This window comes from Giraffa tippelskirchi, chromosome 11 (genome assembly GCF_054371585.1).
Source record: "Giraffa tippelskirchi isolate mGirTip1 chromosome 11, T2T-mGirTip1v1.2.pri, whole genome shotgun sequence".
In the NCBI taxonomy this organism is placed as follows: domain Eukaryota; kingdom Metazoa; phylum Chordata; class Mammalia; order Artiodactyla; family Giraffidae; genus Giraffa; species Giraffa tippelskirchi.
The window spans coordinates 101,268,041-101,412,219 of NC_137285.1; the positions used below are offsets into that span (position 1 = coordinate 101,268,041).

The 144,179-nt window shown below is 43.0% G+C and overlaps 1 long non-coding RNA gene across 1 annotated transcript in view; it reads right to left on the reverse strand.

Moving 5' to 3' along the window:
* The window catches only part of LOC145525632 (uncharacterized), a 7,396-nt gene extending 2,941 nt beyond the window's left edge, over positions 1 to 4,455 (reverse strand). The window contains exon 1 of the long non-coding RNA XR_014068335.1: positions 4,020 to 4,455. This is a non-coding gene — a long non-coding RNA (uncharacterized LOC145525632). The remainder of the gene's footprint in view (positions 1 to 4,019) is intronic.
* Positions 4,456 to 144,179: the final 139,724 nt, after the last annotated feature.

The following is a 144,179-nucleotide window of genomic DNA, read 5'->3' on the forward strand; positions in this document are numbered from 1 at the left end:
CCAGAGTGCACACTCTCAACCTCTACCCTGTTATTCTGCTTCCCAGGGATCAAGGGTTTTTGCTCCAGAAAGGAATACGTATTTGTTTGTTTTTTCCTCTTGGTCCTTCAGTATTACAAATAAATACTCACGACAAAGCCCCCGGGAGGGGCTCTCAGTTCAGCTCGATGTGCTTGATAAGGATCTATAGGACATTTGGTCCAAGGCAGAGTACTGTTTTGTCTGCTTTCTGTTCTTGATGAAGAAACAGCCTCAAGAGGGGTGATTCCAGTGGGTACCACATCCACCCTCCCCCTACCACAGAGTCTAACGATGAGTAGGTTTGAGAGGGAAACCCTTGTTTGGCTGAAGTAGGAGGAATCATGAAAACACACTGGGCTTTAGAAATGCAAATATCTGCACAGTTCGATGGATGAGGACGATGGATAGATGCCAGAGGAAGCCTGGATGTGAGAATCTGGCAGACAGAGATGGATGTGAAGAAACACAGGGAGTGAGAGAAAAGCAAAAGGCAAAAAACCACATGCATGGGTGGAGAGAGATGCTTCAGAGTGGCCGGGAGATGGGGAAGCGGCAGGAGCTGGGCCGCAGCCAATTCAGAGGAAAGGGGGAGGCGAGCCTGATTGGCTTCTGTGGCTGGAACAAAGGGAAGCACGGCCCCTTGGGGTGACTCAAGGGTGAGATGCATCCAATATAGAGAGAAACTTGCTTCCTTCATGCCCCAGGCTGTTTGGAGAGGAGTAGGCAAGACGCATGCATGTAGAGTGGTGGTTCTCAAGGTGTAGTTCCTGGACCAGAAGGATCAGCATCACCTGGAAGCTTGTTAGAAACGCAGACTTCAGGTCCTACATCAGACTCTCTGAATCAGAAACTGTGGCTCAGTCCAACATTGTGTGTTTCACAAGCCCTTTGGGTGATACACGCTTAGGTGATACAAGCCCTTAGGCTTCCCTGGTGGCTCAGATAGTAACGAATCTGCCTTCAGTGCAGGAGACTTGGGTTCGATCACTGGTTTGGGAAGATCCCCTGGAGAAGGAAATAGTCACCCACTCCAGTATTCTTGCCTGGAGAGTTCCATGGACAGAGGCTCTTGGTGGGCTATAGTCCAAGGGGTCGCAAAGAGTTGGGCACGACTGAGTGGTTAGCACACAGAGGTTGAGACTCAAGATGGTGTAGAGGGATAGGGAGAATCAGGAGGTGAGATCAAGATGGCATAGAAGTCTGGAGGCAAGTTCAGCGTCAAAGGGAGCAAAAGACAGAGGACAACAGTTTTGTGCTAGCAGAACAGGTGGATGGTGCGTGGGGATGGTAGTGGTTCATCAGAGGAGACTGAAATGCTGGGAGGAGGTTGGAACATGGAAGAAGAGAGGGCAGGCTAGCAGGTGACAATACAGGATCAAAACAGCCCATTAAAGGGCCAACGAAGGGTTTTGATGGTGCTGGAGCTCTTACCATCCTCCCCAGAAACTGGATGTCAAGCTTCCATCAAGCTGGGGGAGAGCATGAGTGCACAGAGGAGACATCACAGGAGGGCACTACAGAGATTTGGGGTCCCAGGCATGGTCTCCACTCCCATTTTCTTGTTGCCACGGTAGAAATTCAACCAAAGGTCAACATGCCCAAAGATCCCTTTGTGTGGATGTTAACTTTTCCTTCTTCCCTCACCAAGGAAGGCTCTGGTAAGCTCTAATTATGCGGGTCTGGGAGACCAGAGTTACAGTGTACAGAGCGAAGTGCCACTGAGCACAGGGCTTTGTGTTGGTGCCAACAAGAGCAGGAGAAGAAGCTGGCTCAGGGGAGGGAGGTGGGCTGATAACCCCGGCCTTCCAGGTCTCTGTATCTACATAACCAGGGGTTGAATGCCTCCTCCATCTTCATTGATTTTTATTTTATTTTACTTCTTTGTCCACCCTGACATTGGAAGGAGATGGATGGACTGACAGCTGGGGACATTTCTCTCTGAACCCTGACATTTGGTTGCCTTACTTATGGCTAATGCCTTGACACTCTGTACAGACAGGGTTTCCAGAGACCCCGGACAGCACAGAAAGGCCCAGCTGTGGGCATCTCCTTGTACTCACTTACTGCTACAAAAAAAACCACCTTATAATGGTCCAGGGAAACCTTTGCCTATAGTAAGTAACCATTACTGTATTTAAAATTTTGAAAATGTTCATTTTGGGCCTTTTGAATAGAGATTCAAATCTGCTCTGGAGATTGCACTTGAAGAAAAGGCATTTTCTGCAACTTTCCATTTGAATTAGCAGGCAGACCACCTGGAGGCCTCTTAAGGCCACACTTGGAGACCCTCTGTGCTGGCAGACAGCACGCATGGAGGTAACACTGCTGCTCCTGCTAAAAGATCAGGAGAAACTAGCTAATGATTTTGAGGAGGAAAAAAAAAAAACAAACACTCAGTTGAAAGCAATCTCCATTAGCGTAACACACGAAACACAACCATGAATTATCGTGTTGATTGGAGGAGACAAGCCATAAATTTCTCCCATTAAAGTTCTTGACTCACAATATCAGGCAGAGACTAATGACTTAAAAATAATATGTGCAAATGTCATCAGAATGCAGATGACCTGGGCTGTGGCCCCAGCAGGGGAAGCTGGTCTGATGTTCTGGACAAAGAAGAGAGAGTCCGTTTAGGGGCTGGGGCAGGATACTTTCTGTACATAGTGGGAATGTTTTTTTTTTCAATCAAATGGAGGTACTCCAAAGACGTGTGAAGAGACAGTATTTGCTCTTGGGGACAGTTTGAAATTAAAGGCCCAGGAAAGGAAATGCAAGGAGACCCTCAGTGGAGGGTTCTGGCTCCCCCCTGCTCTGAGTTGACTCGCAGGAAGGGTTCCAGCCAGCAAGACCCTGGTGGGAAGGCAGTGAGCACAGGCTGGACTCCGGAGGGGTCCTGTCCTCCCCACTTGGCTCCTTCTAGGGGGAAGAGCTCCTTTACTTTCTCTGTCTTTATTCTTCACTGTGGTCTCTTCCTCTACTTCAGAAGGCTCTGGAGCTGTCCTCGCTGCCTCTCTTTGGACTACCTTATCTTTCTCTATTAATGAGCTCCCGCATCAGGTCATCTATCCTTTATCATTTAGGCAGCCCTTTGAACCTCACTGAGCTTCCCTGGTGGATCAGATGGTAAAGAACCTGCCTACAATGCGGGAGACCTGGGTTCAATCCTTGGGTTGGGAAGATTCCCTGGAGAAGGGAATGGCAACCCACGCCAGTATTCTTGCCTGGAGTATCCCATGGACAGAGGAGCCAGTGGGCTACAGTTCATAGGGTCGCAAAGAGTCGGACACGACTGAGCAACTAACACTTTCACACTTTAAACCTCACCTGCTCAGCCTTCCTGGATTAGCAGCCAAGAAGTGTTGCTTTTCCTTACCCCAACTATCCCTGTCCACACATGAAATCTGGTGCCTCCTCACTCACCCTCCTGTCAACTCACCAAGGCACTTACCCCCAGATGGGAACCAACTTCACCACACGGTGTTCTATTTGTATGTTTGGAAGAATTAATATTTACTACAGAATAGTTTCTGCATATTCTTCCTGCCAGCATGGCTTTAATTTTCTAATGGGAATTCTCACCCCTGTGTTTCTTGGTTCCCTCTGCTCTTTGCTTCACCCCGCCCCAGTCACTCTTGTGACTCATGGAGGGCCATTAGCTAATTTGAGTGAGGGGAGGAGGGAACCTTTGGTACTGCCTTTGAGAGAGGGAATGAATGCAACTTCTAGGGATTTGGGGCCCATATTGGAGAAAAAAAAATAGCCTTTGATATGTCCCAGACTCATATTTTCTAAGCAGCACAGCTACCTGGAGCGACATCTGGCTCTTAGAAAACTGGGCCTGACTCTCTGAATTCCAGACTTGACTCCTTCATGTCCCCATCCTCCCACCCCTTGATACTCTACAGGGAGCAGTATCCAGCTGGCCTTGAGGGAGCACTGTCCACCACTATGCAATCAGCAGTGTTTTAGAAAAAAAACATACCTGAGTCTATACTTACCTAAGTTTGCTTCCCTGGGCTTCCCTGGTGGCTCAGTGGTAAAGAATCCTCCTGCCAATGCAGGAGGCATGGGTTCGATCCCTGGGTCGGAAAGATCCCCTGGAGAAGGGAATGGCTCATTGTTCTTGCCTGGAGAATCCCATGGACAGAGGAGCCTGGCAGGCTGCAGGTCGCAAAAGAGTCAGACAGTGACATAACAACTATACAACAACAGCAAAGCTGGTTACAGGTGCCGAAATGCCTGGAAGATTAGGCCGGGTTTTTGTGCAATTCCCATTCCATTCCTCTTGGAAGTGGGGCCTTGACTGGGATCCTGACATTGGAGGACACATCCCTCCTTTTCACCTCTCTGCCCCAGGGCTCAGAGGCCTCTTGCTGGAGAAAGGAGCACCTAGAAACAGTCTCGCGAGGTTCTACGAGATCATTTTTCTCTATTTCCTCCCTCCCCGCCCCCTCACCACTTTTTTATTTTTTATTAACAAGGATGAAAGTAAATGTGAACTCGAAACAATAAGGCATGGAAAATCACAGAAATAACTTAATTAAGTTTTTAAAGATTTCCATGCTTGAATAAATTAGCCTTCCTGCAAATGTCACAACATTCAGAAAAAAAAATTGTAATCAATGGAGCACAATGCTTGCCTGCTCTTTATTTGAAGGAAAGCTTCATTGGTGCGTTTCCCGTACCCCTGCTCCTCCCCTGCAGCTGTGGCTCTGGGCCCCTAGCTGCTGGGCTGAAGGCAAGGTCACAACTCTCACATCAGCATATTCTGGCTGAGGCTCCAAACGAAGGAGGGGAGGATTGACATGGGGCAGAGTGGGGGAGGAGGGGGGAGGAGTGGGAGGACTGGAGGGGGGGACTGTTCTTGGCCAGAGTGAGGGCTTGTGGTAGTTCTGGTTCTCCTTTGAAAGGTAGCAAAACCTAATCTCTCTTTGTGGGTTGGGAGTGTTCATGACGGTCTTCCCTGATGGCTCAGATGGTTAAGAATCTGCCTGTAGTGCAGGAGACCTGAGTTTGATCCCTGGGTCAGGAAGATCCCCTGGAGAAGGGAATAGCAACCCACTCCAGTATTTTTGCCTGCAGAATTCCATGGACAGAGAAGCCTGGCAAGCTACAGTCCATGGGGTCCCAAAGGGTCGGACACCACTGAGCAACTAACACACACAAGGTTGTTATGAAAGCTGGATTAGGGAGCTCAGGCTTCCATGGTGGCTCAGACAGCAAAGAATCTGCCTGCAATGTGGGAGACCTGGGTTCGATCCCTGGGTTGGGAAGATCCCCTGGAGCAGGGCATGGCAACCCACTCCAGTATTCTTGCCTGGAGAATCCCTATAGACAGAGGAGCCTGGCCGGCTACAGTCCATGGGGTCAAAAAGAGTCGGACACGACTGAGTGACTAAGTACAATTCCCTGTAAAGCCAGGAAGGGAGTGTTGATGGGGGATCAGACCACAGGGCCAGGGGGTGGGAGGCTAGTTCCCTGCCACTCCCTCCAGGGTTCCCCTCACCACCCCTCAGTCCTTTTCTCATAGCCAGGGCTGCCAGAGACTGTAAGGGGCTGGAGGGAGGCAGGGAAAGAGAAAGAGAAGGATGGAGGGGGAAGGCGAGGGCCCAGGTGTCCTGCCTGCGGCCACACAGACAGCTTTCTATGGCCATCAAGACCCAGGGCTGATCGCTGAGCTAATGAGTACGTGCCTGCTGCTGCGCTCTGCCTCGGACTTGAGTAGTGAGTGATGTCATGCTGGCTGCCCGGCCGGCCCTGCTATAATGCAGCTGTCAGGGCCCCATGGGGAAAACTTGGGGAGAAATACGAGAAGCCTAAAAAGCAGCAAAAGGCCCAGTCAAGTGAAGGGAAATGGAATTACAGTAATGCTGAAAGCCGGCACACTGGAGAATTAAAACACTTTGTTTTGGAACCAGATTCGACTCAACCCAGGTTATTAAATTATTTATTGTTTGCATCTCCAGTAATGGGAGAGAGTAATGGGGGAATGCAGTCAGCCAGGGCAGAACTTGTTTTAATTATCAGGCCTGTTTGGGGGCCAGCCTGGAACTAGCCTCGTGCCCCCGTGAGTATCAAGCCGAGTGAGGTGGAAATGGAATGTTCCATGTTTAATCAGATTAATCAGATCTATCGGCTGTAATAACCCAGAGGCGGGTTGTGTGTGTGTGTGGATCCTCCAGAGTTGCCATGGGGGATGTCAGCCCATTGCCCAGAGACGTTCTGTGACCCTCAGCTGTTCTGCTTTGGTGAGAATTGGTGTGCACATTCAATGATACCCTTACTGCTGCAGTCACTCACATCCAGTTAGCACCACTGGCTGTGGAGTGAGAGTGGTAACAGGCCTATAGGAGGCAGGAAGTCTCCCTCGGTCCATCCTGGCCACTCTTCACCTTTTGGCCTTCTGGGATAGTGCGATGATAATGATTTCTGATGCCTGGTATGAGTCAAGGCTTGTGATGAACATTTCACATGCATTCTTTTGTTTGATCTTCACAATAACCCTTTTAAACAGGGTGACCATGCGTCATGGTCTGAACAGGGTCAGCCTGTGCCTGTTGTTTCTGAGTCAGTTTTACGCCCCTTCCCTTTTATTGTTAAATGGGTTCTTGTTTGGACCATAAATGATTGTATCCACTTTGTAGATGAGGAGTTGAGGCCTAGAGCTTTGCCTAAGTGCCCCTAACTGGTCAGGGGCAGACCAGGTTTTACACTGGCTCTGTTTGGTATCTGAACTCTTGATGCTCCTGCTTCTGGGCTGGTGGGGAAGAGGAAAGGCAGGGGACCGAGGCTGAAGGGGAGGCTGAAGCAGTTCTGGTGCTCCTCTGATAGGTAGCAAAATGGAATCTCTGTAGGGGCTGGAAGTCTGAAGTTGAGGACACCCAGCCTAGGAAGTAGTTCAAAGGTGCCTGTTGACTGACTGGTCAACCTGATCTCTGGGGGCCTTGGCCTGCAGTGGCTCCAAGCAGGGTTTTGGCTCCAAGCCAGAGATTAAGGCCGGGTTGCATCAGTGAGGACTGAATCTTAGCCACTAGACCAGTGGTCAATGACAAGGCCCTGGCCCTTCGGATCTGCAGAAAAGAATTCCCACAAAGAAGAAAAGTAGTGAAACAAATAAAATATTCATTAGGAAGAAAAAGAATACAGTATATGTGGATAGACGCACGGGCAGACTCAGAGAGGTAGTTGCGCCTTTAGTTTTCATCACCTATATGGGACATTTCTTCCAGGTTTCCTTTGGACCATCCTTTTGATTTGCCTGATTCAGAGTCTGTATTTGGTATATCTCAGGATCCTCCCATGTGCACACATGCATCTCTCAACCAAGATGGGTTCCATGGAGAAGGCCTATGGGCAGCCTTGACACCACTCTCTTTTCGACTTCCAAGGAACTCTCCAGTTGGGAAGGTCTCCTTGACTTCAAGAATGAGAACTATGTGGTCTCGTATCTTTTGTCTGGGCAGGGCCCAGCCTCCTCTCTCAATTGTCCTGCTATTTTCATCTTAGAGTTTCTGTCCACAGGGAATGAACTCCAATTATTCACCAAGGGGCAGTGGGGGGTGGAAGTTGGCATCTACCTCCTGCATCAAACCTATGGCAGCTGAGAAAGAGAGTCTGCCCTCTGAAATCCAACTCCTGGATAAACTTGTTCAAGGCAGGTGCCTGGAGAACTTAGATGGGGACTAAATGTTGTTCTTTGCCAAGAGGTGACCCACGTGCGCCTGGCTCTTCTTAAAGTCCAGATGTCTGGGCACAGAGCCAAGAATCTGAGTCTCTGTTTCCAGGCTTTGGCCTCTGATCTGAAGCCACAAGAAGTGACAATAAGAAAATCCCCCTCCAGTTGGCTACCTTTAACACACACGTCCTGTCCCATCCCATTTGTGGAGGAGGGAATGGCTTGGTGAGCCTGGCTACTGTTCTTGGAGGCTATAAAGTCAGTGCCTGAGAAATGAAAATTGTTGTTATTACCATGCAAACTGTTGATGTAAAGGGCTGGTCTGGAATACTTTGCTTCCTTAATTAGAGCTGATCTTTCTTTTCCTGCAAACTTGGGGACTATCCTGTTATTAATGACCTTTTTGGATCCATGCCCAGGACTTAGAGATATTGTCTTTGGATCCAGGTAATGAGGTCGCTACTGATCCTGAACAAATGGGGAAGTGATTTAATAATTACTCTGCACTGTCTGTGGGTGACCTTTCATTTGTCGAGATGAGAGGCATCTGTTTATCATCACCCCCATGTGGAAGATTTTGATTTGGGGGGATTAGTTCTCCTGGACGGAATCCATTTCGCTCTCTGCCTTTGTAGAAGTTTGCCTGGAAAGGTATCACGTGCCATAGCACGTTCAAGAGCTGCCGTGGCAGAGATAGAAGTGGGCCAGTCGGGCTGACAACATGAGTTCTGCTCAGTCTACAGTGAAGTATTGACTCCCAGGGCACGCGGACTTGTGCACTGGTGAGGTGGGTCGGTGGATTAGGAAGGGATGGTGTGCATCCTCTTTTTTGCACTTTCAGTGTAAAAGGTCTGATACTTAATTTCAGTGTGTGTGTGTGTGTGTGTGTGTGTGTGTGTGTGTGGTGGGGGTGGTTCCCCCTCACCAGGCAATTGGCACAATTCTGACATTGTCTACCTGGGGATAGTGTCCCACACGTTGAGGGCTAAGTCTCAGTCTCACAAGTCTCTATCCCCCACTTCAGACGCCAGTCCCACGTCCAGGTTGTCACCTGTGCTTCTGATGGACCAGAGTAGACAGATTCTGAGGACTCCTTCCCTGAGTTCAATCAGTGGCTAGAATAGCTCAAGAACTCAGAAACATTTGACTTACTAGACTATCGGTGTACTATAAAAGGACTCAGGAACAGCCAGATGGAAGAGATGTATGGGTCAAAGAATGGGGAAAGAGTGCTGAGTATCCATGTCCCCTCCAAGTGACCTCCTCTCCTCAAATCTCCATGTGTTCCCCAACCCAGAAACTCTCATCCTTTTGGGTAAGCCTCCAGAAAAATGGAGGTTTCACTACATAGGCATGATTGTTAAAATCATCGGCCATTGGTGATTAAACTCAGCCTCCAGCCCTCTCTCTTCCCCGTGGGTCAGGGAGGTGGGACTGAAAGTCCCATCCCTCTAATTTCGTGATTGGTTCCACTGGCAACCAGCCCCCATTCTTAGGTGATGTAGGGGTTTTCCAAGAGTCAACTCATGAACCTAACTTTTCTGGCATTTGTCACTTAGGAAATTCCAAGGGTTTTAGAAGCTTGGTGCCAGAAGGGGACCAAGACCAAATGTCTATTTCTTATTGTAAATCACATCGCACAGTGCAATGGGAGAGAGGGCCCTGTGTGCCTGGCTGAGATGTGGTGGGTCTAACCGGGGGAGAACTGAGCGTGATCAGGGAGCTTGTGCTGCAAGGAGGGACCAGGTCGGCTCAGCGATCAGGGAGGCTGAGTCCGTCCAGGCAGAAATCCCTCTATTACTGGATCTTGAGGGACCTCTGGAGGGCTTGATAGAGAGTCAGGGAGAGGAACAGCAAGGATTGAAGACTGGGGAAAGAAGGCAGAATAATTTGAGATGCACAGCAAGTCAGGCACTGTCAAGAGTGGGCAGTGTCTCAAAGAACTTGGGGCTTGCTCTTCACTCATTTCTCCATGGCTACTGAGTCCATGCTTACACGTCTTCCTTGGGGAACTCACCCCTCCTTCATGTCCTAAAGGCCTCCATTCCATTTCCAGTCATTTTAAAATAAAATTCCTTTAAAAAAATCGAGACAAGTATATCTGTTCTTGACCATTTGCCCATTGACTTTCGTTCTTATTTTGGGGGCATCAGGTTGTACAGATCCTCTTCCTTAGGACAATTCTTTAAACTTTGGAAAAGAGCACTCTTTTTTACCCTGCATCTCCTGCTTAAACATCCCATTTCTTTATATGTTCTTCATGAGTTATGGTTTCAAGTATGCCCTCCACCCTAGTCACCCACCTATGACCAAGTCTTGTTTTATGTATCTCTGAATATGTGATGGAACAGGTCCATCTCCTTTCTTTCAAAAAATATTGTTTTATAATGCAACCTAAGAAACAGAAATTTTTTAAGGGAGTGGAAGAAAGCCTTGGGGTTCCCTCTGAAGAAGAGGTGGAAGGGATCACAGAGAAACATAACATTTTGGGGGGCAGCTCTGGGTAAGAGGACACCGGCCACCACTGATGTGGGAGGGACTCTAAACCTCATTGTGTTGATCTCAGAACAAGTCTTGAGGGGAGAAGTTTCCCCTCCCCGTGCTTCCTGGTAAGTCAGCACAACTTGATCACACCCCAGAATGTTCTGCATCTCCATGCTTCTCCCTTGCATCCTACACAACCATGTGCTCAGCTCCTGACTTCCTCATGGGCTTTGAAGGCAGGGTCTATGTGTGTCTTTCTCGTGATCCTTCATTGCACAGAGCCTAGTACAGAGGAGGCCAGAGAAGGCGATGGCACCTCACTCCAGTACTCTTGCCTGGAAAATCCCATGGACGGAGAAGCCTGGTAGGCTGCAGTCCATGGGGTCGTGAAGAGTCGGACCCGACTGAGCGACTTCACTTTCACTTTTCACTTTCATGCACTGGAGAAGAAAATGGCAACCCACTCCAGTGTTCTTGCCTGGAGAATCCCAGGGATGGCGGAGCCTGATGGGCTGCCGTCTGTGGGGTCGCACAGAGTCGGACACGACTGATGCGACTTAGCAGCAGCAGCAGCAGCAGTACAGAGGAGGCACAAGTACAGCAACAATGGGCTGGATGAATGAACCAAGAAAGAATCAACAGATTCAAATCGTGCCTGCGCTGAGGTTTCTGTTGATGGGTTCCACTCATTGGCCTGTTTGGAGACTCTTGTTACTCCTTTTCTTAGTTGCGACTGCCTTTCTCCTACTGAAACGAACTCCCCATTATCCAGCCATGTTAAGCAATAGGTAAGAATCACAAACACATAACATGATTCTTGCTGAAGAGAGCTTTGGAAATCTCCCCAGTTTATTGAAGAGAAACAAACTTTTATTTTCTCTGCATTCCGGCTCCCATAAATTCCTTCATTTACTTTCGTTCTTTCCATAACCCAGCTCTACAAAGCAATTCCCTTGCAAACCCCCCTAACTCTCATTATCCTCCCTCCCTCCACTGCACCTACCAGAAAACCCCACCCACCTGCTTACTTTATATCTTCTCTAAAGTGGTTCAGCTGGAATGCATCTTCCTCCCCTTGAAACAGATCAACTGAACTCCAAGGAACACATCCTTGGCCCCACCTCATTCCGTGATCTCTAGTAATGTGGCTTCTGCATTCTGTAGGTCCTGTCCTATTTCTGTTGCCCATTTTAAAGCCACCTGGGTGAGTTTTCTGCATATCTACTCTCTAGGCTTGGGCTGGAGAGCATCTTAGGGGTCAGCCGATCTTGTACATTTCAAGGTGTTGTTACCTTGAAGTGGGAAACCTTTTACGTAAAACCACTGGGGGCTTCCTTGGTGGCTCAGACAGTAAAGAATCCACCTGCGAGGTAGGAGACTTAGATTTGATCCCTGGGTCAGGAAGATCCCTTGGAGAAGGGGATGGCTACCCACTCCAGTATTCTTGTCTGGAGAATTCTGTGGACAGAGGAGCTTGGCGGACTACAGTCCATAGGGTCACAAAGCATCAGACATGACTGAGCTACTTAACACTTTCACTTTTCATTATTTATAAAAGAGATGAGTGTGGGGTCTTGCTGAAAAGGTGCTGAGGGCCAGGGTGCTTCAGCTTGGACCATCCATTTCTCCTGAAGTTCCTTCGTTTGAAATTGCTGATTTAGCCCGAGAAGCTTGTTGTCAAGGTGAGGGGACCAAGGTCAAGAGAGGTGGACCACTTACCTGAAGTTACACAATAGACCCAAGACTAGGAATGTTTACTTTGGGGGCTCTTTTCACCAGAGCAAGGTGCCTCTTGCTCTGACGGTTATGCTTTTTAGCCTTCCCAGCCTGACTCTGGCCCATGGTGAGCTGTGCTGTGACCACCCTCGCCTCCTATTTGAACCCTGAAGGTCAGTCTCACCGGCAGACAGATGGGCTGGCCGTCCCAGGGCCATGTTCCCAGCTCAGGGGTACTGCCTCCCTCCCACCTCTGGCCTTTCTAGGGATTGCAGCCAAGGCCTCTTACAAAACTGTCTTCTGAGGGCCCCTTGGCTGTCCTGTTTGTAAAACCATTCACAGTCAGCCTTGTCTTTCATTTCCTTAATCTTAAATTGCATCAAAAAGGGAGAGATTAGAGGTAAAACCTCAATAAAGGACTGAACAAAAGCCCGCTCCCACATTGGATTCTCACACCTAGCTTTGCCTTTTCTCCCCTCCCTCTTGGCTGACAGACAGAGTGTATGAACCTCTATTTTTTTTAAAAAACTTAGATTAAAACACTATTTAGAAAAGGCCTGTGAGTTTGAAGTCACCTCTGGTTCATACATTAAACATCAAATGTACATTAGCTGTGAATTATGGTCATGAAAAGTAAATCCTTTAATGCCGTTTTCTGTGTTCCACTGCTGAAGCTTAGCATTAATGGCCTCTTAGCAACTCCGTCAATGGGTGGACTTCTTATTTTCCGGCTCTCACTACCCCGGAGGCTTCCCTCTCTGTGTACCTGTAAACAGACAACCATGGGAAAAGATCCTAGGGCAGGTTAAGCTCAGGAGCAAATCCACCTGGGTGGTATGAGCCATCACTCTCCAAAGGGCAGGTGGCCACACCTTGGATGGGCAGGTGGCCACACCTTGTGTAAGGCACCACTATAGCTCCTTTACGACTCTCCTGGGCTTAGTTCAATTCTGTTTGCAACATTAAGTTCTGGGGCTGTAATTGTTAGGAAGGCGTCTAACCAGTATGGAGATCAAGTTATCGATCAGAAATCCTGGCAGCAGAGAAACAGAAGTTGTACACAAAGAGCTTCTCTTTCTGTAGAAGAGGCAGATGCAGAAGTCAGGTATGGGTCTCGGTGTGGAAGTCACGCTCTTGCCTTTCTGAGCCATCTGTCATTTTCTGTAGGACCAGGGTGAGCCAGACCAGGCAAAGAGTGGGGTGATATATATTAAAAGTTCTTACCTTAGGAGAAGGACCTTTCCCTCTAAAACTATAGGAGCACTCCCCGTAGGAGCAAAGATGCAAGCCGCCTGCAAAGGCTTTTTCTCTAATCTGATCTAAAGCCTGGGAGGCCAGAAACCTGCTGGAGTTGCGGACAAGCCTTAGCAGGTTTTGAGACAAAATTAGGAAAGTCAAAATGAATTACTTCTCCCAACCTACGTTGCGACCAGATTAGATAAATTCGAGATAATGATAGAAAATGATTTAAAAAGGCATTGAATTGCATTTCAGTGTTTATGCACCTTTAAAGCTTGCACTAAATTGTACAAGTTATTTAAATACATTCTTTAATATTTATGCTTTGTTGTTTTAATAAAGACTTCTATTTTTAAATAAAATGCATAATTAAGTGGAACGGAATATTTTCCTCTCTGACATGCTTAATCATGCCTCTGGGAAGCTTAAATTGTTCCAATTATAAAGTCCAGACACTACCATCTACCATGGAGCACCCTGCGCTCAGTAGGTCTTCAATAAATATTTAATTATCAGCTATTATATGCCTGACACTGTGTTACATTCTGGAGACACAAAAAGAGGGAAAAAATGATATGGTTCCTACTCTAATGGAGCTTGTATTGTAATACAGAGTCAGCCATTAGTTATACAAATGTGGGGAAAGCTTATAGGATGCGATTGTCTCAAGAAGCATGGGAACGCTGTCTGATGAGAGCTTATTCCAAAGGAACTTGTCCTGGTGAGTTGGACGGGTGGAGAGATCAAGCAGGCTTCCGTGAAGATGTGATGGCTGAGCTGGGATTCTGGGGGAGAAGTTGGAGATCACTGGGTAAAGACAGAAGGCAGGAGAATCCCAAGCAGAAGGATTGGCATGAGCAAAGCCTACTGGTAGGAGGCAGCATGGTGGATTTTGGGGGAACTCAAAAAGGCAAGGATGACTGGCCCGACAGATCAAGGCTGTGCTGTGGACAGAGGTAAATAGCTGGGCTGAGGAAGGTGTGTAGAGAGCTGACATCCAGCACTGCTCCACTTGCCAAGCTAGAGTCCCATGAGCAGCTGCATCAGCCCACAGGAAAGGGCATCTTTTTTCCAGTGGGGCTGCCCAGAAGGAGCACCTTTATCTTATCCCCTCCAAAGTGCTCTGAGTGCTCTCAGCCCGATGTCTGGGCTGAGCACAGTAAGAGAGAGGAAGAGAGAGACCAGGTAAGGCTGGAAAGGCAGCCAGACTTGAAGCCCCCTTCTGTGGGCTTTCATCCGACAGACAATGAGAAGCTGATGGGTTTTAAGCGTGTATGTGCGTGATGAACAGATTTGCATCTTGAAAAGATCACTCTAGTTGCAGCGTGGAAAACTGATTAGAGGGGTATCAGAGTGGAAGGGGGGTTTGGTTTTGGGCAGAAGATCATGAGTTTAGTCTTGGACTATTGAGTTTGATGTGCTTTGCAAGCACCCTAGTGGAGCCGTCAGGTAGGCGGAAAGCTCAGACAAATTGCACCTATAAAACTTAGTTTGCAGTTGTCATAATATCCAGGCATTGGCCACAGGGCATGTAGCAACTTAATCTATGGGTCAACGGGGAAAGAAAGAGAAAGAAACTAACTCCAGGCAGGGTAGGGAGTAGTGGAGTCTGCCTCTGTGGTGAGGCAGGCTCTTAAGCGTAAGCTCAGCACGAGGAGACTCCATGCAAAGTGATGGTCATGGTAAGGTTAGTGTGGACACAGTTCATCTCCTGGCGCAGGTGGTGGTGGCACTGTGGACACTTTAGCGATGATCCAGGCTAAGAACTATGGCTTGGTTGAGCAGACATAGAGTTCAGTTTATCTGGGAAAAGGGCTGGCATAGATGGATAAATTGGAAGGTTCTAGAACAGAGATTTATGGGCAAGGTGACAGTTCCAGAAGAGGCTGTTGTTGTTTAGTCATTAAGTCGTAACTGACTCTTTTGCGACCCCATGGACTGTAACCTGCCAGGCTCCTCTGTCTGTGGGATTTTTCCAGGCAAGAATACTGGAGCGGGTAGCCATTTCCTTCTCCAGAGAATCTTCCTTACCAGGGATTGAACCTGCGCTTCCTGCATTGCAGATCTTTACCATTGAGCCACCTGAGGATCAGAGCATAAATTTAGAAGTGGACAGAATCCAGCCATGCTCACTGGGAGGACAAGGTGAGCACTAGTGGGAAAGGTGAAGCTCACTAGACTTTAAAAGTCTCATAGGTTAAGCTCTGGGACCACTGGGTACCCAGCTTATGAAACGAGATCAATTATCTCCTCTCAACTGCAGGTGGAGTTGGTTCCCTAATAAACAACTGGGCTTGGTCCAGACAGGGTTAGGGACAGGGCAGGTCTGAGTCTGCCAGCTGAAAATTTTCAGTATCTCTAGGTAGGCAGGGCTGGAGATGGCAGAAGCTCACAGGGATAAGATCAGGAGCTTTGTGAATATAAACCTATAAATTATGATAACACTGTTTCCTCTCTCTTTTGGGTTAGTTGCCAGGCATTCTAGTGGCCTTATCAATTCTGTGTGAAGGAGCAATTCCTTACTAGCCTGGGATAAATGTTGCATGGGTTAAAAAAAAGCTGGGGTCAACTAGTCCAGAAAAGAGAAGGCCAGGATGTAGAATCTCTTTCTCAGCTGGCAGGACTTAAACTAAACCTATTCTTATTAATAATAATGTCAGGCACTCTTCTAAACAATTTATGTGGATAAACTAATTTAATTAACTCAATAACCTCACAATACCTCTGGGAGGTCAGCTATCGTTCACCACACTTTGCAGATAAGGAAACTGACACACAGCTGAGAGGTTAAGCTTCCTGCCCAAGGTCCCATAACTGGTAAGTGTTCTGACCAAGAGTCAAATCCAGATAGTCTGTTCCGGACCTTCATGCTTAATGTCTACATCATATTGAACATGATGAGAAAATCACTGAGTCCTCAAGGGCTGTTTCACAGAAGTGGCTTAAAAAATGCTTGAAATTCTGGAGCCTAGAATTCAGTGGGATCATTCCTGACTTCCTTTCTTCCTAGGAAGCCATGTAGACCAGGTAAGGGATAGCTGAAGATGGAGCACGGCTGGAATAATTATTCTGATGTCTAAGAAGAGAGTTTCTAGGGGATCTAAATTGGAGAAGGGTGGCAGAATACGGGATGAGCATGGCCATGAAGTTAGGGCTCCCTAGGACATATCTTACAGCAGATCTTGGAAGCATGGCAGTTTCTATTTCTGAATTTCCATCCTCTGCCTTGCTAGTCCCCAAGAAACAGATGTGGCCATGGTATCTGCATCGATTGCTCAGAAGCTATCTGTTGGTGGTGTTCCACTCATCTCTTTAAATAACAGCCTTGGACCTATAGCACTGCCTCAACTCTTTTCAGAAACCCCTCTCCATAGTGGACCACAGAATACTGACATTTGTTGCAGGCTGTTTGGAATGAATGAATGAACTAGTCGGTGCAAAGTCCGGTGTTGTAACTCCCACACAGTTCACAGGTTTTCTCCTTTGGCCAGTCCCCTGGGCAGAGAGCCTCCTGTTATAGCTCAGCTGATGGATCTTTCTTTGTGCCCAATCCCTGTGTTTCCCAAACACTTACTTTCCTCTAGCAACCTTGCCACAGAGCAGCAGCATCGGTGATCGAGAACAAACAGGTCTACAATCATGGCAAACATCAGATCTGAGAGGAGTCAATTTCTATGAGGCCCTGTTGAGGAACTGAGTCTGTTATTTGTGAGGGCTTTTGCTCAGGTGGTATTTCTTTTTATTTTGAATTTTCTCCCTTGTTAGAAGGTTGGAATGGGAGGTGTATTGAAAGCACCTGGCTATGCCAACCCTCATTTTCCTTATGAAATATACTTGCCCATGAAACATCACATTTCAAAGGACAGATCAGATCTGCCTGGCTACTGCAAAGCCCTTTAGTGAAGCCAAGAGCAAGAAGTCCAGAAGAAAACAAGACTACGGTCACTGGCTGAAAATCTTAATCGAGTTGGAAATCTCAGACTGTGATGGGAACCTGGATGGTCATTCTCTTCCAAACTCCCATTTCCATTTGTCCTTCATCTTCTCTCTTTTAGATGATAGACTCCATCAAAGATGGAGAATGATGAGCTGGGATTACATATCATTTGGGATACAGCTGAAGAGTTTGATGCTGCCAATTTCATTTCTACTGCCAATAAAAATCAAAGGAAATCCCTTGGGATAGGAAGGAATTCATTCGTCCCTTACATGAACAAAACACTGTGGAGAAAGTGAAGAAAAGAACTCTGAGAAGATCCACTCTGGAGGGGCCCCATAGGTAGCACTGGAAACATTTCTCTGAGCGTCTCCCTTCTGTCCCTGTCAGGCCTAACTCACAGTGGTCCATTTGGGCTCAAGAAAGAAACAAAGAGAATTCTACTTCCTCTTCTTCTAAATCCTTTATGGAAAAAAGGCTCTGCATTTTTTAAAAAGGACCTATTCTAAGACTGAAAGACGCTAAAAGGGAAATGAAGAAAATACAAAAACGCACAGGGGATGAGATGGCTGGATGGTATCATCAACTCAATGAACATGAGTTTGAGCAAACTCCGGGAAATAGTGAAGGACAGGGAAGCCTGGCATGCTGCTGTTCCACGGGGTTGCAAAGAGTCGGACATGACTGAGCACCTGAACGACAACAACAATAAAAATGCATAGTGTATGCAGGCTTCCCTGATGGCTCAGCAGGTAAAGAATTTGCCTGCAATGCAGGAGACACAGGAGATGTGAGTTCAATCCCTGGGTCAGGATGATCCCCTGCAGGAGGAAAATGGCAACCCACTCCAGTATTCTTGCCTGAAGAATCCCATGGACAGAGGAGCCTGGCAGGCTACAGTCCATAGGGTTGCAAAGAGCTGGACATGACTGAGTGACTGATGCACCCATGCAGGCTTAAAATACAAGCATTTGTGCAATAAATCATACTTGGTATTAGGAAGAAATGTCCAGCTTCACTCCATACCCAATTTTAGGAGTCTCTCTTTCTCGGTACTAGAGCCATTTCCCCTCCCGTTCTGGGATGATGTTCTAGTTAGGTCAGTGTCTGGAAGGCTCTTATAACTAAAAGTGGGAAAGTGAGCTGCCAGCCCTTTTCCAAGGAATAGGGCACCCCTTAACTTCCTCTAGGACCCCACTTACACGGAGCAGATGTGAACAGTCTGGACACACCATCTGCTAACCACAGGGAAGGGCCAAAACACTCCTTCTTCTCCTAGGGACCCTCCACAAATTCCAGCCCAGTATCCACAGCACTGTAGACCATAGGAGTGTAAACCACACACAAGGAAGTCCCAGCTCACGCCAGTAGTTCTGATTATTTCAGCACCTCCTTTTCTGCAGGCATCAGGTACACTGCAGACAGGGAAACTGGGTTTCAGAAATAGCACCTGTCAGAGAGTGGCAGGCACCGCCTCCCACCCCCGTCACCACCAAATGGTCTTAATTAACTTTAGACACTTCCTCGCCTCACACTTTATTTCTGAATGTTATTGAAAGTTGTCAGAACTTGTCTCACTCTTTTCTTTTATTATTAATGTGTAAATACAATGCCTCAGGAGTGTTACTAAAACACAGAATCTAATCCCAGGAGATTAATTTATGAACGCAGCATAGGGTGAAGTTGCATCCTGGTGACTGCAAATTGATGTTGGTAAGAGCCACAAGCATCGGCCTCTCTAAATCCACAGGGATCCAGAGGGCCAAGGTGGCTGGAGGCAAGCAGGGACAAGGGGGAGGGCTGGGCTCTGCTGATTTTTGAGACAGCCCGGGGACACATGACCTTAGTTTAGTCCTAGCAGGGAAGAGAAGAGTAAGGCCATCTTTCTCTCTCTATGGGACAGTGCCCCCCCCCACCCCCTGGCAAGTCCGTCCATCTATTAGCCAAGTCCATGGGCATTTATTGAGCACTTACATCAGGGAAGCGCTTAAGCTTCCCTGGTGGCTCAGAGGGTAAAGCGTCTGCTTGCAAGGCGGGAGACCTGAGTTTGATCCCTGGGTTGGGAAGATCCCCTGGAGAAGGAAATGGCAACCCACTCCGGTACTCTTGCCTGGAAAATCCCATGGATGGAGAAGCCTGGTGCAGGCTACAGTCCATGGGGTCACAAAGAGTCGGACACTACTGAGCGACTTCACTTTCACTTTATGCTACATCAATCTAAGCTCAGTTTCATGGGAATCAAAACAAGCAAAGCAGTAGTTACTGCTTGTGAGGACCTTACCTTTCCTGGGGGGAGTCAAACACAGGCACTTGAAACTCCTGGAGAACAAAGCTTGTACAAGCATGGCTTTGTGTGCAGCAGATCCTCAATACAGAGTTTAGGGGGGAGAGTCCCTGCAGACTGTAGTGACCAGGTAAGTCTTCCAGGTGGGGGAGCTGCTGGGGTGGGATAGACAGACTGCAAGCATAAGGTAGTGCTCTTAAAGATGGGTGCCCCGGGGCCTTCCTCAAGAGCCGGGAGACCTGGTTAATATCGCACTGGTGCGATATTTCTTACCAGCAGCTGAGGCCAGGCAATCTGGTGGGAAGGTGGAAAGAGGCGTTTAGGTAGAAGCTGTGCCTAACACAAGCTTGAGAAAGCATCTGTCTGTCCTTGTCAGGAACTGTGTGGGACATCAATGATCTGCACCCCCTGGGAACTCTGAGCACTGGACGCCAGCCTTCGGAACTTGGGGCACAAGAGGCCATAGCTGCCCATAGCCAAGGGGAGGAGCTGGAGGCAGGGAGTCCAACAGGGTGAGCGAGCTGGGGGCCGGGGAGAGAGGAGAGCGGCCTTCCCTTCTGGGCTGCCGATAATCGGCTGTCTTTTTAGCGACGGGGAGCAGGTGGGGATGCCGGACTGGACGGCGGGAGTCAGCTTCTGTCCCCTGCCGAGGATGCCGAGGGACCTCCTTCCGGCTTCGCTGTGTCCCTTTCCCCAGCTGGCCTCCCACCTGCTCTTTGGGCTTTGGCTCGCTGCTGCGGCCCCTCCCTGCTCCTCCAGGGAGCCGATCTGTGTGGGGGGGGCGGGGTGGGGCGCAGACCCCGAGGGGAGGCCAGAGGTCGCACGGGGCTCCCCCTGCCAGAGCTGAGGCAGGGGCAGAAGGCGGGTGAAGGGGGAGGGCGGGCTGGGCGCGCGGGGTGGCAAGGCGCTCTCCGCGCGCCTCCCTGGACGCGGCGCCAGGACGGATGTGGCATCCGCCGGGCGCTCACTACGGCAGGAGGCAGCCGGGGAGCGCGGCCGCGGCAGGAGCTGCCCCGGGAGCCGGTGGTCGGGCCCGCACGCCCGTCCGAGGGCCGTCAGTGTCCGCGAGCTGACAGGTCCCCGGGACTGATTGCGGGGCGCGGCGAGCGGCCCGAGCCGCGGCCGGTGATTAGAAGCGCCGGCGGAGCCGCCTGCCGGTTCGAGAGGAACAGACCCGCCGCGGCTGCTCGCCCAGTTCCCGCCGGCGCCCTTTCTCCCCTTTCCCTCTGCGGCGCTTCTCTTCCTCACTCGGGGAGGTCCTCGGGGACAGCGGCGCCCAGGCAGTCCCTGCTTGCTACCCACCCGCCCCCTTACCACCTTTCCTGCCCGCCACCCCCCACCCCCCAGGGCTCCTCCAGGCCTTTGCAGAGACGTGCCAGGGGTCCTCACAAGGGACCCACCAGGGAAGGGCTGGCGTGGCGGTGGGTGTCAAGGGATGGAGGCCGCGCGGCCTGGCAAAGGAGACCCCCTCGCCTTCCTTTTAGAAATCGAGCACCCAGAGAAACCAGAGCTTGGTCCTGTGCTTGAGCAAATGGTACATTTTAATTTCAGTTTCCATCCCTGCCCCCGAGGGCCCTTGGCTCTGCGTGTGTGTGCGTGTGGTGTGTGTGTGTGTGTGGTGTATGTGTGTGTGTGTGCGTGTGTGGTCTCTCAGATGGGATGGGAACCGCTCAGATTCCATGCTCCCTGTGTTCCCGAGCAGGTGGAGACAGACTCTAGTATTTTTGCCTGGAGAATCTTATGAACAGAGGAGCCTGGCGGGCTACTGTCCATAGGGTCACTAAGATCCTACAGGACTGAAGCCACTTAGCACCCACGCACGGGGCCTCAGGGCTTAGGAGAAAGGGTAGACCGTGGTTCCCTCTCCCTTGTCTCTCCTCTCCTCTCACCACCGGGCACCCTACTTCATGGCACCCCCACCATGCATAGAATCTATAACCCAAATCACTGGCTGGACAAAGGGCTGACTGAGCCTGGCACCCCACCTCTTCACCCTGGGGCTGGTGAGAGTGGCAGGAGGCAGGGGAATGAGGAGGTAGGAAGCTGTGCACATGGTAGGTGCTGAGAAAACATGCAAGGGGTCAGCCCCATAGACTAGGTGGAGTCCGGGGTCCGCTGGTTGCTGGGGAACTGAGATTCAGAGCGGCAAACCATCACCATCAGCTGGGAGACAGAGGTGGTGGCCTCTGCGGCTCAGCCCCATAAGCTGGGCTGGTAGGAGGCGGCCGGCGCGTCTGAGGGCTCAGACAAGCCTGGCGATTGAAGGGCTGGTCTTTGGAGCTGCTGCCAGACTAATCTCAGGCCAGCAGCCCGTGCTTTTCCTTTAGTTTCAGCCCACTCGCTGGCTCTGCCCTGCAGAGGAGGCCCCCACCTCCTCCTGGGGCTGCGGATTAACCCCTAAAAACTGAGTTTTGTTTGCAGAGCTTTCTCCAAAGCTGAGGGAGCCTCTGGAGCCTCCTGTTTTTGCTCCTTGTTGACTAGGGGGATCCGTGAGGTCAGATGCTGCTGGCAGTGGCTCAGTCCCTGGCCCTGGACACACACTCAGTCTGGGAGTCTGCCAGGAAGACTTTCTCACACGGGCCAGCCCGTCAGTCCTGCCTTCCCCAGCCCTGCAGGGCGCAGTCACCCAGGCCTTCTCCCGAGGTGCATCATGCCTTAATTGGGCTTGGGAGGGCGGGCGGCGAGTACCAGCATCTCCATCTTACCAGCAGGGGCACTGCTTTGCTCAGATGTCTGCCCACAGACCCAGGATCCAGACCCCTGGGGGCAAACACCCTTCCCTTGATTGTTACTAAAGTGTCTGATTCATAACACTGGGATTCTGCTCAGTTTCCCTCTCAGCTCTCCTGCCCCAGAGCTTCAGTCTCTGGGCAGACAGGTGCTAGGACTGACCTCCTCTCTGACCCTTTACCACCCCCTTCCCAGGGAGCTGAGCCTGTTCCTCTTGGCTTCGGATGCCACTGGGGTCCTGTTCTGACCAGGATGACCATCCAAAGCCATAGCCGTGTTATCCATCCGCCTTTGAGGGTCTCTACCGCCAGCTCCTCACTAATTATTTGGCCTCCCCCTTCCCCATGGATACCAACCTAGTTATGAATCAAGTCACACACCCCCACCTCACCCCCTTTCCTATTAGCTCAGTTTACATCCTATAGCTTGTTGGGCTCCTTGTACCCTCTCTGTGTCTGCTCCAGCTAGACAGAGAACAGGAATGACAGTGAGTCCTCCTAACTGTTCCGTGGTTTGTGTGTTCCTCCAGCTCTGTAACCCCTCACCTGAAAGGGAAACTGCCTTTTCTGTAGCTCTGACCATGAAGCTCTTCTTGAGAATCTGGGAGTGATGGTGAGTGAGATCTGAGGTAGCTGTACCACTTATCAAGGTGGTTTCTTTGTGCCAGGTGCTGTTCCAGGTACCGAGGATCGCAAAAATGGAAAGATAAGATCCTGTCTGCTCCCAGAGATTTTTCTTTGTAGTGGGGAATCTGGAAAACCATCTGAGCTACAATATGAGAGAAACTGTAATAGAAGCACGTTCTAGCAGAAGATGGGGCTTCAGGGAACATTTTTCCTTGAGTTCATTGGGCCACTAGTCTCTATGAGTCTCCCCCCAACACAGATGCAGTGATCAGGGGAGGGAAAAGAAGAGAAGTGAGCCAGACACTGGGAGCCAGTGTGGGTCTGGAATCATCTCCTATGTGAGTGACGTCCCCTTATGCTCTTGGTGCTGTGAGGGGCATGGAGGTGAATAAGACCTAGTCCTTTATCTCAAGAGGTTCTGTTGCAGTGGAGCAGATAGACACTTGGAGTAAGTAACTCTAATAGGAGGCAGATTGAGAGAAGTGCCATGAAGCGTGCAATCAATATATTGCTAGTATATGGAGAAAGAGATTCTTTGCTGAATAATTATTTTTCAGGGGGAGGGGGAGAACTTCATGGAGCTTTCCTTTAGTACACATTTCTATCAAATAATCCTTTTCTTGCACATGGAGCAGGATGGAAAATTATTATTTGCAGTGAATAATTCTATATTTGGACCCCTCATGTCCTCCCTGCCTGCTTCTTCTTCTCTTCTTTTTTTTTTTTTTGGTAACGATATAAATTTCCTTTGGGAAAACATGTTCTATGCAACTCTCAGTGCTCTGACATAGCTAGGGCTCCCTCCCACCCTCATTCTTCCCTTCCGCGTGGAGTTTACCAGTGATCACATTCCACGTCCAAGGGCATGGTGACTGGCTCAGGAATGACTCAACTCACACGATGTGTGTCCAGCTCAGGACTTAGGTGAGTCATTAAGGGGAAGAACAGCTCCTTCTCTGTTGGGCTTGGGATCCTGAGAGTGCCATCCTGAAGCAGCTGCTGCCATCTTGCTGCCACCAGGTCTTGGTATGACATGGAACTAGGACAGAGGAATGGAGTGTTGAGTGAGAAACTGTCCTAGGGACAGTCCCCAAGTCCCCTTCTATGTATCTGAAGCCAAGCTCAGCTCTGGGCTTGTCAGTTACACCATCCAATACATTCCCTCTTTGTTTAGGCACTTTGGTTGGGGATTTGATCCCTTGTAACATGTAGCCTAAAGAGATATAATTGATATAGGTTTAGCTCCATGCTCAATGTTTTAAATTACAGCCTCTATTTTGATGGGTGGCAGTTACTGTTTTCATCTTTCCGATGGAGAATCTGAGGCTCAAGAGGTCATGACTCCAGGAATTTGGAAGTTTACTCACGGACAAAGATTTAAGAAGCTCAGGCAGGGTCTGAAAGGCTCCTTAACTTCAGGGGAGAGAAAAAAATTAAGTCTCAGTAAAAAAGAGAAAGTTCAATCAAATGACAAGTTCCTCTTCTAGAGTCTCACCCCTTCCTTCCTGCAGTCCTTGGCATGGCTTTTGGGCCTGTCAGTGCGTGGCAAAAGGCATGACTCATTTTGTGGTTAGATATACAAATTCCGTGGGCCAGTGGATATGTGGCTCTGTTTGCAAATCTGTAGTTATTTCTTCAAGATGTCAGGGTAAGGAGACGCCAGGTCATTCAAACAGGATGAGGGGGTTGGTGCATAAGGACGGAGAGGTGCTTGGACTAATCCTGCCAGCCCTGGGAGCCTCCTGCAGGCTCGGCTGATGGCAGGTGAGCTTTCTAAGTCTGCTCTCAACCTGCCCTGGCTATGCCAGGGGACACTCTGGGCAGGGGAGGGTTAATGACCAACCTCCTTCAGAAAAGAAAAAGGCTCTGGTAACAAAACCCAACAGCACGGAGGGAAGAGACACAAGTTACCAGCCACAGAAGCTTAAAAAGGAACCCACCCACAGCTCCCGCTACAAATGCTTTTAGCCGCACGTTAAATCTTCTCTCTAATGGCACCCCCTGTTAAACGAGATATGTCACCCGACCTGAGGAGGCTGACTTGAAAGGCAAATAGTTGGAAGTGATTCCACACGTTATTAGTGAGAGCTATTCTCACATTTCCGGCAAAAATAATGGAGCCGAGGTCTGAAGGGATGACTAATACCTCCCCATTACTGACCCGAGGCCTGGCATTACATTGTAATCCTGGCCACTCAGCGACCCTTCAAGCCTCTTTTGTCGGTGCTTGTCCTCTGGGTTCTTTCTGCTGGTGGCCCTGGTCATGTTAACCTGGGCTCCAGCCTATTGAAATGAAAAGGCTCCCCTTCACATCTCCTTGGGGGCAGGGGAGGAAGCAGGGGGCCACCCAGAGAAGAAGTGACCTGTCTTGAGATTTGGATTTGTCCTCTGCTTCAAGAAAGGGCTGTGTCCAACTGTCCCAGACACACAGGAATCTGTTCTGATCCTAATTTCATCCAGGATTCTATCATCTTTAATAGCTTTTATGGGTGTTTTACAGGCCTTCCTGTCAGGAAATTCTTTGGGTTTGATCTTAAAGCTCTCCCGTTAAAATGTTAGCCTATGTCTCCCCCCACTCTGCCTCCCTTTAGTAGAATAGGAGATTAGATTTAAAGACCTGAGAGAGGGAATTTAACAAGGGCCAACATTTATAGAGGGCTGGTTATGTGCCTGTCCGGCTTCCCTTGGGCCTCAGCTGGTAAAGAATCCACCTGCAGTGCAGGAGACCTGGGTTCGATCCCTGGATTGGGAAGATCCCCTGGAAAAGGTTCCCACTCCAGTACTCTGGCCTGGAGAAGTCCATGGGGTCGCAAAGAGTCGGACACGACTGAGCGACTAAGCACACATATGTGCCTGTCACCGTGTTGAGTGCTTTAATATGCAGCAGATGAGGCCGTGGCCTGAGTCACTGGTTGGTGTTATTGTATTTGTCTAATGGATACTTTTTGCCCCTTGTTTCCCTCGACCTCTCGATGATAGTCCACCCCCTTGATCACTCTCTCTAGTTGAAGCACACACTGCCCCCGATCCCTGTGATGCTGTGTTCACTCGGAGGCTTTCTCCTTCTTAGGGGCTTTGCCATCTCTTCTTTGGGCTCATCCTTCCCTGCCATCCCTATTCCTCAAGACTTGGCCCTGGTTTCTTCTGATTCCATACTCTATCCAAAGTTGACTCCCCGTGGGATTGGCCTCAGTCATTATCTCTGTGCATTGGCTCCCTCGTGGGCCTCCAATCCAGACCTCTCTGTCCTCCCCGCAGCAGTCTTTCCAATGGTGTACTTGGAATCTCCATTCTGCTATCTCAAAGCTGCCTCTAACTCAACATTTTCAAAATTGGAATCCCTGTCTTCAGTCTTGGCCTCCCCCACTGTTCTCTTACTGCACGTACAGAAAGGCTGGAATTCTGTCCACACAAGCTAGAAAACTGGGTCACTGCTCCCTCTCTGAAACCCTCACCCTGTTGATCACCACGTCCTTGCTGATTTGACTTCCACATTATTTCTTTGTTCTCCTTTTCCCTTGGCCACCACCTTTGGTGGGATAACTGCTGGTTACAAATTCTCTACTTACCTCACATAGGCTGACCCTCCAGTCTGTTCTCCATCCTGTGGTCCAAGAGCAATTTTCAAAATTCCACTTTGGCCATGCTGTCCTTCTAGGTTGAAATCTTGCATTGGTTTCCCATTGTTCCTAAAATGTAGATCATAATCCTTACCAGGGCTGTGTACAATCTGGTCAGACTATTTCCTTGGCCTTATCATGCACTATTCTTCCCTCACCTCTGAAGCTCCAACACATGCTCTTCCCTCAGTTCCTTAATCCAGTCTTCCTCTTGCCCCAGGACTTTTGCACATGCTGCTATTCTCCTGTTTTCCAAGCTAACCTTCTCCTCTAGCTTTTGACCTGCATCAAATTTCCATGATCTCTCACATCAGATGAGGTCTGGGCCATGCAGCCAGCTTTCTCCCAGTGCGTAGAACCGCTCTGGCCCCTGTATTCCACTCTGCACCATTTGTTGGGTGGCCTACCCCTTCATCGTGCACTCAACCATCAGCCGTGAGGGTCACACCTCAGGTCCTCTCATGATGCCCCTATTTTCCTGGCTAGAAATGGGGAAGAGGCTACCCTCTCAGTGATCAGGTGAAAGCCCAGGCAAGTTCAGCATTTTCAGTCCCTATTTTGCCCTTAGGGTGTGGGTCCCTCTACAATTTTCCCTGCTGCCTGAATTCTTTCTTGAGTCTTGCGATCTGTCCTGGCTGTTCCCAACCAGTGCTTCTAGCAGCCTCGATGCAGATGTTCAGGTCTGTCCTGTTGGAGTAGGAAAGGCTCAGAGGCGCACCCTGCCTGGGGAGGCACACACACTCCCCCTGCTCTTCTGTACCTGTCACCAGGACCTTTTGTCACTCTGCGTCTGCTAGCTGGTGGGGTCCTCCAAGGACTATGCTGGCAGCCAAATTCTCCTTTTTGGCAAATACTCGACTCCTTTTGCAGAATCTAAGTTGATTTATTTGTTCTCTTTAGAGCATTTACTTTCTTGTATATAAATATTAGGCTGTGGGGTTGGAACTCACGCTCTGCAGACAAGAGTGGTGACAGCCGCGACAGTGGGTTTATTTTTAAATAAAAATTGGGAAGTTACAAGGCTCCTGAGGTTTTCTGCATTTTTATTTTTCATTCAAAAGAAAAAAAAATAAAAAGGCAGGGGAGGAGAAAAGGATGGGGTGGGGGTGGGGAAACATGGCCTGCATCTCGGCTTCCATTCTTCAGGGCTTCCTGTTTTCATCTCTTTTTCCTGCCTCCGTTGTTCCCTGGCATTTGGCGTCTCCATAAAGAAAGGGAAGGAGTGATTACTTCTGAGAAGGGAGTGGGGGATCTCTTCAAGCCGAGCATTAAGCATGCAGCCCCTGAGCAAGTCGCATGCATGGTAAAATATTACCTTAATAACACACTCGCAGAGAGCTATGTGTAAATGGTAACAGCTGCTTTTGTGATGACCGTGTTATAAATGATTGCAACCCTGGTCATTAATAATGCATTTGAACAATAACAACTTGATTCCAAGGAGGAAGTACAGCCTTTCATTTTTCCCTGGCACGCGAATTCACTCTTGCTGTTGTGCAAAGTAACCGGACCCAAGGATTGAAGGCCCACACTGAGACTTCAGAACCAAGAGGTTTTCAGCCCATTCCTGGCACTCAGCCAGGGAAAATAGGGCTTCTGGACCCCACCCTACATTCTGTTACATTCACAGTGTTAACCCTGCAGCTGGCCTGCACCATTTAAGCCTCTCTGCTTCCCCTTGGACCTCAAGCATGAGGAGCCTGCCACTCTGATGGTAGCTCCAGGATATCCCCCGAGAGATATCCCCCATGAGATATCAGGATCCTGGAAATTTCCCAGCAGGTGATGCTGATTACTCGAGGGTCACTCTTTTCTTTTTTTAAACACGTCTGAGATTACTGTTCTGCCTGAAAGATAGTCTAAACTCTAGGATATCGTTTTAGGAAACATCACAATCCAGCACCAAAGTTGGTCACATCTCCTGCTACTCTTATTCCACACTATTCTAATCATTTCAAACTTCTCAGAGTTTCAAAAACATCCCCTTCTTTTTAAGGCCTTTGTGCCTTGGTGTTTGTTGTTCCCTCTGTTCCAGCTGTACAACTCCTACTCATCCTTCAAAACCCTGGCTAAATATGCCTCCTTTCTCTGCCTTCCCAGGGCAGGGTTAGTTGTTCCATCCTCTGTGATCTTATCTATACTGTAGCATTTTGCATAACTCTGGCATTAATCATACCACACATTGTAATACTTTGTTTACATGTAGATTTTCTCCCTGAGCTTGGAGCTTATTAAGGGCAAGAAGTATGTGTTAGTATCTTTTGTATCTCCATTCCCTACTGCAGTGCTCAGTAATCATTAAATATTCAATAAGTATTGAATGAAAAAAGGAACAACCATTCAATAAATATTTTTCTCTTTTATTATATTTGATGATATTTTTGGGCCCTGGAATTTGAGCTGGAATCAGATACTCTTATGAAGACTAATCTATACCCACTGAAGTGTCTGCTTGAAGCATTGTGATCCTGAGTTGGGGCAGCCCAAAGGTGTTTAGCCGTTACCAGCATCTGTGGGAGTGTAGGCCATGGGCCCAGGCATCTTCCATGCTACACAAATAATAGTCTGACACTCTCTGCCCTTCTGAAGTCAAGACTGTCTCCTAAGAAAGGGAGAAGGGGGGATAAATTAAGAGTATGGGATTAACAAACTACTATACATAAAATAGACAAGCAACAAGGAATTACTGTACAGCACAGGGAACTATAGTCCATATCTTATAATAACTTATAAAGGAAAATAATCTGCAAAATATATGTATAATGCAGGCGACACGGTTTTAACCCCTAGGTCAGGAAGATCCCCTGGAGGAGGAAAATGACAACCCACTCCAGTATTCTTGCCAGGGAAATCCCATGGACAGAGGAGCCTGGTGGGCTACAGTCCAAAGGATCACAAATAGTCAGAAACGGCTGAGTGACTCAGCATGGCATATATATATATATACATATATATATCAATGAATTGTTTCACTGTACACCTGAAACTAACACAGTATTATAAATCAACTATACTTCAATTAAAAAAAGTTTCTCCTATAACTGCTTTGCTCCCTCTCTCCACCTCTACTCTAGTACTTAAACTTCACACAGTTTATAACTGTACTGAGATAGACCTCAATATACCAAAGTTACAGGCACACATATTCAATTCATTTGGCATGCCTTCAATGTGGGGCAGATTTCTATTATTGTTTCTGACTCTCCTTCTTGTTTACTCTTATTTTAACCTCCAATTCTAGCCCAGAGGCATTTATTTAGTTTCCTTAATCATTGGGAAGGTAAGGTCTTTTTTCCCTGGACCCTAAGTTCATTCCTCTACACAGCCTTCTGAACCCACCAGGAGTCCTTCTGTACTGGAGCCTCAGAACTACAATGCATTAGGACCTCCCTTCTCTGGGTATAAAGACCCCACGGTTAGTTCTCTGTAACTGCCCCTGTTTTAACTACTTCTTCCTGTTCTAAAAGCTTTTCCTTGCTTTCTGCCTTTTATGACTATACTCTAAACCACTCTCATTTCTTCCTGTTCTAAAACTTCATCATCCTTTCTGAATCCATGTTTTCTCTGCAAGTCCTAATTTTTTAGAACTCTGACCTTAGAGCATCACTTACTCCATATGTTCTTTCTGGACCTGCTTTCTATCAGAAGTGCCAATCCAAGGACGCATTGTTCAACCCAATTTCTCTCCTCATCTTAAAAAAAATAATCAGAAAGCATTTGCACATCCATAGATGCAGGAATTTATCTTATTTATTTATAACTTGTCTTCTTACCAAAGGATTTAAAACAGTTTGCAAAGATGCAAATGATATGGCAAGATAAAATAAACAAAAAGTTGGTTTGAAAAAAGAAGAAGATGCAAAAGTAAAACAAGGTTAGGAGAAGGTGATGAGACAAATGTGAGGTTCCCTGTGGGATCATAAAGTCCAATCTATCTGCTGGTGGTGGCCATGGATTTTACCACGGGTATCCCAGGGTCAACACAAAAAGGGAATGAGATTAATTACAGAATTTGGTATCCAGGAGACAAAAATGAATCTAAGTTTCTCATGAAAACTACAAACATTTAAGGTACCAATATTAGAGACAGATTTCTTCTGAGTCTTGAGCTAGGTTCACCTAATAAAGTAGGCTCTCCGCAGTGATCAGACTAAACATTGATAAATGTTCTTTATGAAAACTTGTGCTATTAGAAAAGTTTAGTAAATTTTAACTTAGTAGGGATGTTGAGAGGATAGTCAAGCACTGGACTGGTGTTTGAACTCAGTGATCTTGGAGCTTCCCTTCCACTTTAGTTTCCAGGTGCGTTGATGTTTATGCATCCAGGTAAGATGTGGTCCCTACCCTTGGGGAAATTACAGTCTCACAGGGCTGCTGCTGTCAGATCTGAACGCACAAGAATATCACTGGTGTACATGCTGAAAATGTGGGTTCTCCTGGGCACAGTGCCAGAACCTGTTTTGGTTTTTTGCCATGCCACACGGCCTGTGGGATCTTAGCTTCCATGACCAGGGATCAAACATGTACCCCTGCACTGGAAGTGCAGGATCTTAACCACTAGACCCTCAGGGAAGTCCCCAGAGCCTATGTTTCTAGCAAACTCCTTTGTGATTCTCATACAGATGCTTCAGGTAATAACTCTGATGATGGGGAATCAGAACACAGGTCACTGATCCACAACGCAAAGCATCAAATCCAAATGCTAAAAACAGGATTCTAAAGGGTGGAGCAATCACTTCTGGCAGGTGTGTTAAGAGGAGATGGTGATCATGTTTGAACTGAGCTCTGAGACATGAATAAGAGCAGACACAGGACAAGTGGGGGGCACTTTCATGCAGAGGAAATGGAGTAGGCAAAAACTCAGAAGTGGAAAATTGCAATGCTTGTTTAGGGAAAAATAAATAGATCAGGTTGACTGGAGTATAAGGTCTATGTAGAGGAAATAGTAGGGAATAAGTCCAGGAAGGTAGGTTGGGGACAAATTATGGAGGACTTTGAATGACAGACTGATGAATGGGAGCTGTACTTGGTGGGCCATGGGGAGCCATTGAAGGCTTTAGCGCCCCAGGATGATGTGATCAAAGTAGTACTTGAGGAAGATGAATTTGGTTGTAGTGTTTGGAATGAATTAGAGAACATGAAGATTGCATAGGGTTTGGTCTATAAAAGGCACCCTGTACTGTAAATGCTTGTTGAATAAAATGTTTGACTAGAGCAAAGAAAAGATTGTTGCAAAAGTCTAAGTACAAGGTGATAAAGACATTAAGGAACTAACAGTGAGAAATAAAGAGCCTGGAAGAAGGCTGTGACATTCATAGAAGAAATTACAGACCAGGATGACATGCTGTGCAGGGTGAAGGGAAGAATAGAGTCTTTGTCTGTTCTCAAGTTTGGAACCTGAGTTACTGGGAGAGCTGTGGGTCCACTCCCTGTACCGAGAAACTCAGGGAAGGCCCTGGATGTGATAAAAGGTGACAAGTCTTTGAATTAAGAGTGGGAATTGGAGCTTTCAAGAGGGATCAGGGCTAGCGATTCTGGCCCAGGAGAAGTGGCTTCTGCAGAAACATAGGCTGGAAGGGAGGGTCCAGAGCAGTGACTATACTTTAGTGTTGGCAGAAGAAAAATCAGCCATCCTTGGAGACACAAGAATGGTCCTGGCACTATGGGGATTAGGTTAGTACAGAGTCTGGAATTCAAGGGAGAGGGGCATTTAAAGAAGGAAACACTAGGACTTCTCTGGGGGTCCAGAGGTTAAGACTCCTCATTCTCAATTCAGGCGGTCCGGGTTCAATCCCTGAACAAGGAAGTAGATCCCACATGCCACAACGAAAGATCTCACATGTTGTAACTGAGATCAAACATCCTGAATGCCACAACGAAGAGTTCTTATGTCACAATTAGAGATCCTACATGTTGCAACTAAGACCAAATAAATAAATAAATGTGTGTGTGTATGTTACTCAGTCACGTCCGACTCTTTGTGACCCATGGACTGCAGCCTGCCAGTCTCCTCTGTCCATGGGATTCCCCAGGCAAGAATACTGGAGTGGGTGGTCATGCCTTCTTCCAGGGGATCTTTCTGACCCAGGGATTGAACTCGGGTCTCCTGCATTGCAGGCAGTTTCTTTACCATCTGAGCCACCAGGGAAATAAGTAAATATTTTTTTCATTAGTATACTGTATTGTTGTTTTTCTTTCTGGCTTACTTCACTCTGTATAATGGGCTCCAGTTTCATCCATCTCAGTAGAACCGATTCAAATATTATTTTTTAAAAATAAGTAAAATATTTTTAAAAATAAGAAAGGAAGCACTGGGAATTGTGCTCTAAGATTGTAGACAGGTAGGAAAACATTGCAGCTGAGGTGCTGTAGGATTTAGCAGTTAGATTGTCATTGTTGACCTTGGAAGAGTAGTTTCAATGAGCAGTGGAGTGTTGTTTCTGTTCCATTCATCAGGCCTCAAATTAGAGTAGGGGTTTTCAATCCATATGCACCATTTTTGAAGATTTCTCTCCCCCTCCCTTTTTTTTTTTTTGCTCTAACTCTACCTGTTCCTTCCATGGCTGGCTCTTGGCTAGACTTACCCACTCCCTCTTCCAATTCCATAGGGCACAAGAGAGCCCTTAGGGGTACTGACCTTTGGTAAAACCTCAAGGAGCAAGAAATCTCATCACCCAAGTAATAAAAGCAGGTGCAGCTCAGAGTCAGTTTCTTCTAGGCCTGCTGCCTGCTGTCCTCCAATGTAAGAGTTCAGTGCCAACTTAAACAGCTTGTTTTATGTTTGACAGTCAGCCCTATGGTTCTCTTGCATGGTATTTATTAGAACTGTTTGGATGCAAGTAACGAAAACTCAGTTTGAATTATCTTATTTTAACAAAGGGAATTTACTGGCACATGTGTCTGAGAACTTCAGCTTTTCCTGGATTAAGGAACTCGGACAGTGTCACTAGGACTCTTTTTCTCTATGTCTACACCCTACCTGTTTCTGCTTGGCTTCGTTATTTCCTGCTGCAGAGAGGTCTTTTTCAGGTGTCAGGGAAGGTTCCCATGTCTAGCTACACCCTCCTCCACAGTACTTGGACTGGAAGAAATCCCAGGGAAGAACAGTGATTGGCCAGACATGGTCTGAGGCCCGTCCTTGAACCATCGCTATGCCCAAGGGCATGAGGAGCAGTAACTGGCTGGACCTGGATTGCACACCATCTCTGCTCTTTGGGGTTATCAACATCCCATTAGAATCACACAGCTGATGTGGCAGGGAAGCGGTTTCTCAAAAGGAGGAGGAGTGATGGCGGTAGGTGATGGTGCTGGGGGGTCAGTTCCAAACAACAGGCTGTCCAACGACACCCCATCTATTGGGCTTAGAGCTGCCCTGTCATCCTAGTGAGACTGTGCCTGTATTTCTCACATTCCCATCACTGCCCCAATTAGTGGGCTGAGAAGTAAAGATGAAACCGGATACTGCGGCTTCCCCTCTTCCTCCTCCTCCTCTCTGGGCTTGCTTCGTGACAGCCATCACCTCCCTGGGCAGGTGTCTCCTGATTTCCAGAGGCCCCAGGCTGGGGGTGGCAGAGGAGGCTTAGATCAGGGTGGTGACGGGCTGGCTGAGCCATGTGGGAGCAGCGGCAGAGCCAGCCCGGGCTGCTGAGGCAGGCAAGATGAAGGTGCCGTGAGGCAGATGCCCAAGGGCACATTGCCCACTCGCTGCCTGAATCCGCAGGAGGACTTGGTGCTTTCTGAGGGCCTGCGCTGACTTGCTCCATGACCTTAGGCTAGACACTTAATTGCTCAGGGCTGCTTCCCCTCACCCTCTATCTGGAAAGCAGAATAATGACTCGACAGAGCGGGCAGGAGCTGCCCCTTTGCGGGTGGGGGTTATGCAGGCTCTGGCTTGGAGGTTGGTGCTCTGGAAAAATGGCTCTCCAGCCAAGCTGCACCCCTGAGTGTGGGCCCCTTGGGTCTACTAGTCCTGACGCCCCCGCCGCCTGCTCGATAGAGAGCAGCTCTCTGAAGAGCTTTGGTTTGAGATTCTTTGATTTCAACCTTCTGAACTATTTGCTCTTGCAGCTGGGCTGGGAAATGGATGACCCTTTTCACACTAGGAGTTGGGAGTGGGCGTGTAGATTTCAAGGTGCTTTAAAAACATGTGCTTTCAGAGCCTGGGTGTCTAGTGCCACAGAGGCCCTAGGTAGTGGTGTGGGTTTAAGGGGTTGGTGGGTTTTTTAATAACTACTGTTCCTTCTGCTCCCCTCCTCTCCAGGTTCAGCACCACCAACAGTACATGAGGCCCCAGAACACAGACGCATCAAGAGTGTGTGGCAGGGAGGTGGGTAGCACAGGTCAGGATACAGTCAAGACAAGGGGAGGATTTACCTGCCAATAAGGTATGCATCTGTTTTTACCCTCTGTCCTGCCAAGCCCTGGAGCATGCTGATCAAAATTCCACGCGCTTTGCCAACCACCAAGAGTGGTACAGTTCAGTTCAGTTCAGTTCAAACGCTCAGTCGTGTCCGACTCTTTGCAACCCCATGAATCGCAGCACACCAGGCCTCCCTGTCCATCACCAACTCCCGGAGTTTACTCAAACCCATGTCCATTGAGTCAGTGATGCCATCCAGCCATCTCATCCTCTGTCGTCCCTTTCTCCTCCTGCCCCCAATCCTTCCCAGCATCAGGGTCTTTTCCAATGAGTCAACTCTTTGCATCAGGTGGCCAAAGTACTGGAGTTTCAGCTTCAACATCAGTCCTTCCAATGAACACCCAGGGCTGATCTCCTTTAGGGTGGACTGGTTGGATTTCCTTGCAGTCCAAGGGACTGTCAAGAGTCTTCTCCAACGCCACATTGCAAAAGCATCAATTCTTCGGCGCTCAGCTTTCTTCACAGTCCAACTCTCACATCCATACATGACTACTGGAAAAACCATAGCCTTAACTAGACGGACCTTTGTTGGCAAAGTAATGTCTCTGCTTTTTAATATGCTATCTAGGTTGGTCAAAACTTTCCTTCAAAGGAGTAAGCGTCTTTTAATTTCATGGCTGCAATCACCATCTGCAGTGATTTTGGAGCTCACTCTTTCTGCCATAAGGGTGGTGTCATCTGCATATATGAGGTTATTGATATTTCTGCTGGCAATCTTGAGTCCAGCTTGTGCTTCTTCCAGGCCAATGTTTCTCATGAGGTACTCTGCATATAAGTTAAATAAGCAGGGTGACAATATACAGCCTTGACATACTCCTTTTCCTATTTGGAACCAGTCTGTTGTTCCATGTCCAGTTCTAACTGTTTCTTCTTAACCTGCATACAGGTTTCTCAAGAGGCAGGTCAGGTGGTCTGGTATGCCCATCTCTTTCAGAATTTTCCACAGTTTGTTGTGATCCACACAGTCAAAGGCTTTGGCATAGTCAATAAAGCAGAAATAGTTGTTTTTCTGGAACTCTCTTGCTCTTTTGATGATCCATTGGATGTTGGCAATTTGATCTCTGGTTCCTCTGCCTTTTCTAAAACCAGCTTGAATATCTGGAAGTTCACAGTTCACGTATTGCTGAAGGCTGGCTTGGAGAATTTTGAGCATTACTTTACTAGCATGTGAGATGAGTGCAATTGTGCGGTAGTTTGAGCATTCTTTGGCATTGCCTTTCCTTGGGATGGGAATGAAAACTGACCTTTTCCACTCCTGTGGCCACTGCTGAGTTTTCCAAATTTGCTGGCATATCGAGTGCAGCACTTCCACAGCATCATCTTTCAGGATTTGAAATAGCTCAACTGGAACTCCATCACCTCCACTAGCTTTGTTTGCAGTGATGCTTTCTAAGGCCCACTTGACTTCACATTCCAGGATGTCTGGCTCTAGGTGAGTGATCACACCATCGTGATTATCTGGGTCGTGAAGATCTTTTTTGTATAGTTCTTCTGTGTATTCTTGCCACCTCTTCTTAATATCTTCTGCTTCTGTTAGGCCTATACCATTTCTGTCCTTTATCGAGCCCATCTTTGCATGAAACATTCCCTTGGTATCTCTAATTTTCTTGAAGAGATCTCTAGTCTTTCCCATTCTGTTGTTTTCCTCTATTTCTTTGCACTGATCACTGAGGAAGGCTTTCTTATCTCTCCTTGCTATTCTTTGGAACTCTGCATTCAAATGGGAATATCTTTCCTTTTCTCCTTTGCTTTTCGCTTCTCTTCTTTTCACAGCTATTTGTAAGGCCTCCTCAGACAGCCATTTTGCTTTTTTGCATTTCTTTTCCATGGGGATGGACTTGATCCCTGTCTCTGGTACAATGTCACGAACCTCCATCCATAGTTCATCAGGCACTCTGTCTATCAGATCTAGTCCCTTAAATCTATTTCTCACTTCCACTGTATAATCATAAGGGATTTGATTTAGGTCATACCTGAATGGTCTAGTGGTTTTCCCCACTTTCTTCAATTTAAGTCTGAATTTGGCAATAAGGAGTGGTACAAAGAAATGCATATTCCAGGACACCACCTCTGGAGGATATGAAACAGTGGATGTGGTGAAGTGTTCTAGAAGCCTGCATTTTCAACAAGCACCTCAGTTGATCCTGTTATTAATGAGACCAGATTCTGAGTGAGGGAAGAGGGTAGGTCTCTGGGTCTTCCATCCATTTGATTGGAATAGCTTCACTTTTACCTACTTTGTACATTGAGGCTCTGGACAAATGTACATTAGAACAAATGGTCTCATGATCTCAAAGTAACATGAAAGTCACTGAGCAAAAGCTACCTAGTCACCTTGGCAAATTTTGAGTCCAGGCTTCTTAGCATTGGATTCAAAGCCTTCCATGACCCTAACTCCCCTCAGGGAGGTTTTAGCCACAAGCAGCTCAGAATCTCCCAAACATGCTTCCTGTATCCTTCCCCCCACAGTCCTCTTCTTACAGGAAGTCTTCCAGGACTATATTAGAAAGCCAGGGTCCCTGAGAGTTCTGGGAAGCACAGCTGGAGGGGGAGGGATGGAGGGAGTGCCCTCTCAGTGCATCCTTCTAACATGTTACCTTTTAGTGAAATTTGCCAAGGTATCATCTCGACATGATGGAGGTCTAGAGGAAATGGTGAAAGTAAGGAACAGGGAGACTGGAAGTTAAATGGTGTAAAAAGACCCTCCCTTCCCCACACCCTGTCCCTGGGTCTCTCCTGGGGACCTCATGATGATTCCGGGCAGGGGGAGTCAAGTGTTTGCCCGATCAAACCATCCAGTAGGGTAGAGCAGGTAGACGCCCCCTCCTTCTGCCCAGCTTTCATACCATGCCATTTCTCCCAGGCACAAGCCTGGGCTCTACACACTGGCGTTCCCCCAGCAGCATGAACATAGGCTGGGCTGGGCACCGGTGAGTGAGGCTGAAGGGATCCACCAGCCCCAGTGCTGGGGGAGCTGGGTCTCTGGATTCTGTGCCCCTTTGCTTGGGGAGGAAGCGAGGAACGGGAGCTGGGGGCACAGGTTCTCTCATCCCGAGAGCTGTCAGCCTGACCAGAGCAGGCATTCATTTTCAGAATAAATAATCAACTCAAAAAATGTACCAAATTCATTTTCAAATTGGCTTGTCAGATGCACATTTGCCCAGGACAAGTCGGTTGAATAAAATGTATCAATGTATCTTGGGGAGCAAGGTGAGCCAGCCTCTCATTCCCTCAGGGACATCTTGTAAATAAGGGCCATTCTGGAGGCTGGAAGCAGAGAATTCCCCAGAACAGATTGAATTCTGGCTTTGTCTTAATGAACGTCAATATTTATTACCAAAGGCGTTGTGCTCCTTGGAGTGATAGAGCATTTCACCATTTCAGCTCTCGCCGGTTGCCTTCCCAGGTACCAAATGCTATGTAATTGCTGCTCATAAAGGCAGCAGACAATATTGCCAGGGAAACTCACTTCTGGCTGTAAATCTTCATCATCAAAACCAACAGAGCTTTGCTTGCTGTTTGGACAGAGCGTCCCTGAGGGCAGGGCCCACCCCCAGGGCCCACCCCCACCCCCACCCACCAGGTTTTCCAGTTGTTCTGCTTCAGCAGGGGGACTCCCGAACCCCTCTGGGGAGAAGCGGGGGGCTCTTGCTGGGGTCAGAATGAGGGCATGAGCCATCAGGCTGGGAAGGCTGAGAGGTGACGGAAGTTCCAGCCCCCACCCCCACCCAGCATCGAAGGAGAGACAGTCACTCGTCACATAGTTGGAAGGGCCTGTGAGGTTGTCCCGTCAACACTCTCTTCTGCAGTGAGGATGCTGAGGCTCAGGGAGAGGTAGTTTTTGTTAAGGTCACACAGCTCCCAGACCAGTGCCCTTCACATTCGGCCACACCGTCTCCTGGGGATTAAACAGGGAGTGCCAAAAGACTCCCTGGGCCAGCAGCTGCCTGCTGGGGTTGGTGGCTCCCAGTTGGAGATTCTCCTTGACTCCTGCTAGGTCTGGGACCCTCCTGTCAAGGGGCCTGACTTCCTGGGTCCTTGTGCAGGTGAGTGGCTTCTCCTAGTGGATATATGACTACAACCTGCTCGCGCCTGCCCTGGAGAAACCTATGGAAACCAACTCCAAACTCTGCCCCTTGGCCAAATTGTTCTTTTGAGCCACAGTCCCACACGGAGAACTTGTACAGGGAAGTAGAGATTAGCTTCAGCTTTTCCTCAGTGAATAATCCAGTTGTTTCCAGTAGGACGTAGAGGCATGTGCCTCTCCAAAATGGGGTTTGGAAGGGCCAAGGAGAGCCTGAGATGCGTGAACTCAGGACCCCAGGCTGGGCCAAGGTGCAGCTTCTGGTTGTTTCCTTTCCTCTTGCCAACTTGCTTAGGACAGAGAGGGCCCGGGGCAGAGACACAAAATGGGTTTTAGAGAGTGATGTCATGTGGTTCCCAGACACCAGATTGCTCTGCAGAAACTGCCTGGCTGCTGTTATGGGAGTTGTGTTGGAGAGAATTATAACTTTTGACAATGGACATCTCATCTTGCACAGATGCGTCCTTTATAGAATCTGCCAGCAAGATTACAGAGGCATCACAGTGTAATGGGAAGAGGAGTCAATAATTCTGGGGTTATTGATTGTAACCAGACCCATTCTTCTTTTTTAATTTATATTTTATCCACTTTTTTCAATCTGCTTTTTTTTTTTTTTTTTAAACCCATACTCACAAAAGCACCTGCTGGATCAAATGCAGTTGATTACATTTTAAAGATGATAGGAGTAATTTGCTGCCCTTAGGAGAGTCTAGGACATGGCAGTATGTAGCTGGAAGGGGAGGGAAATGCATGCAGAGAGCTGGGTTGGGGGAGGAGTAGAAAAGGAGGAAGGCTTGGTAGGGGAGGGCACAGAGTGGAGCAGGGGACCTCGCACCCTCCACCGCTATCAGCTGACCCTGAACTCTCGAGGCCAAGATCTGACGAGGACTTCATCAGATGTTCGGGTTTCCTGCAGCTTCGGGCCTCACTCGGGGGGAGTGCATCCCAGAGGATAAATTCTCACCTCGCAGGGCTTACTTCCTCCAGGCGACTATTCATGATAAGGCAGGTGGAGATACTGGGTGAGTCAGGGCAGGAGGACTGTGCACACAGACATCCAAGTATATACACTCAGATGTGTACTCTCATGTGCATCTTTTAAAAACTTTATTGAGGTAGAGTTGATTTACAATGTGGAGTTAATTTCTGCTATATAGCAAAGTGACCCAGTTGTGTATATATAATATATACTATATATACACAAAATGTATTATACATATATGTATATATACCTTTTTTCATAGTCTTTCTTATGATTTATCACAGAATATTGAATATATATTTATATTGATATTCCCTGTGCTAAACAGCATGTGAAAGTGTTAGTTGTTCAGTCATGTCCAACTCTTTGCAACCCCATAAACTGTAGCCTACCAGGATCCTCTGTCCATAGTGTTCTCCAGGCAAGAATACTGGAGTGGGATGCCATTCTTTCCTCCAGGGGATCTTCCCAACCGAGGGATTGAACCTGGATCTCCTACATTGCAGGTGGATTATTTACCATCTGAGCCACCAGGGGAAACCCTGTGCCATATAGTAGGACCTTGTTGTTTATCCATTCTACATATAACAGTTTACTTCTCCAATCCCAAACTCCCAATCCTTCCCTCCTCCACCTTCATGTACATCTTCATTACAACATATTTACATACAGGACACAGCAGACAGTTTAATATTGGTGATTCTTTGGTTGGATTGTATGGCGGGAGCTTGTAAGCACTTAAAAAATTGATTATGCCTTTTTGATGTCCCCAATACCCCTTTTGTCTCCAATCCTCTATGCAGTGTAGCATGATAAAGCCAGTGGGCATTTGCTGAATAATCTGTGGTGAGTTTCATGGTTACTTGAACATTTTCTCCTTGTAGAGAAGGGACCAGGGACTTTCCCACTCATCAAAATAAGCACATCATGACTTTGATTCAGTGTGTCTATCACCCTCTGATTGTATTTTCATCAGCTTCTCTTCCAGTCAAGGAGAGCCCAGCCTAATCAGCAGAACGAGATCTGTGATCATGAGCTAGGCCACAGAAGGCCCATGTTCAGAGGCAGCTTAGAGATTGGCTCCTCCAGATCTGTCATTGTCCAGAAGAGGAAACTGGGTCACAGAGAAATGAAAATGGCCTGTCCCAAGGCCAACAACTGGTTTGGATTTGGGTTAAAATCAGGAGCATTTCAGTGTATTTGCCTTATGTACAGTCAGTCTCTTTTCTTCCTCTTACATCATTTTCTTCTGTGGGCAATAGCAAGGCCTAGTCACCAATGTCTCTCTCCATCTCCAAACTTGCTCACAGCTGAGTCTCTCCTGTTTGCTTCTAGATGGATTAGAAAACAGCAGGCGCTGGAGGAAAGTGTAAGAGGCAGAAATGGAATAGATTTAGGGTCCTCATTGCCCATTGACTCATTTTGTGCAAACCTGGACCACTTCTTTCCTACACTGGGGCTCTTACTGACATTCTATGGGATGAGGTTTTGAGGTCCAAGTAAAGAGAAAAAGGATGAAAGGTCATCATGTCAATTTGTTTTTTGGGTCAACAAAAATACTTCCACAAGAATTCTGGATTGTGTTTCCACATGTAGGATGTGGGGGAGGTTTGGGAAAGGATGAGAAAGAAAGAGGGGGTGCAATGATTTTTTTTTTCTCACTCTAATGCTTCATAATATGAGACCTATAATGACCATGAACTCCTGGCTGACCTTGACCTTGACCTCTCATCTGTCCCTATCAACAGTCCCTGCCGCCAACTGCTCTGGCTGTTAGACAGAAACCTGCACTGTCTTTTTTCTTTATCCTTGTTCTCTCTGAGATGATAACATTCATTTTAAGTTGAAAGACCTGAGAATGAAACTAATCTCTTACACTTAATAGCTATGTGATCATGGGCAAGTCACTTAATTTCTCTAAATCTCAGTTATTTCATTTGTAAAGGAAAGGTAAAGATGCCTAGTCTCCCTACCCTACTAAGACGTTGAGGACCAACACTGATAGTTTGAACAATAACCTGGCGTGGGTTGGACTGTACCACATATAGCAAGAGAGTTATAAAATCAAGCTGTTTATTTTAGAGCAGTTTTAGATTTATAGAAAAAGATGGTTCAAGGAGATCTCACATAACCCACACCTGGTTACTTCTATTATTAACATCTTCTATTAGTATGGTACATTTGTTACAATTAATGGCCCAATATTAACAAATTTTTATTATGCAGTTCATAGTTTATTTGAATTCCCTGAGCTTTTATCTGATGTCCTTCTGTTCCAGGATCCCAGCCAGATACATCATTACTGGTAGTCATCATATCTCTTGGTTGTGGCCATTTCTCAGACTTCCCTTGTTTTTGACGACCTTGACAGTTCTGAGGTGAACTGGTCAGATATTTTGCAGAATGACCCTCAGATGTGATTTGTTCATGCTTAGACTGGGGTCCTGTATGCTGGGGAAGAAGACCACAGAGGTAAAATGCCATTTCTATCACATCTTATCAAGGGGAGATCATGTCTGAGACTTTATTTAGAGTTATTTAACATTTATTTAATATTATTTAGGAGGGTTTCCAGGTGGCTCAGTAGTAAAGAATCTGCCTGCCTAGGTAGTAAGTGCAGGACATGCAGGTTCGATTCCTGGGTTGGAAAGAGCCCCTGGAGAAGGAAATGGCAACCCTCTCCAGTATTCTCGCCTGGAGAATCCCATGGACAGAGGAGCCTGACAGGCAACAGCCCATGGTGTTGCAAAGAATCAGACATGATTGAGTGATGGAGCATGCATGCACGCAATGTTATTTAGAGTTATACTTTGTCACTAAGAAAGGGACCTCCTCATTTAGAACCCTCCCCAGCCGTGTCTGGGTCACACCAGCCCCTTCTTGGCCCTGGAATAAGACTCTTGATAGGGTTTTCTTTGAAATGCAAGAGGCTCTTTCCCTCTGGTCCACTGAGTCTGTCTTTCTGGTCACTTGGGCCTGACACTAATGAACTGTTAATAACATGACTATTACCTATGCAAATGAAGGAGCTGGACTGGGGCAGGAGGTATTGCAGTGACAGCCGGCTCCCTTCGAGTGCTAAGTAATAAATCATGTTGCTGTGGTTATTAACTGCCTTAACTAAAGTGCCGCAGGAGCTGACCCCCCAGGGGCCCCTGGGTTCCTGGTTTATTTACATCAGCAGCTTGTCTCCCAGGAGATGTTAAGCATATGGAGGGTTAAACACCTCAGCTCTGTATTAAGGGAGCTATGTGGTGTCAGGAACTACAAACAAGTCCAACTCTCCATATGAGTGCTGACCACTGTGTGTTTTGAGACAGTTACTCAACTTTTCTGTGCCTCAGTTTCTCTTCAGGATGCTTGTAAGTGGTGGCTCTTGTGAATTTGCCTCCTACTTGTTGGGGAATGGTGATGAAGGTTTAGAGTCTAGACTGCCTCATTTTCAATTAACCTGTTCCTGACTTGTGGGACAGGGTGATGTGTTGAGATTTGTGGCCCCAGGAAAGGCTGGAGGATATTGGCGTTGTGACAGACGCAGGCGTGCTTGTGGATGGCATGCTCATGGCCACACACAGCCTAGTCTTCCCTATTGTAAGAAGAGGTGGAGGGGTCAAAAAAAAAACCAAACAGAGATGGAGGGAGTTTATGGTTGGATGGGATATGGAAGAAAAGGCCTTCTTACATTAACAAATACTCCAGTTGTTTGTTGCAGCAACTATACCCTTTCCAAAATCAGGGTGAAAATGAGGTGTAAAGGAGCCTTTAAATCTCCAAGACAAGTGACACACTTTGTAATTTTCCTCCCTTAAAGTGTCATAAGTGTCAGGTGCCTGCAACTACCAAAACCAGTTTTCCGTTCCCTCTATATCCAAATTGTCAGGGCATAGGGGAGGTACATCTTAGGGTGGCTGTCTAACTGAGAATGGTTTTCATGACTTTAGTGCCAGACCTCAGAATACCACGTGGCATTCGAGACTCTAATAAATCAGAACTCTCCTCTCTGAGTTCTGAAACAATTGGAAAGGAATCAAGGATCAATATATCGGTTTTGTGGGTGGTAAAGTTGAATAGGAAAATAAAGTTTGGATCTGAGGCTTAACAAAGTTTGGAACATGAGTTTTCTTTCCTTCCCTCTTGACTTGAAATTTCCTAGTCATAGGTTGAAAATGGAGTGACTGCAGGCTTGCCCTGGTGAGCTTACTACGTGGAGGAGACATGAAATCTTGTGACCTGTGTGTAGGAAGATGAGAAAAGGTGAGATGTGAGAGAATATGCATGTCAACAAGGAGATCAAAGCCTTACTCCCTATCCATCTCATTGGTTCCAAGTCCCTGTGCAGATACACACTAGGGTAGCCCCATGATTCCTACTCCTTCAGGCTTATGTTCTGTATGATCCTCTCCCCTTAAATGTGAGCAGGATCTGTGACTTGCTTCTGGTCAGTGGAATATGATAAAGGTGAAAGGACTTTGCAGAAGTAGTTAAGGTTACAAATCAGTGGATTGGGAGTTAATCAGAACGGAGTGGTCCTGACTTCAATAGGTAAAAGCTCTTAAAAGAGATTCTAAGCTGTCCCCGTGGAAGAAAAGCTATGGCAAACCTAGACAGTGTATTAAAAAGCAGAGACACCACTTTGGTGACAAAGATCTGTATATTCAAAGCTATGGTTTTTCCAGTAATCATGTGTGGATGTGAGAGTTGGACTGTAAAGAAGGCTGAGTGCCAAAGAATTGATGCTTTCAAAGTGTGGTGCTGGAGAAGACTCTTGAGAGTCCCTTGGACAGCAAGGAGATCAAACAAGTCAATCCTAAAGGAAATCAACCCTGAGTATTCCTTGGAAGGACTGATGCTGAATCTGAACTCCAATACTTTGGCCACCTGATGCAAAGAGCTGACTCATTAGGAAAGACCTTGATGCCGGCAAAGATTGAGGGCAGGAGGAAAAGAGGGTGACAGAGGATGAGATTGTTGGGTGGCATCACCAACTCAATGGACATAGTTTGAGCAAACTCTGGGAGATCGTGAAGGACAGGGAAGCCTGGCATGCTGTAGTTCATGGAGTCACAAATAGTTAGACGTGACTGAGCGACTGAACAACAACAATAAGCTGTCTCCTGGGAGAGAGATTTCCCTACTGGCTTGACGGAGTAAGCCACCACACTGAAGGAAGCTCACAGGGCAAGGTGGTGGGATGGCCTTTATGATATGTGGGCAACTGACAACAGCAAAAGTTTAGGGTCCCCTGTCCTACAGCCACAAAGACATAAATTCTGCCAGCCATGTGAATGAGCTTGGAAGCTTATTTGTACCCCCTTGAACATTCAGATGAGAAGCTTATTTGTACCCCCTTGAACATTCAGATGAGAAGCTTATTTGTACCCCCTTGAACATTCAGATGAGAACACTACAACAATAGAAAACTAATAGTACCTTCTTGGAGATAAGTGAGAGGGGTCACAGTAAACGGTGGAGAACACATGTTGATGTTCCTGTTATGGAAACAGTTCGTATTTAATGGACCCAAACAGTGTGGGAAGAGAGAAGATATTCTTCCTCTAGTTATACATAGGGATAACTAGTTATACATAGGGATAGGTCTCTACTGACCCTCAAGCCATTCTGATTCTTTTTGAATTGGATTTTTTGAAACAAAAAGAAACAGAATTTGATTGGAAATCAGAAACTAGCCACATTAATGTCTGCACCTTGCATAAGGTTCCATCAACTCATATAGTTAAGAATCCTGAGTTTTGACTGCCTAATTTTACCTTCTGTTCAGTGAGATGTCCCAACTATCCTTCTAATATATCTTCCATCCTATCTTTTAAAGGAAAACATTTAAATTAGCCAGAGCTGATTGTTCTCACTTGCAACCAAGAGAATTTTAATACCTGGTAGGATTTCCCACTAGCCTAATTGCCCCAAATTAGTCCCATCAAAGTGCCCATCCACACAATTTCTCTTCTGGAATAAGAACTTCAGAATCTTCTCTGGTCTCTTTGGTCCACTGATCTTCCTGCCCTCCTACTGTCCCTGTTGCTGATGATTGCATGGAAATGATTGCCTGTCTAGTCCTAAATTTTTGGCTGAAGGCTGTTGTCACTGTTAACCTCAAATCTGGCTTAAGTGAGAGGGACATCCAATCTTCTCTTGGCTTCTTCTTAACCATGGGGCTTAGCTTTTCCTAATTCCCACAAGCCCAACTGAGGTCAGACTATGACTTTTAATAAGCATTATTAAAACATTCAATATAATAGCAGTTCATTGCTTCTAGCATTGATTGTCCTCAGAATTCCTGAGCATGAACCCAACTTCATAGCTCTGTTCTCGGCTAGATTCCTGACCGGCTGCGGTTCTGTTTCCATGGCAGGTGCATGTCTTCCCCATCTTTCCTGATTCCAGACCAACTGATTCTGATTTTCCAAATGGTAAAGGATGGATTTTCTCTTCCACTTCAGTCTTTTTTTTTTTTTATCCCCAAATTGACTTTCCCAAGGGTGCCTCTGTCTACATAATCCCAAACATCAATACAATGGTTCCACAAGGCAATAACCAAAGTCCATTTTGTTCAGTATTATATAATGTCATATGTTGACACAACCAATTTAGTCTAAGTTGTGTTGTATCAGATTTAGTCCAATTCTATCCTTCACTTCAAAGTGAAAGTCTATGCTTTCCTACTTTCAGTCTCCATACTTGATCTTTGGGGAGCAAATCATTCCATAAGGACACAAACAGGAATTTTCAGGCATTTCTCTTCTGAAATTTAGATTTAGACAAAGAAAATTTTTCCAGCAAAATATGTAGGGAAATGGTTAGGATAAATTAAATTGCTATAAATGTAATCATATTAAATAAGAAACTTGAAGACTCAATTGGAAGCATCAACATTTTGGGTTACCTTATAGCTCCCAGTTCTTCTTCAAGCATTTTAATGTGACCTTGTTTTAGATTTGCATTGGTAAAGTGTTTCTTTTGATGTTTTTTTCCAAACAAAGTTATATTCCACCCCCCCCAAAGTTAAATTCCAGTCTCCAGTGGACTCCCATTGACATATGGATGGGTAATTGGTAGGGTGGAGAGAACTTTCTACTGAATATTAGAAGAATGAATTCCAGTTCTTTCTCTATCGAAGACTAGTCATAATAGCTTGAGCAGTCATTTAACCTTTCTAAAAACCTTGTTTTATCTGTAAAACAAGATGAATTATATGTTATTTTGTAGCCCTAAGATTCTCTGCTTACCTAAGAGTTAGTAGACAAGATGTGATGGGGCAGTGACACGAGGTATGAGAAAACCTAGCTGCACTATTTGCAATAGGCAAGACATGGAAACAACTTAAGTGTCCATCAACAGATGAATGGATGAAGATGTAAGATATTATATATATATATGTATATATATGATATATGTAATATACACACATATACATACAATGGAATACTACTCAGCCATAAAAAAGAATGAAATGTTGTCATTTGTAGCAACATGGATGAACTCAGAGATTATCATACCAAGTGAAGTCAGACAGAAAAAGACAAATAGCATATGATATCACTTATATGTGGAATCTAAAAAAATGCAAATGAATTTGCTTACAAAACACAACTATACTCACAAACATAGAAAACAAGCTTATGGTTATCATAGGGAAAAGGAGGGGGAGGGATAAATTAACAGTATGGGATTAACAGATAAAATTACTATACATAAACTATATAAACAATAAGGACTTACTGTAAAGCACAGGGACGTATATTCAATGTCTTGTAGTAACCAGATAATGGAAAATAATCTAGAAGAAATTATATATAACTGAATCACTTTATTCTTGAAACCAAGACAACATTGTTCATCAACTATGCGTCAATAAAATAAAAAATACAAAAAATATCAAAAAATTTAAAAAGAAAGCCCAGCTGCTTTCTCAAGCTGTAATGCGGTAGGAATCAAAATCCTCTTATGCCAGTTGCCCTGCTGATGCCTGTGAATCTGAATGGAGACTGACAGGCACACTCACTGGGATGTTTATATATGGTGGGACCTACCCTCATGGGTGAAGCTACTACCATTTCTCTTGTTCAGTCCAGTGCCTTTAAATCATCACTATCCAGGCAGGGCTTGTCTGTTTTTCAAAAAAAGGCTGGAAGACTCAGCATCAACTGTAGGTAAGTATCCTCCGCCCCATTCCAGCCCACCAAATTCTGCATTTGGCTTGTTTCTTTGCCAAACAGCCCATGTTACATATAGGTTCTCTCTGCTCTTAGGGCTGTCTGGTCGTCCTGTTTTTTCCCTGTCTTTGGGCCCTGGGCTGTGTCCTCTTAGTTTCTTTCTCCACTGTTGGAACTCTCTGAACACTGCTGCCTGGCTCATGGGGCCATTCCAGCCTGATCCAACCCTTCTACCTCCAGGCCCTGCTTTCCCAGCTGGCACTTCTTACTTTACCCCACATTGTTCCCCAGGCAGCAACTCCTAACTGGGGGCAGGTCCAGCTGTGTCAGGGCCAGAAGATGGGGGTCCAAGATCAGCTACTGTCACTCATGAGCCTGCTTCACAGCCCTTCTGTCACAGGTGGGGTCCCTTGGTGTCATGTTGGCAGAGGCTGGCTTATGAGGGCGTGTCCTCCCTACCTGCCTGTCCAGCTGTGTTTGCCTGTACACACGGGGCAGTGCCAGACAAGCAAGTTCAGAGTCACTTTGGGAGATGATCAGACCTCTCAGTGAGTTTGTTTGAGTCTATCAGGGATGGCAATATCAAACAGAGGGGTTTTTGCCCCAACCACAGGCCTTGGCATCCATCCAGGTCACTAAAAGGAAGCAAACTGACTCATTTGAAAAGACCCTGATGCTAAGAAAGATTGAGGGCAGGAGGAGAAGGGGACGATAGAGGATGGGATGGTTGGATGGCATCACTGACTCAATGGACATGAGTTTGAGTAAACTCCAGGAATTGGTGATAGACAGGGCGGCCTGGCGTGCTGCAGTCCATGGGGTTGCAAAGAGTCGGACATGACTGAGCAACTGAACTGACTGACCGACTGGTAGTGATGGAAAGAAATGAAGTGGTGGACATGTAAGGGACACACTGTTTCTTCCTATTCTCCACTTGTTAGAGTCCCACAAGGAAGGGAGCACTGAATGCCTACTATGTGTTGAGTTCTTTACTACACTATTCTCTCCTCTATGGAGCCTTCATTCACCCAAGTCATTATAGAAATTTCAGCTTCATCTCAAACACCTCCTGTTTCCTCATTCCCCTAAGAGTCATTCATTTCCTAAGTTGTATTTATTTACTTTCTACCATGCTCATAGGTTGTAGACATCATTTACACTTATGGATAAGGAATGAAGCTCAGAGACACAGAAATCTTGCTGAGGCCACAGAGAGACTGTAGAGCAATGTTTTAATCTGGTTTCTCTTCTCCCACTGTCCCTGGCAATTTACTGATCAGTGCAATGCAGGAGACCCTGGTTCGATTCCTGGGTTGGGAAGATCCCTTGGAGAAGGGATAGACTACCCACTTCAGTATTCTTGGGCTTCTCTTGTGGCTCATGTGGTAAAAAATCTGCACACAGTGTGGGAGACCTGGGTTCAATCCCTGGGTTGGGGAGATCCCCTGGAGAAGGGAAAGGCTACCCACTCCAGTATCCTTGCCTGGAGACTTCCTTGAACTATAGAGTCACCAAGAGTCGGACACCACTGAGCAACTTTCACTTTCAGACACTCACCGGCCCCTGAGCCAATGATGGTGCTGGGTGCTGGAAGACAAGCCGTGATCTTTACTCAGGGAGCCTGTAGTCCAGGAGCTAGGGGATATATAGCCCTCAAAGTCAGAAATCAGTGGAGGAATTGCACAGTTCTGTGAGGACACAAAGAGGAGCTTGGCTAACTGCTAGAGGAAGGTTAGGAAAAATTTGGTGAAGGAGGTGACTTTGGAGCTGAATCTCAGAAGTTGGGAGAAGCTGATCAGTTACACCAGGAAGGAAGGAGAGAGAACTCGGTTTGGGGAACAAACACAGACAAAGCCGTGGACACGAGACAGAGCATGTGAGGGAAACCACAAACTGCCGTCTGGTGATGGCACGTGGGTGTCAGGGAATCACATGCTGGGTGAGGAGCCTTAGGTTTTTCCTGAAGTCTGTGGAAAGGAGATGCAATCATAATGTGCCTTAAAAGCAAACTGGAAGGAGTGTGGAGCGTGTGCATGCGTATTTGTGCTGTGTCCCGGGCTCAGTTGTGTCCGACTCTGCGACCCTATGAGCTGTAGCCCGCCAGGCTCCTCTGTCCGTGAGCTTCTCCAGGCAAGAATACTGGAGTGGGTTGCCATTTCCTCCTCCGAGGGATCTTCACGACCCAGGGATCGGACCTGCGTGTCCTGTGTCTACTGCATTGGCAGGCGGGCTCTTTATTGCTGCACCACCTGGGAAGCCCTGTGTATTTGTGTATTTTTGTGAGGAAACGCTAAAGCCATGGAGACCAATTAAGAGGCTTTTCCCACAGATTACAGAAGAGATGATAAGGGTCTGGACCAGGCCACAGTAGCGGGGCTGGTGGGGAGGGGCCGGAGTTGACAAATCACTGTGTTAGACAACAGAACAGACTCAGAGATGAATGCACGGGGGTGAGACGTGAGGAAAAGGGAGGTGTTTGGGATTATGATGAAGTTTCTAGTTAAAGAACTTGGGTGAATGATGGTACCATTAAGTCGGATAAGGAAACGGAGAGAAAAATAATGAGGTCAATTGGAGAGATTTTGGTGAAGTGCTTCATGTGGGTGCTGCTGCTTTCTGAGCATAATGAGAGGGAGGAAGGATAGAGTTGGGGCAGGGGTCAGAAGTGGGTGGGGGGCCCCCCAGGACACGGTCAGGGCCCGGACTAGTACTCCCGGCCAGGAACTCAAGGCTTGGATTGGAAGAAGCTGAAACGCTATCTGCAAGACCGTCCCATGCTCCTGGTCCTCTGGTCACGTTGATGCCCTCCTCTGCTTGTCATGAGTCAGGCCCTGACAATCTCAATGGTGCGGGCGATTTATCAGTGAGTGGAAAAAGATAATTGACCATCATCTCACCTCGCCTCGCCTCGCCTCAGTTGATAGAGAGAAATTTAACTGCTTCATCCCACCATAATTTTATATAATTCTCCATCTTTTTCTCCCGAGTTTTTACTTAGAAGTTTACACAGGTGATGGATGATTCGCTATCAAATAAAAAAAAAAAGAAGCTAAAATATCACTGGACAGTTTAACAGCCTTTAAAATATAATGGTCTCTCAGGCTGGACATCCAGAGTAGCCAGAGAAGCCCAGAAGGTCAAGCTTTAATGAACTGATGAGAATTAGAGGAGGAAAGTGGAAATGATCAATGCTCAGAGCCAGCTCCACAGTCCACTGACCTTGGGGGAAGAGGGACCTCGGAATGTATGGACCCCCCTTCCCACCCCCACCCCCAACTCAGAAATGTTCAGAGTTCTCAGATACCACTGGGGAGGTGGTGGGCTTGGCTAGTGGTAGGGAGTCAGGGGTCCTGATCATGAGGCTGTTTGCTCTTAGTCTGGTCCTTGTTTATAAACCCTCACCATTGTCCAGGCTTTGAGGTCTCAGCCACCTTAGCCAGAATCCCTCTGAACATCTGCTTTGGAGAAGGCCTGCCTCTGACCCATCCCGAGAACTCAAATGCTCCCCTTGCCTTCAGTTTTGTTTCCTGGGACCCTCTGACTTGTTCACTGCATCCCTTTGCTTCATCCTTGGAAGTGGAGACTTTGTAGCTTTCTTTGCACATAAACCTCTAAAGGTATCACTGAGATATGACAGGCTGGGGAGGGGCAGGGCAATTACCTTCTGGAAGTCACTGCCAGTGTGCCATGCGTTCTTCTAAGCACTAATCTCAACACTGTGTCATTTGATTCTTTCTCCCCACCTTGAGGGAGCTATCACAATGCTCCCTTACAGATGAAGAAACCGTGGTTCAGAAGATGCTGTGGGTAGCTGCCATAGTGGCTCCCCAGGATCCCTGCTCCCTGGTACTCATGTTCTTGAATAATACCTGCCCCTGGAGTGTGGACTGTACCTTGAGACTTGCTTCTAACGAACAGAATACGGCAGAAGTGATGGGGTGTCACTTCTCAGGTTAAGTCATGAAAAGACTGTCACTTCCGTCTTGTCTTCTGCTGGTGCATCCTGATGAAAGCCCTGCTACCGTGTTGTGAGCTGCTTTATGGGACAGTCCACATGGTAAGGGATGGAGGGAGGGCTCCAGGCAATAGCTTGGGAGGAACTGCATCCTGGCAATAATCACGTGAGTGAGCTTGGATGCACGTCCTCCTTGGTAGAAACTCGAGAGATGACACACTGATTGCAGCCTGGTAGATCCTGAGCAGAGGCCCAGCTAAGCTGCATCTAGATTCCTGACCCACAGAAATGGAAAGATAATAAAAGCATATTGTCTTAATCCACTTAAGTTTTGGAGTATTTTGTTATGCGACCATAGATAAATAATACAAAATGGTCAAATGAAAGTTGATAAATGGTAGAGTTCTGACTCAAACTTGGAACTGCTTGATTTTGAAGCATTGCAATCTTTTCATGATACTATATTGGCTTAAAAAAAAAAAAAGAATGACATATTCCTGCAGCTCCAGAAGGAGCTAGAATAGGGAGGCAAATTACATCTGTCGGGCAGGTGGATCCTGAGATATGCAGAGGGCCAGGTTCTCATGAAGGAAACGTGTATTGTCTTTACCTATTGGTGGGCCTGCCCAGGGTTGCTGCAGAGTGACAGCCCTTCCCCAGAAAGCTCTTTCCCATTAGACAGATTGCACTTCAGAACGTCTGCCCAGAAGCCCTCCAGTTGATTTAAGCATCTTTGCTTTTAATTTTTGGTAGCTTTCAGAGGGAAAGAGAAAAATAAGGTTAGTTTCCTGAAGTGTAATTGTTTCGGGCAGTTATTTATTAATGAGGAAGAACAACATGCCAAGGAGTCCGGGTTTGGCTGTACAACTCATGTTAGCCAAGGCGCAGGTTAGAGGGAAGGTAAGCCTGCCGTCAGTCTGCATTTGTCCAGCTCTGTGATCACCTGTTAATTAACCTGTGCTCCAGGCCCTGGAGCAGGGACAGGCTTTGCTTCCTTCCCACTGAGGGTTGCTGAGCTCCATGGGGCAGGGGAATCATCCTTTCTGACATGATGCTTCCCATGGGGTTCTATGGTCCTTGGAGCTTCCTCTAAGGTTCTAAAAACTCTGAGCCTTAGCCCCAGGACAGGGAAGGGGTAAAGCTGGCAGTTTCCATTGTTGATGATATGGGATGCACAATTTTAACCTGAGTTGCCACTGAGTTATGTAAAAGTATTGTATTTGAGTGAGTGCATGCATGCTCAGTCATGTCCGTTTCTTTGTGACCCCATGGAGTATAGCCCGCCAGGCTCCTTTGTCCATGCAAGAATACTGGAGTGGGTTGCCATTTCCTTCTACAGGGGAATCTTCCCTACCCAGGGATAGAACTTGTGTCTTTTGAGTCTCCTGCATTGGCAGGCGGATTCTTTACTACCAGTGCTACCTGGGAAGCCCATTGCATTTGAGTGAGATCATGGGAACTGTCTTTAAATTTCCTCGTGTACAAAACAGGGGGAATTATAGAACAACAAATCTCACAGGACTTACAGAAGAATCAAATGTGATAATGTACGTGGAAATTTGTGTGATATAAAGCACTCTGCAAATTGTGTGTGGGAGTGTGTGTGTGTGTGTGTGTTCCTGTGAACTTGGTCAAGTTGGAGTTATACTCGTGGAGAGGACCCAAAGGAATAAAGCGATTTATCTGATGAACCCACTTGACTAGAAATTAGATTGGTATGTGTCAGAGAGGCTTTCAGCAAAAATTTCAGCAAAATTCCTGCCTAAATAGGAATTTAAATTTGTGAAGGCACAAGAGATTCCTTCACTCTCAGTGAATCATCTCATGATCTCACAGCTTTATATTGTTCTGAAATATTGTTCCTAAGAATGTGCATGTGTTACTTTTCAATTAAAAAAAAAACTAGGTAGAAGTGTGTCACAATGTAAACATACTAGTCATATGCAGATCTGGACCATAGCTGTACATTCAAAATAATGTAAAGAATTAAGGCAGTTCAATTTTTAATTTGGTATTATCATTTAATTAACTATCTCTGTGTCTATGTGTTAACAAGGAGTTAGGCATGCCACTGTCCTTGATATGTTGATATTTTGTCCTCATTTTTGCCTCCTCATTATCATTATACAGCTGACAACTCCTCACTCAAGACAGGAAGAAGAATGAAAGGACATCATATCTGTCCATTTTACCTTGGAAAGCAAAAAAAAAAAAAAGATTCCCAGAAGCCCCTGTTGAGAATTCGTCACATGTCTGCTCATATTGTGTGAGGACCTGAGAGAATAAATATAGGTCTTTTTTTCCCCCCCAACATCAATAGCAGTTAGAGGGCAAGCGAGAAAGGAGTTAGAAATGTCTGTGTTAGCTAACCAACCAGGTCTTCCACAGGGTGTCAGAGGCAACTGATATTAGAACAGAAAGGTGATGCTCTTGGGAAGGATCTGGTTTAATCTCATAAAAAGAGACAGGAGGCCCAGAGAGGCTATTGCTTGTCCAAAGTCACAAATGAAGTGAGCGATACCTTCCATGCTTGAAGGAGGTACCAGTGGATTGTTTTCATGTTTCACATGGGTGATGAGGCATTTGAGGAAAACTCCTTTATACAGAATGCCTGGAAACCTCGAGTTTCAAAAGACATCTGTATTTTCTTTTTAGATAGTTATGTGGTTTTCTAGAATATAGAAGTAAATTAAGTTATAGAGATAAGAGGGGAAATAGAAGCTATTGACTACTTAGGGTTGTCTCCTTGGCAGGTGGCCAGAAAAGTTTAGGGTAAGTAAACTTGTGTGTGCATGCTCAGTCACTTCAGTTATGCCTGACTCTTTGCAACCCTGTGGACCACAGCCTGCTAGGCTCCTCTGTCCATGGGATTCTCCAGGTAAGAATATTGGATTGGGTTGCCATGCCCTCCTCCATGGGATCTTCCTGATCCAGGGATCAAACTCACGTCTCTTGTGTCTCCTGCATTGCAGGCAGATTCTTAACCACTGAGCCACCGGGAAGTCCAAGTAAGCTTACTGAAGCCCAGAAAACAGTGTGCTTCTTCATTATAAAGTCATGTAACTTTGGCATGGTGTGAAGGGACTGAGCAGGGGATTGAGGGGTTTAATTCAGGCCCAGCAGCAAATAATTGGTGTGTGCCCACACTTTGCCCAGTATTGAATTAGGTCCTGTGATGGAAAAAAATAAGTGCAGTTCAATTCAATTCAGTTCACCATGACCCAACAAACACGTGTTGAATGTGCTTGTTTTAGGCATGATAAATATATAAAGATAAATAAATGATGCTTTCCCTCCAAGTGCTCATGAATAGAATGGACAACAACTGAATAACTCACTAAAACACTGTAAAATACTTGCTGAAATATGACATGAATGAAAGATAGTGAGAGTTCAGTGGACCCAACCAGAGAGGCACTTATAATGACCATTCCAGAGTCCAATGGAATGGAAAAGAGATTTATATCACAATGCTGTCAAATTCTCCAGAATGAATAAACTTACAGACTGACCAATCTGGAGTAGTTGCTGCTGCTGCTGCTGCTGCTGCTGCTAAGTCGCTTCAGTCGTGTCCGACTCTGTGCGACCCCATAGACGGCAGCCCACCAGGCTCCGCCATCCCTGGGGTTCTCCAGGCAAGAATACTGGAGTGGGTTGCCATTTCCTTCTCCAGTGAATGAAAGGGAAAAGGGAAAAGCGAAAAGTGAAAAGTGAAGTCACTCAGTCATGTCCGACTCTTAGCGACCCCATGGACTGTAGCCTACCAGGCTCCCCCGTCCATGGGATTTTCCAGGCAAGAGTACTGGAGTGGGGTGCCATTGCCTTCTCCGCTGGAGTAGTTAGGTATGGAAATTTCAGAGAATACTATGGCAGTTAAGAGGCAAAAATGTCAACCAAGACTCAGCTCACTCAAAGAAGACTTCCTGGGATTGTGGACTTTGTGTTGAACCTGGAAGATGGTACTTGAAAGATACAAGGAAGGGTAAGGGATCTGTGGGAAGTGAGCTGAGTTAAGGAGGTGGGAACAAGCATGATGTGTTTGGAAGCCTTGCCTGGTCATGGAGAGCCCTGGGCAGCCTCTTTTCTACTTCCTTCAAGATCCCTGGGTTCCATCCCTGGGTTGGGAAGATCCTTTGGAGAAGGGAATTGCTACCCACTCCAGTGTTCTGGCATAGAGAATGCCATGGACTCTATGCTCCACGGGGTTGCAAAGAGTTGGACACAACTGGAAAGTGGAAACTGTCACTGTCACTGTCACTTTCAAGCTCCAAGTCACTGAATTCTAAAGTTTTCTCACAGAGTCCGAAGCCAAATGATGTCACTTGACCTTTGAGTAAAGGAGTCCATCCTTGTGTTCATTCCTTAGAAAGAGGTAGAGTGGTCAGAGACCCTGTGGAGTGGCTCAAATCCTGGGAGGTGACTCACTTTAACACTGATCTCAAATCTGGAAATCACTTACAAGTGATTCTTAGCTTCTTCATTCCACACACACCCAGAAGGATAGATTAGAAACCAGAAAATTAAGACTCTTGCCAATACGGGAAATATGCCTGTGTCATGCCATACAGAAATCTGCCTCCAGAGAATTTTTCAGAATTCAGTGTTCATATCCTACTCTGTAATCTTTAGATTTCTTCTTTCAGGGTATCTCAAGATATTGAAAGTTCCAGATAAAGATACAGGATGTTGAAGAATCAATAACATTTATTGAGTGCTTACTAAGTGCCAGGCACTGTTCTCAATACTTTCCATGTACAACTCATTTAACAGGGAGAAGACACTGTTGATGAATATCTTGAGCCTTCATTGCCTGCAGCTTAGAAATAGTGGGCTGATAAAAAAGAATGAAATCATGCCATTGGCAGCAACATGGATGGAGCTAGAGACGATCATACTAAGTGAAGTGAGTCAAACAGAGAAAGACAAACACCCTATGATATTACTTATATGTGGAATATAAAATATGACACAAATGAACCTATCCGTGAAACAGAAACAGACTCACGGACATAGAGGACAGACTGGTGGTGGCCAAAGGGGCGGTGGGTAATGCAGGGATGGAATGGGAGTTTCAGGTTAGCAGATGCAAACTATTACAGAATGGATAAACCATAAGGTCCTGCTATATAGCGCAGGGAACTGTAGTCAGTATCCTGTGATAAACCATCATGGAAAAGACTATGAAAAACAATGTATGTATACATATAACTAAATCACTTGTTTGTATAGCAGAAGTCAACACAGCGTTGTAAATCAACTATACTTCAATAAAAGAAATTAAAAAACAAAAACAGTGGGCTGGCAAAAAACAAGAAGCTGTCTGTGCAAACACAGCTCTTAATAATGGTCAGGAAGAGACATGACCATTGGGCCCATTTCAAAGACTTCATTGATTTCACCCAACATTTTGTTCCTGCCCCGTAGCCATTTTCGTTTTCTTTCACATATAAGCCGAAGCTTTCCTGTCCCCACGAACCATTAAGGCTGCAGCTTGATAAACCATCACTCACACCCACTTCCTAGAAAGCTCTTCCCTGGGCAAGTGGCACTGTTTGCTGAGTTTCTGAGCAGAGCATACTGAGGCCAAGGTATGGCCCAGGGTCAAGAGCAGGATGGGAGTCAACAGAACAATGTCTGATTGTCACGATGGCATGTTGGAGTAAAGATACCCTCACTCTGCCGAAAGAGAACCTTCTTCCTGTCTCCAGTAATCATGCAAACTAGACTCTTAAAACAGGATTAGGCTGAAAGAGGACCAAAGTTGGAGTCCCAATTGCTCTATGACTTCATTGAAAGCTCCAATGCCAGCAGGAAGAAAAAAGAAATCAATACTACATTTTCTTCATCATCAATTTTTGCTTTTTGCTAAATAAAAATGCTTTTATTCCCTTTCTTGTTCCCCCTGCCATCGAAGATGTTTTCTCTGCACATGTACTATCTTTACCCCGTACTGTCATGTCAGTTGTGCTCATTCAAAGAGCTCCATGGAGGATGGTGTCATAGGCATGCCTTTCTGTAATAAGCATTTAAACTGCAGAGGATGCCATCTCAATGCCCCAAAGATTTCCTAGTACAATGGTCCTTGCTCGGCAGGACTTTCTGCCACTGCAGCAGGGGCCTAACATGTACTGCTCCATGAAACTATTGGCCGCTCCAATTTTTCTAGAGTCAATAGCGGCGCTCTTACTCTAAGCAGCTCTCAAGACCCCAGGGTCCCATCCCAACCCCATGCACTGTGCCAGGCTGTAGCACTGTGTCTTGTAGAAGGGAATCCGATAGGTGAGGCGGGCCTGTCTTGAACTCATTCATGGACTTTGGTTACAGAAGCAGCAAAGGGACCTCATTATAAGCTGTTCTCACCTGTTCAGTTATAGAAGAGCTGAAAGGGTTTTGCTGAACAATGCAGTGAACTGGCTTGCGACGCAGTTCCCAAGTAGTGACCTTTATGAGCTCTCAATGAGCTCCCGTTGCTATTGGCTCCAAGACGGTCCCCATCCAAGACTTGACACACTTGGTGAGATTTGGAAAGAAAGAAAGAAAAATTTGCAATAGAGGATAAAAAAAAAAAATACAGCTTCACGGGCTGAAAACTCATTTCCTGAGGAGCCAGGGGCACATCACAAGCTCTCTGGGACTCACCGAGCTCCAGGAAGCTCGACCAGTCACTTAATAAGTCATTGAGGACGTGTGGTTTAATTAACTCGCCCAAAATTCCTTCTTTCCCTTTCTCACTTTTGCTATTAATATTTTTCGATATCTGATAATGCAGTGTAGTTAATTCTTTCTGGCTCTATAATGAACACTGCCATAATGAAAAAGGTTAGCAGTGCTTCAGGCAGCTTTTAATTATCCAGCCGAGCAGGTAAAAGCACTTTATTCTTCTCTTTCTCCTCCCCTCCTTACTTAGCAATTAATGGAGGAGCTCAGTGGCACTTACTGTACCTTTTTTGTTTTCTAATGGATGATGCTGCACGGAGCAGAGAGGCCTTCCTGTAACCTGTTCCTACCAGCTGGGAATGTTTCGGGAGGTATGGTTGTATCTCAGGCCTCTGGCTTGTGGCATATAAGTGCTTCTGCTGCTGGCTGAAGGTTTATCTAATTTAAAAAATGAAGTTAACTAGAGTTGTTGTCATTGTTCAGTCCCTCAGTCATGTCTGACTCTTTGCGATCCCATGGACTGCATCATGCCAGGCTCCCTTGTCCTTCACTGTCTCCCAGAGCTTGCTCAAACTCATGTTCATTGAGTTGGTGATCCCATCCAACCATCTCATCCTCTGTCATCCCCTTCTCCTTCTGCCTTCAATCTTTCTCAGCATCAGGGTCTTTTCCAATGAATCGGCTCTTTGCATCAGGTGGCCAAAGTATTGGAGCTTCAGCTTCAGCATCAGTCCTTTCGATGAATATTCAGGGTTAATTTCCTTTAGGACTGACTGGTTTGATCTCTCAGGAGTCTTCTCCAGTACCACAGTTTGAAAGCATCAACTTTTCAGCACTCAGCCTTTCTTTATGTTCCAACTCTCACATCCGTACATGACTACTGGAAAAACTACAGCTTTGACTGTATGGACCTTTGTTGTTACCAGTTCCTTGTCTTGCTGTCTTCTGCCTTTGCATCTGTGCCCAGAGACTACCCCCCTTCCACCAAATACTTTGATAGCTCAGTTGGCTTAGCTTTATGGTAGACATTTTCCTGATTCTATAATGGGGCCATCTTTCTTCTGCTTCCCATGATAACAGCAGACTTGACATTGCTCTCCTTACTTTATAGACAGGGAAACTGAGGCCCAAAGTCAAAACAACAGAGGTTACCTTCCTCTTTAAAGGAGTGTTTCTCAACTAGAGGTAGTTGTGCTTTCAGGGGATATTGATACCGCCTGGAAATATTTTTGTCATCATAACTGGGTGACTGGGGGGACATAGTGCTACATAACTGGGTGACTGGGGGGACACAGTGCTACCAGCATCTGGTGGGTAGAGGCTGGAGATGTCACTAAACTTCCTATAGCACAAGAGACAGTCTCCCAAGACACAGAATTATCTAAAGTGTTAAAGTGTGGAGGTTGAGAAGACTCTGATGCAAGGATATCATTCTTAGAGGAGGACCTGGTGATTTTTCAAGTTGATGTCACACTACTATTCATGGTAACATCTGCTACTTGTTGAATATTTACTGAGTACAGTTCTAAGTCATCACACTCATTGACTCAGTTCTCAAAACAACCCTGAGTGGCAAGAATTATTACTCTAACTTAAAATGAGGAAACTGAAACTCAGGAGGTACTGAAATTTGCCAAAGGGCTCCTGGCAGAGGACATTCCTGGTGGCTCAATAGGTAAAGAATCTGCCTGCAATGCAGGAGATCTGGGTTGGGAAGATCCCCAGGAGAAGCAAATGGCAACGCATTCTAGTATTCTTGCCTGGAAAATCCCATGGACAGAGGAGCCTGGTGGGCTACAGTCTATGAAGTCCCAAGAGTCGGATGGCTTAGCAATTAGACCACCACCACCCTGGGCTTCCCTTGTGGCTCAGCTGGTAAAGAATCCACCTGCAATGTGGGAGACCTGGGTTTGACCCCTGAGTTGGAAAGATCCCCTGGAGAAGGGAAAGGCTACCCACTCCAGTATTCTGTCCTGGAAGATTCCATGGACTGTATGGTCAATAGGGTCGCAAAGAGTTGGACACAATTGAGTGACTTTAACTTTCACTTTCACCCTGGCAGTGTGAGTGATGGGACCCGTGTCAGCTCAGCCCTGGACTTCTTCTGCATCCCCCTTTCTGCACGGCTCCCTGCAGCCCCGCTGGACAGGAGAATCTGTCTTGCCTGGGTAGCACCAAGAACAGAACAAGGAACCAGTTACTTTTTAGATGGTCAGAAGCCTCAGGTTCCAGAATTGCCAAAGAAAAGTAATTTCCAAAATCCTGCCATTTGTGACAACATGAATGAATCTTGAGGGCATTATGCAAAGTGAAATAATTCAGAGAAAGACAAATATTGTATGATCTCACTTATATGTGGAATCTAAGAAACCAAACTTGTACAGACAGAGAAGGGAATGGTAGTTGCCAGGGGCAGGGGTAGAAGGTGGGTGGAAGTTGTCAAAAGATGTGTGTGTGTTTGTGTAGAGTAGCTTCAGTCGTGTCCAATTCTTTGTGACCCTATGGACTATATGATATGCCAGGCTCCTTTGTCCATGCAATGCTTCAGGCAAGAATACTGGAGTGGGTTGCCATGCCTTCCTCCAGGGGATCTTCCCGACCTGGGGATCGAATCTGTGTATTCTGGTTCTCTTGAACTGGCAGGCAGATTCTTTACTGGTAGCGCCACCTGGGAAGCAGATTGTACAGAATTCTAGTTATAAAATAAAAAATATCCTAGGGATGTAATGTACAGCATGGTTATTATAGTTAATAATCTCTATTGTATATTGGAAAGTTCCTAAGAGATAGATCTTAAGAGTTCTCACCATAAGGAAAAAAATTGTAACCATATGGGGTGATGCATGTTAACTGAACTTACTGTGGTGATCATTTTGCAATATATACGTACATCGAATCATTATGTTGTACAGCTTAGGATAAAACAATGTGATACATCAACTATGTCTTCAATAAAACTGAGAAAAATAACCTTGCTTCCTTCTTGTTCTCTCGAGAGTTGAATTCAAGATTCAAGGAGTCCAATGGCTTCAAAATTTTCTATATGTTGACATATGCTCTTTCTCCCCTCTTATACCTATGGCGCAATCTCTGACATGCACACACACCATTCATTCATTTATGCATACACTCACTCAAAAATATTTGTCAAGGGTGAAGATACAAAGGGGAAAGAAATATATATAGTCTCTATTCCCAAGTTACTAAGAGTCTATTGGGTCAGAAAAGCCTAAAAAAAAATCATTCTATTACAATGTGCTTAGTTCAATGATGGAGACGTGACCAGGCTATTAGAGAGGTACAGAAAAAGGGCCCCTAGTCAGCTTCTAGGGGCCTGGGAGTCATGCAAATCTCCCAAGAGATGGTAACCGTGTGGAGTCTGAAAGGCTGAGATGGAATTAGTCAAATGGAGAGATAAAGAAGGGATAATGTGAAAATACAGTCTCAGAGGCCTAGGGCTTCATGGTGAAAGAGCATCTGGAGAAAGTGAAGTAGTCCCATGTTATCAAAAGGCAAAGCACCCAGCGGGGGTAAGAAGGTAGAGGAGTAGGCTGAAGCCTGAAAGGGGAGCTTATAAATGCTAGGGAGACACCTATGAGGGGACTTGGTTTTAATGTTCAGGTTATAACCCTTAGGGAAAGCTGTGCATAAACCCTCATGGAATACAGACTCGAGGGACACGAGGCTGGAGCCAGGGAGCTGGGCCAGGATGCTGTTGCAGGAGTCCAGGTCAAGAGCCTTAACTGTTTTGAAGTTCAAGTCAGCAGACATAGGTATTTAGATCTAAGAGCTAAAGGAAAAGGGTATATTATGTTGGGACTGGTTGCATGAGATATTACCTGGGGCACACCGGGTAGATCTCTCTGTCCAGTGGACCATTGGACAAAAACGAACTTGTAGGGAGAGAGATGGGATGGAGATACAGAGTTTGGAATCATCAGCAGAGAAGTGGGCTTTGCAACAATAGAGCACAGTTGAGTGAACCGGCCCAGTGTCCTCTTCAGTCCAACGGTCTGTGACCAAAGCACTGGGCTGATGCACAAACAAGGCAGTGGGGGAGCCACCCATAGGGGTGACAGGAAGGCAAGCTGAACAAACAGCACCCCAATAAGGCAAGTGCACATGGCAATCTAGCTTGCTATACTCTGGATGATCACTGTAGAGGCTCAGTGGGAAGCTGCCATTCGCCCTCCTAATATGAAGGGAATGGCTGTTGGTTGCAACACAAGGTCAAGTGTTTGCCAGCTTTACAGTGCTCATGGCTTAGACTTGAAATACTCTTAATCTGAATATATACTGTAGGGCTGTGATCCATGGGAAGCTCTATCTGACTGCTATAGTCCTGTCCCAGGATGGAAAGTTGTTGGATTTTCCACATCATCCTTATTTCTACTACATCCTGGTCCTTCCTAAATTGCAGAATGTGGTGTTCATAGTCACATGCTCAAGCATGATTGTGATCATGTAAACACACACATCCCCACATACCCCTAACATATGCACAAGCTTTGAGTTAGAAAAACATGCCCTTCTCTATCAACACCTGGCACCTGGTATAATATAAACCCAGCCTTAGTAATTATTCAGGGACTTTTCAGCAGCTTTCTTCTGACCAGTGTTGATGGCTGGTGTCAGTCACCATAACTAGGTGTGAATTAACGCAACAGCATTCATGCCGCACAGCCTCCTAGGCTTGTGTTTTAGAGCCTTGGATAAAGTTCATTAATAGGTGCGAGCGCAGTTCTCAAAGGGCAGTTCTGCCATATTTCCAGTCACTGTTCAGAATTCTCATTAGCCAATTACCCTGCTCCTGTCTTTCCAGCTCCTGCAGTAATGTGTATTTTAAAGCCTCTGATAAGACACAGCATGTTTTAAATATACCTTAATGTATTGGAAATGCACGAGCCCCCTTCGGGTTTATATATCTTAACCACGGCCAATTTTGTAAAGTTATAAATAAATGTTACAGGCATCGGCTGCAGTAGTAGAATCAGCTGGGGATATTTAAAAGCCAGTCTAAAGTCTAACTTACCTCTAATCTGAGGTATAAAGCATGGTGAGCAAAGCAGGCAGGAATATGCAGATGATTTCCTGGTAATAAAATCGACAACCTTGACATATAAAGTGAGATTGAGTGGGAATAGGCTTGGTGGGGGCAGCAGCTTGGTTGAACTAACAAGCATTTATGCATTGTGGGAATAACAATGAAGAGAACCACGGTTCTGACTGGTTTATAAACATGACAGAAGGGTTGAGGTGAATGGTCCTGCAGGAGGACAAAATGTTATGGGGGACAAATTGGGAGGATTCAGATGACTCTCTGAAGAGGTGGCAGTTGAGGTGGAGTTTGAAAAATGGGTCGGATTTCATAGGCAGAGATTGGAAACAAAGTGGTGGGAGATAGGGAAACAGGACGTTTCAGTGTGGGGTAGACAGTTCAGTTGGGTGGGAGGAAGTATCAGGTACACGCAGCGGAGCAATGGAAAGTAAGTCTGAAAGGGTGGGTTGGGGTCAAATTATATAAGGTCTTGAACTTCTTGAAAGACGTTGTGGATGAATTCACTAGGAAATGGAGAGATAGTTCAAAGCTTTTAATCAGAGGAAGAATAAGCTAAGAGTTACACTTCAGGGGAACTAAGTTGGCAGCAGAGTTTACAAAGGACAAAAATAGAGACATGCAGGAATTGAGAAGACCAATTGGGGAGCTTTTGAAATAAAACACGAGAGAGAGAAGGAAGGTCTGAATTAGGGATTCTAGCAGTGGGACTGCAGAGAAAAAAGTGCTTCTAGGAGATATTAGGAGGGAAGATTAACATGCAGGACCATGGGCTTCTGATTGGATATGATGCATGAATACGCAGGAGGAGCATCAAAGATGGCGCCCACGTTGTTAGCCCTGGTAACTGGTACCATGAACTGACCTTGAACAGACCAGAAGTAACACTGCCACAAAGATAAACTGACTTGAGAGTGGGCCATGGGTGTGGAGGATGAATGAAATATTCCAGTCTCGAAAGACCTACAACTCCTGCAAAGGCCTGTGTCTACAGATAGTTACTTGTGAGATAGGACAGCAGATGAGACCAATAAGGGGCAGAGGGTAAAGCAAAATGAGAAGAAGGCTAAGACGGAGATGCCATTATTCAGGAGGCACCTGCCTTTTTGCCTCACTGTAGCTCCTATAAATGGTGAGCTCTTGACCAGCACTGGAAATATCTAGTCATTTTCAAGATCTGATTTTGCCATTATTATTCCTCTGTAGGACAAGAGAAGACAGGAGACAAGAGAGCCAGAGCCCACAGAGAGGTCAAGACAGACTCCAGAATGGAAGCTGCAGGTTGTCCAGGAGGTGGTGAGTGGGGAAGCAATGGAAGAGGGAAGGGATGAAGCAATATTTCTCATGAGAATTCCTTCTGCGGGGTGCTAGGAATCAGTCTGAAGATATTCCCCACTCCCAGGGAAGGAGAGAGGTATATTAGTAGACATGGCTGCTATGTGAAAGAAGATTCTTGAAGATGATGGTTAGCCAGAGAAGTAAACCATTAAGAGGTGTGTGTGTGTGTGTGTGTGTGTGTGTGCGCGCGCACATACATGCATTTATGTATGCATTTATGTACATGCATATACATATACTTGCATATACACAGATATGTGCACATATATACATATATATGTATTTATATCTACAAATCTCTATCTCTCCATCTATTTATGTACCTATCAACCTACATGTCTAAGTGATTTGTTACAAGAGTAGGACCTTACACAATTGTGGGAACTGCTTAGTCTCTGTAAGGCTGCTAATTTCATCTGATGCTGGAACCTCAAGTCCACAGGAAGGCAGTCATGAAGGGAAAGAAGTGAAAGTAGCTCAGTCGTGTCCGACTCTTTGCAACCCCAAGGAGTGTAGCCTGCCAGGCTCTTCGTTCCATGGAATTCTCCAGGCAAGAATACTGGAGTGGGTTGTCATTTCTTTCTCCAGGGGCTCTTCCTGACCCAAGGATCAAACCTGTGTCTCCTGCATTGCAGGTGGATTCTTTACCATCTGAGGCACCAAGGAAGCCATGTAGGGAAGAAAGACATAACGTGGGGAAAGAAGGACAAATCGAACTTCCAAGAAAAGCTGGAATCTGCAAGGAAGGACCAGCTGGAATCTGTGCCCAACCTCGCCACCTCTAGTCATGAAGAAACAGGTAACCCACAGTGAAGGTGGCTACTCTCACGATGGGGTAAAAAATTACCAGACCCAGTAGCTGGAGGAGCTGAGGGAGGGCCCAGAGGAAGGTGCCCAGCATCAAAGAGAGGTGAGAACAGATAGGCGAGTGAACCCAAAGATCTCCTGTCCCAGCTTCTGAATGTCAAAATCACCATGGCTGTGACTCCATGTCCGCCTGCCAATGCTTTAAGGAAAATCCATCTCATGGCTTGTCTAACCAGAAACATACAGAGAAGAGTTCTGGGAGATGAGGCTCATTTGATCTAGCTGATCTGACACATGCGGAGCCACCATGGCCAAGGGGAAAAGGGGAGCAGGCTGAGAGATGAGTAGACTGGTGTTCTGTCTTCTCTAATCATCAGGATCCAACTTGCCAGTTTGGATCTGGAGTTTGACTCAAAGCTCCCTAAGTCAAGGTTTACATCCCATCTCCCTTGTTCTCTTCCACAGCACATAAGGACAGGCTTTTGAGTACTGTTAGTCTCCAGGGACTATGCTATTTTATATGCATACATATTATCTCTGCACATGTGCTCAATTGCTCAGTCGTGACTGTCTCTTTGCAACCCCATGGCTTGTAGCCCTCCAGGCTCCTACATCCATGGAATTCTCCAGGCAAGAATAATGGAGTGGGTTGCCATTTCCTACTCCAGGGTATCTTCCTGACTCAGGGATTGAACCCGCATCTCTTCCATCTCCTGTATTGACAGGCAGATTCTTTACCTCTGTGCCACCTGGAAGCCCTGTATTTTCTTCACTATTCATCATAACCTTAAATAGAGAGTAGTATTACTCCCATTTTACAGATAGGGAAACCGAGGCTTTGTGTGGTCAAGTAAAGGGTTAAAGACCACACAGCTAGAAAGCCAACAGAGTCTGTATTGCAACCTCAGTTAATCTGACTCCAGGATTTCTGGTTTTCAACACTACAGAATCTAAAGCATCGCAAGTTCCCAGCAGAATTTCTGATGGTAGGATTTCAATAAATTGTAATTAAATGAATGAGTGGGTTTATGGATGAGTGATGGGCAAATGAAGGGATGAGTGGACAAGTGGTGGGTGGATGGATAGAAGGTAGAACTAAGGTATCTGGGATAAATGGAGATTGAAGGAGAGAGACAGGCTCAGGGGAGAATTTGTGTGGCATTTACAAAAGCTCGTCTTTGATCAGGTAGGGGAGAGAACCAGAGGAAAAGCCAGACAACTGCTGAGCCCAGTTTTCCTTTTGCCACTGAATTAATCCATAGACTCTTCCATGAAAAACTATGCTTCCAGTGGGTCATCGTTTGTATTGAATATTATTTACCGGGGCCCATGTAAGTGGTGAACCACGGATCAAAGGCCTGATTCCTAAATCTGCCTTCATAAGCAACTTGCTGTGAACTTGAGCATCTAATTCTGCCTCTGTTCCAAGTGTTAATGGTGCTTGCTAGGCCATTTTGCTAGGTTCTGTTTTTGATTCTGCATCCCAAGACTTGACCTGAGGAAAATTAACCCATCTTTTTATTTCTCAGTTACTTCAGAATGACAAGCCATTAATGTAGAAGTTGTACCCCTTAGAAGTAGGAGTAGACCCTGGGCCCTTCTAGATTGCTTCTGGAAATGTGTCCAGCCTGTAGGACAGGTCCCACCAGAGCCCTTCCTTGGCACCAGCCTCTTCCAGCTGGGGAAGTGGTGCCTTCACATGGGAGCTCATTGCAGAGAGGGTTAGTCTTGCCTCTTTTAGAAGCTTCCTGGGTATGGGAAGTGAACAGCTCCCATCTACATCCTCCCTCCTCCTTGGCAGGCTGCTGTCTCCTGTCATTGTGAGGTCCCAGGAGCCTGTGACATTATCTGCTCTCCCCCAGGAGAGACTCTGGACCACAGTTGTGAGCCTTGAGATTGATAAACATGCAGGGAGGGCTCCTGTGCCAGACACGGGGGCTGCTGAGCTAGGATGATGGGCTGGGCTGGACCAGCCTTGCAGGGCGGGGTGAGCCAGGGCCTGGACTCGGGGGATTTCTCCCAGGGTCTGAGCACCCTGGCAGAGAAGCCCAGCACAGGGAGACCCGTTAGCCATCCTTAGGAGTGAGGAACTGTCATTGGTATGTCTGCATTCTCCAGCAGTGTGGACTCCAGAGTCTTAGAAATTCCCTTGGCAGCTGAGCATCCCACTGGCCACAATTAACCTGCCCAAGACTAGGTCAGCAACTTTGCAGGGAATGTTTGCTGATGGCATTCTACTGGATGTACTGGTACTACTGACTCTGGTCCCCAGAAAGCCCAGCATGTCTCTAGTGGCAGAAGAAAGCTAGGAGCAAATTCTGCCAGCATCACAGAATCCTTAGGCTGAGTATGACATTTAGAGGTCACCCGGTCCAGCCATTTGCCTGCAGGCATACCTGGACATAAACCAGCTGAGACAGATGAGAATCTGTTCTCTCTCCCTGCCTTCAAAAACCTTCACACACAGAAGGACATTTCATGTATATCCTTAGTATCTAATATTCCTCAACCCTGAGACAGTTGTTTCTGAGCACTCATCTGTATTCCACTTGCTCCCAAATGATTCTCTCTTTGATTTATATCTCGATAGAGATGGAAGGAAGAACCCTTTGCATGTTGTATGCAGTAGGCATTGGAGCTTGCTCATGCAGACATCTCCAGAATTCACTGTGCTTCTTCTAACTCTGCGTTCAGTGACATCACTTTGGTAGCTTGAAATCAGCCATGGTGGACTTCCCAGATGACTCAGTGGGAAAGAATCCGCCTGCCAATGCAGGAAATGCAGGATACACTGGTTTGATCCCTGGGTTGGGACGATCTCCTGGAGAAGGGAATGGCAACCCACTCCAGTATTCTTGCCTGGGAAATCCCATGAACAGAGGAGCCTGGCAGATGACAGTCCATGGGGTCACAAAAATGTCAGATGTGACTTGATGACTAAACAACAACAATCAGCCATGGTAAGAGTATTTACACCATGGAAATGGGCAAACACCACAGATTGGGGCTTTCTTTCCTCCCCGAAACAAATAGGTATTTAATATTTCCCAGCACACAACTGGTTGTGGAGAGCAGTACCCCCTGGGACTTGGGTGTCAATGCTTCTCTGTACACTTCACCTTAGTGCTGTCAGGTTACCATGTCAGTGCTTTCAGGTGGAGCTCACTCTCTGGCAGGACTATAATTTCGCAGCGAGCAGAGGCTGTGACTTGCATTCACCCCCTGCCCAGGACTTTTTCTACAGCAGCTGCATGTCTACTGTACGCTGGAGGAATGAAGGACACATATCAAATCATCAGGCTGAATGACTCTAGTTTTCATCGTCTTAGTCCTAATGCAGTCCCACTGTTGGAGTCAGATTTGCCAAGCAGGAGATATGTTTATCTCAGTTGACTTCAGAGTTGTGCAATTCAATTCAAGCAGGATTTGAGAGACACCTTCTCCATGTTCACCGGGTTCTAGGCTCAGGAGGAGGGCGTGTCTGTGAGCTGCTATAGCCCATCACTTCTATTCTCAAATAAATTACAATTTGATTTGTAAGTTATGCATACCAGCAGAGAGTGAGGGATCAATATTAATATTCTGGAAGACTTGTGCCTGAGGGATTTTGAGTGGTCATAAAGCATGGTGGTAAGAATATGGGGCAGCGGGGTCAGATTGCCTGTGTTCTGACTTCAGATCACCATTTAGTAGCTGTGCAACCCTGGAAGAGGTGCCTGCCGTCCTGTATCCTGCCCCACCCAACTCAGATTCCTCCTTCTAAGAGTACAATGAAATCTAGCTCACACAGTCATTATCAGTCAGTGCATTAATGCTTATAAAGCACATAGTACATGGCCTGGGATATAGCAAGTGTAAAATATGTAGCAGTTGACATTTTAATGACCTCTTTTTAAAAAAGTGAATAAACTGAGGCCGAGAAGTGAAAAAATGACTGTTCACTAGTGGTGAAACTGGGGTTAGCAGCAACAACTGATTTAATCAGTAGAAGAAGGTACATCCTTCAGTGATAAACCCCCAAATCTCCATGGCTCGGCATGAGAAATGATGTGATTGTTTACGCAAAGTCAGACGGGGACCAGGGAACTCTGCTTCATTCTGGGGCTGCATCTTCTGCTGCTCACGGTCTCCAAGGCTACCACAGGGAGGCAGATAGAGCTGGAGGATGTGTGCCAGCTCCTACTTCCTTGGCCAGTCCATTGGTGAGAACCAGTTACATGGCCCCACCCAAGAGTGGTGGGGATCCTAGGCTGGCATGGGTCAGCTGGTGAGCCCAGTGCCTGGCATACGTATAAGACAAAAGCCAACACATAGGGGGAACCTGATGAAGCACTTAATTGCAGGACAGATACTATGTGTGATAGTGATTAAGTGTCTAGTGAAGGGTAGAGACAAGTGTTGTCAGAGATTAGAGAAAGGCAGATAAGAAAGGACGAAAGGGCAAAATAATGCTTGTTGAGGGGGTAATACTATCTCAGGATCTGGAACAAGAGCAAGTCCGAGAACGATGTGTAAATCAGGAGTTGTGGAGGAGAGGGAGTCCCTGTGAAATCAGTGTGGACAAATGGGGGAGCCTTTCTGCAACGATGATTGTGATTCCCCAGCCTTGGTCGCCAGGGGTCGGGGTGCAGGCAGAGGAGGACATCACTGTGAACAATGACAGTTCCCCAAAGCTCAGGCTTCTACGCCCCACTCTGGCACTCATCTGGGGAAACTTCCAGAGAGCTCAGCTTCCTTCAAGAAAGTGAAAGTCACTCAGTTGTGTTCGACTCTTTGAGAGTCCATGGACTATACAGTCCACAGAATTCTCTAGGCCAGAATACTGGAGTGGGTAGCCTTTCCCTTCTCCAGGGAATCTTCCCAACCCAGGAATGGAACCCAGGTCTCCCGCATTGCAGGCAGATTCTTTACCAACTGAGCTGTAAGGGAAGCTTCCTTCATCGGTCCTGAAATAAGTGCCCTCTGGTGAAGCTCAGTGTGGTGGGAAGAGAGCTGGACATGGCATCAACAAATGCATGTCTCACCATTTTCTGTTCCCACTTTGGCCCCTGACTGCTGTGTGACTCTGAGCAGCCTCTCCACTTCTCTGAGCTGTGGTCCCCATTGGTGAAAAGAGGAGTTCTTGCTGGCCTTTTACAGATCTGATTTTCTGGGGCTCTCAGCCTCCCATAGCCATCATTGATGGATATTTTGGTGGTGAAAAATTTTGGAGAGCCAATCTGGAACTCTCCTCTGGGAGGAGATTCAGAAGAGGAGAAGATTTGACCAGGAGATTCAGAGAAGGTGAAGATTTGACCAGCAATACAGCGATTTAGATGGTGAACAAGATGGAACATGGCATATGCAAATCTTTGGTGAGGGGCCAAGCTTACATCAGAACAGACTTGGGATAAGGAGGCAGCCCTGGAAGCTGGGCCCGGCCTCACAAATCTCAGCACTGACATATCAATCAGTCAGTTCAATCAGTTGCAACATTTTTTTCTTTTGGAAATAAATAAAGATGAAGGCAAGAGATACCACCCAAAGAGGAAACCCTGGAGCAGCTTGCAGAGTCTTACTGCCACTGAAGCCTGGAGCTGGGCTCTGATGAATGGAGCAGACTGCGTTTGATAAATCATGTCCTTCAATCCAGTGGGTTTAGGCTCTTGTTTCCTAAATGGGAGCTTAATGCTGTTCACTCATTCATAGGTAGGAGGCTGCATCAGAAAGTTAATATATAAAGCTGTTATTTACAAGGGTCTCTATGTTTGTTTTTTAAAAAATAAACTTATAAATCACTCGCATCTCAGATAGAAACTTTTCTGGTATAAATTGTCGCCCTCTTTCTATAAATCTCACATTTACAATCCTTCCTGATCAATCCGACCTCATACGTCTAGGGAGGGAGAGCTGGAAATAAAGAAGGAGGACTGTGACTGGGAGGCCAGGAGGGGTGGGGTAGAGGGGCTGGAGGCACCGGGCTGATTTGTTCCTCGGTTCGCCTTGGAGTCTTTTTATTTATTTATTTTATAGTCTATCTGGCTCTGGAAGTCCACTGATTAAAAAAAAAAATTTCAACTCAATAAAATATGCAACAGGAGATGGATTCTGGGCTGGTTTATTAGGCAGTTTCCTGTAGAGCTCCCAGGGCGGGGAACACGCAGACCTCCACACCCTGCTTGGTTCTCATCCCACATGAACCCTTGGGGTGCCGCCAGTCAACCTCACGGGGCACAGGAGCCTCCAGCACCCCAAGGTCCCTGCTGTCGTCTCCGCCTGGCTCCTCTTTCCCACACCAGAGGTATCCACGGACTTCCCCACTGCTGCAGCATCACCACCAGGCCCCTCCCTTCCTGCCTCTATTCCTTTAGGAAGCCACCTCCTCCAAGAAGTCCTCTCTAACTAACATCACATATAAGGATTTATATTAGGTCGGCGAAAATGTGCGTTCAGGTTTTTCTGTTACAGCCTCTGGGAACCCAAATGAACTTTTGGGCCAAGCAATGTTAGCAAACGGCAACAGCGACCAACAAAGCAGGTACTTTATCAGAGGATGAACTAATAAAGGAGTGGCTTGTATTCTTTGGAGTCACTTCGTGCTCATATGTAGACAGACTGGGTCTTTGTGGATGAGAAGGGACCCAGGACACTGATGTTTCTCCTGGTGGGCTCCCCTGGGTTCTTCTCTCTCTCGGGCACCAGACTCTTCAAGGTCCTCATTGTTCAAAAGGGCTTTAATCTACTTTTTCCCCACCTGTCCCTGCACCATCCACCTCTCTCTAAGCCACCAGCCCTGACGAGTTCACACCTTCCTCTCTATCCTGGCTGACTTTTTCAGGAGGGAATTTGTTTCAAAGAATGTCTTCATTGAGGACTTGAAGTGGTGTCATTTTAATTAGGGGGGTGCCTCACTTAACACAATGAAGAGATTCCTGAAATGAAAGTAAAATGAAAAAAAAAATCCTTTAAAAGCCCAGAGATGTTCTACTTAAAGCAATCTTACGATAAATCCTTTCATGAAGAGTTGCTCTAGTCCTGAGCAGCAGATTTGCAGTTCTGTCTTTCTGCTGGACATGTCCACCTGCTTAACAACAATACTAACAGTACTGGCAGATTGGCTGTTTGTTGTGTGCCAGGCACATGCATGGGTGGGTGTGCCTGTGTGTAATTTTCCCACCACAAGCTTGTGTATAAATCCTATATTATCCCCATTTAACAGATACAGGGGGCTTTTCTGGTGGCTCAGTGGTAAAGAATCTCCCTACCAATGCAGGAGACATGGGTTTGCCCCCCGGGTCCAGAAGACGCCCTGGATAAGGAAATGGCAACCCATTAAGGTATTCTTTCTTGGATAAACCCATGGACAGAGGAGCCTGGCAAGCTGCAGTCCATGGGGTCACAAAGAGTCAGACACGACTTGGCATATAAGCAACAACAACAGGTAAAGAGACTGAGACAGAGAAATTCACACGGGTCACAAGTGATGAATTAAGATGAAGTTTGACAGCTCAAAGTCAAGGTGCGTAAAATCAGATGTGTCCTATTCCCACCTTAGTCTGTGTAAACCTGCCTTTTTCTTACCTGTTTGTCTAGCGCAGTTCTCCCATTTGTGGGCAGGGCTAAACCTTAGAGCATAATGTTTCTTCTCACTTCTTCTTCTGCCTTGCCACTCAGTCAGTTGTCAAGTCTGTTGATGTGACCACAGTTCCACTCTTGTCACTTCCACGTTCCTTTGTCCCTCCTCTCCTCCCTGCAAGGACCTCTCTTGTTTTCTTTTGCAGTAGCTTACCAACCAGCAACCCTACCCAGTCTCCTTGTGCTGTGCCCACCCTGCCCACTGTTTGCCAGACTGATCCTCCTAAAGCATCAAGACTCCCATGCCGTGTTCCCTCTTCAAAACCATTCAGGATCCCCTGCCACAAGTAAAGCCCTGCCTTCTCACTCTGGCCTGCAGGGTCCTCCAGCCTGTCCTCCATGTCCACCCCTGCCTCCCCCATGCAATCCTCACCCTACATACTCCCACCACACCCTGCTTCCACCATTCTTTTTGCTTAAGTAGTGGCAACCATGGCTCTCCCTGTCTCCCATTGTTAACATTGTCCCTGGACTTCCAGGGAATGCTCTAGCTCTCTGGAAGACCCATCACTTTCTGCCCTGAATATAAACTTGATCCATGTTTTGTCTCTCTTTGTTAGCTCCCTGGGGGCTGAGATCTGACTTATCCAATTCAACCGATGCTTTGTGCAGTGGGTGGGGTAGGTCCTGGGATACTGAGGTGTGTAAGATTGTGACTTGGCTCTGAAGGAGGACTCATTTTGTGAGGAAGAGAAGACAAAAACCCACAATTACAATCCAGCATGTTGGAGTAAAGCCAGAGGTCTTCACATGGAGTTGCAGGAAGCATAGGAAGGGAAGTTATTGTGGCCTCTGTCTCCTTTGTATCTTGTGTGTGGGTGCTAAGTCACTTCAACCGTGCCCCACTCTTTGCAACCCCATGGACTGTAGCCAAGCAAGCTCCTTTGTTCATGAAATTCTCCAGGCAAGAATACTGGAGTGGGTTGCCAAGTCCTCCTCCAGGGGATCTTCCTGACCCAGGGATCAAACCTGCATCTCCTACTGTTCCTGCATTGCAGGCGGATTCTTTACCACTGAGCCACCGGGGAAGCCCCTTTGTACCTTGTAATACAGAGCAAAATGCCCTGCCTTTACTGGGGCTGCAGGAAATGTTTATTTAATGGAATAAGTCCTCAGTGACTCATTTGTTAAAAGTGATTTTTAAATATTTGGTTGACTGAACTGAACTGGGGTGTATATATATATCAGGTGTTCATGCATTCTATTGTAAGCTAAAGAATGATTGTTGGTATATTGTTCTGGAAATCTTCTCAAGACTGCTAGGTATATTCCATATGTACATTATGAACTCCTCAAGAATTCCTCTGTTCCACTTCTTTATTCTTCAGAGAACAGTGAGTGACAGACTAAAATCCCACCCATATTCTTACATTCGAGTAAGGGGGTCAACCTTTAGCCTAATGCATGTGGGCATGCTAAGTCACTTCAGTTGTGTCCAGCCTTTTTTGGCCCCATGGGCTGTAGCCCATCAGGCTCCTCTGTCCATGGAATTCTCCAGACAGGAATACTGGAGTGGGTTGCCATGCCCTCCTCCAGGGGATTGTCCCAACCCAGGGATCAAACCTGCATCTCTTATGTCTCCTGCATTGGCAGGCAGGTCCTTTATCACTAGCCTTTACCCTAGACTCTCACCTATACATGGACCACCTTGGCCTGATTTTCCACTTTGGAGAATGGAAGAGTGTAGAGATAATTAAATCTTACTCTTTAAGACCTTTCAAAAGCCAAGATGTAGATGATGATATTGTTTATTCATTGGTGACCTTGGATAGGTCCATTCAAGCTTCCTGAACCCAGTCTTTTTATATATAAAATAATACCTACCCTCAAGGGTTGATGTGAGAAATAGGTAAAAGAGTGAGTGTTATTTGCCTGCTACATTTCCTAGAATATGGTCTAAATTGAACAGATAATAGGTATTATGGCAGAAATACTGTTATTGAGTATAACCATGCACCGAGGAGTCTGGCCAGTTTTGGCCAATAGGGTTGCAAAGAGTCAGACGTGACTGAAGTGACTGAGCACGCATGCACATGGCAATCACTGGGCTAGGCAGGCAGTGATAATTAAGACATTTATCTTTTGCTCTCAAAACAGTTGGAGTCTAGTATGGGAGGACTAAACATAAAGGTGATTTGAGTGCAATGTATGGGGGAGGGAGCTCAGGGAGCACTCAGAAGGCCATCCTGGAGGAAGCAACAGTTATACTGAGTTGGAGAGTCACTGTAAGTTAACCAGTGAAGATTCGAGGGAGGGATCAGCAGGAAGGTGTTCCAGACAAAAGCAGTGGTGGTTTTCCAGCAAATTTTAGTGTTCTTGTAGCAGGAAAGACTTAGGCTAACCTTTCGACCAGGCAGAAAAACAATGGAATTAATGGCAAAGGGAAGTTGAGACATTTCTCTCTTTAGTACTCTCAACCAAAGGGATGAGTAGGTTAAGCATGGCACTGCTTTGATGCAGCAGGAGTGGTTGGGTGCGAAAAGGGTAGAACATGAATACATAGTTCAGTAGCTTTCAAACTATTTTAAAAAATGCATCATAACTATCTCTTCAGATGATAACTTTCACAGAAAAAGAAAATGCAAAGTAGTGCTTCTCTGGATGGAAGATAGCACTGTTTCCAAACTCTTGCAGAGGGGCTCCTTTGAGACCTCCTCTTATACCACAACGGCACTTGGGACCCTTCTAATGGATCCCCTGGATTTCTAAAACCAGAGCCTGAAAAGCCTTATTTGAAAGGCAAAGAGTTGGCTGGCCAGAGAATGAAATGATGTTCTCCAAGTCCAAGAACCAATTCTGGCATGGAAGCCAGCGATACCCTGGCCACTGCATAGTTCTCTACTGCATGTGTCTGTGTGATAAGACGCTTCAGTCATGTCGGACTTTTTGCAACGCCTACAGACTATAGCCCGCCAGGCTCCTCTGTCCATGGGATTCTCAAGGTATTCTTATACTGGCGTGGGTTACCATGCCTTCCTCCAGGGGATCTTCCCCATTCAGGAACTGAACCCACGTCTCCTTCATCTCTTGCACTGGGAGGTGGGTTCTTTACACTAGGGCCACTTGGGAAGCCCCCTTTACTACACAGAGCTTCCTAAAGTGTCTTCCATCACAAGGTTGTCTATACCTTTCTAAGATGCTATGGGAGCATCAGTCTTCTTGCTGCTATGGTTCAGTAATTTTTGCTCAGTTCAGTTCAGTTGCTCAGTCATGTCCAACTCTTTGTGACCCCATGGACCCCAGCACACCAGGCTTCCCTGTCCATCACCAACTCCCAGAGCTTGCTCAAACTCATGTCCATCGAGTTGGTGATGCCATTCAACCATCTCATCCTCTGTAGTCCCCCTCTCCTCCTGCCTTCAATCTTTCCCAGCATCAAGGTCTTTTCCAATGAATCAGTTCTTCCCATCAGCTTCAGCTTCAGCATCAGTCCTTCCAATGAATATTCAGGACTGATTTCCTTTAGGATTGACTTGTTTTATTTCCTTGCATTCCAAGGGACTCTCAAGAGTCTTGTCCAACACCACAGTTCAAAAGCAGCGATTCTTTGATGCTCAGCTTTCTTGATGATCCAACTCTTACATCCATACATGACCACTGGAAAAACCATAGCTTTGCCTTGAGCACCCCATGAACAGAACAGTATGAAAAGACAATTTTTGCTCAGGGTCTGTCTTTACCCCAACAGGAGAGACAAGTAGATCATCCAAGAATGTTTCTTGAAGCTCAAATCTCCTGGGAATGGACAAAGGACAGCAAGCGCTCCCTCCTTCTAACAGGAGGGGTTGAGTTTTAACTCAACTTCCTATGGGACTGGAGTCCCCATTCTCCCAGCGGCCCGAATCCACTTTTTCACAAAGTTTCCAGGTGATAACAGCTGACACTCTTAGATAACTCCCTACACAGCTGGCATTTACACGCAGTCTGCCTGGCACCTGGCTCGGCCTGTTTACCCTGTTACTGCGCTGCTACGCTTGTACTCTAAGCAGCATCCTTTCCTTAGAGCACGACTCCGTAGTCTGATCCACAGTGCCTGGACCCATGGGAACCACAGGTCTTCTTTTGCTGGCTTTGACTTGTAAATTTTTCCAAAAAATGTTGATCCTTCACCTCTATGATGTGATATTATAATGTCTACTTTCTCCCACCTTGACTTCACATCCCATTTCATTTTCTAGCCTTTCCAGTTGGCATTTCCAGTAGAAACTGGGAGTGAGGATGTGGGGAGATGCAACCAGGGGTTCTCCACTGCAAAAGTCTTCAGAGTCAGACAGACTTCTCTGCTGTCTCCCCCTTTCTTTGGCCTTGTCCATCTTTGGAAACACCATGTGCCTTCTAAGAGGTCTCCTCCAGACGCCCCCCAACTCCTTTTTTTTGGTCAACACTATAGTTTATTTGTAAACATATTGTATGTGTCAGTAATCCAGTTAACAATGCTTTATACATTTCCTTATATAATATTAACATCACACCAGAAATAAGTTCCACCGTACTCAGTTACAGTTTTGGTATTTTAAAATCTTTAAAAGCAAGTGGTATTTGAAATACTGAACATAAAAGAGAAACATAAATGGCAGAGAAAACTGGAAACAATGAAAAGAAACCGATATTCCCCCCAAAACAAATAAAATCATCTGATTACATATTTTATTTTTTAATTTTTAAAAAAGATTTAATATGAATAATTTCTCTTTTTTTCACTTTTTCCTAATTGACATACAGCACTGTATAAGTTTAAGGTATACAGCATAATGATTTAACTTAAGTATATCACAAAATGTTTATCACAATAAGTTTAGTAAACACCCATCTTCTCATACAGATGCAAAAATTAAGAAAAGGTTTTTTCTAGTGATTAGAACTCAGGATTTTCTCTCTTAACAATTTTCATATATAACATATAGCAGTGCTAATTTTATTAATCATGTTGTGCATTTTACCTCTGGTATTTACTCTTATAACTGGAATTTGTACCTTTTGGCCATCTTCATGATTACATATTTTAAAAAAGCAGAAAAGCAATCAAGGAAATCAGAGGATCATATATTTTTTAACAACATAAAGTTACATTTCTTTAGACCAATGTGAGGGGTCAAATTGTACCATATTAAATTCTATGCCCGTTTTTATATTTTTTGTTTCTCAAGTTTGCCAATGGTTTAAGCTACATTAAGGGCAGAAAGGGGCTTCCCAAATGGCACTAGTGGTAAAGAGCCTGATTGACAATGCAGGAGACATAAGAGATTTGGGTTTGATCCCTGGGTCGGGAAGATCCGCTAGAGGAGGGCTTGGCAACCCACTTCAGTATTCTTGCCTGGTGAATCCCATGGACCGAGGAGCCTGGAAGGCTGTGGTCCATACAGTCGCAGAGAAGCAGACACGACTGAAGAGGCTTATCTTGCACGTGCAAGGGCAGGAAAGAGGGGAGGTTGGTTGCTTTTCTGAGTGATGCCTTCAAATAACCAGACTCTCAGGAAAGAGGTGTCCTGGATGGAGGGCTGGAAGAAGTCTCTTGCTGACTTACCCATCACTCCTGTAAGTACCCCTCCCTCACTTATGACATTTCTCACACTGCACATAGTTTGTTGGCTGCTTACAGCTTCACAATCATATATAGTCTCTGAAAAAGCTGGGGCGGTATTTGTTTCATCCGTCACTGTACAACAGACCTAAGATAGTCCTAAGTCATGACAGTGGCCCACCAGACCCTACCAATTTGGCTGTCCCATCCCCCATCACCTCTCTGATCTTGCTCCTGTGTGTCATTGTCCCTTGCTCATCCTCACTCTGCTACATTTCAACTGTTTTCTGAATGTTTGGGTCCACTGCTGCCTCAGAGTCTCTGTACTCGTTGTTCCAACTGCTTCCATGCACTTCCCTCCCACAAGCATCTCCAGGGTTGGCTGTCTGTCTCACTTTTTACTGTGCTTTTGTCAAATGTCACTCTTTCCAGAAGGCCATGTCTGACTACCCAGTGAAAAGAAAAGGTACAATCTGTTTGCAGGAGGTATATTAAGTTAATCTTAAAATGCATTCTAATACACAATAGGTACAGACAAACACTTTGATTCCATTTATACAAGGTACCTAGAATAGTCAAATTCAGAGTCAGAAAGTACCCTAGTAGATGCTAGAGGCCAAGTGGGGGGTGGAGTATTGGGGAGGGGAGATTGGGAGTTAGTATTTTATGGGGACAGATTTTCAGTGAAGGAAGGTGAAAAATTTGGGAAATGGATGATGTTAAGGGTTGCACAACAATGTACTTACTGTTACTGAACTGTAGAGTTAAACATGGTTAAAATAGTATATATTATATTATGTGAGTTTCACCACAATAAAAAAAAAATTAAAAAAATCAGTACCACATTCCCTCCCCTGCTGACTAAATTTATTTTTCTCTAAAGCACTTATCCACTAGTGTGCTATATATTTTACTTGTTGATTTTGTCTTCTTGTGACTAGAATGCAGGCTTTCAGAGGGCAGGAATTTTTGTCTGGTTTCTTCTCTGTCCTACCCTTGATGCCCAGAACCATGCCTGGCACGTAGCACATAGTAGTCTGTTGATCAAGTGCATGAATTCTTCTGAGAATTAGAGTAGACTCCAGGTCTCTTTTCTGTCTCTGTTTTTGTTTGTTTGTTTTATTTTTTCTGGGGTTTAGGGAACTAGATATACAAGACTTGCAATGGAAGACCAGAGCCAACCTATTTATTTTTCTTCACTTTGGTTTCCTTTCATTTCTTACTAAAACACCCAAATAGGCTTTATGTTTAAGAAGTGCCTTCCCTCCCAGCATCACTTAGTAGAGAAAAATATTTATTTGGATTTGAGGTGGGCAATACATCAAAATCCAATGATCGTACCCTAGTGCAATTGCACTAAAGGGTGTGAGGTCCATAATGTAATAACATGTAATCTGCACATCAGGAGCACAAAGGCAAATCTATAATTTCATTTTGTTTATTTTCTTAAAATGTGACAATCCCACATGTTGCTTGAAATGATGAAAGTTGGGACAAACAGCAATGTGGGAGATTTATGAGCTGTGTCAACTCGGTCTTAGGGATTCCTCCCTGGTCCGTGCTTAGAAGATAGGACTGAACAATTTCCCCTTTTACTGCAGCAATATCTCATCTGCATTTGGGAGAAAGACCCCCGACCCGTGAACATATTAGCAGGCCTGTCTGTTTATGAGCGTGTAAATTTCTCACAGTGTGCACCTCCTGGGTCTTAGGGGTCTGTTTATTGGTGTGAGCTGTTCGGAGGCTCAGGTGTACAGCCTGTGTGGGAGAAATCTTCATTGTGGTTTGGACTTGTGCAAAGTGGAAAGGGGGAGATAGTTTGGAGATTTTAAAAAGCAGCAGACTTTTTTTTTCCCTGAACACGAGGCAGGAACCTGCTGAGATGAAATAACACAAAACAAATTCAAAGGCCTGTGAGCTGTGGTCCCAGTTCAGGGTTGGACAGATTGGCTCTACCAAAGCCATCTGAGAGGGTCTTCACCCCCAGGGGAGACTTCACCTGCCTCTCCCCACTCTCCTCCTTCATTCCTTCCCCCAAAGATTCGGCTCTGTCTTCTCACTGTTCTAAGCTTTCTGTCCCTTGCTGAGTTACTTTATGTTAAAGGTAGCAATAACCATTGTTTTTCGGAAGGCTGATATTTGGCAAAAATGTAACACTGCCTCATTAAACACTCTGCAAGGCAGGTGTGCAGTCTCAGATTTGTCCAAGAGGAATCTATGACTGGAAGAGGTTAAATGACAAAGAAAGCAAGTGTTAAAGCTAGGATTTGAGTCTAGGACTGTGTGGTTGGCTTCTATTTCAGTGTTTTAGCATCATCAGACCTTCATCGGCAGTGTCATTGGTCCTATGCCACAGGGCTCTGGGCTCCATGCTCAGACGGCCCAGCACTGGCTTTTATTACAGGACATGACACACCCCTGGATCTCACACCCCTTCTTCAAGACCAAGTTCCAGATCCTTAAGGCAAGGACTGGAATTTAGATATGTGGTCTGGGATATTCACATACTTTCATGAGGGCCTCTTGTCATATCAGTTCAGTTCAGTAGCTCAGTCGTATCTCTTTGCGTATCTTGATCGCTCTTTGCGATCCCGTGGACTGCAGCACGCCAGGCCTCCCTGTCCATCACCAACTCCCGGAGTTTACTCAAACTCACATCCATTAAGTCGGTGATGCCATCCAACCATCTCAGCCTCTGTCGTCCCCTTCTCCCACCTTCAATCTTTCCCAGCATCAGGGTCTTTTCAAATGAGTCAGCTCTTCACATTAGGTGATCAAAGTATTGGAGTTTCAGCTTCAGCATCAGTCCTTCCAATGAATATTCAGGACTGATTTCCTTTAGGATGGAGTGGTTGGATCTCCTTGCAGTCCAAGGGACTCTCAAGAGTCTTCTCCAACACTACAGTTCAAAAGCATCAATTCTTCTGTGCTCAGCTTTCTTCACAGTCCAACTCTCACATCCATACATGACTACTGGAAAAACCATAGCTTTGACTAGATGGACCTTTGTTGGCAAAGTAATGTCTCTGTTTTTTAATAAGCTGTCTAGGTTGGTCATAACTTTTCTTCCAAGGAGTAAGTGTCTTTTAATTCCATGGCTGCAATCACCATCTGCAGTGATTTTGGAGCCCCCAAAAATAAAGTCAGCCACTGTTTCCCCATCTATTTGCGATGAAGTGATGAGACCAGATGCCATGATCTTACTTTTCTGAATGTTGAGTTTTAAGCCAACTTTTTCACTCTCCTCTTTAACTTTCCTCAAGAGGCTCTTGAGTTCTTTGTTTTCTGCCATAAGGGTGGTGTCATCTGCATATCTGAGGTTATTGATATTTCTCCCAGCAATCTTGATTCCAGCTTGTGCTTCATCCAGTCCAGCATTTCTCATGATGTACTCTGCATATAAGTTAAATAAGCAGGGTGACAACATACAGCCTTGACTTATAGGGTGAACCAAATGTTGAAAGAAGAGATGGGTGGGCAACTCAGTTAGGCTCCTTCCTTAGGACACTTGCTGCATGGCCCACAGATGTCAGGCTTGCATTTTCATCATCATGACATCCTGAGTGTGTGGAGCCTCTGGACCACTTCCATTGCATCCACCCACCATTTGATATTCACTCCAACTCAATGAGACTGGAAGAATATGAGGATGAGGGAGAATTCTACCCCTAGACTTCTCCTCTAACCCCCTCTGATCTCTCTCCAGTGCCTGCTCAAGCCTGTCATGTTCTTTGTGGTCCCTCCTCCTTTCTAGCATCCTCCTTGCACAAGCCATGAAATTGGCCTGTATCTCAGGGATAAGATCTTTGAAACTTGTCCCTACTAATCAGCTCCAGTTTGGCTAAACTGATAGACATATTCCCCAAGAACATGGAGACCTCAGAGGGTCTTCCTCCACAGGCCAGCTGTATATTGTCTATGATTTGCTGGTGAGATCACAGAGAAAGTTGGAAGCTGGGGGAAAAGCCATCTGCAGTAACTAGATACCCAGCATCTTCTCATGGCTGTCTTATCTCTGGTCTTCCCCCTGCTGGGTCCACAATGGCCTGGGTTCTCATGAAGCAATAGGACCTGATTCAGCAAGACTCCCTGAATCCCAGAGCAGGCTCCTCTTAAAATAACTGAGATTGTTCAATGTCGGGCATGTGGCATCTACAATTCAGGCTTTCCCAAGGAAGCCTGTCTCCTACCACTCCTTCTGCACCTCCTGCCACCTCCCCAGTTAAACTCAGCCCTAGATAAGTGGATTTCTTCATAGACCAGTGTATATACTTGGTCTCTCTCAAAATCTATGTCTTACTTGTACCATTTTCCTTGCTGAGCATGTCCATTTCCCTGTATCTCATTTTGTGTGAGCTTTGCTCATTTTTGAAGCCCTTGGCAGTTGGAAGTCATGCCATTTTAGGTCAACTGAAGAATCTAGAGTTGTTTTGGCAAGAAAAGAAGGACAATTCAAAAGAAACGTGTGAAAGGTGATGCAAAATATGGGAAGGAAATCGTCTGGTAGAAGAGGTAAAGGACCTAGTATATATGACCTCAGAAGGCAAGTCAGAGCCACCAGAGGTTCACTTCGGCTCAATATGGGAGAGAACCTCCAGGCAGTATTAGAAATCCAAACATGGATCGGACTGACTTGGACAGTATCAAGTCTCTGGTCAGATACTGACTGTGTTTACCAGGGGATCGTTTCCTGGGGCTGATCAGATGAAATATAGGGTCGGTTTACAAGGCCCTATATTTCAATGACTATAGTTCAATGACTCCCACGGCCCCTTAGACCCTGAGATCCAAAGTTTTCTAGTGTCACTTCTGGAAGATCTTCTTTATCCATTGCTACCTTCAGAGATATTTATTTCTCTGGACCACTTGGAACTAACAGCTCAATCTTTAGTCCTGATTATTAGTTACCTTGTCTACTATTAGTCACCCTAGGTAGAGCAAAAATTCCTTGAAGTTAAGGACACTTTCTGAGATAATTGTTCTTCTAGAATATAGTAGGGGGCTCAATATACGTGTCTCTTTAACTTTTTTGGATGATAAAATATATTTCTGCTTATTAAAAAGAGTCTCAAACTGCAAAACATGCAGAATAATATAAAAATGATCCATCATCCCAACATCCAGAAATAACCACTGACAAACATGTTCATGCATTTCCTTCAGTCCTCAATACGCATTTATTTTTTGAAATGATGAGGACAAACTTGTGGGGGAATTTTGTATTTTTCAAACTCAAAAGCTAGTGGTAACCAAGAAGCTCAGTCAGCCTTCTGGGATGGTGCAGTTCAGTCCAGAACTTTCTGTTGTTGGTTCTTCCTTGGAAGCAGGATAAGGGGTAGGAGGGGCTCTCTAATCACTGTGGGCTACTGGCTATTCCAGGTGAAGTGCCCAAGAGTCTATAGGAAGGTGTATTTTTTGGTGCAGACAGTGTTTGCCTTCCACCCCTAGGATGTTCCTCGTGGTCAAATGTGCTCTCATTCTCCACAATTACCAGGGGGTCTCCGCAGGGAGGATTAGTCTGGCTGGAGAGGTCTGTGTGTGCGCGCGCGTGTGTTTTCCTTTCTCCCTAACTCACTGAGAGCTTGGCAAGGCCAGGAGAGAGGCGGCTGATTATTTTTAGCCCCTTGTTCCTCAGAATGGATTGTGCATAACAAAAGAATGCTAATGCTCAGTGTCTTTATGAAAGCACTGGAGTTCATCAGCTTTGCAAAGAAGTGAAATTAAATCAAGATTTAATTGGGATATGCATGTTTTATTCATGCTACTAACCACAGGAGAAGCCAGCAAGCTGAAGGTAAAAAAGAGGGAAAAAATCTTTTGAAAAGTTGTTTCTCTCTGATTAAATAGAGATAGTTTCCTACTTCAAAGGCAGCAGGCCTTTAATGTATTTTAAATGCTCAACTATGCTTGGTCTGGCCAGTTCTGTTGTTGGTGGGTGATAACAACCCAGGCATGCCCGGCTCCTGCCTTCAGATTCTGGCACCATTGCAAGTATGTGGCCCTTTGTCCTACCATCTATGCTTCAGTATGGGCCCTACAAACAGCTGTCCCAGGACTCTGGGGAGAAGTGAGCACAACTCAGAGGATCTAGAGTTACCTCTCAGAAATGAGTAATCTCTATTGCCCAACTCTGAAGAACAAGTAATACTGAAGAATAAGACTTTTCTTCTTCATCAGAAATTTCTCTTCTGGAAGGAAGATACTCGGAGTATCAAGCAATGCTAGGTACAAAGATAAGGCAGTCCCAGCTTGAATCTCTTGCACCTAACAACATAGGACAAGAGATTAAAGAGAGCCAAATAATATGGGGAAAAGAGAAAGGCAAAGTTAGCTAGAAAGGTTTCCAAAGCTCTGAGAGATCAAAGGAAGGAGCAATCCAGTAGGAAGACCAAGAAGAACTTAACAGAGGAGGTGAGATTTGAACTAAGTTTGAAGAATGTCTCGAATTTCTATGTGTATAATTGGGAGCAAGTGTTCCAACTAGTGAAACTCTGAGTCAAGTTGCTGGAGATGGAAAGCTTGAAAGATGTTTAGGGGAGGACAAGGAGTCTGATTGACTAAGAATTGTGGTGCATATGGTGTATGCAGCAGGAGAGTCTGGCAGTATGGGTTGGGACAAGACCAGGGATAGAGTCTTAAAATCAGGCTGAGCAGTTTATAAAATGAGAGGATTAGCTGAAGTTTAGGGGAAAATGGGCCTTTATATTGATAAATTCAGAGGGCCATAGAATTGGAAGAGGTTTTCAGAATTATCTGGCTCAAGGATTTCTCCTCCTATGGCTAACCACCTCCTGTGACCATGGTAGACATCACTCATCCATATTGGCACTCTTCTTCTGAACTCAGAAGGAAGCTTGAAGTCTTTTTGGACAAAGCAAATTAGCATCCACTGCTAGAGTCTGGCTATCTCAGTTCTTTTCCTGACAGTCATGAATATATCATATGTAAAAATATCTGCATGAAATGGATAGAACTGGTACTTTTAACTCTCCATAATAATGGGCTAGGTTACTTGGTTCTAATTACCTGTTGAGAGAAAACTACAAGTCCTTTTAAAAGTATCAAGTAAGTAAGAAGTTAGTATGGAACTACTGGGAAAATTAGTTAAAGGAAAATGTGAGAGGTAAAACCAAAACAGAAGACACCTTTTTGCCTTAAGAGCATTGGCCAGTCTGGTGAGTTCTAAACTTTTCTTTTGAAGTCCTTATGAAAAGAAGGGGAAAGAAGAGAAAATCCAATATCTGAACAAGATTTGAAGTTTATAGGTGATATGTTCCACAACAAGCTGGTATAAATGTGAACCAGAAGGAATCCAGCCCACCTACAGTTCTACAATCTTGTTTCAAATCTCCTAGCTGGTCCAAGGAGCCTTTGGGCATAGATTCAGCATAAGATGGCACATATCCATGGCACTTGAGAGAAGCAATTCAAATTGGCTCCAAAGGAAAGCAATTACTTCCCTTTGGCCTCAAATATTACAAGTGGTTATTTCAAGTATAATGAGTATCATAAAGTCAAAGATAACCAAGTTGCAAAGAGCAAAATAAGTGTAGAAAAGCAGAAAACAAATAAACAAAATGATAGAAACATATCAAGGAAGAATTCAGTATCAAAATGACCTGATAGAAGTTATAAAACAACTATGTTTAATCTGGATTGTAGCCTAGATTCTCAGGGACTTAGACTCTGAGATGGATATTAAAGTTAGAAAGTTTATTAGGGATCAACATCTGTGGGGGAAGAAAAGAAAGTAGGATGGAGAAGAGGAAGAAGCCAGACTGAAAATGAGTCTCATTAGACCTCAGCCAACATTAGGAGAAAGTAGGATGGCTCTTCAGAGATACCCTGAATTGGAGGGAGGGATTTAGGTTATTAATTCCCATTACAACCAATCCTTGGATATGGCTCACCCATAGGAAGGACCTCTTTTTAACTGAGGTAAGGAATCTCTTTTCAACAAAGGCAAGTTCCAATGAGATCGTCAGACAACAACATTCTCATCAGCTGGGTAAGAAATCTCTTATTCCTGAAAGGGAAGTGTAGCATAACATCCATGATGCTCTGTTTAAGGAAATAAAAAAGAAGTGTGAATGTATTTGCATGAGAAGGAAGCTATAAAGATTGACTGAGAAGGGTTTTTTTTTTTAATAGAGTTTCTAAAACTGTAAGTGAAAGTTGCTCAATTGTATCTGACTCTTTGCAACCCCATGAACTATACAGTCCAGTCCATGGAATTCTCCAGGCCAGAATACTGGAGTGGGTAGCCTTTCCCTTCTCCAGGGGATCTTCCCAACCCAGGAATCAAACCAGAGTCTCCTGCACTGCAGGCAGATTCTTTACCAACTGAGCTATTTCAAATCCTAAAAGATGATGCTATGAAAGTGCTGTACTCAATATGTCAGCAAATTTGGAAAACTCAGCAGTGGCCACAGGACTGGAAAAGGTCAGTTTTCATTCCAATCCCAAAGAAAGACAATGCCAAAGAATGCTCAAATTACCCCACAACTGCACTCATCTCACATGCTAGTAAAGTAATGCTCAAAATTCTCCAAGCCAGGCTTCAGCAGTATGTGAACCATGAACTTCCAGATGTTCAAGCTGGTTTTAGAAACGGCAGAGGAACCAGAGATCAAATTGCCAACATCTGTTGGATCATTGAAAAAGCAAGAGAACTCCAGAAAAACATCTATTTCTTCTTTATTGATTATGCCAAACCCTTTGACTGTGTGGATCACAATAAACTGTGGGAAATTCTGAAAGAGATGGGCATACCAGACCACCTGACCTGTCTCTTGAGAAACCTGTATGCAGGTTAAGAAGAAACAGTTAGAACTGGACATGGAAAAACAGACTCCAAATAGGAAAAGGAGTATGTCAAGGCTGTATATTGTCACCCTGCTTATTTAACTTATATGCAGAGTACATCATGAGAAACGCTGGGCTGGAGGAAGCACAAGCTGGAATCAAGATTGCCAGGAGAAATATCAATAACCTTAGATATGCAGATGACACCACCCTTATGGCAGAAAGTGAAGAAGAACTAAAGAGCCTCTTGATGAAAGTGAAAGAGGAGAGTGAAAAAGTTGGCTTAAAGCCAACATTCAGAAAACTAAGATCATGGCATCCGGTCCCATCACTTCATGGCAGATAGATGAGGAAACAGTGGAAACAGTGGCTGACTTTATTTTTCTGGGCTCCAAAATCAGTGCAGATGGTGACTGCCATCATAAAATTAAAAGACGTTTGCTCCTTGGAAGGAAAGTTATGATCAACCTAGACAGCATATTGAAAAGCAGAGACATTACATTGCCAACAAAGGTCCATCTAGTCAAGGCTATGGTTTTTCCAGTAGTCATGTACGGATATGAGAGTTGGACTATAAAGAAAGCTGAGCACTGAAGAATTGAACTGTAGTTTTGGTGAAGACTCTTTAGAGTCTCTTGGACTGCAAGGAAATAAAACAAGTCAATCCTAAAGGAGATCAATCCTGGGTGTTCATTGGAAGGATTGATGTTGAAGCTGAAACTCCAATACTTTGGCCACCTGATGTGAAGAGCTGACGCATTGTAAAAGACCCTGATGCTGGGAAATATTGAAGGCAGGAGGAGAAGGGGACAACAGAGGATGAGATGGCTGGATGGCATCACCGACTCAATGGACATGAGTTTGGGTAAACTCCGGAAGTTGGTGATGGACAGGGAGGCCTGGCATGCTATGGTTCATGGGGTCACAAAGAGTTGGACATGACTGAGCAACTGAACTGAACTGAACTGAACTGAAAACTGTAAAATCTAATCATTAAAATGAAAAAAATGGACTTAATTACAGGTTAAACACAACTGAAGAAAAATTAGTAAACTGGAAGATATGTCAGAAGAAAGTAGCCTATGTTTGACATGAAGAGACAGAAAGGTAGAAAATAAAGTAGTCAGATGATACACAGTATAAAGTGAGGCTAACATGCGTTTAATCAGAATCCCAGGAGAGAAGAGAGAAAATGGGACAGAAGCCATGTTTGAAGAGATAGTGGCTGAGGATTTTCAAGACCAGTGAATGTCATAAATCATACATTCAAGGAGTCTTATAAATCTACAAAACACTTAAACACAACATAGAACAACACAGACAAAGAGAAAATCTTAATAGAAGATTTAAAGAAATACAGATTATTTCAAATGAATCAGAGTTAGATTAAGTACTGACTTGTCAACAATAATAAAGGAAACTAGATGGCAAAGGAATAACATCTTAAATATGCTGACAAAATTAATAGCTAGTGAACAATTCTACACTTAGTAAAATATCTTTTAATAATGAGGACAGCACCTCCTTGAGAATCATGGTGGGATCCAGGCATGGTCACAGTGCCTCCTGCACAGGTCCACACATGCTCCATGTTCAAAACATCTGAGACACTTTAAAGTTGTGTGACTTCTTTGGCAAAGGGACACCCTTGCCCCCCCCAAGCCCAGGGCACCTGTGGTGATCTCTCTTCTTGGAAGACTCCCATTCCTGTCTCAGAAGGACCCCAAATGTAAAGCTGAGTCCTCTGAGACCCCTGAGATGAAGCAAACCTTTCAGGATGGCTGAATGACCAGCTGAGGAAGGTGCCCTTGCTCCAGACCCAAGAAGTTGCCCAACTATCTCTTGGATGCCTTTTACCCAGACTATTGCAAATCAAGCCCTGAGCCTTTGGAGTGGGAGCACTGATGTCAAGACTCTAGACTACCAGAGAACTAACCCTAGGGAGTATCAAATAGTGAAAACTCACAGAAAGGAAGCCACTTGAATACAAGACCTGGCATCATCCAACCACCAGTAGCACCCTGTGCAGGATGCCTCATCTAAACAACAAACAACACCAAAATACAAACCCAGTCATCAGCAGACACAATTACCACCTCACGCAGTCTTGCCCATCAGAAGAAAACAAACAAACAAAAACTCAACACAAATATCACCCTATGTGAAGCTCACACAAACCACTGGACCAACCTTAGGAGGGCAGAAACCAAAAAGAAGAAAGAATTCAACCTTGAAGCCTTGGAAAAGGAGACCTCAAACACAATAAGTTTAAAAAAAAAATAATGAAAAGGCAGAGAAATACTACAAAAATGAAGGAACAAACAAGAAACACAGAAGTCCAAATAAATGAAGAGGAAATAGGCAAACTATCTGAAAAAGAATTCAGAATAATGATAGTAAAGATGATCAAAAACCTTGAAAACAAAATGGAGAAAATGCAAGAATCAATTAACAAAGACCTAGAAGAATTTAAAAATAAACATATAGAGACAAAAAACACAATTACTGAAATTAAAAATACTCTAGAAGAAATCAATAGCAGAATATCTGAAGCAGAAGAATGAATCAGTGAGCTGGAAGATAAAGTGGTGGAAGTAACTTCTGAAGAACAGAATAAAGTAAAAAGAATGAAAAGAAATGAGGACAGTCTTAGAGACCTCTGGGACAATGTCAAATGTACCAACATTCAAATTATAGGGATATCAGAAGAAGAAGAGAAAAAGAAAAGGTATGAGAAAATTTTTGAAGAGATTATAGTTGAAAATTTCCCCAACATGGAAAAGGAAATAGTCAATCAAGTCCAAGAGGCACAAAGAGTCCCATACAGGATAAACCCAAAGAGAAACATGCCAAAACACATACTAATCAAACTAACAAAGACTAAACACAAAGAAAGAATATTAAAAATGCAAGGGAGAAGCAACAAGTAACATACAAAGGAAACCCCATATGCTTAACAGCTGATCTTTCAGCAGAAACTCTGCAGGCCAGAAGGGAATGGCAGGATATAGTTAAAGTACTGAAAGGGAAAAATCTGCAACCAGGATTACCGTGTCTGGCAAGGATCTCATTTGAAACTGATGGAGAAATAAAAAGCTTCAGACAAGCAAAAGTTAAGAGAATTCAGTACCACCAAACCAGCTTTACAACAAATGTTAAAGGGACTTATATAGTCAAGAAATACAAGAGAAGGAAAAAGATCCACAAAATCAACCCCAAACAGTTAAGAAAGTGGCAATAGGAATATATATATCAATAATTACTTTAAATGTAAAGAGATTAAATGCTCCAACCAAAAGACACAGACTGGCTGAACAGATACAAAAACAAGACCCATATATATGCTATCTACAAGAAACCCATTTCAGACCTAAGGACACATATAGACTGAAAGTGTGAGGATGGAAAAATATATTCCATGCAAATGGGAGGCAAAAGAAAGCTGGAGTAGCAATCCTCATATCAGACAAAATAGACCTTAAAATAAAGAAGGTTGCAAGAGATAAGGAAGGGTACTACATAATGATCAAGGGATCAAACCAAGAGGAAGACATAACAATTGTAAATATCTATGCACCAAACATAGGAGCACCTCAATACATGAGACAAACACTAACAGACATAAGAGGAGAAATTGACAGTAACACAAAAATAGTAAGAGACTTTAACACCCCACTCACACCAATGGACAGATCATCAAAACAGAAAATTAATAAGGAAACACAAGTCTTAAATGATACATTAGATGAGATGGATCTCATTGATATCTTCAGGACATTCCATCCAAATGCAGAAGAATACACCTTCTTCTCAAGCGCACATGGAACATTCTCCAGGATAGATCACATCTTGGGTCTAATCAAGCCTCAGTAAATTTAAGAAAATTGAAATCATATCAAGCATCTTCTCTGACCACAACGCTATGAGACTGATATCAATTACAAGAAAAACACTGTAAGAAACACAAACACATGGAGATTAAACAACACATTTTAAATAGCCAGCAGGTTACTGAAGAAATCAAAAGTGAAATAAAAAAATTTCTAGAAACAAATGACAAAATGAAAAAACGACAACTCAAAACCTATGGCATGCAGCAAAAGCAGTTCTAAGAGGGAAGTTTATAGCAATACAATCCTACCTCAAGAAACAAGAAAAATATCTAATACACAACCTAACTTTACACCTAAAGCAACTGGAAAAAGAAGAACAAAACCCAAAATTAGTAGAAGGAAAGAAATCATAAAGATCTGAGCAGAAATAGATGAAAAAGAAATGAAAGAAACAGTAGTAAAGATTAATAAAACTAAAAGCTTGTTCTTTGAGAAGATAAACAAAAGTGACAAACCTTTAGCCAGACTCATCAAGAAAGAAAAAGAGAAGAATCAAATTGACACAATTAGAAATGAAAAAGGAGAGGTTACTACAGCCAATGTGGAAATACAAAGGATTATAAGAGATTATTATGAACAAATATATGGCAGTAGAATGGAAACCTGGAAGAAATGGACAGATTCTTAGAAAGTTCGATCTTTCAAGACTGAACCAGGAGGAAATAGAAATTATGAACAACCCAATTACAAGCACTGAAATTGAAGCTGTGATCAACAATCTCCCAAAAAAAAAAAAAAAAAGCCCAGGACCAGATGGCTTCCCAGGACAAAACATTTAGCGAAGAGTAGAGGAGCCAGAGATCAAATTGCCAACATCCGCTGGATCATCAAAAAAGCAAGAGAGTTCCAGAAAAAGATCTATTTCTGCTTTCTTGACTATGCCAAAGCCTTTGACTGTGTGGATCACAATATACTGTGGAAAATTCTGAAAGAGATGGGAATACCAGACCATCTGACCTGTCTCTTGAGAAACTTGTATGCAGGTCAGGAAGCAACAGTTAGAACTGGACATGGAACAACAGACTGGTTCCAAATAGGAAAAGGAGTACGTTAAGGCTGTATATTGTCACCCTGCTTATTTAACTTATATGCAGAGTACATCATGAGAAACGCTGGGCTGGAAGAAACACAAGCTGGAATCAAGATTGCCGGGAGAAATATCAATAACCTCAGATATGCAGATGACACCATCCTTATGGCAGAAGGTGAAGAAGAACTAAAGAGCCTCTTGATGAAAGTGAAAGAGGAAAGTGAAAAAGTTGGCTTAAAGCTCAACATTCAGAAAACTAAGATCATGGCATCTGGTCCCATCACTTCATGGCAGATAGATGGGGAAACAGCGGAAACAGCTTCAGACTTTATTTTGGGGGGCTCCAAAATCACTGCAGATGGTGACTGCAGCCATGAAATTAAAAGACACTTACTCCTTGGAAGGAAGGTTATGACCAACCTAGATAGCATATTAAAAAGCAGAGACATTATTTTGCCAACAAAGGTCCGTCTAGTCAAGGCTATGGTTTTTCCAGTGGTCATGTATGGATGTGAGAGTTGGACGGTGAAGAAAGCTGAGCACCACAGAATTGATGCTTTTGAACTGTGGTGTTGGAGAAGACTCTTGAGAGTCCCTTGGACTGCAAGGAGATCCAACCAGTCCATCCTAAAGGAGATCAGTCCTGGGTGTTCATTGGAAGGATTGATGTTGAAGCTAAAACTCCAATACTTTGGCCACCTGGTGTGAAGAGTTGACTCATTGGAAAAGACCCTAATGCTGGGAAGGATTCAGGGCAGGAGGAGAAGGGGACGACAGAGGATGAAATGGTTGCATGGCATCACCAACTCGATGGACATGGGTTTGGGTAAACTCCGGGAGTTGGTGATGGACAGGGAGGCCTGGCGTGCTGCGATTCATGGGGTCGCAAAGAGTCGGACACGACTGAGCGACTGAACTGAACTGAACTGACCTGAAGGAGACAAAAGTACTGTACACAGAAAATTATAAGACACTAATGAATGAAGTCAAAGATGACATAAAGAGATGTTTCTATCCATGTTTCTAGGTAGGAAGAATCAATATTGTGAAAACGACTATACTACCAAATGCAACCTACAGATTTAATGCAATCCCTATCAAATTACCAATGGCATTTTTCACAGAACTAGAACAAAATATTTCACAATTCATATGGAGACACAAAAGACCCGAAATAGCCAAAGCTGTCTTGAGAAAGAAGAAAGGAGCTGGAGGAATCAAGCTTCTTGACTTCAGATTATACTACAAAGCTACAGTCATCAAGACAGTATGGTACTGGCACAAAAACAGAAATATAGACCAATGGAACAAGAGAGAAAGCCCAGAAATAAACCCATGCACCTATGGGTACCTTATTTTTGACAAAGGAGGCAGGAATATACAATGGGGCAAAGACAGCCTCTTCAATAGATGGTGCTGGGAAAACTGACAGCTACATGTAAAAGAATGAAATTAGAACACTTCCTAACTCCATAAACAAAGGTAAATTCAAAATGGATTAAAGACCTAAATGTAAGACCAGAAACTATAAAACTCTTAGAGGAAAACATAGGCAGAACACTTGATGACATAAATCAAAGCAAGATCCTCTATGATCTACCTCCTAGAGTAATAGAAATAAAAACAAAAGTAAATAAGTGGGACCTGATTAAACTTAAAAGCTTTTGCACAGTAATGGAAACTATACGCAAGGTGAAAAGACAAACCTCAGAATGGGAGAACATACTAGCAAATGAAACAACTGACAAAGGATTAATTTCCAAAATATACAAGCAGCTCATACAACTCAATGCCAGAAAAACAAACAACCCAATCAAAAAGTGGGAAAAAGACCTAAACAGGTATTTCTCCAAAGAAGACATAGAGATAGCTAACAAACACATGAAAAGATGCTCAACATCACTCATTATTGGAGAAATGCAAATAAAAACTACAATGAGATATCACCTCACACCAGTCAGAATGGCCATTATCAAAAAGTCTATAAGCAATAAATGCTGGAGAGGTTGTGGAGAAAACGGAATGTTCTTGCATGGTTGGTGGGAATGTAAATTGATACAGCCACTATGGAAGATGGTATTGAGATTCCTTTAAAAACTAGGAATAAAACCACCATATGACACAGCAATCCCACTCATAGGCATATACTCTGAGAAAACCAAAATTGAAAAAGACACATGTATCCCATTGTTCGTTGCAGCACTATTTACCATAGCTAGAACATGGAAGCAATCTAGACGTCCTTCGACAGATGAATGGATAAAGAAGTTGTGGTACATATACACAATGGAATATTACTCAGCCATAAAAAGGAACACATTTGAGCCAGTCCTGATGAAGTGGATGAACCTAGAACCTATTATACAGAGTGAAGTGAGTCAGAAAGAGAAAGATAAATATCATATTCTAACACATATATATGGAATCTAGAAAAATGGTACTGAAGAACTTATTTACAGGGCAGCAATGGAGAAACAGACATAGAGAATAGACTTATGGACATGGGAAGAGGGGGGGAGAGGGTGAGATGTATGGAAAGAGTAATATGGAAACTTACATTACCATATGTAAAATAGATAGCCAACGAAAATTTGCTGTGTGACTCTGGAAACTCAAACGGGCTCTGTATCAACCTGAAGGGGTGGGATGGGGAGGAAGATGGGAGGGAGGTTCAAAAGGGAGGGGATATATGCATACCTATGACTGATTCATGTTGAGGTTTGACAGAAAACAAAATTTTGTAAAGCAATTATCTTTCAATTAAAAAATAAATTAAAAAAATAATGAGGACAAAATAAAGACATTTTAGGTAAACTAAACAAAGTTGTTATCAACAAGCCCTCAGTAAAATAAATTCTAAATGATGTCTTTCAGGCAAAAAGAAAATTATTCCAGATGGAAGATGTGAAATGCAGAAAGGAATCAAGAGGAAGGAAAGTTGCAAAAAAGTGGATAATCCACATGAACAGTGAATATGCAAAAGAATAAGTATAAAAATCTTACAAATTAATTTTAGAATAAGGAATTAATGGAGTTAGTGTTGTAAGATCTTTGGGTTATGTGATATGAAGATTAGGTTATTCACATTTGGTTTTGATAACTTAAACATATATCTTATACATTTTAGAATATATTGTTCATGATTCAGTGCAGGAAAACAGAAACAAAATATTTCTATAAGGAAAAATATAAATACAAGGAATTAGGAGCTTATTAAATCATTGGAATGATTGAGAACAAAAGTTAGAATGGCCGTGAAAAAGTATCCAACTGCTGCAAACTTCAAGGTTTTTACAACCTGTACATCACCCATCACCACTGTCAAATAAAGAAAGGTCTTTCCCTCAGTCTTGCTCTCCAGATTATATATATTTATTGGCAGAACATAAATTGCATTTCAAAATCAAGTGTTAAAGAGTTTGAGAAATGTAGGTTACAAGTTTCCAGCCCCTGAGATCTAGAGACAGGCACAGAAGAAGATAGAAATGAGAGAGGATTACCACTAAACATTATTCAGCACCAAAAGAGTATAAAGAGTGTATAATATCCAAAGAAGCAGATTTGCTACTATGTTTTATTCTAGAATCATCATAGTTTTTATTTTTACATTTATTTATATATTATATACTGTATTTAGGTATATGTTATCTATTTTAAGTTATTTTTTGCATATTGATTGGTATTCTTTTTTTGTTTTTTGTTTTTTGCATTGTGGATATCCATTTGTTCCAGTACCATAATGTCAAAAAAGACCATGCTTCTCCATTGAATTGCCTTTGGTATGTGTGTGTGCTCAATTGCTCAGTCGTGTCCAACTCTTAGAGGTCCCATGGACTGTAGCCTGCCAAGTTCCTCTGTCCATGGGATTTTTTCAGACAACAATACTGAAGTAGGTTGTCATTTCCTTCTCCAGGGGATTTTCCTGACCCAAGGATTGAACGTGCATGTCCTGCATTGGCAGGCAGGTTCTTTACTGCTAGTACCACCTGGGAAGTTCCCTTCCCCTTTTGTCAAAAATCAAGGTGTGTGTATGTGTGCATGTGTGTAACTTTTAGATTCTCCATTCTGTTCCACTGATATGTCAGTCTGTCTGATGCCAACATCACACTACCTTAATTACCGTACCTTTATATTAATCCTAAAAACAGATAGAGTTAGTTCTCTATTTTGCACTTCCTTTTAAAGTTTATTTAGGCTATTTTACCTTTACAATTCAATATAACTTTTAGAGTCAACTTGTCTAAATCTATAAAAAGAAAAAAAAAACCTTATGGCATTTTCAATAGAGATTCTTTTGAATCTATTTGAGGACAATTGACATTTTAACAATACTGAGCCTTTGAACCTATGAACAAGGTATTTCTCTCCATTTATTCAGGTCTTCCATTTCTTTTGGTATTTTTTTTTTTGTAGTTTTTAGTGACAGATTTTGCATATATTCTGCCAGTTTTATAACTAGTCACTTCATATTTTGGTGCTATTATCATTTAAAAATACTTCAATTTATGATTGTTCATTGTTAATATTTAGAAATACAGTTGAATTTTGTATATTGGTCTTGCAACCTGCAGTTCTGCTAAACTCACATATTAGTCTCAGTAACTTTTTTAGATTGCATCCCATTTTCTAGATATACAATCTTTCGTATGTGAATCATGTGTATGTATGTGAAAATATTTCTACTACCTCCTTATCAGTCTGGATGACTTTTATTTATTTTTCTCGCCTTATTGCACTGGTTAGAAATTCCAACATAATGAATAAAAATAGTGAGATTGGATATCCTTACCTTGTTCTTGATCTGAGGGGGGAAAATAAGTTTTCTAACAGTTTTTTTAAATGAAATATGGAAGTTGGATTTTCTCGAATGCTTTTTCTTCATCTATTGAGATAATTATGTGGTTATTCTCTTTCAGTTTGGTAATATGGTGACTTATATTAATTCTTTTAAAATGTTAAAGCAACTTTAACACTGATTCATGGAATAATTCATGTGATAAATCCTATTTGGTCAAGACATATTATTATTGATTTGGTTTTCTAAAATATTGTTTATAATTATGGTATCTATGTTTATGGGAAATACTGTTTTGTAGTTTTTCTTTTTTTGTAATGTCTTTGTCTGCATTGCTATCATTGTACCAACCGTACTAACTTTCAGATGAGTTGGTGCATATTCCCTCTTATACAATTTTTTGAAAGAGTTTGAGTAGAATCATTTTAATGTTTTCATTCAGTGTTTGGCAGAATTCACAGATGAAGTCACTTGAGCCTGGAGTTTTCTTTGTTGGAAGGTTTTTATTTACAAATTCAGTATCTGTAATAGATGTAAGACTATTCAGGCTATTTCTTTTTGAATGAGCTTTGATAGTTTGTAGTTTTCAAGGAATTTTACATTTCATTTGTTATTAAATTTATTGGCATAAAATTGTTCATAATAATTCCCTCTGACCCTTTTAATATCTGTAGAATCTATAGTGACATCCCTTTTCATATCTAATATTAGTCTCTTGTGTCCTCTCTTTTTTCCCCTTGATTAGTGTGGTTAGAGGTTTATCAGTTTTGTCATTATTAAACAATATTTATTGTTTATTACTACATTATACATATACAGATGCTAAATCTTTTTTTTTTTTTTTTACTTTGATCTGTATTCTTTTCTTCTATTTGCTTTAGGTTTTTTTTTTTTTTCCAGTTTCTGAAGGTGAAAGCTGAGGTTATGTGTTTGAGGTCTTTTTTTTTTTTTTTTACTAAAATAGATATTTAGTGATATAAATTTGTTTCTAAGTACTGCTTTAATAATCCCACAAATTCTGATACATTGTGTTTTCATTCAGTTCAACATGTTTTTGATTTTGTCTTGGTTTCTTCCTTGATTCATAGGTTATTTAGAAATGTGTTATTTGGTTTCCTAATTTTTAGAATTTTCCTTTTCCTTCTGTTTTTGATTTCTATTTACTTCCATTGGGCTTCCCTGGTGGCTCAGATGCCCTCAGTGTGGGAGACTCAGATTCATTCTCTGGTTTGGGAAGATCTCCTGGAGAAGGGAATGGCAATCCACTCCAGTATTCTTGCCTGGAGAATTCCATGAACAGAGCAGCGTAGACAGCTGCAGTCCCTGGAGCTGCAAAGAGTCGGACATGACTAAGCAACTAACACCTTCACACTTACTTCCATTTTGGTCAAAGAATATACTTTATAGGCTTGAATCCCTTTAAAGTTATTTAGATTTACTTTTTTGGCTTTTGGCCTGAATTTGGTCTACTTTGACAATTGTTTCATTTACATTTAGAAGCAATGTGTAATTTATTGTTATTGGATGGAATATCTTATGGATATCAGTTAGGTCAAGTTGTTTGATAGTATGTCTAAGTCTTTTATATCATTGTCGGTTTCCTGTTACTTGTTTTTTCAAGTATTTAAAGAGGAAAAATTTCCAAGAGTAATACCCAGCTATACATGTGGGTTTGTCTATTTCTCTTTTTAGGTTTATTTTTCTTTGTTTCGTGTATTTTGAAACTCTGTTATTATATTCTAAACATAAATGTTTAGAATTGTTATACCATTGATAGATTAGGGCATCCCTGGTGGCTCAGATGGTAAAGAATCTGCCTGCAATGCAGGAGACCTGGGCTGGATCCCTGGGTCAGGAAGATCCCCCAGAGAAAGGAATGGCTACCCACTTCAGTGTTCTTGCCTGGAGAATTCCATGGACAAAGGAGCCTGGCAGACAAAAAGTCGGACATGACTGAGCAATTCACACAGACATCCATGCACACACACATTGATAGATCAATCCCATTAATCATTATGACTTAAAGGTCTTTATCTATTATAGTATTCTTTGCTATGAATCTAGTTGTCTAATTATAATATAAGTACTCCAACCTTCTTTTAACTAGTGTTAGTATTTTTCCTTTTGATTACCTTATTTTTTTTAATAAAATTTGTTATCCATTCATGATAAAGAAAACATCTGGCAAAGTAGAAATGGAGGGGAAACTTCTTTGTCTTGATAAAACATATCTACATCATACTTAGCAAACACAGCAAATACCATACTTAATGGCAAAGCTCTGAATGCTTTCCTCTTGAAAGCAAGAACAAGACAAAGAATTCTATTAACCCCACATCTATCAATTCAATATTGTACTAGAGGTTTTGGCCAACACACAAAACACCTTCCTTCACCACCTCCAGAAAATGATTGAAGAGGAAAAAAAGTCATCACTTAAATATAACTGTGCATGCAGAAAGTTGAAAAAAATTTCCATAGATAAATTTTTAAATGTAAGAAGAAAATTCTAACGAGTTTGTTGGGTACAAAATAAATATAAAAACATTTGTTAGAATATTTACACCACCATATACCAAGCCCTACTATAAATAATATGTTAATTAGGTTGGTGTTGCACTGATGCAGTGATAGCAAAATGGAGCAATGCCATGGAATAGCAAGCCAAGCAATAAACTCTTGATACAGTGCAGAGGTGATCTTGCAGAGAATTAGATAAAAGACAGACTTTTCAAAAATGGTGCCAAGAAAATTGGATATCCATATGGGAGAAAAAGAAATTAGATATCTGTCTCACATCATACACGAAAATCAATTTCAGATGGATTAAAGACCTGATTATGAAGTCAAAATTACATTGCTTTCTGGAATTTCACCTCCAGAACAAGATACTATAGACTGACATTTTCTTGCTCCTTCTCTCTCTAAATATAGCTAAATACCCAGGAATTATTAAACAGACAATGATAAAAGGACTCTGAAAGCTGGAAAGAAAAAGTCAGGCTGGCTACAGACCTCAGGACTTGAGGAATAACAATGTGATGAGTTCCCTTGGGAGGGCTGGGTTGGTTTGTTTTTGTTTCAGTTTGTTTCGTTTTATACCTCTCATATATCCTTGTACTGGGCACTGGAGAAGCCTATAACCCAGAACCACTGACGGGCATAAACAGAGAAAAAAAAGACCTTCTCTCTATTGCCAAAGGACCAAGAAGAGGCAAGCCCAACAGAGATCTAGTAAGGAATCTCAATCCCTGCTCTATCACTAGGAAACCAGCAGTCGCAGCAATAAAGACACAGCCCCCTCCACTCTGCTCCACAACCAGGACGCTGGTGGGTGGTCTACTCTGCTTACAGCAGCAGCAGAAAGTCGCCAGGCCATCCAGCCCTTGCTCCATAAGCCAGGCCCAGTGGGTGACCTAATCCATGGGAGACAGTGAAGCTCTGAGCTGTCTAAGGCACCACTGAACAACTGGAACACTGGCAGCTTATCCCACCTGTCAGCAGCGGCAACACCATGAGGATCTGTGTCTCCCTACTTTCCCCCTAGAGGTATAGTGAGACCCAGGCCCAGGGATTTTCTTCTTCTCTGTCAAAGGTCTCTCAGTAACAGGTGGCCTAAGGGAATACCTTCTGCCACTGCAGACACTGCTAGCAGGCATTGAGCAAGTATTTCAACAGCACTAGAAGAACAAAGCAAGTGAAAACAACATCGCAAGGACCCAGAAAACTGAACTTTTATTAGAACTAAAACCACGAACCTATATGTTAAACTTAAAAAGGGTAACTTTCTGCAAAAGTAGATTTAGATGAGATCAAAATTTCTTAATTTAATCACCAACATACCCAGGATACAATAAAAAAACAAAATCATCCTTCATAAGAACAGAAGAACCACAACTTGAAAAAGAAAAGACAATCAACAGACACTAATCCTGAGATGCTGAACTATTTGACAAGACTTTTAAAGCAACTCAGACAAAATGCCCCATAATCAATTACAAATTCTCTCAAAACAGTGAAACATATAGAAAATCTCAGCAAAAAAATAGAAGTCATAAAAAAGAACCAAAGAGAAATAAACTCAAAAATACAATAACTTAAATGAAAAGCTTGCTGAATGGAATCAATAGCAGAGTGGATATGACAGAGCACTAGATCCATGAACTTGAAGTCAAATCAATAGAATTTATTCAATCTGAACAATAAAGAGAAAATAGACTAAAGAAAAAATAAAAGTATCAGGGATTTATACAACAAATATCTAACATGTATATCAATGGAGTCCCAGAAGAAATAATAGCCGAAAACTTTCCAAACTGGTGAAAAGCAAAACCCTACGGATCCAAGAAGCTGAGTGTATCCCAGATAGGATAAACCAAAAGAAATATATACTGAGAAATATCACAAACTTCTGAAAACTAATGGTGAAGGGAGAAAAATCTTAAAAACAGCCAGAGATAAATGACACATTATTAAAAACCGCCAATTAGAATGACAAGAGGATGTCTTGTCTGAACCCATGAAGCAGACAGAAATGGCATAACATTTTTCAGTTCTTAAAGAAATGGCAACCTTGAATCAGCTGAAACAGATAGCAGGGCTTTTTGATTTCATTTTCTTTTGTTTGTAGACACAAACAAGTATACTTTATTGTATTTTTTTGCTTCATCTTTTAAAATTTATTTTCATTGGAGTATAGTTAATTTACAATGTGTGCTAGTTTCTGTACAGCAAAGTGAATCGGATATATATATATACACACATACACACACTTTTGTTTAGATTCCTCTCCCATGTAAGTCATTACAGAGTATTGAGTAGAGTTCCCTGTGCTATACAGTCAGTTCTTATTAGTTACCTGTTTTATAATAGTGGTCAGTTAGTAAGTTCAGTCACTCAGTCATGTCCGATTCTTTGTGACCCCATGAACTGCAGCACGCCAGGTTTCCCTGTCCATCACCAACTCCCAGAGCTTGTTTAAACTCACGTCCATTGAGTCAGTGATGCCATCCAACACCTCATCCTCTGTCGTCCCCTTCTCCTCCTGCCTTCAATCTTTCCCAGCATCAGGGTCTTTTCTAAGGAGTCAATTCTTCGCATCAGGTGGCCTTGTCAATCCCAGTCTCCCGATTTATCCCCCCTTTCCCCCTTGGTAACCATAAGTCTGTTTTCTACACCTGTGACTCTATTTCTGTTTTGTAAATCAGCTTATTTTTAAATTTATGAAAAGAGAAAGGTTCTAGAATGGCCACAACAATTTTGAAAAAGAAGAATTAAGTGCTAGAAATCATTTTTCCCAATGTTAAGTCTTACTATACGGAGAAGGCAATGGCAGCCCACTCTAGTCCTCTTGCCTGGAAAATCCCATGGAAGGAGGAGCCTGGTAGGCTGCAGTCCATGGGGTCGCTACGAGTCAGACACGACTGAGTGACTTCACTTTCACTTTCCCTTTCATGCATTGGAGAAGGAAATGGCAACCCACACCAGTGTTCTTGCCTGGAGAATCCCAGGGACGGGGGAGCCTGGTGGGCTGCTGTCTACCGGGTCGCACAGAGTTGGACACAACTGAAGCAACTTAACATATGGCTAGGGTATTCAATAGGCTTCCCAGGTGGTGTGAGTGGTAAAAATCTTGCCTGCCAATGCAGGAAACATAAGAAATGCAGGTCCGATCCCTGGGTTGGGAAGATTTCCCTGGAGGAGGGCATGGCAATCCACTCCAATATTCTTTCCTAGAGAATCCCATGGACAGAGGAGCCTGGCGGGCTACAGTGCCTAGGGTCACAAAGAGTCAGATTTAACTGAAGTGACTGAGCATGCACACAGTGTATTCAATTAACTGTAATACTGATGGGGGATAGACATATAGATCAGTGCCATAGAACAGAGAACTCAAAAATAGATCCACACAAAAATACCCAACACATTTTTGATAAAAGAGCAAAAATAACTAAAGGAGAAGAGATAGCTTTTTCACTAAGCGGTACTGGAGCTATCCATAAGCATAAAATGGACTTTGATTCTTAACCACACATTTTATGTACAAATAAATAAAAATAAATCATGGGCCAAATTTTAGGGAAAAAGGCATAAGAGAAAATCTTTAGGTTCCAAGATTAGGCAGAAAGTTCTTAGACCTGACACCAAAAACACAATCCATAAAGGGAAAATTAGACCTCACCAAAATTAAAAAGCTTTTCTTTCAAAAGATCCTCTTAAGTGGACAAAAAGATAAATCATGCTGAAAGAAAGTGTTTGCAATGTTGCAAAGAATTGGTATCTAGACTACATAGAGAACTATCAAAATTCAACATAAAAAAACAAAAAATCCAATTAGATAGTGGGCAAAGTACATGCACAGACATTTTATCAAAGAGCATATGCAGATGACAAATAAGCACATGATGTCCAACATCGTTAGCCAGTAAAGAAATGCAAATTAAAACTACAGTGAGACAGTACTACACAGCTATCAGAAAAGTTGATGTAAAAAAATCACACCAAATACTAGCAAGGATGTGAAGAAACTGGTTCACCTATATATTTCTAATGGCAATGTAAACTGGTACAACCACTTCAGAAGATAATTTGATATTTCCTTTACAATTAAAAATTCACCCAACAATCATACAATTAGGCATTTATTCCAAAGAATTGAAAAGTTATTTTCACACAGAAGCTTGTACAAAAATATTTATAACAGCTTTATTTGTAATTGCTCCAAAACAGAAACTATCCACTGTCCTTAATTAGCTGAAAGATTAAATAGGCTGTGGTGCATTTATATTCTGGATTACTACTCAGCAGTAAAAAGGAATAAACTTGATAACTGCAACAACTTGGATGAACTCGAGGAAATTATGCTAAGGTTAAAAAGTTATGGTTGAAAGTGTATATGCTACATGATTCCACTTATACAGCATTCATGAAATAGCATAATTACAGAGATGGAGAACAGATTAATGCTTGCCCAGAGACAGGGATAGAGAGAGGAGGAGGTAGCTATTGGAGTGTAGCATGAAGGGAGTCTTGTGATAACTATACACTTATGTATAGGGATTGTGGCAGTGATTCCATGAAGCTACACTTGTAATAACATTGCTTAGAGTGATACAAATACACACTCATGTATGTACAGGTGCATATACACGAGTGCAGCGAAATCTGAATATGCCCTGTAGATTGCAGTGACGTCAATTTCCTGGTCCTGGTATTTCACCCCAGTTCTACAACATGTTAACACTGGGAGATGCTGGGTGAAGGATGCATGTGTGGAGATTCCCCATTTTTTTTTTTTAAAAAACACTAGCTTTGTTGTTGTTTTTCAGTTGCTAAGTCATATTACTTTGTTATTAATATAATGGTAATTTTTATCTTTACCCTTTTTCATGTTTAAGAGGCAGAAACATCTACCCGATGGCCATAACTATGGGATAGAAGGGGAGAATGTTCTTTCTGACTCTCTTTTGCTTACAGATATGGTTGGTGGGGAGGTTCCTCCTGAAAGTTTGAACTGGTCGCAGAGGAAGAAATACTCTTTATGCCCTGTAATTTCTAACTCCTGCTGTTTTTTAAAATTTATTTGTAACTGGAGCATAAGTGCTTTGCAATGTTGCATTGGCTTCTGCTACACAACAGTGTGAATCAGCCATGAGTATACGTATGTCCCCTCCCTCTGGAGCCTTCCTCCCCAACTCCCACCCCATCCCACCCCTCTAGGTTGTCACAGAGCACTGGGTTGAGCAGCCTGTGTCATTCAGCATCTTTCCACTGGCTTAGAGTGGAAAGCTACTCTATTTTATACATGGTAATGCATATGTTTCAATGCTACTCTCTCAATTCATCCCACCTTCTCCTTCCCCCGCTGTGTCTGCATACATTTTTTAGCACCTCTCGTGACCCTACAATTATTTCAAAATAAAAAATAAAGATTCTGAAATTTATTTTGTTTCTAGATGATAAAATAGAATAACCTCCTTACCTCAAGGTAGGGAAGAATTTCTTAAACAAAATGCAAAATGTACTACATATGAAAGACATTTCCTCAGTTTTCAATCTTACTCAAACTTCTTGAAGCACTTTATATTATCCAATATTATTTACCTTGAAATCTAGCTTTGATTATTTTCTAGCTTGGTTTCTATGGAACTTAAACTTATCTAAATTTTCCTTTTACTTCTTAGAATTTATTCACTTTGTTAAATGACTATTGAGCACCTATCATGTGCCAAGAATTATTTTATGCCCATTTAGTCATGTCCAACTCTTTGCCACCCCATGGACAGTAGCCCAGCAGGGTCTTCTCTGTCCGTGGAATTTTCCATGCAAGAATTCTGGAGCAGATTGCCATTTCCTCTTTCAGGGGATCTTCCTGACCCAGGGATTGAACCCGCGTCTCTTGCATCTCTTGCATTGGCAAAAGAATTCTTTACCACTGCACCACCTAGGAAGCAGGCCATAGTAGTGAACAAAAGAGGTTTTTCAAATAGATAAGCTTCCTATCCTGAAGGGGCTTACAATTTAGTGCTAGCTGGTGATTGAGAAGACAAAAGAAAAAGTATAAATAAATAAGTAAAATATAGTAGTATGTCATTTGGTGATAAGTGTTACAGAAAAACTATAAATCATGAAAAGGGAATAAAGATGCTGGGGAGAGATGAAGTGTGCAGTTTTAAATAGCATGATTAGGGAGGTCCTCACAGAGGTGTCTTCTGAAAAGGGAATTAAAGGAGGTGAAGAATGAAGAATGTGCTGCGAAACTACCTAGGGGCAAGTGTTCAGGAAAGAGGTTTGAGCAGGAAGATGTACACTTGGCTCAAGGATGAGTAAGGGGGCCACAGAGTCCAGAACAGACTAAAGAAAAAAGGAACAGGAACTGAGGTCAGAGTGGTAACCACACCAGATCCCAATGGCCAGATCCCAGCGTAAGGCCTTTGCTTTCGCTCTACGTCAGTGGTCTTGAAGCATGGTCCCCACCCAGCAGCATCAGCATCTCCTGGGATGGTGTTAGAAATGCTCAACATCACTAGTTATCAGAGAAATGCAAATCAGTGCTACAATGAGATATCACCTCACACCAGCCAGAACGGCTATCATCAAAAAAAATCTACAAACAATGAATGCTACAGAGGTTGTGGAGAAAAAGGAACCCTCCTACACTGTAGGTAGGAATGTAAATTGGTGCAGCCACTATGGAGAAAGCTATGGAGGTTCCTTAAAAAACTAAAAATAGAGCTACCATATGAACCAGCAAGCCTACTCCTGGGCTTATATCTAGAGAAAACCTTTGAAGAGATATGTGCAACCCAAGGTTCATTGCAGAAATATTTACAATAGCCAAGGTGTGGAAACAACCAAAATGTCCATTGACAGAAGAGTGATAAAGAAGATGTGATACATGCATACAATCGAGTATTAGTCATAAAAAGAATGAAATAATGCCATTTGCAGCAACACAGATGGGTCTAGAAATTATCATAATAAGTAAGGCAGACAAAGGCAAATATGATATCATTAAGATGTAGAATCTAAAAAAATGACACAGCTGGCCTGTAGGTTGCCATAGCCAGGCATCCCTAGGGAGGAGGCTGCGGGTCCTCCCTGGAGCTCAGGCCTCAGCCGCCTACATTCCCCTCCGTGAGTTGCCCGGAGGGCGCGGCTGCCCAGGGCCTCCAGGGGGGCCGGAGCGGGCAGGCCGGGTGTGTGAGGGTGGCCGCCCAGCTTCCCAGGGGCCGCAACTAGAGAGGCGCCCCCACGCCGTTCACTTTCCTCTCGCTCTGGTCCAGGTGACACCCGCTCATCCTCGGCCCATTGGTGGCTTCCTGGGCCCTGGGGCCTGCTGGGCCTCCCTCCGCCATTCTGGCCTGGGGAGGGTCTGCGGACATACGAGCAGCCTGACTGATGCCCCAGTTCAGTTCAGTTCAGTGTCTGACTCTGCGACCCCATGGACTGCAGCACGCCAGGATTTCCTGTCCATCACCAACTCCCCGAGCTTACCCAAACTTATGTCGGTTGAGTCCAACCATCTCATCCTCCATTGCCCCCTTCTCCTCCTGCCTTCAATCTTTCCCAGCATCAGGGTCTTTTCCAATGTGTCAGTTCTTCGCATCAGGTGGCCAGAGTATTGGAGTTTGGTCTCCCCACGGAGACTGTTAACCACCCACCTGCAGGGCACCTCGCAGGAGACCACCACCCTGCAGTTGACACTGCATGGTCAGAGATTTTTTTTATCAAAAAAATAGTGACACAGATGAACTTATAAACAAAAAAAAACAGAAATAGATGTATGGGTATAGAAAACAAACTTTCGATTACCAAATGAGAAAGGGGGTGAAGGATAAACTGTGAGTTTGAGATTAATATATATATATATACTAGCATATATAACAAATAATCAACAAGAACCCACTATATAGCACTGAGAACTATACTTAATATTTTGTAATAATCTATAAAGGAAAATAACCTGGAAAATTATATATATATATATAATATAATATGGGAAAGAAATGGGAACCCACTCCAGTATACTTGCCTGGAAAATTCCATGGGCAGAGGAGTCTGATGGGGTATAGTCCATGTGGTCGCAAAGAGTGGGACATGACTAAGCACACACATACACATAATATAATAATATATATATAGAATATATTGAATAATATATAAATAATTGAATCTCTTTGCTGTACACTTAAAACTAACACATTATAAATCAATATACTTCAATTAAAAAAAAACATATTCCCAGGCTTTTCCCACTACCTGATAAATTAGAAACTCTAGAAATGGGGCCAGCAATCTGTGTTGTAACAGCCTGTTGGGTGATTTCTTTTTTTCTGAGCCCCCATGTGATTTTCTTTAAGCTTATTTTTTGAAATTAATTTTGATTGAAGTATACTTGGCTGACAGTGTTAGTTTCTGCTGTACAGCAAAGTGAATCAGTTATATATATAAATACATATTTATAAAAAAGTCAGTTACATATATACATAAAAATATATATCTATATTCACCCTTTTTTATATTCTTTTCCCATATAGGTCATTACAGAGCATGGAGTAGAGTTCTCTATGCTATAAATAGCTTCTTATTATACATTTTTTATAGTATATGTCAATTCTAATCTCCAGATTTATCTTTTCCCCCTTCCTCCTTGGTAACCATAAATTTGTTGTCTACATTTATGATTCTATTTCTGTTTTGTAAATAAGTTCATTTATACCCTTTTTTTTAGATTCCACATATAAGAATGTCATATGATATTTGTCTTTCTCTGTCTGACTTCACTCAGTATGACGATCTCTAGGTCCATCCATGTCACTGGAAATGGCATTATTTCATTCTTTTTTTATGGTTGAGTAATATGCCATTGTATATATGTATCACATTTTCTTTATTCATTCATCCATTGATGAACATTAGGTTGCTTCCATGTCTTTGCTATTGTAAATAGTGCTTCTGGAAACAGTGGGGTGCATATATCTTTTCAAATTATGGTTGTCTCTGGATATATGCCTTGGAGTGGGATTGCTGGATCATATGGTAGTTCTACTTTTAGTTTTTTAAGGAACCTCTATACTGTTATCCAACCTAGAAGGCATATTAAAAATTAGAGACATTACTTTGCCAACAAATGTCCGTCTAGTCAAAGCTATGGTTTTTTCAGTAGTCATGTATGGATGTGAGAGTTGGACTAAAAAGAAAGCTGAGCACTGATGAATTGATGCTTTTTAACTGTGGTGTTGGAGAAGACTCTTCAGAGTCCCTTGGACTACAAGGAGATCCAACCAGTTTCATCCTAAAGGAGATCAGTCCTGAATGTTCATTGGAAGGACTGATGTTGAAGCTGAAACTCCAATACTTTGGCCACCTGATGTGAAGAGCTGACTCATTGGAAAAGACCCTGATGCTGGGAAAGATTGAGGGCAGGAGGAGAAGGGGGCAATGGAGGATGAGATGGCTGGATGGCATCACCAACTCGATGGACATGAGTTTGAGTCAGCTTTGGGAGTTTGTGATGGACAGGGAAGCCTGGTGTGCTGCAGTCCATGGGGTTGCAAAGAATCAGACACAACTGAGCAACTGAAGTGACTGACTGATATTGTTCTCCAAAGTGACTGTACCAATTTACATTCCCACCAACACAGTAGGAGGGTTCCGTTTTCTCTACACCCTCTCCAGCATTTATTGTTTGTAGAGTCTTTAATGATGGCCTTTCTGACCAGTGTGAGGTGATACCTCATTGTAGTTTTGATTCATGCAGCTCAATATAAACAACAACAACAACAAACCAAACAAAAACAGGGCAGAAGATCTAAATAGAGATTTCACCAAAGAAGATATATGGATGTCAAAAAGACACTTGAAAGATTCTTAACACCACTAATTACTAGAGGAGATGCAAAGCTTGATGCAAAGATTCTGATGCACACTAGAGTTTGAGAAACACTGCTGTAAATCATATGGAAACCATCTGAGAGCCTTGAGCAGAAGCCTGGGATGGTCTGATTTACCTTCTGGCTTCTATGTTGAAAGTATTTCACTGGAGTGGATACAAGGAGGCCAGCAAGGAGACTGCTGCAAAGATCTATGGGAGAGTTGATGGCGGCTTGTTCTAAAGTCATAGTGGTGAAGATGGACGGGGGTTATCATCACTGATTTCTCAAGGATCATTTTTCCATGAGTTATTTTCTTTTGAGTTTGGTTACAAGGTTTCACATGTAATTTGCATAAGAAGATGCTCAGATCCGTGTATTCCTGGGCACCTTGCAGAGCTCCCTATCTCCTATATTCAACTCCTTTTAGGATATTTTAAAGGAAATATCACCAAGCCTTCACTTAGTGGAACTACTCTTCATGTTTTGGTATCTGCAGTACATGTATTTACACTGATAAATTCCCAAAGAATTAAAAATAGATTCATTTCTGGGCTTTATTAACCCCCATAGGACTGAGGTCCTGTCACACCTATGAATTAGGTTACTCTGTCTCCAAAACCCATTAAAAATATTTGACATCTGTGCTGTGTGTATGTGCTCAGTCACTCAGTCATGTCTGACTCATTGTGAACCTGTGGACTGTAGCCTGCCAGGCTCCTCTATTCACGGGATTTTCCAGGCAAGAATATTTGAGTAGGTTGCCATTTCCTCCTCCAGGGGATCTTCCCCACCCAAGAGAATCAAACCCTCATCTCCCATGTCTCCTGCACTGCAGACGGATTCTTTGCCACTGAGCCATTGGGGAAGACCATTCTGTCACCTAATATTCCCAAGAACTGATGTTCAGTCTAGGATGACAATTCTGTCATTTTGCAAGGGTTGGACTTTACGTTCCCAAATGTTGTTGGGCTGTTTCTTGTGGGATCACTACAGCCAAGGAATCTGTAAGCCTCTAGTTGGTTCAGTTCTAAATGTTGACAGTGACAGATGATAAGAATGAGATGTATGTTTGTAAGAATTGCATGCATCTCTAAGTGTTTATTTATTTGATCTTTTAAAAATTAATCTTAGAATTTGGACTACATGTAATGCTAAACACATGTCACTGATTCCAAACTTAATACGGTGCATGGAAATGTTAACAGGAATTAGAGGTACTTCAGAGTCTGTCAGGGGGACAGACTACTGACACAATCTGCTTATGCCTTCTGAAACCTATATTTAGTCACGGACTACTTTATGCAACTCTTTTAAGAGTTCAATGGCTAAAATCATTCTCTTGTCTAAGAAGAATGAGATTGTTAATTGTGTTTACAGTGAAAGATGTGAATAAATAAACAGAGTATGTTAATATTTTATTATAACTGTTAGGATTTGCAAGAAAAGCATTTAATACATTGGGTACAACTGCTGGTGCTGCTGCTAAGTCGCCTCAGTTGTGTCTGACTCTGTGCGACCCCATAGACGGCACCCCACCAGGCTCCTCCGTCCCCGGGATTCTACAGGCAAGAATACTGGAGTGGTTTGCAATTTCCTTCTCCAGTGCATGAAAGTGAAAAGTGAAAGTGAAGTCGCTCAGTCGTGTCCCACTCTTCATGACCCCATGGACTGTAGCCTCCCAGGCTCCTCCGTCCATGGGATTTCCCAGGCAAGAGTACTGGAAAGGGTTGCCATTGTCTTCTCCATGAGTATAACTAGTAGATTTTATTTCTCATGCCAGGTCCTATTGATTGCTAATGACTGCTTGGAGCTCTGTGCGAAGAGTTCTGAGGCTGAGTCCGGTTACCTCAAGAAAGAGGGTCACATTTGATATAAATTGCCTGCTGTTGGTGTGGGTTGGAGGCACGGGGGTGGGGGTGGCTTTAGAGCCTCATATTGCCTGACTCTTCCACAGAAGCAAAAACTGTCAGCTTTATTTGGATAAATTCAATACTTCCCAGCCTGGATGGGAACTCCCCACTCCTCAACTCTCCACTTTGAATATGCTTATCTTTCTCATCTTTGCATTTTTCTCAAGAGCCCACTGCTCATCCAGCTGCTATTCTATCTAGCATGAAATACTCTGTTTGGCTTTGAGGGTTCTTATGATCTCCTTCTGCCCATTCTATGCCTATCATTCTTCTAAGGTCCTTTATACATACCCTTCTTTCTGGTTAGCCTGGCTTCCTTATTGTCACAAGTGGAAAAATATTGATAATTTGGTCTCTGAGCATTTGCTTAAACCTTCCATTTTAGTTTGAAATGTCCACTCTCCTCTCTATTTAATTTCTATCTGTCTTTCAAGATGTGTTATAAGTCCTTTGTAGACTGTGGAGTCTTCTCTCATTCCCCTGACCCCTCTCCCCTGACACTGCAGTTCTTGACCTAATAGAAACCTGGGGTGAGCTGTAGAAACCATAATATCTTTCTTAAAGCAAAAAAAAAAAAGATGAATTACAGAGAATTGGGTAGCATTGGAAAGTTTGGAGGAGCAAGCTCTAGACTGTGCTTTTAGAAAGACTTGAAAAATATCAAGAATTCATCCACTTGGGAAGCTGCTTCCTAGATCCAAGAGGAAAGGTTAGGGATTAGGAATAAAAACCCTAGAACACTTGGTTTTAGGGACATATCATTTTAGGTAAAGTCCAGGAATCAGAGTATTGCCAGTATTGTAACTGTTGGCTTAAGAGCCACATCAGTCCTGCCAGAGTACACTGGGAAAAAGGATGCCTTATGCCCAACATTTTGGCATCTGAGAATTGAATGACTGGATGATGGAACATGGTGCACAAAGCCCTACTTCATGGTTATGCTTGCCAGCAGAAGCCAGTGGATGCCTGAAAGGATGCCCACCTCTACCTTCTAGATCTTGCATGAGTAGATGTGATTGCCTCAAGCTAAACCTTGAAATCCAGCTGAAAAAGCCGAGGGAATGCAGTTCCTGGCATTCTACCATCTACGATACAGAAAGGTACACTAGAAAGAGAGTGGGATTGATCTCGGGGAGGCAGCAGTGAGCAGTGGTGTGAAGCAAGATCTTAATTCCCTGCCCAGGAGTTGAACCTGGGTAGCCTGGATGAGAACCAGGAATCCTAACCACCAGACCAGCAAGGCTACAGGCTAGAAGCTATTTTTCCCTGGATCTTTGCCCCCAGTGAAAAATGTATTTATCATGAAGGGAGAAACTGTAAATGCAGGTACGAAGCTTATTATTAGGGACAAAGCACAACAACAAGTGGGAGAGAGCATAGAGAAAGAGTTTGTTTAGATGAGACAGAAGCAAGACAGAGATGCAAACATGGAGAGGAATGGTGTGGGCGTCCCCCCTAGTGAGGAGGAGGGGAGTAAAGAGGCTGTTAAGTCATTTATATAAGGTAGTTTTTCTGGGTCTTTTTCTTCCTTCGGGCATAATATCTGGTTGCTTTTTCTACACCTGACCTCCCCTGGGACCTCCCCTGGCTGTGCACATACCCTTCAGCCAATATAAATCTTGAAGTGAAGGCTTCTGGGAGGAGCAAGGCTCATTATGGCCTGGAATTATCCCCTCGCTTTTGACCCACAAGGATCTGTGCATGTGTACTGTCTACCTTGTCCCCAAAAGAGAGGAGAGCAAAGATTCCTTAATCCATTACTCAAACAGGGTTTTGCCCCTCTTTGTCCTTGCCATGATTATTACCTTAAAGACAAACACTGGCTATTTACCCTGTTTCTGTTGTTGCTTCCATTTTGGAGGGCAAACGGGAGGCTGATTATAAATGCCTTAACAGGAGCCCATCTATCTTTTGTCTCAGGAAGCGCTAACGCTTGTAAGTATCCAGGATGAAGCCCACTTCTTCAAGCCCCATGAAATGCAAACAGGAGGCCAGTTGTAAATGTCTAACCTGGAGCCCATCTATCTCCTACAACAGGATGGGTATGGACAATCTGCCATGTTTGCCATAGGCATCACAAATTGCTATCTCTTTTTTAAAAAATTAATTTATTTTAAATTGGAGGATAATTGCTTTACAATGTTAAGTTGGTTTCTGCCATATATCAACATGAATCAGTCACAGGCATATGTATGTTCCCTCCTTCTTGAGCCTCTCTCCCTCCTCCCACCCCATCCCACCCCTCTAGGTTATCACAGAGCCCCGGATTTGAGCTCCCTTCATAATACAGTAAATTTTCACTGGGTATCTAATTTTGCATGTGGTAGTGCATATGTTCCCAATCTTCTCTCTCAATCCATCCTACCCTCTTCTTCTCCCACTGTGTCTACAAGCTTGTTATCTATGTCTGCATCTCCACTGCTGCCCTGCAGATAGGTTCATCAGTACCATCTTTCTAGAGTCCATATATATCAGTTAATATATATTTGTTTTTCTCTTTCTGACTTACTTCACTCTGTAAAGTAAGTCTAGGTTCATCCACCTTATTAGAACTAAGTTAAATGTGCTCCTTTTTATGGCTGAGTAATATTCTATTGTATATATGTACTACAACTTCTTTATCTATTCATCTGTCAGTGGGTACCTAGGTTGCTTCCATGTCCTAGCTATTGTAGATAGTGTTATGATGAATATTGGGACATGTGTGTCTTTTTCAATTATGGTTTCCTCAGGGTATATGCCCAGTAGTGGAATTGTTGGGTCATATGGTGGTTTTATCACTAGTTTTTTTTTTTTTTTTTTTTTAAGAAATCTCCATACTGTTCTCCATAATGGCTGCATCAATTTACATTCCCACCAACAATGCAAGAAGATTCCCTCTCTCTGCATCCTCTCCAGCAATTATTATTTATAGATTTTTTAATGTAAAGTTAAAAGATTTTGCACAGTGAAGGAAACTATAAACAAGGTGAAAAGGTGAAAACTATAAACAGTCCTCAGAATGGGAGAAAATAGTAGCAAACAAAAGAACTGACAAAGGATTAATTTCCAAAATATGCAAGCAGCTCATTCAGCTCAATACCAGAAAAACAAACAACTTAATCAAAAGTGGGCAGAAGATCTAAACAGACATTTCTCCAAAAAAGATACACAGATGACAAATAGACACATGAAAAGATGCCCAACATTGCTCATTATTAGAGAAATGTTAATCAAAGCTGCAATGAGGTATCATCTCACACTGGTCAGAATGGTCGTTAACAAATTGCTGTCTTTAAACATGGCAAATCCTGTCCTGCTATTTCCCTCTTTAAAACCACTCATTGCCTCTTAATAGCCTGAAGCTGTACTCCTTAGTACGGCCATAGGCTTTCTTCTGTGCCCAGGAGGCTAAGAGAGTACAAATGTAAAACAGAGTTTATTAGGGGAAGGTGGCTTGGATAGCTTTTCCAGCTTCTGGGCCCTAATATTCCCTCCTCTGCTCTTTTGCAAAGTCATCAAAAACATGGCTTTTGTTTTGAGTTCATACTTTTCAAAATACTACTGTTTCAACCCCTCCCTTACTTTTCTTTTAAAAATTGGGGCTATATTTGCTTTACAATGTTGTGTCAGTTTCTGCTGTACAACAAAATGAATCAGCTATACATATATATATATAAATATATATATGGGGCTATATATATATCCCCTCCCTCTTGAGCCTCTCTCCAACATTGCCTATACCACTGCCCCCCATTTAGGTTATCACAGGGCACCAAGCTGAACTCCCTGTGCTGTACAGCAGCTTCCCACTAGCTACCCATTTTATACTTAGTAATGTGTATGTTACCCAGTCTGGGAGTGACTGACTGGGAGTCAATTCCAGTCTCCCAGTTCATCCTGCCCTCTTCTCTTCTCCCCTCCCAAGTCCGCCCTTACTTTTATTTGAAGCTTCTTCTTCTTATGCCCCTATAGTCCCTTTCTTGCACAGTTTGGATTTTTGCTCCCAGAAGTTTCTTCTTGGCATCATGCTTTGCCTCAGAAGCAAGATTTAGTTGGTTAGCTCCAGGTTTTAGGGTCCAGACTGGTTCAGCACCATCTGTCATGATCGTACTCACCCACGTTGCACAGCCAATATTGCATTGTCTCTTTGCACTCACCCACAGATTGGCTCCTGTAGAATTCCTCCCCATTTTTGGCCTCTGTTCTCAGACTGGGCCTCCAGAATTCCAGTGAAATACTTTTGGCACCTTGAAGTTCTCATATTCTTGGGGCCATGAGAGCTCAATTGCCTTTCCTTTTTTCCTTCAGGACAGATGCTAATATCACTTGTTCTGATGATATTAGACTATTCTTGATGGTTTGTTCCTACATACTGGGTATATATCAGGATTTCATGATTTCTCCTTTTATTGCAGATGTTTTCCCTGATTCTTTGATTTTGATATTCCAGTTGCTATGTCTTTTTTTTAAATGGGAAATTTAATGGAAAAATGAAGATCATTCCATTTTTGTCACCATCTTCTTTTAAAAATATTAAATGAATAAATAAAAATCACTGATGACTCTGAATTCACCCCTATTTTTGTTAGAAAAAAAGGATCTTAGTGAAGTCTTGATGTCATGAAGAATGATGGATTTGCAGGGATCTCTTCAGCAACAAGTCAGCACCCTCACTAAGCTGACATTTTTGGCTTGGGTCCACCCAAAGTTTCCTTAGTTGGGCCCAACACAGCCTCTTTCTACTCATTGCTCTTTTCCTGTGGAAATAGATGCCACTTCTGATGCTCTTGAAAAAACTGTATGTGCTTCCTGTGGCATTACTAAGAGCAGAGGCTGGACTTTGTTATTGATGGTGTATGTGAATTTTAACTATCTTTCATTTTCTTGTTGCTTACTCAAAAGTTAAAATCTGGGGTGGGGAGGTTAGATGCACCTTACTGGCAAAGTCTAGTCTTGTTCCTGTGATTTCCTTGCTAGGGAATAGAGAATGAAACTGATATTTCAGTGTCAGTAGTATAAGAAGTTAAGACTGCATAGTAGGTGATTCCTTTACAATGAGAAAGGAGTTTGATGTTGGAAAGCAGCGGAAAAAGCTAAATCTCTATGGCAGTCCATCCCTTTGGTTGGTGAAAATCCATTTACTGTTTCTTAAATCTTAAAATTTTATCAGGAACAATAAAAATAAACAAAGGAGGAAAAGAAGAAAGAAAGACAAGCAACTCAATAAAATACACCTATCTTTTATACAAATGAAGTGTCTACCTTTGACCAAAGGTAGACAGACTATGATCTTGCAGTTCTTGCTCCAGTTTTAGGTACAGGATTTTGGTGATGCTGTCTTAGTGCTGGCTCACCAGGTTGTGAAGTTCACCACCACCAATGCACATTATACCAAATCATGAAAAAAAGGAAAGCAAAAGAAAGTGAAATATATTACACCACAAATAAAGAAATAAAGGCTGTGTCTGTTTTTTCCAAAGCTGATTATGACACTGTAGTTAATTTTTATGACTTCCTTTTTCTATGACTACCAATTCCTGTTTCCATGGGCTTCAATTAGCACCTTAACTAGTTGGAATTCCTTCCTGAGTGAGGTGGTGCATATGACATTCATTTCTGAGGGAAGTGAGCTCTTGATAATCTTGTGCATATAGCCTTCTATGAATTTTCACCATTGCAAACAATGCTACTGGGAGGAGTACTAGAAGAGCCTCTGAATTTACTCCTTTCTCTTTCTTCCTCCCCTTTTATAAGTCACTCAGTCGTGTCCAACTCTTTTCCATCCCATGGACTGTAACCTTCCAGGTTCCTTTGTCCATGAAATTCTCCAGGCAAGAATACTGGAGTGGGTTACCATTCCCTTCTCCTAACAGAAACCTTATTTATTTCATCTTGATACTGAGAATTAACCATCCTATATAACACTACAAAATTATTATTTTTTTGCGTGTTGTCTCAGGAACATGAGAAACCAAAAACATCCAGGAGACAATTACAACTTCCAACTTGGTTAAATAATCGTTGTATTTCCTCATGGAAACATTCCTCTGTTGAGAGGTATTGTAGCATAGTGGTAAAGGGCCTGAGCACTCAAATTCCAGCTCCACCATTTACCACTTCACTGCATTCAATTTCCTAATGTGCAAAATGTGGACAATATAGTACTTCAATGGAGTCATTATGATGACTAAATGAGGTATTCCATGTAAGTCACATAGAACAGTGCCCATCACGTGAGTGTTTTTAAAATATAAACTGTTACCACGGAGGTGCTAAACACACAGAGCACAGTTACAAGGAAGGGAAACAAACAAAATCAAGATTATGGGTGTAACTGTGAACCTTGAACAGCCCCTCACCACTCTATGTACATACATTTTCACACCTTCATTTCTTCATTATGTTAATAGTAGAAATAGCACCATATATTTGTTGCCTACTCAAAGCACCCTATTTACCCTATACCATGTGCTCTAATCTCCCAAAATTCCCCCACAACTGGCACTGATTTTTATAAAGGTCTATATTCTTGTTCCATAAGGTTACCTATTTCTGGGTGATGTGCATATGTTGTGATCAACGAATTCCATGGGTATCAATCCATTGTCAATTCTTTTCTGTACAAATATCAATTATTAATACTGGTATTTGAATTATTTGATAACACATAGTAATGTGTGACCATCATTATTATGTATCAGGCAACAATTAGATCATAGATGACATGTTAAGAAGGAAAGAAAATCTTAATCCAGAATAACTTTCTCTTCCAAGGGAGTAAATCATTGCCCCCTTCATAACATAAGGGTTCACTGTGATCAACCTGTCAACAGGAGGCTAGCTGGTCCCTTTGCTATACCATATTAGGGGGTAGGGATGTTGGTTGCTGCTCTACAAATTGTTGAGGATACATCCTTAATCTTAGTCTGTGTTCCTGTCAGCTCTTGGTCCCATGCTTGCATGGATCTGCTGTTCTGCGTATGAAATAGCACTCTATATTATCTGCTTATTCAGATCATCAGAATGTACTCTGAAGAACAGAATCCCAATAACAACTTTGTTTTGTTCATAATAATAAGCAATGTTTAATTTTCTAATGCTGTCATAAAAATTACCACAAATTTAATGGCTCGAAACAACACAAATTTTTAATCTCACAGTTCTGTAGGTCAGAACTCTGACATGGGTCTCAGGTATCAAAATGTCTCAGGTATTTTTTTCTAGAGGCTCTAAGAAAAATCTGTTTTAATACTCATTCAAGAAATCAATAGAATTCAGTTCCTTGAGGTTGTAGGACTGAGGCCCCTACTTCCTTGCTGGTTGTCAGATGAAGGCTGTTCTCAGCATTTAGAGGCCCCTGTATTGCCTCCTCTATCCATCTTCAAATCTAATAATTGTGAGTTGAATTCCTTTCACACTTTGAATCTCTCCTGCCTCTTTTGTTACATCTCTCATACTCTTCTTTCAGGAAATGTTCTCCACTTTTAAGGACTTAAGTTATTTGATTGGGTCCACCAGGATACTACAGGATTATCTTCCAGGCTCAAGTTCCAAAGCCTTAACCACATGTGAAAAATTCCTTTTGCTAAATATCAAAACATAACAGGGTCCAGGGATCAGGGCATGACCACCTCTGAAGAGCCATTATTTTGTCTACCACAAGCAAGTGTTGTAGAGGAAAGCTAATACCATGTGACTCTCTGCAGTAGGAAACTTTGATGATTATTCACAAGAGACATAATATCATCCTTCCAATCCCCAAATGTTGATCCTTCTAACTTACAAATAATTTGGCTAAACCATTAGCAAACACCTAGTTCCTTAACTCAGTTTATCACTCTTTCCAAGCAAAGTGGAAAAAGAGATGTCCTAGTCAAGGAGAGTTGAGACATCTCTGAGAAAGTCATAAAGGTGTACATTTGTCCCATCAAGTGAAAGAAAATTGCTTCTAGTGTCCTCCATTTGTTGGAAATTGAGGAGAAAAAAAGCATTTGTCAGATTAATAACTTCATACTCAATATCAAGGGCTGTACTGATTTGTTCTAATAAGGAGACCATGAAAGGAAAAGTGCCTGCAGTTAGAGTCATACATTATTAAACTGACAATAACCCACTGCCATTCTCCAAGGTTCATCTACCCTCGGCGGGATAAACCAAAGAACCAAATGGGCCTGTGAATTGGAGTGCTTCTCAGGTATTTTATGGTGACACTGATTTCCTTGATTCTCCTAAGGATGTGGTTTATGTTTTGGCTTATTTTTTGGTAAAGCACAAAGTGTAGAGGCTTCTTCTTGTCTCTTTCTGTCATGATCTCCCTCCTTCCGTTGGTAAAGGGTACTGATAGAGGATCACTGCTGTGTATATTTATTTCATTGACTGACATGTGTTTTGATTACCATTGGCCCACTACCATGATTTAGGTCAAAACTCCACTTGTCACCTGTCTTGTGTAAGCTTCCATTCTGGGTATCAGATCACTGTGGTGTTCTGGGAACATAAGCAGTGGTGTCAGTTTCGATCTGATGGGTAATGTACATAAAAAGTTTAGATACCTATCTTTTTCTGAGGATAAATATCCATATCTACCTTTGGAGAAGAATAAAGGGAAGATTCTAAGTGTACTCTTGGATATTTTTGCAGGATATTCCCTCAAGTGTACCCAGCCTTCATTTGCAAGCTTCTGTTTCTTTGAACTTGAGTCTAGGAATTGCATGAAGGATCAGGATCATCATAACATGGTGACAATTGAAGTCAGGCCTCCAATTATTCAGTAATATCCATAATGTAGGACTTCAGTAGGTACGGCAGAAAAAGTAATGGTCACAAGTACTCTGTATGGTCTATCCATTTCCCTTTCTCCTTGTAGTTAAGTGCTGCCAAGTGATTAGCTCTGCTCAATGGGCTGTGAGCAGAAGTGACATGTGAAACTTCTGGCTGGAGCCCAGAAAAGCAGGCATAAGCTGTTGATGCAGTCTCTTCCTCTACCATGGAAGCTATGAGATCAGATCACAACATGAGCTTGGGCTCTAGTCACTGTATGATCAAAAGCCCAAGAGAGTCACTCAGACCTACAGCAGACTTATGCACAAGAGAAATAAACTTTTAACTGCTAAACCACTGACACCTGGAGGTCATTTTTATTAGCATAGCATTTCCTCATTCATTGGGGAACCAGTCCTTACAGTCAAAGGATCCCATGAGCGATCAACCATCATCAATGATCTTGTGGGTTAGAACATTTTATCTACCATAATGATACTTCCTTCTGCTATGGTAATCAAGCTCATTCTGCTTCTGCCAGTTAAGTGTCTCTGCTTTTTTTTTTTTTTCCATTCTGAAATCCTTGCATCACACTGAAACCAGGGAGCCTATTTTAACTGTAGCATCTTCCTCAACATCTTTAGACTACACAGAACAGCCATCAGAGTGTTTTTCAAAGATGCTCATACTTCTTTTACCAATACTGATCTCAAGGTTTCACTGAGGAGAGATATTTTTCTGGGCCCTCCCCAGGGACTTAGGAAGTGGGTGGTTGCACTGTGATTAATTTCAGACTTCTTATATCCCTCCAAATTAAAGTTCCTTTATATACATTAGATCAAAATATTTTTGGTATTTGGATTTTACTTGGTTAGGGTCAGCTAAGAACATACATACAAATGTTCATTAACCAGATGTACAAATTGTTACAGTACATACCAACAAGAACACAAAAACTAGCCTGTCTAGTAAGCCCATTCATATTGATAACTTGAGTCCAATCTAAAGCTATGTTTCTTTCAATTTGGTGTGTGTGTTCAGTTGCTCAGTCATGGCCGACTCTTTGCAACTCCCTGGACTGTAGCCAGCCAGGCTCCTCTGTCCATGGAATTTTCCAGGCAAGAATACTTGAGTGCCATTTCCTACTCCAGGGGATCTTCCCAACTCTGGGATAGAACCTGCATCTTTTGCTTTACCTACACTGGCAGACAGATTCTTAACCACTGCACCATCTGGGAAGCCTCCTTCCAGTTTGGTGAGAACCCTCTAAATTCATTCCCACACACATTCCAAAGACCTTTGCAAATAAAATGAAAGTCCTGCAATTCTTTTGAATAGATTCCTCTCTTTGATTTTGTTTATCATTTTCTCCTTAGGATATGCTGTGATCTAATTTAATTGTAACTTTGGAGAAAAGAAGGGTGTGTGAGGAGTTAGAGGGGGTAGATTGCAAGATAAAATGGTTTGCTGTTGTCGGGTAACTCTCTCATTCATGGGCACAGGAAGATTATTTCCAAGAGCATAGGAAGTTCAGTGATGGGTAGGGGTTCTATATACCAAGACATCTCCTAATCCTGCAACATACATCTAATCCAGTGTTTCAGTGTTCTCTTTTTTCCTGATACACGGCCCTACTGAGGAAACATTACAAGCTGGTTAATTCAACAGATGTCACAATTTGGCAGTCTGCAGGGAAAAAAAATAATCTCTGATAAATTTGGTATTCACTTATCTCAGTCCTAAAGATGCAACTAAAAATTTATTCTTTCACAGTGTTCGTAGAAAGCCTGAGAATTTAGAAATTTAAATGCTTCATTTTCTTTTTAAAAAATCATCAAATGCCAAGATAAGTAATTCCTTTACCCTGTAGTCTTTGCATTAGCAACAACCATCTCCCAAGCTTTGCCCTCCATGAACACTTTATTCCGATAACGCTGGGTAATCTCTAACTATTTTGCTGCTGTGTGCCATAAACTAGAATTCCATCCTGGAATTGTAATAGGATGTTCATTGCTTTCTGCTGTATCTAGGCTAGATACCCAATCCCGGCTTTTCTATACTTTATGGAGACGTGTTAATTACAATGTGCTTACTTTGTGCCAGGCGCTGTTCCGAGTCGTTCTCACACATTAGCTCTTTAAGCATTAAAACAAGCCAGTGAGATTGGCACTGTTATTATCCACACTTAAAAATGAGACACTGATACATCTACAGGCGAGTTCACGGAGCTTGTAACTGGCAAAGCTGGAGATTTAAATCCAGGCAGTCTGACTCCTCCATGTGCTTTGCTGCTTCTCAGTTTGAAAGTGGATTCTTATCAGTTAGTTTGCTGTCATTTTGTGAGAAATAGAAACTGATTTTTGCTATCTTAACAAAATGATGTTTTATTGGAATGTCGTCAGAATTGACAGAAACAGACTACAAGACCAGCCTTGGGTAATAAACAAGATGGAGCTGAGGTCTCTATAGTGGGCCAAAGAAAAGGAAGGCAGTAACTATTCTGCTGAGACAACAGTCTGGCCAGGACACCGCTCTTTTCACTACATCTGCCATCACTGCTAACTTCATGACAGAGTTCTAATCACGCCATCATCCTACTGCCACTCACTCGAGTGCCAAACTTCAGGGCAGAAGCCTCTGATGTGCTGAGCTTATTCACCTGCCTGTACTGTGGCTGCCAAAGAATGAAGAGAAGGAGGATTGAAAGTTTTTAGCTTCCTTAGTGGGAAAGAGATGAAGCCCAGCTTCACAATGAGACTAAATACAATGAGGAAATCTTACAAATGGTAAAGAGGTTGCTCAACAGACATCAAAATACTAACTGATCATGGTGATTTGTAAAGATCTAAAAGGATCGGTACCCTACAATCTCATTTGTGTCTGAAAACCAAGAAACCAAGGAACAGATATTGCTCAGCCCTCCCGCTCTCCAAATCTCTCCCAGCTCCACTGTATAGCTGTATAGACTTCACTGAAAAGAAGCAAACCAGATCTCCCTAACCCCATCCTGAAACACAGCAAGCTAGATTCAAATTCTAGGCTCAGACCATTTAATAGGAGGCTATTTTCTTTTTTCCCCCAAATTTTGCAAACCCAAGACACACCCTAGTCTATTCTGAGCTTGGGGATATTTCTCACATTCCTTTGTAGAATTGGTTACCCACGATTTCAGTAGTCCCAGACCAAGCCTCAAACCACTGAATTCAGCCCATCAGACTTTCAGATAAAATTTGGTATGGTAGAAACAGCCCTAAGTGGTCCAATTTATCAAAATAGGTAGATCCCTTACACTTTCTTTGCTCAACCCCAATCTCCCAAGAAATACTCTAAAAGGAAACAAGAAGACCTAAACTTGATAGGTGAGGCTGTAGATAGATATAAAAAGAAAATAAGGAGTGAGTGAGAAGAAAGAATGTAGCTCCATTCAAAAGAAAAATGCTTCCCAAATTACTCCATCTCCAGAGTGCTGCCCTCTTATTCTGCAAAATTTCACTTTTTCTAGCCTGCCTGCTTGCCTACACTTTACCCAGAAAGCCTGCAGATAACCGCCTATCAACATTTGCAGTAAATCTTCCCCATGTGCAGTTGCAAACATAAGGATTGGACTCATGAAACCTACATCAGCTTACTAAACAAATGGATGGGGTTCTTCATTCATAAGTATTAATAAACAAACACTAGATATATGACTAAAACCTATGATAGGAAGCGAATGTGCAAGGTTAACAAGCAGAGCTGACCATAGATGAAAGAGAGATGATAATGGAGCAGAAGAGAACTTGATATATACTTGAGAGGTCATTGCAGCCATAAAAGGGTGCAATCACAAAGCAAAAAATAGTCAGCAAATCTGTTATTAGTGTTAACTATGAAGGAAAATCAAAGAACCAGTAAATAATAAAATGTACAAAGTAAGTTGGGTACTTATGGAAAAAAATTGAGAAAATCAATGATAATATAATAAATGGATTATATTACATTACAGGAAAGTTGAGACTTGGTGAATAGAATTCTGTTCTGAATAAAAGAATTTCTGGGGAAGAAAAGACTGGAGAAAATATCAAAGATAAACAGAAAGATAGTTTCTAGAGCCAAACAAAGACATACACTAGCAATAATTTTGATTTTTCCATGTTTTCTTTTTTTTCTTATTGTGAATGTATCTCATTCCTATTTTCTGTCCCTTTAATTATCTGCTTCTTCTGTGGTTTGCCCTGTTTACTTTGTAAGTGTGAGCAAAATTGATTTTAAAAGACTACACCTGAACCTCTGGTTCTAATCAGGTTGCAGTACCTTCCATAAAAAACTCTAAAAGCTAGACAAAAAATATAAAAACTTTTGTTCCTAGGCATTAGAGAACAATCATAGCAGAAGTACAATATAGGAAGTGAACACTTCATTTATACTCACTTTGTCCCCAAAGGCATTTTCTAAACTGAGGTACAGAGAACCCACACAGAGAGTGGTGGTTTATTCAAGCAGAAGAGACATTCATTGTTTAGATCTGCCAAGAGAACTCTAATTGAAAGATTGTCACAGTAAAGGAGAGACTTGCAGTTGAGTCCCCAAAATCTATAATATTTTCCTAGTTCTTTGAATAATTTCTAAATTATTTGTGCATAAGGAGAACCTCTGGAAAAAGAGCCACAATTTGGAAGGTAAAGATTAGAATTTTGACATAAATAGAAAGGAAATATCTTGGTGAACCTCATAGACTTTCAGTCAAGAGCTAAGAAAGGTCACATCCTAATAAGTGGCAAATATTAGGGGTCCTAGCTACATCCTCAGAGTAGTACAAAACTGAAGTAAACCTACTTAACAAATCCTAAAAGGCCTCTACAGGATAAAAGTGATCTTCCAGTAAATTTTTCTCTTTTATGATTAAAATAATTTTACTGATGTTTAATTTACATACATTGAACACATTTTAGCAACTGTTTTGAATTGTAAAGCTTCATGAGTTTTGACAAATGCTTGCATCCATATAATCACTATTCCAAAAAAGATATAGATGTTTTCTATCACCCAAATTTTCTTTTTTAGAAAAATTTCATTGATATATAGTTGATTTACAATGTTGTGCTAATTTCTGTTTAGCAGTGTTTTGGTTATACATAAATATTTAATATATATATATTTTTGCTCATATTCCTTTCCATTATGGCTTGTCATAGGATATTGAATATAATTCCCTGCACTATACAATAGGACCTTATTGTTTATCCATCCTATATATAATAGATTGCTTCTACTAATTCAAAACTTCTAATCATTCCCTCTCCTACCACTGCTTCCCCTTGGCAACCAAAAATCTGTTCTCTATATCCGTGAGTCTGTTTTGGTTTCACAGATATTGCTTTGGTGGTTTGTATTATATTTTAGATTCCACATTTAAGTGATATCATATGCATTTGTCTTTCTCTTTCTGACTTACGATAATCTCTAGGTCCATCCATGTTGCTGCAAATGGCATCAAAAAGAATGAAATAATGACATTTGTGTCACCCTAAATTTTCTTTGTGACTTTTTGCAGACAATTACCCCTCCAATTCCTCTAGTTTCCTCTAGGAAACTACTAATATGCTTTTTATTAGTAGATAAATTTTGTCTTTTATAAAAGAACATCCTTTTACGTCTGGTTTATTTCACTCCGCATAATGTTTTGAAATCATATATATTGTTGTGTGTATTAGAAGTTTGGTCCTTTTTCTTTCTGAATAGTGTTGCATTATATAAACCTACTACAATAATTTACCTATTGGTAGGCATTTAGGTTATTTTCATTTTTTGCTATAGTGAATAAAGCAGCTATAAACATTTATGTATAAACTTTTCTTGTGAGCCTTTTCATGCTAGTCAAAGCTATGGTTTTTCCAGTAGTCATGTATGAATGTGAGAGTTGGACAATATAAAGAAAGCTGAGCACCAAAGAATTGATACTTTTGAACTGTGGTGTTGGAGAAGACTCTTGAGAGTCCCTTGGACTGCAAGGAGATCCATCCAGTCAATCCTAAAGGAAATCAGTCCTGAAAATTCATTGGAAGGACTGATGCTGAAGCTGAAGCGCCAAAACTTTGACCACCTGGTGTGAAGAACTGACTCCTTGGAAAAGACCCTGATGCTGGGAAAGATTGAAGACAGGAGGAGAAGGGGATGACAGAGGATGAGATGGTTGAATGGCCTCACCGACTCAATGGACATGAGTTTGGGCGAGCCCCAAGAGTTGGTGATTGACAGGGAAGTGTGGCATGCTGCAGTCTGTGGGGTCGCAAAGAGTTGGATAAGATTGAGTAACTGAACTGAACTTTCTTGTGAGCATATCTTTTCATTTCTTTTATATACTTAGCAGGGCAATTTCTTGGTTATACGGTAGGTGCAGATTTAACTAAACAAGAAAATGTTGAATGTTTATCAAAATGGTGTCATTTTACACTCCCACTTGCAATGTGTTAGAATTCCAGTTGTTTTACATCCTGTCAACTCTTAGCATTGTCAATCGTGATTGTCTGGGTCATGAAGATCTTTTTTGTATAGGTCTGTGTATTTTTGCAACCTCTTTTTAATATCTTATACTTCTGTTAGGTCCATACTGTTTCTGTCTTTTATTGTGTCCATCTTTGCATGAAATGTTCCCTTGGTATCTCTAATTTTCTTGAAGAGATTGCTGGTCTTTCCCTTCTATTGTTTTCTTCTATTTCTTTGCATTGATCACTGAGGAAGCCTTTCTTATCTCTACTTGTTAGTCTTTGGAACTCTGCATTTAGATGGGTATATCTTTCCTTTTCTCCTTTCCCTTTTGCTTTTCTTCTTTCTCAGTTATTTGTTAGGCCTCCTCAGACAACCCTTTTGCATTTCTTCATCTTGGGGATGGTTTTGATCACCACCTCTTGTGCAGTGTTACAAACCTTCACACATAGTTCTTCAGGCAATCTACCTATCAGATCTAATCCCTTGAATCTGCTTGTCACTTCCACTGTATAATCATAAGGGATTTGATTTAGGTTATACCTGAATGACCTACTACTTTCTTCAATTTAAGTCTGAATTTTGCAGCAAGGTAGTTAAATATAGTCATATTAATTAAAAAAAAAATTTTTTTATGAGGACCATTTTTAAAGCCTTTATTGAATTTGTTACAATATTGATTCTACTTTATGTTTTGGTGTTTTGGCTACAAGGCATGTGGGATCTTGGCTCCCAGACCAGGGATTGAACCCACACCCTCTGCATTGAAAGGCGAATTTAAATCACATGTCAGATTTAAAACATATAGAACTAAACTATTGGACAACAGTAGCACAAAGAGAATGAAGGGGAACTCATGGAATTAAACTGTTGTAAGTTTATCGCATTGTTTAAAAATTAACATAAGCATTAACTTAAATACACTGTAATAAATTAAGGATAAATACTGAAATATTCAGTATTGAAAAGAATATAAAATCATTTTAAAATCTCCATGTAAAAGAACAATAAAAAAGATACAAATAAAAGAACAAAAAGGGAGAAAAATTGAAATATGAATAAACTTGACTGATTATAAATAAACTTGATTGATTTAAAAGGGATCAAGAAATTAAGAATAAAAAACAAATAAAAACATGAAAAAGAACACAAAAACCAGAATGAAAGACCATGCTGACTAGATTGGTAAGCTATATTAGGGATAAATAATTTAAAGAGTTACATTATAAATGAAATCATTAAGTAGTATAATTAAAACCGAGCTTATAAGAATGGATAAACAAATAAACTTCAGCTACATGCCATTTATAAATGGTATTCTTCATTAAAAGCCACTGAAAATTAAAAATAGAAATATAGAAAAGGATATTCGAAGTAATCACTAACTCAAAGAAAGCTGGTATAGTTAACTATATAAATATCAAGTAAAGTAGATTTTAAGACAAGATATTACATTATAAAATATGTAATATCATATATACTGGTGGTGGTTTAGTCGCTAAGTCGTCTCTGACTCTTGTGACCCCATGAACTGTAGCTCACCAGGCTCCTCCATCCATGGGATTTTCCAGGAAAGAATACTGGAGTATGTAGTATATACAATTAATGTCATTTCATTTTGTAATAGTAAAAAGTCCATATCAAAAAAAGATGGTAAAATATATTGCATAATTTGTGTGCAATCAATAACAGTTTCAAAATATTAGGTTGGCCAAAAACTTCATTTGAGTTTTTCTGCAACACCTGAATCTTTAAAAAATGTTATTGGATCTAAATGTAAGACCAGAAACTATAAAATTCCTAGAGGAAAACATAGGCAAAACACTCTCTGACATAAATCACAGCAAGATCTTCTATGACCCACCTCCCAGAGTAATGGAAATAAAAGCAAAAATAAACAAATGGGACCTAATTAAACTTAAAAGCTTTTGCACAATGAAGGAAACTATAAGCAAGGTGAAAAGACAGCCTTCAGAGTGGGAGGAAATAATAGCAAATGAAGCAACTGACAAAGAGTTAATTTCAAAAATATACAAAGAGCTCATCCAGCTCAATACCAGAAAAATAAACGCCCCAATCAAAAAAACGGGCCAAAGAACTAAACAGACATTTCTCCAAAGAAGACATACAGATGGTTAACAAACACATGAAAAGATGTTCAACATCACTCATTATCAGAGAAATGCAAGTCAAAACCACAATAAGGTACCATCTCATGCCGGTCAGAATGGCTGCTATCAAAAAGTCGACAAACAATAAATGCTAGAGAGGGTGTGGAGAAGAGGGGACCCTCTTACACTGTTGGCGGGAATGCAAACTAGTGCAGCCACTATGGAGAACAGTGTGAAGATTCCTTAAAGAACTAGAAATAAAAAAAAAACAAAAAAAAACTGGAAATAGAACTGCCATATGACCCAGCAATCCCACAGCTGGGCATACACACTGAAGAAACCAGAATTGAAAGAGACACGTGTACCTCTATGTTCATCGCAGCACTATTTATAATAGCCAGGACTTGGAAGCAACCTAGATGTCCATCAGCAGATGAATGGAAAAGAAAGCTGTGGTACATATACACAATGGAATATTACTCAGCTATTAAAAAGAACACATTTGAATCAGTTCTAATGAGGTGGGTGAAACTGGAGCATAATATACAGAGTGAAGTAAGTCAGAAAGAAAAACATCAATATAGTATATTAACGCATATATATGGAATTTAGAAGGATGGTAACGATGACCTTGTATGTGAGACAGCAAAGGAGACAAAGATATAAAGAACAGACTTTTGGACTCTGTGAGAGAAGGCAAGGGTGGGATGGTTTGAGAGAATAGCATTGAAACATGTATATTACCATATGTGAAACAGATCACCAGTCCAGGTTAGAGGCATGAAACAGGGCACTCAAAGCCTGAGCACTGGGACGACCCAGAGGGTGGGATGGGGGAGGAGGTGGGAGGGGGTTCAGGATGGGGGACACATGTACAACCGTGGCGGATTCAGGTCAATGTATGGCCAAAACCACCACAGTATTGTAAAGTAATTAGCCTCCAAATAAATAAATTAACTTTTAAAAAGTTATTTATTTTTAATTGAAGGATAATTGCTTTTCCATATTGTGTTGGTTTCTGCCATCATCAATATGAATCACCCGTAGGTATACATATATCCCCTCTCTCTTAAATCTCCCTCCCACTATCGCCAGGATGAACTTTTTGGTAAACTCAGTATATAAAGCCAAAGTTGACAGAGCTAGGAAGAGGCAGATGAACATACAACCAGCTATCAGTGGGAGAGATTATGATCAACAACTTAGTGGGTGAATAAGGACACTTCAGAGGGTAGCACCATGGCAGGCCACAGACCAGAGGCTCTATGCCTACCATGATTGCCCTGTGAACCCTGGAATGTAGACAATGTTGTGGGAGAAGGGTTCAAAAGGAAGAAATCTAGAGTTACTGACCTTAAACCTGAACTACTGAGTGAATCCTAAAATGAGATTACTCGAATTGACGAGGTTATCTTTCCAGTTGCCACACAAAATGAGGAATTGAAATACAGACTACTTAGAGTTACAGAAAATAGTAGAGTCACTATTTTTTGCATAACCCATTATGTGGCTATAAAATTCAAACCCCATATAGTTCTCTAATTAAAAATGATAGGTTATGATAACACTGACAAAAGGGATTACCATACAGTAGTTTAAAGAATAAAATATATCTGTGGGTACTATCATAGGAAAGATGTTGACAAGATATTAAATTTTGAAAAATTTGTATAATGGTATAATATACTAGGATACCAATTATGTCAAAACATACATAGATGTGTATTCATGTCTTTATATGTACACAGACATATGCAAGCTTTTAACCATTTGATTCCTGAGGAGAGGTATTTGAGGGGAGGTATGCCAAGACAGGATATCTTTACTTTTTAATAAAGAATTTCTGTACTGTCAGAGAGATTTTCTTTTTTAATAGCTACTTGTGGTTCACCTGGTAAAGAATCTGCATGCAATGTGGGAGACCTGGGTTCGAACCCTGGGTTGGGAAGATCCCCTAGAGAAGGGAAAGGCTACCCACTCCAGTATTCTGGCCTGGAGAATTCCATGGACTGTAGAGTCCACGGGGTCACAAACAGTCGGACACAACTGAGCGACTTTTACTTACTAGCAAGCATTACTTAGATGTCTTTTTTTTTTGATTAGTCAGTGGGCATGACACAGAGTGGTGGTGGTGGTTTAGTCACTAAGTTGCGTCTGACTTTTTTGCCAGCCAGGCTCCTCTGTCCATGGGATTTCCCAGGCGAGAATACTGGAGTGGGTTGACACTTTCTTCTCTGGGGGATCTTTTGGTCCCAAGGATTGAACCCTCGTCTCCTGCATTGCAGGTGGATTCTTTACCACTGGGCCACCAGGGAAGCCTGCATCACACAGAGTAGGCAGTCAATAAATGATAGCTACTATTTAAAGGGGGTAACCTTCACCCAGCTTACTATGTGTCAGGAATTAGATAAATAACTTATACATAAACTTTCTCCTCTAACCCTCTCTAGCAGCTAACTGTGAGACCTGACACCAAGATTCCACTTCCAGCCCCTCAGCTGATTTCTTCCTATTACATCTTCTTCAACCACAGGCAAACCCCAGATTTCTGTGGCTGCTCTATTTATGCAAAAAGAGTCACTTTGACATGACACTGGCCTCTTCCAGGGAGACAGTGGAAACCAGAGGGGCACTGGCACAGCCTGGGGGGACAGAGGTGTGCAGGCAGCATGCCCAGCACAATTAGAAGCGGATTAAGCGGGAAACAGTGTGGGGGGCCAGGCGTGATGTGTTTTTGCCGTCTTGTCTGGGATTAGTAGTAACATATCTGCTGGTGTGATGGACACATCTGCTTTCGTTTATTCTGAGCCCTGTCAAGCTCACAGGCCTGGATTAGAGCAAAATCATGCTGAGTGAACACTGCTAATTTAGCTACTTTTTTCCCCTCTCTTTTTCTTCCTCATCTTCAAATTTTAATGTGAATGCTGCAAGAAGCCATTTCTTTCCAACCAAATGATTTGGGAAAGGAGCCTCAAATTCATAGATCCTAAGCAGAGAGGGATGAGGAGATCTGGACCAGAAGGTGGAGCCTGGGGAATCATGTCCATATCCAGAGGAAAAGGGGAGAAAGGAGAGACAATAGGATGGGAGGGGAGTAGAGGAAATGTGAATTTCCACAGTACTTCCTGGGATGAGTAGATTTGGAACACTTCTCCTTAAAGCAATAAACAACTGTCTCCTCCTGCAGTGAAGAAGAAAGCCCATGTGTATTTCAGTCCACAGTTCTCTCCCATCTCCCAGAGGATCAGACTTTTCCTCTCTTTAGCCCCATCCTTGAGGCTGGCTCCTACTTCCTCAGTCTCTTCCTTGCCGGATGCGTGCGTGTGTGCTCAGTCGCTTCAGTCGTGTCTGACTCTTTGCAACCCTATGGACTGTAGCCAGCCAGGCTCCTCTGTCCATGGGCTTCTCCAGACAAGAATACTGGAGTGGGTTGCCATGCCCTCCTCCAGGGGATCTTCCTGACCCAGAGATAGAACTCTCTTATGTCTCCTGCATTGTCAGGCGGGTTCTTTACCACTAATGCCACGTAGAAAGTCCTTGCCTGATACTTCCCTGCAAAAGAATTTCACTGCAGTGTGAGCTGCTCATGGTACAGGTCCACCATCTCATTTCTGAAGCTCAGCTCTCAACAAGTTTGCATTTCTTGCTGGCTGCCCAAATTCTGCTTCTAAATGCTGAGTCAAAGAACTCCCTTCACAACCTCCAGAATCTGATCTTAGAGATTCTTTTCTTAATATCTGCCCAGAACCTATACATCAAAGTCATGTATTCAGGCACTTCTTGTTGGTCTAGACAAGATCTTGGGATTTCCCCTCTCTCCACCCGAGTTAGGTTTTTTCATAGACAAATAAGTTCCTTTCTGTTTTTCCTTTCTGCTATCTTTGGGTGTCTGATTTGCATCAATTCATTCAGCCGATTCCTCTTTGATTTCTTGTACCTTTCTCAACTTCCCTTTCCTTTTAACATCTTTGAGACAGCAACATCTTTATTTACCAAGAAGAAACATTATAGGAAAACATATTTCTGGCTTTGAAATGTGATAGCCAGATGCAGAAATAGTAAATAAGCTCTAAGAATAAATGCCAGGATGCCAGATAAAGGGGATTAAGGTATGAACAGTCTTTAAAAGCGTAATAAAATCAAGCTGAAAGTCAGCATGGTGTCTTGGGACAAAGGGAAGGGATGGCAGGGATTAGGCTAAGATTAGGGGTGCAGAAGGAGAGACACAGCTGATCTCAAACCAGGAAGTGGAGGGGAGAGGCAGGAGGCAGGGCTGCAGCCTACCTCTCCAGGAATCGGGCAGGCTTTTGGTCCAAGATAGTAACTGAGGGATTGGCTCTCTTTTACCCTCTGCAAAGCTTAGGACATTGACAGCCCCAGAGTGCTGTTTGCCTACTCCCCAACCCTATCTAGGAGGGCAGGGACCGTTTAGTAGGGCAGTCCCTCTGGCTACTGCTCCAAACCATTTCCAGCAAAACAAAAGGCACTTGAAAAGGGCTAAATCAAATTCACCTTCAGAACCAGCAGAATCTGGCTAATGTGATTTCAAGCTTCCCTCTCCCTTCCCCCAGAGCTCACCACCTTCTTGCTGAAGTCTCAAATTCTTTTTAACAAGAGAAAAAGTCTTTCATGCCACAATTAGGGATAAAAGACATAAAATGCAAACGCCTGGCTGAGCTCCAGTTGGAGAATAATCAATCAATCCTTGGAATATAAATTACTAATATCAGATTCTTTCCTGGTATGACAGCGGGAGGAGGGGTTAAAGACCAGGATGATAGTGACACCTGAAATGGAGGTTGCCAAGGAGATGGGAGCTGAGGAGGAGGGGGCAATCCCTTCTAGGTACACAACACCTTAAGATTTGAAGAGTGTGTGTGTGTGTGTGTGTGTGTGTGTGTGTGTGTGTGTTTTGAATCACTACTGCTCACAACCCTGGGAGGCAGGCATGTGTGTCCTTTTCATCAAGCATAAGAGGAAACTGAGGCTCAGAGCTGTCCAGAAACCATTGCCAGGACCAAAGGTTGCCAAACTAGAGATCTTTATCTTATATTTGAACCTAAGTTTCTGATTGCAAGCCCAGTGATCTTTAAAATATGTCAAAGCTGCAGAATGAAACTGACAACAGACGAAATATCCTACCAACTTTTACAATTTTGGCTGAGACTTGTTGACTTTCAAATGGGGGAGGACGCATGCCTCTGTGTGTGGAGTAATTTTAGGATGGAGCTGCCAAGGCAAGTAGCCTGCTTTGCATGATTTATGAAGACTTTTAAAAAAAGAGAAAGAGGTTGTGTGTTGACTTTGTTAAAAAGGAGCTTCATTTTCTGGGAATTTACTATTTGAAGTACACCCACATTTTCATGAATTTATCCTCTCCTCACAAAACTCCATTGACATTTTCTTTCCCATCCATGGAGGTAGTCCAGAGCTTAAACTATTTCTAGCTTAGTATGGATATTCATGCTTATTTTTCTTAATTTTTAAAAATAAGCCTGTGAAGCATAATACTCATACAGAAATATGTACACAACATGAAACTATAGATCTATAAATTATCATAAAACAAATCTCAGTGAAGCTATTACCCAGATAGGAAAATAAAACACCTGTAGTACCCCAAAAACCTTCTTCTTAATCCCTCATCATCACTAGTCTCTCTTTTCCCTAAAGGTTACTCTTATCCTCACTTCTGAGGTCACAGGCTGGTATTGCTTGTTTTTTGGACTTTAAATGGAATCATACGAAGTATATGAGATGCATTTGACTTATTTTGATCTATATCATACACATGAGGGGCTTCCCAGGTGGCACTTGTGGTGAAGAACCCACCTGCCAATGCAGGAGAGGTAAGAGACACGGGTTTGATCCCTGGGTTGGGAAGATCCCTTGGAGAAGGGTATGGCAACCCACTCCAGTATTCTTTCCTGGAGAATCCCATGAACAGAGGAGCCTGTCAGGCTGCAGCCTATAGGGCTGCAAAGAGTTGAACACAACTGAAGTGACTTAGCACATGCACATACATGGGAGATTCATTCTCATTATTGAATACAGTTGTAGTTTATTTTCATTGCTGAGTAGTATACCATTGTACAAATATACAACATTCATTTACCTATTCTACTGTTGGTGGAATTTGAATTGCTTCAGTTTGTGCTGTTATGAGTTATGTCACTATGAATATCCTTGTATATGTATTTTTATGCATATATGCATTATTCTACTGAATACATACCTGGGATTGAAACTGCTGGGTCATAAAGTATGCATAAATTTAAGTTTAGTAGAAAGCTGTTTTCCAAATAATTCTACCAAAGTACAGTCCCATCAACAAAGTATGAGTGTTCCAGTTGCTCCACACCCTTGCCAACACTTGTTATTTTTTACCAATGTGTGTAATTTTAGCTGCTCTGGTGGGTATGTAGTGGTATTTCACTGTGGTTTTACTCTTTATTTCCTTAATTACTAATAAGCTTGATCATTTTCATTTGTTAACTGGTCATTAAAATATTCTCATTTATTAAGTATCTTTCTCACCTTTTTTTAATAATTGTACTTTCCTTATTGATTTATAAATTCTTTACATATTTTGGATTGAGTCCTTTGTCAGTTTATGTGGCTTGCAAATAATGTTTCTGACTCTGTACCTGCTTTTTCTCTCTTAATAGTATATTTTGATGAATAGAAGGTCCAATTTATGCAGCCTATTTCATCCATCTTTTCCTTTATGTTTAACATTTTTGTGTCCTTTCAAATAATCCTTTTTTTGTTCCTTGCTCCTGGGTCAGGAAGATCCCCTGGAGAAGGAAATGATAGCCTACTCCTGTATTCCTGCCTGGAAAACCCCATGGACGGTGGAGCCTGGCGGGCTACAGTCCATAGTATGGCAAAGAGTCAGACATGACTGAGTGACTAACATTTTCATAGAGATAATATTTTATATTGTCATGTAGAAACTTTATAGTGTTGCCTTTTACTTTTAGATAAATAAGCCATCTGTAATTGGTTTGTATATACACTATATTATAAAAATCAAGTTTTATTTTGTTCTATATGGATATCCAAGGGTCTAACACCGTTAAAGAAAAGATTGCATTATCTCTGCTATTCTGCAATGTCAGACCCAATGAACATATATGCATAGTAGTTTCTGGACTCTTTTCTGTTCCATTGGTCTATTTGTCTATCTTTGTGCTAATATTATGCTGTCTTAATTATTGTCGCTTAATGATATGTTCTACTTTTTGTTCTTTGTCAAGAATGTCTTACCTTCTTGACCTTTTGCACTTCCATATGGATTTTGGAATAATATTTTCAATTTTGAAAAGAAAACAGGAAAGAAGGGAGAATTCACTGGCATTTTGATTAGGATTAAATTGAATATATAGCTAAACTTGGAGATGATATCATTGCACAATTTAGTTTTTAATCCTTGAAAATTTTTTGTACCTCATTGAATTTAGGGGAGCTTCTCAGGTGGCTCAGCACTAAAGAATCCACCTGTAATCCTGGAGATTAGGAGATGTAGGTTCAATCCCTGGGTCAGGAAGATGCCCTGGAGTTGGAAATGGCAATCCATTCCAGTATTCTTGCGTGGGAAATTCCATGGACAGAGGAGACTGGTGGGCTACAGTCCAGGGGGTCTCAAAGAGTCAGACATGACTAAGTAACTGAGCATGCATGCATGCATGCATTGAATCTAGACCCATTTTTCCAATAATATTTTAATAGGGATTTCTTTTGGTATGTTGTTTGCTTGTTGTTTTGTTGTTGATGGTGGTGGTGATATATGTATACGTAGAAGTCTTTCATATCTTTCATTAGATTTAATCATAGGTATTTTGTTTGTTGATGCTATTATGAATGCCTTATGATTATCTGAAAAACAGTTCATACTCTAACTCTTTGTTTATATTATACAAGCGTATAATTGATTTTTGTATGTTGTCCTTATATCCAGCCACTTGCTAAATAATTTTAGAATTCTGATTATTTATTGGTATACTCTTTCAGATTATCTATGTACAAAACAGTATTATATGCAAATGTTATCTCTTTATAGGTTTAGTTATCACTTTATAATTGTGATCTTTTTTTCTTATCACATTGGCTAGACAATTCTATTACAATTTTGAATGGAAGTAAACCCTTGCTTTATTTCCCTTTTCAAAGGGTCAAAGAGATATCTTCAGTATTTTCCATTAAGAATGGTGCTTGCTATTTCTGCCTTGCAAATAAGTTAATCTGTATCATTTTTTCTAGATTTCACATATAAGCAATATTTTATGATACTCTTTTCTTTTTCTGATTTACTTGACCCTATATGACAGTGTCTAGGTCCTTCCACATCTCTGCAAATGGCACAATTTTGTTCCTTTTTATGAGATACAGATGTATAAAATGGATGTGTGGATACCAAGGTGGGAGGAGAAAGGGTGGGATGAATCGGGAGATTAGGGTTAACATATGTACACCCTTATGTATAAAATAGATAAGTAATGAGAACCTACTGTGTAGCACAAGGAACTCTACTTGGTGCTCTATGGTGACCTAAATGAGAAGGAAATCCAAAGAAGAGAGAGTGCATGTATACGTATGGCTGATTCACTTTGCTGTACAGCAGAGACTGCAGCAGAAACTAACATGACAGTTTAAAGCAACTATACTCCAATAAAAATTAATTTAAAAAAGGATGGTGATTGCTATTTTTATAGTTATTTTTTCTCATAAAATAATTTTATTCTATTTCTGTTTTGCTTAGAGCTTTTATCATCAATACGTGTTAGATTTTATTAATAATCTTTCTTGCTTCTATTGAGAGGATTGTATAAAATTTCTTCTTTTTTCTGTTATTATTGTGAACTAGAATTATTTTAAAATATTAAATCAGCTTTTCATTTTTACAGTAAATATTCCTTTGTCTTAATAGTCTCCTTTTCATATATTCCTGAATTCTGTTTGATGATGCTACTTAGGATTTTTGTATCTGTGTTTGTGAGTTAGATTAATTTAGACTTCCTCTCTTGTAATATCTTTGTCAGCTTTTAGTAGCAAGGTTTGCTAACCTCTTAAATGAGTTAGGAAGTATTCCCTCTTTTTAGAGACTTCCTGGGGGCTCAGGTGGTAAAGAATCTGCCTGCAATATAGGAGACCTGGGTTTGATCTTTGGATTGGGAAGATCCCCTGGAGAAGGGAATGGCCACCCACTCTAGTATTCTTGCCTGGAGAATCCCATGGACAGAGGAGCCTGGTGGGCTACAATCCTTGGGGTCGCAAAGAATTAAACTCGACTAAGCACACACACACACACACCCTCTTTTTTAAGTTTCTGAAAAAGCTTTTGTAAAACTGTTGCTTTAAATTTGTAGGTTTCAATACAGAGGCAACCTAGGTCTGAAGTGTGTGTGTGTCAATGTTTTTAACTATAGATTTGACTTCTGATTAGATGTGGAACTATCATATTCTCTTTCTTTTTGTGTTAGTTTTAATAAGCTATGTTTTTAAGGAATATATTCATTACCTCTATAGTTTCAAATGTATTGGTATAAAGTTTTTATATTAGCTTCATGTTTTTAGTCCTGTAGAATCTGTAATAATACCACCTTTTCAGATACTGTTCTTTTATCAGAAGGAGAGGATTTTTTTAGATCCTAGGTCTTAATAAATGAAGAAATGTTGACTTTGTGTTACTATTCCCAGCACTCAGTTCTGACCTCCTAACATCATCTTCAGATACCAACTCCAGGCTAAAAAAGGTAGACGGAGTCTTCCTTAGCATTGATGCTACAACAGACCATCATCAACAATCCCTTCAATTCTAGTATTTTTAGATGAGAATTTATGAAAGCATAATATATATACACAAAAGTGTATATATCACTCAACTCAGTGAATTCTGAGAAACACATCTGTATAAGTGATTATTCATCTATATAATCAGTGCACATATTAAAAAATAAAACATTATTAGCATCCAGAAATCCTTCCCATGCTTCCTTCAAATTATACTTCCTACAATCCAGACTTCAAACATCATGAACTGGTTTTGCTTTCATATAAATATCTGCTGTCTTTTATTCAAAATTATGAAAATGTTGAATTCTCATAATCTTAAGAATTATTCCTATTGTTACATACATACAGTAGTAGAAGGTTTATTCTCTTTACTGTATAATATTGCATTGTCCTAACATACCATAATTTATTTATCTATTGTACTATTGATGGATATTGGTATACTATCCAGACTGGTATCATAATTCTATGATAAAAACTCTTGTACATATTTTTGGCTGAATGTATGTATGCATTTTTCTTGGTTCTATACTTAGGAGTGGAATTACTAAATCATAGTTTGCATATGTTCCACAATAGTGTAAATACCATAACTGCCAAAAAGTTTTAAAAAGTGATTCTATGAATTTACTCCTTACTATCAATGGACAAGAGTTACATTTGTTCTTCATCCATGACAACACTTGATATTTTCCATCTTCTTCATTTCACCATTTGGCTGCCTGTCTAGTGGAATTGCACTATGAGTTTTAAAAGGTGTTCTCTTGATTTTTAATTGGGTCATGCATCTTTTTATATGTCTATTGGCTACCTGGAGATCTTCTTTTGTGTTTATTCAAGTATTTTGCTCATTTTTCTATTGGGTTGATATTTGTTTTATAATTATAAAATAATGATATTTTATAACATTTATGTTCATGATAGAAAATTTGGAAAACACAGAAGAGTATCAAAGCAACATAATAAAAACCTATGATTCCAATAATATTTAAATAACTCAATATTATAATTTTACCACATTATATCATGTAATATAGTAGTTAAAGTTGTAAAGTAGTTATAAAATAACATAGTAATGTTCATACTCTTTGAAACAATTACATTGACTCCTATTTTATCTAAGGCTCTCCAAAGTACACAAATGAGACATGAAGGGAGGTACTCTTTTTCTCTCAGCCTTAAAAGGGTTGAGGATATTAACCCCTTAATCTCATCCCTAATCAGAAGAACATCATTAGCTGATCACAAGATCACTCCTATTCTCAGCATCTCTGGAATCTGAAAAAGGCACATTTGGGGATCATTTATGTCAAGTTTGTTTCCTCTCTGAGTTCACGGCATCACCACCCTCCCTCTTTCCTGAGTCAGACACACAAGTCAACTCCTGTTCCTTTATTGCACAAAGCTAAATTTTCACTGAGTCCAAAACCTCTTCTTACCTGCTGTTAGTTCCCTAATTTGAGCCTTATCTGTCCCCTGAATTATGTCTGTCCCACTTGCCTCTTGTTCTTGTTCTTGCCTCTATTCTTACCCTACTGCTTGCCTCCCCTTCCACTCCAGGCCGTTCTTCAGATGCTAGGCAGCTTTTCTAAAATGCAAATCTGACCATGTCACTTCCCTGCTGATACCCTCTAAGAGGCTTCCCAATGCCCTCTGATATGGTCCAACGTCTTTGCATCGATTGCTTGCATGCTTCTAATCTGGTTCTTGCTTTCTTTAGCCTCACCTCCTGCCACTGGCAGATCATACACTTCTAGGCATCAGAGCCTTTGTTCAGAGTCTCCCTGCTTAAAATGCCCTCTCCTGGTGTCTCTGCCTTGGAGACATCCTGTGCACATTTTCAAGGCCTGGGTCAAGTGCCATTGAGCTCCTAGACAGGATTCATCTGTCCCTCTCAGTTGGTTGTATAAACCACTCAGCCCATTGAATTGCTATAGTATCTTTCCCATCCTTGCCACACAATGCATTTCTCAAATCTTTATCTCTTGACTTTCAAGTGCTTGGCACAAGATCCAGCTTATAATAGATGTTCAATAAACATTGAAAGAATACCCAAAGGAATTAATCAAAGGTAAAAAGAAAAAGGAACAACATTTGTTAGGAACTTGCCACATAGCAGACACTTTTCCTATGTTCTCTCTTTTAAACTCCCCCAACAGTCTTATTAGTTAGATGGTCTTATGCCCATTTTAAGAATGAGGAGATTAAGGCAGAGATAAATTTAATAATCTTTTGCTCAAAGTCACACAGCTAATATATAGCAGAGCCAAGATTTAAATCTAAGTCTGAAAACAAAGCTGGTTTTTTTTTTACCCTTAAACAGGTTATTATAATAATAATCATGATCATTTTAATGATGGTACTAAGAAATGGTCAGAGCACTTTACGTGCATTTCTCAGTGGTTAGTTCATAGATCCCTTTCCCATCCATTACTGTTATTGAGTCCCATCACAAACAGATGAAGTCAGCAGAATTAGCCTCCAACTCTAATAAAGACAGTAAGTATGAGGGTTTAAAGTGCATCACCTGACTTACTTCACTTAGTGTGATAATCTCTAGGTTCCTCCATGTTGCTGCAAATGGCATTATTTCACTCTTTTTAATGGCTAAGTAATATTCCATTGTGTATATGTACCACATATTCTTTATCCATCCTTCTGTCAATGGACATCTAGGTTGCTTCCATGACTTGGCTCGTGTAAACAATATTGAAATGATCGTTGGGGTTCACGTATACTACTGTATAGCACAAAGAACTCTGCTCAGTATTCTGTAACAATCTAATGGGGAAAAATATTTGAAAAAGGATAGATAGATACATGTAAATGTATAACTGAATCATTTTGTTGTACACCCGATACCCAACCTTATTAATCAACTATACTCCCATATAAGATAACAAGTTAAAAAAAAATAAATCAATTGCCTCACCTAAGGTCACAGTACAGCTGGATCTCAGATCCAGGTCTTCCAGCTCTAAGTCCAGTGGGGGCTGGCGACGAGGACAGAATCTCAAAGGAAGGAGCGTTTTGAAATAATAAGCTGGCTGCTCACTCTGGCACATATCCTTTCCGTTTGCCTTTGCAAGTCTGCTGGAGCCATGGCAACTTCTAGAAGGTGGAAAAAAAAAAATCTCAGGCTGAAGCAGTCCACCATTTTGGGAGGATTGGGAATTCTTTGCATGAGTGCCATTGTTTGACTTGGCAAGAAAAAAAATTTTTTTCTAATGAAGAGAAGAGAAACCAGTATATGTAAACATTCTAAAAAGCTGCATGGAGCCCAGACCAGTACAGCAATAAGAAAAGCTCTCTTGGGCTGCTGCCCTGTGTGAACCACCCCCAGGTAACCCCCTGTAGGCACTGCCCACCAGGCCTGCCTAGGGAATCTCCAATCTCGGGGAAGAAAAGGATAAAACAACATGAATTCTCCAGGAGCCTCATTATTCAAACAGTTCCAGAGGCAGTGAGAGGACAGCGGTGACTTTGGGAGAAGCACAATCTTATCTCCAGGGTGAATAGGACCATTTGTTGTTTATGTCCAGGAAAGCGGGCCCCTCACAAAAAGAATGGGGGAGAACTCAGAGGAGAAGGGCGCCAAAAGCCAGCGGCTGATCTAAAAATCCTCTGCAGAAACAATGGCTCCTCCCGGGATGAGCCGCAGCCCCTTCAGAAAACAAAAGCTCTCGCGGAGGAAACTGGTCTTTTGTGGCTCTGGCAAGAAGCGACCCAGATAAAGCTAACCTGGCCTGACCCTCTCCCTTCCAGCGGAGGAGACACAGAACTTCTCGGGAAGTGGGGACACTTTGGCGAGCGTCCTGACTTCTATCTGCTCTTCCAGCTTCCTGGGTCCTCCACAGAGACCTCCATTCTTTTCGCAGCAAGGCCCCAGAACATCCTGGTCACCCGCCCCCCAGCCCCGTTTCTGGGTCCCTCTGAGGCATGTGGTTTCTGTCCCTCTTGTTCCAGCCAAAACCAAAAGCTGCTGTTGGCCCTGGAGCCCTCGCAAGTTTTTCTGACAATTTTTTGAGCTTGGGCTAAAAATACACCCTGGCGGGGGACTTCGAAGCCAGTCCAACCTTGCCCTTACTTGAACCCATTTGGCCCTTTACACCCGGCCAGCAGAAGCCCCCAATTTCAAAGGGAGCCCAGGTGGGACATGGAACAGGCTGCAAGCCAGCATCTCCCCCCTCCTCCTGGGTCACCAGGGTCCCTTGGATGGCCCAAGTTCCCCTTTGTGCCCTGAGACCTGGCCCTGGGGTGGCCTTTGAGCTGACTCTGCAGAATTGTTTTTTATGATACTTCCCACATTTGGATTTAGATAGAATTTGGGAGAAGTAATCTGTTTAGAAGAGCATCCTGAGGACCTTGTCTTGAGATGATGTTTGCCTCCCAAGGGAGTGGTTTTTTATTTAGATTGCTGGTCTAATTGGGGAGATTGCTGGGGGACGAAGGCCAGCAGAGGTTTCTAAGCCACCCCTCTGCAGCTGTTTCTATTAATGACCACATCAGTGGCAGGGAGGGGAAACCACACCCAGAAGCAGAGTAGAATTCATTCCATCCGTAGTCTGGGGGAGGGTCAGGGGGAAGCCAGGCTATTCCTAAGGCTTCTGTGGGAAAGCACTCAGGCACCTGGGATGCCTTAGGCCAGCTTTGGAGAAGGGAGAAAGAATCATTTCCTCAAGGAAATGCGGAGGCTCCTTCTCCACCCTGGGAATGTGGAGGAGAAGCCATGATGAGTGCCTCTGGGTACTCTGGACAGTGACCAGACTGAATCAACCAGTGTCTGTCAATAATAATAACCAGCTTGCACCTTATTCTTTGGAGCTAGTGAAGTACTTCCTCCTACTTTATCTTATAAAGTTCTTCCATTAAGAACATGAGATAGTAAGAGTATAATCAAAGCTGTCTCTTATTGAACACCTACTATGTACTGGGCAGTATTCAGTGCTTACAAAAGCAAGAGATTTTAGCATAGTGAGCAATAGACTCCCCCAACAGAGCTAGAATGGACTTCAGGGTCTCCGTAAAGAGTTGAAATTCCAGGAACAATTTTGCATTTAAGCAAAAATGACTGAACTCATTTCTGAAGTGAAAGGCCATGACTTCCAGCCTGTTCTTAAAGACATTTAGGAAAATAAGTGATCAGAACCACTGCTTTAGAAACAGGATTTCAGGTTCTATATTGGTTTGATACCAGGGTCAGTCCCTCTTCTGACAGGTTTATAAACCTCATTTCTGTTCTCACATTGCACTTTGCACGTGCCTTCATTGGAACAATTATAAATGTTTGTTGCATTTTAAAGGGCTCTTTTTGAATCCT